The sequence below is a fragment of the Arvicanthis niloticus genome, chromosome 26, assembly GCF_011762505.2.
Source record: "Arvicanthis niloticus isolate mArvNil1 chromosome 26, mArvNil1.pat.X, whole genome shotgun sequence".
NCBI lineage: Eukaryota > Metazoa > Chordata > Mammalia > Rodentia > Muridae > Arvicanthis > Arvicanthis niloticus.
This window is the reverse complement of record NC_133434.1, coordinates 23892186-24013893: the sequence shown is the minus strand read 5'-3', so window position 1 is coordinate 24013893 and position 121708 is coordinate 23892186. Positions and strand designations below refer to the sequence as shown.

Here is a 121708-nt window from a genome sequence, read left to right as displayed (position 1 = left end):
AGATGTGAGGAGACAGACTCGGTACCTGAGCATAGGTAACCAGCTATGTGGCAGAATGTAGGATAAGATAATGGAGTTATGTGGGTTAGGTAAGTTATGATCTAGTCAGAGAAGAGCCTAGCTATATGGCTAAGGTATTTGTAAATATATATTTGAGGCTGAGTCTTATTCCTGGAAGCATGGGGCTGGAAGATAGTACCAGGCCATGTATTAGCACGGAGACACGAGTAAATTTTATTTTATTTTATTTTATTTATTCGTTTATTTAGGTTTTTCGAGACAGGGTTTCTCTGTGTAGTCCTGGCTGTCCTGGAACTCACTCTGTAGACCAGGCTGGCCTCGAACTCAGAAATCCACCTGCCTCTGCCTCCCAAGTGCTGGGATTAAAGGCATGCGCCACCACCGCCCGGCACGAGTAAATTTTAATGCTTTCAATACTTGTGTCTTTTAATCTAGTAAAACAAGGTTCAGAATTTTACATTAAATAAAATTAAGTTAATTTTTTTGTTTAATTTTTTTTTTTCATTTTATTTATTTATTTTTTCTCCCAAGACAGGGTTTCTCCATGTAGCCCTGGCTGGAAGGGGAATGGTATCAGTGGGCCTCACGAGTCCCTCCAACCTTGCAGACTGAGTGTAAAACCAGGGGATTGTGGGCTGTGGTTAGGACTTTCCCTAAGTCAGCCATAGTCGAGATTTTTAAAAAACATATGTTAAAGTCTGAGATTATAATCCCTCAGGTGTAGGACATTTGCTTAGAAGGCATGAGCCGCCATGCTCTTCCACTACAAAAGCAAACAATCGAACTCAGATACTCATAGCACAAATCGAAGAAAGTTGAGAATCCAAACTTTCCCACAATGCCCCTGTGCAGTTAGGAAAGTTGAGCCTGGTGGAGAACTTAGTAATGTTTCTCAGGGCAGCTGTGCCTCCTCTTTCGGGTCCTGATCACTAGGCCAAACTTGCTTAAATTTCCTAGAACAATAAAGTCACTAAGGTTTACTCAAGCCGAGCAGAAAAACCCAACAAATCTATTCAGTAGTCAGAAATTTACCTGGGCGAAAGGTGTTCTGGGAACGTCAACCAGTGCTCTGACCATCAGCGTTTATAAGAGACAGAAATGGGCCTCGAAAATAACTTGATTATCTACAGCTTAGTCAGCTGTTACATCTCATTTGGACTTTTGCAACAAGCCCAGTCAGCTTAACTGCTATCAGTCTCCGCTCATCTGGCTTGCTGGGCCCAGTGCAGGTGTCCAAATCCATGAGCTCCCATTAGTAACACAAATTCATGGTGCCAGTCAAAGCAGAATATTTATTTATGTTACTCCTTTTGTGAGGCACCATGCCACTCCAAACTGGTTCAAACCGTGGACTGCGTGGTGAATTTCCCCCAAATGCTTAAAGTCCTGGCACAGAGGGCAATTAATTGTCCCCTGTCTGCAGGCCGTGATGTACATAGTGGCGGGTTTGGGGTGGGGGTGGTTGGTGGTCTTATTACTCATTGCAAAATGAAACCTGGGCAGATGACCTGATGTGTGGTGGGAAAACAGCTTTCGTGTTTCTCTAGGGATTTCATTTCTTCTGAAGCTTGTTTCTTCTTGCTACCTAGCAGTTTACAATAAAGGCGAATCCTTGGAAAACATGCGTATCCGTTACTTTTCTGTTGCTGCGGCAAGATGCCAGAGCGACAAACAACTTGAGGAAGAAAGTTTAGGTTTGCTTATGGTGCCAGCGGCCATCGCAGAAGGAAAGCGTTGGCATGGCTTCAGGAGCAAAAGGCTGCCTGACCGTGATACGCCACACAGGAAGTGCAGCGAGAGCAGGAAGCAGGGCAGGCTATAAACCTTCAAAGCCCGCCCCCAGTGATGTTCTTCCTCTTTCAAGGCTGCATCTCCTACAGGTTCAGTAACCTCCACAGACAGCACCACCAGCTGGGGACCAAGTGTTCAAACTCATGAGCTATGTATGAAGGGCTATGTATGCTGATCTAAGCTAGAGTCTTCTGGGGAAAGTGAACCTTAATTGGGACAGTGCCTCCATCAGATTAACCTGTAGGCAAGTCTTTGAGGACATTTTCTTGGTTAATGACTGGTGTGGGAGGGGTCAGAAAAGCACAGGGGAAGGCAGGAAGCAGAAAGGGCAGGAGGATTGGAAGAGTATAATGAGATACATTCGGAAGACGCCATGACAAAAACCCATTAGTTTGTATGTTAACTTTAAAAATTAGTTTTTTAAACAAACAAACAACAACAACAAAAAAAAAAAAAGCAGGAGATGTGAAACACTCCCTCCTCCCTACTTCTGCCCAGTAGGAACAGAATGGCCACGACAGCAGTTTTAGTTCAGTTATTCGTGAGGACATAAAGGAGAGAAAGTTAGAGCAGGGGCTAGAGAGCCCTCAGCGGTTCAGAGCACACCGGCTGTTCTTGTGGAGGACCCAGGTTTGGTTCCCAGCACCCACATGGCAGCTCACAGCCATTTGTCACTTCACTTCCAGGGAACCATTTTTTTCTGGCCTCTGTGGGTACCAGGCAAGCATGTGAGATACTAACATTTATGCAGGCAAGCACTCATACACAGAAAATAAATATATATATTTTTTAAGAAATCAGTTAGAGACATACCAGGGTGTGGGTGTTGTCATTCTTTCTTAAAACAAAGAACATGGGGTTGCCATTTTTTATTATAAAACTGTGCTTTATTTTTTTTTTTTTAAAAAGAGTATATAATAAAACCACAGGATAAAATTCTAGACATAGGTTCTTACTTAATATGGCATTGTGGAAAACATAAATACGTTTCTTTTTCCTTCTTATAGTCCCCCTCTGTGCATTTATTCTTTTACCATGTTGACATTTGTATTTTACAACTTGATTTATAGCCATAATTAAAAACCAATTTGGACATTATAAAATGGTATAAAGCAGAAGTAAAAATCCTCTCTCTGTACTCTTCCCACCACTGTCGGGCCATCCTTCCACGCGACCCTTTCTTTTAGGAAATGTCTTCACATTGTCTTGTGCCTTTAGTCATGGAAAGCTTTCATTGCTGTGTAATTAAACTGCGTTCTTCTCATCAATGGTGGTCCTCAGTTCCTCAACTCGTCAGTAGCTATGGAGACAATGCGCTCACAATTGATGGGTGACGGACAGCCACTCAGTGTTTGAAGTCACAACATTGTTGACAGTTTATTCAAATGCACAGACCTCTATCTTTATATCCTTACATCCCTCTTTTCAAAAGTCATATAAAACCTTTTTTTCTGTTGAAATTAAAATATGATTATATCATTGTCCCCCTTTCTCCCTCCAACCTCTTTCTGGTGGCTTCTCTTTACTCCCCTGAAGCCAGATATACTTTAATAAAAATTTCAGTATTAAAAGTGGCTAATCTACTACATGGACAATAGGTAAGTCGGAAAGAAAGGAACCAGCTTAATCCAGCTTGTTTCCCGAAGATATGTTCAAGTTAATGAACCATAAAGCCATATAAAACTCATTTCAAGAAATCTAGACAACTCCACTTGATAAATTTCTTAATAGACTTGTTACAGTTTGGATATAAAATGTCCCCTGCAGGTTCATGTGGAGAATCTGTCTCCAGTGCAGTGCTCCAAGGTAGGACTGTTCAAAGTGAGAATCGTGGGGGATCGGACAAGTCAATAGAAACTGCCCAGTTTGTCTCAACTTGTTTTTAGCTGCTAGGACTATTCAGCCTCAGACGACATCGATTTAAAACTCTAACAAACTACCATTTGCTTTCTGAACCTGTGGTTAAAGAGGTAGAAGCGAGGGAAGCAGCCTTTTTTCTCACGTCCATATGGGATATTTGTCCTGTTGATACATTTCTGTGATCTAGTTAGAGATACAAATTCTTGTGTTCTTATTGGTTTTCAGGAGAACAGATATGAGCAAATGACTATTTCTGTTCAGAGAGTGCCTTTACTCTGGGAGTGTGGGTAGCTCTTGTTTTAGAGAGCATTCTGTCAGGAACTGCATCTTGGATTGATGCTGTTCTGGAGAATCAGAAATGAATTTATGGTATGAGACTTCGATCTTGTCCTAAAAGGTAGAGGCAAGTTTCAAGCCTTTATCTTAAGAGCTTCACTACGCTGCTTATCAACCTGCTGAACCAGGAGGGTCTGAGAACCTGCCTCTGTCATTGGGTTCTTAGTGAACCCCAGGATACGGGGGCTTCCTGAAGCTGGCTGTAACAACTTTCAAGGATTCTCAGAAGGACAAACAAAATGAAAGATCTCACTTGGATAGCTGTTATTTTTATATTCCCAGTACATAAATGGCCACAGGATGCCACCATCTATATCTGTAGCTGTGCTGTCTTTACTAGGGGTACAGGCCAGATTGTGAGTTGCCACACACACTTAATTCTCCTTAATTCTGTCTTAAGTCCTGGCAAAAACTTAGCTGACAAGATGTGGTGTGTTCCTCCACAGCCTCCATGCCACCTTAAATAGCAGTGGCTTGTTCCTTAGTTAACCTCATCAGATCTTCTAAAAGGAGGCCGCCGTCATCAAGCATCAGGGACCAGCTTACACAAGGAGAAGCGACACAACGAGGAGAAATTCAAACCTCCTCAAACACTTTCATAATTGGATGTAAAAGTAATTGAAAGTGACTTTTTATCTTTGATAAAGATAGAAACAAGCCAGTGCATGTGACTGTGCCCTCCACAGACCCCCCAGTGACTTATGACTCTCTTTATCCACTAGGGGGCTCAAGCAAGCAGTTCCAAAGGTATTTGGTAACACTGAATGAAACTCATGATTCTGACTTAGTCTCTTGAGTGTGGGATTAAATACTTAGCATTTCTCTACATTTCTTTTTTTGTTCTGGCTTTTTGATAAGATCCAACTGGGTAGTCTGGGCTGGCCTGGAAGTCACCACAAATCTCAGGTAGGCTTTGCAGTGTTGAAATCCTCTTGCCTCTGCTTCCACTGTGCCAGGATTGCAGTGTAAGCAAAAGTCACCGGCCTGGTTTCCCTGTTTCTTTACAGCCTAGCATCTTTCACAAGTCTTAAAGACGCAGCTGGCATACAAAGAGTGTGAAGCGGGGTCTCCTTAAAGCTCTTCCCTCTCAGGCCTCCTCCTGTGGCACTGGCAAATGGATGTGCCATCATCCGGCTGGGGAACAAGTTCCATCCCGTCACGGATCGTGGGCTTGCTGGCCTGGCGCTCAGCATATTTCTGAAATATGTTTGGAAGGAGCAGAAAATGTAGTTTATGTTTCATTCTAGTCAATCTCCCGCACACCTCCACCTTCAATCATGACGTTTTGAACTCAAACCAAAGATCTGGCTCATTTTAATTCCATACTTATATTTTGACTTTATTTACTATAAACGCTAGTTCAATATCTCAGAGTCTGTCATAGAATCCTAATCTACACTTCTGTGTAAGTGGGACGACTCTAGAAAACATAGATGCCTGCCCCCACTTGAAACAAGCCGAGTCAGTGTGCATCCTCCATTCCACTGAAAAACATTTATAATATAGAATATATAGTTGAATTTTCGTATCAGCAAGCCAAGATGATGAATATCTCCAGATAGAGTGCACAGATAGGCTTTTCCATCTACCCTGTAGGCCTGGAGTCACAGGCATGGCAAGATGCACATGCAATGTTCCTCTACCCTGGCCAGAAATACCCCTGTGTGCCAAGTCTTTCACTCTATTCATTCTGTGTCCGCTTGGTTATATAGTCCTAGTATTGAGCTAATGCCGACAAAACAACACTATAGCCAAGTGAGCCAAGCTAAGATGTTAGCGGTAGAAACTCCTACCATTAAAATTAAAGCTAGGGCTGGTAAGATGGCATAATGGGTAAAGCTGCCTGCCACCCACCCTCAAGACCCTGGTTAAATCCCTGGGACCCACAAGGTGGAAGGAGAGAACCAACTTCTGTAAAGCATCCTCTGACCTCCACAGGCACTATGCTCTCCATTCCCTGCCGAGCTCACACAACAAATAAATACAATGTAATTAAAGTTTTAAAAAAAATTATTAAAACTAGATTAGTAGAGAGGATGGAACCCATCTAAGGATGGCAAGAGGGGCATGTTCGGGGCGGGGGTGAGGCAACTTGCTACAGATAAGGAATTTCTCTATGGATCAACCAGCAGGGGGGAATGCACTCGGACAACCAGCAGGGGGCACACTCAGACAAGATGGGAGGAACCTCATGCCCTCTGAACTTCCTAAATTTTTTCATAATACAGAACAGACATTAACAAGTTCCCAGCATTCAGGAAGCAGAGGCAGGAGGATATTTGTGAATTCGAGGCCAGCCTGGTTTATAGACCGAGTTCGAGGACAGCCAGGGCTACAGAAAAAACTCTGGGGTGGGGGATGAGGAGATACATAGTAGTATGGAGGCGGCTGGAGGCGGTGGTACACTCCCTTAATTCCAGCACTTGGAAAGCAGAGGTAGGTGGATCTCAAGGCTGAGTTTAAGGCTAGCCTGGTCTACAGAGTTAGTTTTAGGACAGCCAAGGCCAGACCTCACCACCACTGGTTCGTTCCCCCCACCCCCACCCCCACCCCCACCCCCACCCCCCGCAAGCTGCCACTGATCCTCCCGTAAGCATAGTACAAAGTGTCCAAGCCACACATGTGGTATACGGACACTGGACCCATCAGGATGGACAGTCTGAACTGACCTGCAGTACTTTGTAATAGTAGCAGTAAAGCCTGGGCGGCTGGAGCAGGTCCCTAGCAGTTAACTGCCCTTCTTTCGCAATCTTCTTTGCTTCTTCATCATTTTCCTAAAAGATTAAAAATGAAAATGACTGCTACAACCCACAAAGAAAGGTAGGTTCAAGTGTGGGAGGTGTGTATGAACAGATGGGCGATGTCCACCTCTATGGGCTATAACTAACACAGGAGGCCATGGGAATACAGTTAGATGTCTGGTAAAGGGAAGGGATGATGGGTGTGTGGACCTGATTCCAAGCCTCACAAGCTCTTCAGTAACTATTTTGATACTTTCTTAGCTATCTATGGAGAAAGCTGGGGGTCTGTCATCTGCCTCCCCAGCATTGCCCTCTCTGCCTAAGAACAGAATGAATCTATTTTCATGTTAAATGTTAAAATGTCTTTTAAAAGTCAGGCTGCAAATCTCTGTGAGTTCAAGGCCAGCCTAGTCTACAGAGCAAATTCTAGAACAACCAGGGCTACACACAGATACTGTCTTGAAAAACCAAGCCACCACCACCACCAGCTAAGATTCTGGGCTGGGGAGAAGGCCTGGCAGTTAAGTGTGAGCACTGCCCTTACAGAGGACCGGCATCCACCTTACTGCTTCTCAGCTCCAGCTCCAGGGGATCTGAGGCTTCTGGTCTTTGAGGGCATCTTTGCTCAAGTGCACAGACACCTACACTGACACAGTGTAAAATTAAAAATAAAAATGTGTTTTTCGTAAAGCTTCTTTTAAATACACAGTCAATGACAGGAAGTTCTGTTAAAGAGCAGTAGCCACAGAGGACTATAACGCTGTAATAAAAAAGTTACTCGCTCCTTCATTCTCACAGGGTATAGAGCCAGGAATAGCTAACACTCCTAATTATACTCAGGGAAAATGCTTATTTTGTGCACACAACTGATAGGAAAAGCCATTTACTAGCAATTGTGGATCTTAGGAAAAGCCAGAACAATGACTCTGAACCATTATGTCCACAAATAGATATTACTTTTCAAAAGTTAAATTGTGGACAAAATATGGAAGGATACATTTTATAGTTTCATAATAAATTCAATAGTTTTTAATATTATTCCTCAAAAAAAAAAAAAAAAAAAAAAAAAAGGAATCTCTGTTTTATAGGGAACTTCTTGGGATGCTCTGGCTTGTGCTGGGGAAGGACCTGAGGGTTGTTTTGTTTTTTTCCTGAATGGAAGAGTATCACAGTTACCTGGAAAGTTCTCTTGATATATAAGGCCTTTCAACTCTGGCCTTTTTGATCTGTAATTTGCATTCTGCGTGTTTTTGTTTTGCATAGATGAGTGCAAATAGGGACTCACTTAGAAAAGCTGTATTACATCCAACACTAAACTTAAAGTCTAACCTTCAACAATGTTGACAGAGGCTATACAAAGTGATTCTGATGTCTTTCTCTTTTATATGTGTACATGTGTGTATGTACATGTGGGTTTGTGTATGAGTACAGAAACAGAAGTCAGAAGAGGCCCTCCAACTCCCTAAAGCTGGAGTTACAGGCCATTGTGAGCTTTCAATGTGAGTGTTGGAAGCCAAACTAAGGTCCTTCAGAAAAGCAGCAAGTGTTCTTAACCACCCAGCCATCTCGACAACCCTGGTGTCTGTTTTTCTGCCGTTTAAAGGGAACACATTCTGTTCAGAAAAATCATAGTTCCTTTGATTTGCTTTGATTATGATGTGCTAGGTCCTGATGGAACAGCTTCCCATATTAATAACTTTGATTGATATTGTCCAAGAAAATAACAATTGCATGGAACATACCTTGGCCCATTTCACTTTCTCTAGTAAATCACTGAGGTTTCTTTGAATGGGAACATAGTGTTTCCACGGCCTTAGTCCCACATAGAAGTGTTCGTAATACGGTGAGTCCTGCTTCAGGACCAGGCTGTCGCCCAGCATAAGGTATGGATACCTGTACGCAGCCACAGTTCCATCCACGTTCACTTGGTACTTGTACTAGAAGATTAAAACCAAAGAACCTCATGAAGCCATTTGTTTTACTTTTGTTTCTCACTAGTATTTTAAAATTAAATACAGGGGGATTCTTTTCCGCTTTCTCACATCTGTGTTTGTATTTCATTTATCTTTTATTTTTTTCTTTGTATAAAAAATGATAGCCAGCCTTTAACAGCTCCCTCATAGGAAATTTTAGGACAGGAGCGTGTGCTGTTTCAATTATATCTGTGAAGCAGACAGTCTAGACTTCTGTAACCAGAAGGTAAAACAGGTGTTAAAACTCTTGTCAAAGTTCTAAATTTAAATATACTGAAGTCAAAGTAATTACCAATTTTCATGTATAAACTATTTTATTTGTTTCATACCATAAATCCACAATATAGAAAGACATTCTCTCTATTTTACAGTTTAAAAAGAGTTTATGTATAATAGAGTTCACATCTTAACCAGCTTGTAAACTGTATGTAAGATGAGGTGAGTGGAGAATAACCCACGTTTAATCCACAGAATACACACACACACACACATACACACACAGAGAGAGAGAGAGAGAGACAGAGAGAGAGACAGAGAGAGAGACAGAGAGACAGAGAGAAATAATTGTACTAAAAATAGTTGACTGAAACCTGGAGACACAGCTACTTTGTTGGCATGTATTGGACTAACATTTCGAAAGCACTTATCAAAGGCTTGAAATCCAATTTAATTATAATATGAAGCTGTAATTTTTTTATAAGTGAGAAAACTGGTATACAGAGAAATTTATAAACCTATATTCTGAATGCAATTCACTGTTCTTTTCACCATAACCCCCCACCCCCAGATGAAGATGGTCTATTTCCAAATATAGTGACCCCCCTCCTCCCTTCCTTCCATTTGCCTTCTCTTTCTTTTTCAATGCTGGAGATCAAAACTATGCTTCATATATGCAGCAGAAGCCCTCTACTGGGCTACCCCCTAACTTCTTATTAATTTATTATTTATTCTTATTAACTTCTTATTTAATTTCTTAAATATTCAATATCATGTGTTTCCCAGCCAGTTAGCTGTGGGGCTCATAATAACACTCTAAAGGAATGAGGATCACATACACATGTGTGTGCATGTGTGCACCATACATACATGCAGACATCACACATATACAAATTCATATACACATACATACAGAAATCAATACCAAAAGAAAGCAAAGGAGTATGGCAGGCCTAACGGAACATGGTATCACAGGACACTGACATGGAAGAAAGACTGTAGGCAGGACCTGAACTCCAGCTCCTCTTATGCACATACAGAAATGAATACTCTTTGTTTACCAAAGATACTTGAAATCATTTCATGTAAAAGACACTTATCTTCCCAGCTTATTAAATCAAAGGAGAAAAGCCACAATAAACACATCCAAACTTCAATGATAACTCTTATATGAAGCATTAAACATAGTTCTTCGTTATTTGGTAAACAAAATTAACAGAGAAAAAACTGTCTGAGTTCTATGATTCTGTCAGTCTGACAGTAAAGTCTTAAAAGTAAAATTAGCTCCCAAATTGAGGCAACCTGCTTGAAGCACCTGTTTGGTAGATTTTGGACACAGTGCATCACTTTATAGCCATAGGACACAGTGTATCACTTCATAGCCATAGGAAGACTCATACCTTAAAGAAATCAAAGAAACCCATCAACTTGGCTTTTCCAAGCTCTTTTTCTTTCTCTTGGAAAAAGAAATATCCTGTAATTCCTGCATCTAGCAGCTGTGGATTTTCTTTGGCCAGAAGTACCAACTGCAGCCTCTCCTCCCGGCTATCTCTACCTCGGAAGAAAGCTTTCTCTGTTTTATTGATCCAGGAAGGCCCTAGAAGTTTGAGGCCATAAAAAATTATGATTAAGAATCTGAAACTGTAAGACAGTATAGTATTGTCATTTAAAATGTCGACGCTCTTCGATAACTCACTTTGTCACATAGATGCTGTTCCCAACATACCTAGGACTGAGTCTCATTTTGCCAGAGGTACTTTCTGAGACCGTCCTTCTGCCTGCTCCAGCCCCTCTCACTTACCAGCAAGGACAGCTCACACAGGCTCTGCTCTTTACTGCTGTACAACACTAGGAAGTAGTCATCACACTATCAGACCAAGCTCCAGGCAAACAGAGGTTCTGTGGTTAGTCCCACTCCCAGGCCATACCTTCTTCCATCTGTTACGTCTCACAAAGCACACATGAGCAAGGCTTTTGTTCTTATGAGCTCACCAGAAAACTGCATAACTCAGTAATCCCAGATTTTTAGTCTGTATTTTCCCCTTATTTTTATTTTATGTGTATCTCATGGACGCCTGTCTGAGCACTGTGCACACAAAGTTCCCATAGAGGCCAGAGGCCAGATCCAGATCCCGTGGGACTGGAGTTAACACACATTTGTGGGTGACCATGTGAGTGCTGGGAATCGAACCTGGGTCCTTGTGAAGAGCAGCCAGTGCTCTTAACCACCTGACCATCTCTTCAGATCAACTACTCATAATTTCAAATACAGGGAAGACATTTTTCTTTGACATTATTAAATGCAATCATATAGCTCACAACGCTCACATAGGCACATGGGGAGTTTGAGCTAGGATCTTCCTGTCTATCCCAGTCTGATCTGCTGCTTGTTATGTAGCCCAGACGGGTCTCAAACTAGTAACAATCCTCCTGCCTCAGGCTTCCAAGTACTAGGATTATAGGCACGAGCAACCATGCCAGTTAGATCTTCTCCTTTATAGAAGGAAAATGTCTTAGAAAAATTAATTCCAATCTCTGACAAAATGTCTTACTACCCTAACGAATGATGTTGTTGGTTAAATACTTGTTAGCGCCTCAGAGATATAAGACAGAAATCAGAGGGATCCAATCTTCTCAGCCTACTTTTCAGAAATTCACTGTCATTAAACTAAAAGTAGGCTGACTTTTATTTCCTATTATCTTCATCTTATTTTTATCATCTTTTTTTACCTTTGGGTACTTTGCCCGAATCTCTGCTCTTGTCCCTCGAATGACATTAAAGAGACAAGGAGGCTAAAAAGGACAAAGCAAAGTGTGGTGCCCCCAGTCCTGAACATTTTCTTTCAGCCCCAGGATGCTTTTCCCTGCTTTGCCTTGCTGGGAATGGACCCTGGGTCCTTACACGTTAGGCAAGCATTTTTCTTGGTTGGAAGTTAGAATGGTTAAGCAAATACATTTATTCTTTCTGAACATTCCCTTCACCTTGTAAGATTTTTCCCTAGAGAATTAACCTCAACTTACCTGTGTTTCCCTGAACAGACAGGAGATCATTTGTGACACCCCTCATTGCTTCGAGTGTAGAGTGGGTGACATCATACGTTGGAAGGATGATGTCTCTTGAGTCTAAGGAACCACACCAGGAAATGATAGGTATAGGGCCGGGGGTGTCATTGACTTTTCGGTGCTCCAAGGGCCAATCTCCAAGGTTAATATAAAATTCTAAATCTGGGAGGTTGACCTACAAAAACAAAATCATAAAGGTTAGTGGCTGGGAGACACCAAATGCCTCAGTCTCTTGACAGAGTGTGTGCGTGTGTGTGCATGTGTGTATATGCATGTGCATGCGTGTGTGTGCATGTACACACACACACACGTATTGTTGAAGGACAGGAGTCAGTCTTCAGTGGTTTTTCTCAAGCACCATCTACCTTGTTTTTTGAGACATGGTCTCTCTCTGGCCTGGACCTTTCTGAGGAGATTCAGCTCTGAGCTTTAGGGGTCCACCTGTCTCTGCTTCCTCAGCACTGGGATTACAAGTACATGCTACCAAGACTGGCCTTTTTCACGTGGGGTCTGAGGGTTGGGCTCAAGTCCTAATGTTTACAGAGCAAGCACTGGGAAGTACTTCTGATCTAGGCGACCCTTGAAAACAGTGGGTAAGAGAGAAGACAGACTCCTGGTCACTGTTAGAAGGTTCTAAGTGAAAGTAGTACATGACAAACTCACTTAACTGGAAGTTGGCTACCTGTCTCCAGAGGTGGCATTTAAAATGTAATGTTACAGAAGTGGGCATCTAGAGAAAAGGGTGAGTGTGTGGGCTTTGGGAGGCCTCACTGGCTACCTATGCAATAGTCTGCAGTCAAACCTAAGCCTTGGCCCTCCTTCCCACACTCTCTTCCAGCTCGGCCTCTAGAGTCCTCTACCTGTGTCCTTAGCCACGGCTGGAACTCACTCAGGTGAGGTCCTTGCCACACCAGTCTCCTTACTAGGCATTCCGACTCCCCCTCCCCCAACACAAGCCGATTTTCTATATAGCTGCCCAAATCTCTACACCCCACATGAAGGTCATGACTGAGCTCTCCAGAACCTTTAGACTCTGCAACAAGACCTGTGCTCTGTCCTGGCCTTCCGCCTCACTCTCATATTCTAGCCTATATTGAAGTCTCATGAACATCAGTGCTGAGATTCCACCCTAACTTAAATCTTACAGCAAACAGCCATCTTCAAAGGTAGGAGACTTATGCATTCTGTGACACATTTCTAAGCCCTGACATCTATTCTCATCAGTCTTTATAGTTCTAAGTACATAACTGTTGCAACAACAAAATGATACTATTTCTGGAAGGAATTCATTTCTTTTTATACCTTTCTTGCAAGTGAAAGCAAAATTTCATCAGAGAACATCTTGAAGTCTGTGTATTTCCCCAGAGATCTCCGGTAGATGTGGTTACTGAGAATTGTGTAATGAACAACAGCACCCCGCTCGTCCCCAAATCTTTTGGGGACCTCCTTCAACATCTGCTGGAGATTAATGCTGGGAAAGGAAATAAAATCCTGCTCGATCTGTGGTTCATTGGCTGGACAAGACAGAGTTTTCTGCCAAACCTGAGGGTCGTCTTCTGGGCAGTCACAGTACTCATGGTACACGGGTCCTGGGGAGGGGACACACACACAACGTCACCCTGAGTTAACAAACGCCATGGCGTAAGAAGAGAGCACTGGATGACAGCTTGGCAGATCTGAAAACTACTGACAGAGACAAATCTATCTTAGACCAATTAGTAGTAGAGTGATTCTGTCAGAGCCCCACCTCTGCTCCTGTCAAGCCACCTTGAACAGACTACAGAGCATATGCTCCCTTCCAAACTAGCATACTTCAGTCACGTGGATGATACCTTCACTTCTATAGTGAGGTATACGTAATAAATATAAAATGACTTCATTTTAGCTCAGAAAGGGAGAGTTTCTGCTAGTTTCTTGATTTTCAGACAGACATACAAATGTAAAAACAGTAAGTTTTTAAGAAAATGGAGGACTTTTCTCTCAAAGTTCCTAAAGCCTCCTCAGTCAACACATCTCAGAGGAAAGAGTAACCCAAAAGGGTCTATCAATGTAACCCTAAGTGGAGAGCTGAACAGAGAGGACTCTTCTGAAGACATATTTAGAAAACAACATGTACAAATCTAACATAATTTCAGGACATATCCATATTTACTTGAATATGTTTTCGTGATGGTTTATTTGTGATCTTTGGAAACAAAGTCTCATATAGCCCAGGCTGGTCTTAAACTACCACAGAGATCCTCCTGTCTCTACCTCCCCAGTGCTGAGATGACTAATATTAGGCCCCATTTTGTTGGAGTTTTCTACTTCAGACCGAGACCATGAAGAGGCACTGACTTATTCTTTCACTTCAAACTGGTGAACAAAACCTGTCATATGGACTCAGTTTCTAGACTATGGACATGAGGCAGGGAAGCACAGTGGATCTTGGAGATGATACTAGCAAGGGAAAGCTCATAGTTCACACAACTTGCTGCTCAATGTAGCTCAGGAAGATAGCGTGTGTGGAGCTGAGCAGTCTTACTGAGTTGAGGAAGAGCTGAGAATGCCGGAGAACCAGGCAGCTGAGCCTGGGAACAGAGTATGTGAAGAGTGAGAATTAAACACAGGAAAGCCTAGAAGGATTCAGGACTCTGGGATTGTGTGTCTAGCCCAGCCTGTAATCGGGTCATCTGTGAGTGGAATCCACCCAGTGCAGGGAAGAACCATCAGAACAACAGTGGATGGCCAGTGCATAGCGCTCTGGCAGGGCTGGGCCAAGTGCCTGTGTCAGCCAGGCTGGAAAGCCTCCTCATTCTTGGGACTTGGGGAGTGTGCACCTCAGTTGTTGAGAGTAATTAGACACAGGTTAAACGTGACTCATTTTCATCTAACAAACTGTAAAAATATAACTGAAAAAGATCAAATTATGTCCAGTTAACTCTGCTACATCCCAGAGATAAAGCTTAGGAAAACTAAAAATGGTACCAAGAGACTCTGGCATTTGCAGGATAAAAGAAGAACAAATTTAAAGATGCAGACAGCAGTGGGAACTACACAAAATGAAACAGAAAAAGATTTTTCAAGAGATTTGTTTGTTTTATGTGTGTTTTGTCTACATATATGTATGTATGCATATATGTGCATGTCACATGTACACATCTGATTAGAAAAGGACATTAGATCCCCTGGAACTGGAGTTACAGAAAATTGTGAGCTACTATGTGGGTGCTGGGAACTGAACCCAGGTCCTCTGCAATAGCAGCAAGTGCTCTCCAAACCCAGAAAATGATAATTTTCTTAAACTGCCAAAAATGAAATAAAATTTGAGCTTCTGGGAGTACATGTACAATGTTCACTCTGTCACATTTGACTGCAGGGTCATTACAGCCCTTCTGAAACACATGCATCTCACACATGTATAGGGTCAGGTGACTGGTAACACGTACCTTTTAAAATATAGGGAGACTGAGCCACATGTTCACCACCATAGAGAATCTCTATCTTGAGTCCCTCATGGACAGTCTCGTGCATCCTGTATCTCACCAAAAATGTTCCATCATTTCTGTCCAAAGGTTTAGGGACATAAATACGGACCAGCTCTTTAGGTGAAAGGGATTTTACCACTACTTTGAACTGTGTTTGACCTGTAAGCAAAGGAAATAGAAATATCGTTACCATTTCCTGATCATTATACCTCAACGATTAGACATTAAATCTTAGTACAGAAATCTTGTGGCCTGCAGTGTTCATGGTCAACCATATTCATTTCAACCTGGAAGATCCTTGCAGACAGCAATTATGTGTGGTCCATCCTCAAGTCAAGGATCTGACTTAACGTGGGACTCATGAGCCATTCAATAACAGTGGATGAAAAAATTAATTCATTGAAGAAAGTAACATTTCTCCTACTTGGTCTTTTCTCCTCTGAATAACATTCAAGCTTAGGCAGTAACAGTCCACACTCTATAAAGATGACGGCCCTGTGGTAATTCAACTTTCTACCTGTAAATACACACACGTTATTTAAGGCCACTGCAGTGTCTAGTAACCCTCATTTCTGAGAAAATCCCCTTTTTCATTAAATTTGTTCTTTGACAATTTCACACTTTACATAAAACATACTGACCAACCTCACCCTCTCCAAACCCCCTCCCACCCTTGCCTGTCCCCTCCCCTTTTGTACAAAACTCTTTTTAACACTCATGTGTATTTATTTTGTTTATGACCCACTTGGTCTAACCAGGGGTCTGTGTGACCCCTGTGTGAATTTGGAACTATCCACAAGTGCCTCAGAGGCTCAGCAGTGGGTACGTAGGAGGCACACAACTGCAGGTGACTCTCCCTCAGCAGTGGGTACGTAGGAGGTACACAACTGCAGGTGACTCGCCCTCAGCAGTGGGTACATAGGAGGCACACAACTGCAGGTGACTCGCCCTCAGCAGTGGGTACATAGGAGGCACACAACTGCAGGTGACTCTCCCTCAGCAGTGGGTACATAGGAGGTACACAACTGCAGGTGACTCTCCCTCTGCCAGAACCTAACAATAATTTGCAAGTGAGGGAGAGGGTCCCACAAGATCCTCCCCATTCTGTGATTGTTGACAGGGTCAGTCTTGTGTGGGTCTAGGTCAGTAACCATGGTTATGAGTTCATGATTACAAAGGCTAAGTCTACAGCAGTGGTTGTCAACCTGTGGGCGGTGTAAAACAACTTTTTCACAGGGGGTCACATATCAGATATCCTGCATTTCAGATCTTTGCATTTTGATTCATAACACTAGCAAAACTACAGTTAAAAAGTAGCAGGGAGCCGGGCGGTGGTGGTGCACCCAAGGTAGTTCTTGGGAGGCAGAGGCAGGTGGATTTCTAAGTTCGAGGTCAGCCTGGTCTACAAAGTGAGTTCCAGAACAGCCAGGGCTACACAGAGAAACCCTGTCCCGGGGGGAAAAAAAAAGAAAGAAAAAGAAAAAAACAAACACCAAAAGTAGCAAGGAATAAAATTTTATGGTTGGGGGTCACCACAACATGAGGAACTGTATTAAAGGGTTGCAGCATTAGGAAGGTTGAGAACCGCTGGTCTAGACATTTTGAAGCCAGTCCCTCTGTCTTCTGGCTCTTAGATACTTCCTACTTCCTCTTCTACAAAGTTCCCTGTGCTTTAGAGAGTGTGAAAATTTTCTTTTTGAACTGAATTTTCAAATGTTTTGTGTTTCTTCTTGCTGCCATCAGAAAGGCAACCAGAGAAGGAGAGATGGCTCAACAGTTAAAAGCACTAGCTACTACTCCTCCAGAGGACCCAGGTTCAAGTCCCAGCACCCACATATTTAAGTGCTTAGTTGCCTGGGCCATTGACAGCATAAAATCAATGTGAGGGTCAGTGGAAGATAACACTGCTCGGGTCTGACAGGGAAATAAGTCAGCGTAAGTCAGCTTTATAAAGGAGAAAAGGAGAAGCATGGGATTCCGAGTTGCTTACAACGGAAGGAATATGAACTCCTATTTGCCCTGATGGCCTTTGCAATGGAACAGGATCAAAGATCAGCTTATGGTTTCTTCTCCATAAATTCAGATTTAAGAAAAGTTGGCTGATGAGAAAGTAGTGACATAAAAGGTGTGTTAGACCTTACTTCAGAGATTCTGAACACTTTATTTTTTTCCATGAGACTCAGTGAGAGAGTCACAGGTGAGATGGAGACATCAGGATTTGAACTAGCAAAGGAGGGCACAAAGGCCCCCTGGCGGGCAGACGCTTAAGGTGTGCACCACCGCTGGCTTGCTAATTCTGAACACTTTCAAAACTACCAAAAGCATAAAAAAATTACTTAATCCCTTCTATTGGTTACATGTCTGTCTGTCTGTCTATCTATCTATCTATCTATCTATCTATCTATCTATCTATCTATCTATCTATCTATCTTTTAGATCATGTTTTTATTACACAGTCAAGGCTAGCCTAGACAATCCTTCTGTTCCTGCCTCCCAGATGCTTGGATTATAGGCCTGCACCATCACACTCAGCTCTCACAAGCATTTTCTACCTGTTTCTTGTAAGACTTATCAGGTAATTATTGATTCCTCCTCCCCGACTGCACAGATAAAGAAACCTACCTCAGAGACGTAACTGAGGGTCACATGTCAATACACACCACAGCCAGTGTGCAACCATAGCTTTGTAGAGTTTTAAATTGAAGAGAATCTCTGGCAATGGGAACTTGCCTGCCATGACTGAAGGGGTTCTGACCAGTGAGCATGGCTCTGGCAGGCCTTGGCTTTCTCTCCCATTGCCTCTGCCTTGTTATAAAAAAAAAAAAAAAAAAAAAAAAAAAAAACCATTGGGTTACATCCCTAAAGCTGGGCACCAAGGTCTATTCCCTTATATGGCCACTTCCTCCTCCTGAAGCTGACTACCAATGTCCAGCTATCAAAGTGTTGAAGTCCAGCAATCAAAAATCCCCTTTGGCTCACCTAGTTAACATACCCAATTAAAATAAAACACTATGGGCCATGTCTGTCTCCTCTCTATCAAGAGGCAGTCCTTTGTTCACTCCTGGAAATACCCCTGATCTTCCCCTTTTTCCTCAACCTCCATCTCCTGTCTGTCTTATTCCCTGCCCTGTGTCCCTATGGGGCAAATCCCCTTTGTGCTGAGAACTTGGTCTTGAGGGTCCTGAGCTGATACTTTTCCTTTCAATGACCACTTAGGAAGTTTATCCAAGCTCCCGGCACCTAGAGGGAAAGCACTGATCCTACATTACCAACTAGGGCATCCCATAAACCCAAAGTGTTACGCCCAAGGACTTCGTAATCATCTGAACATGTCTGACTTCCTGCCATGGATACCCCAGGGTCCACCCATGCACTGCAATTTTTTCTTACTTTTTTTCATTATAAAAACATTATGAAGTTGTGGGGCTAGGGAGATGGCTCAGTGGTTAAGAGTGCTTTCTCCTCTTCCAGAAGACACGTGTACTCAGCAACAAATATTAGGCAGCTCACTCGTGTCTAGAATTCTACAGCAGATCCAGTGCCCTTTTCTGGTCTCTATGGACACCAGCTCACAAGTGTTGTGCGCGCGCGCGCGCGCGCGTGTGTGTGTGTGTGTGTGTGTGTGCACATACACACACACATTCGTACAATCTTTGCAGAAAATTTTATTTGGGGAAAAAGAATTTTAAAATTGGGGGGTGGAGGAACCCTTACTTTCTTGCTGTAACCACAGGAGTGCGTGTCTGGGTTCTTTTCTTTATTACAGGATTGCAGAGATAATATGATACGGTTTGAATCTGAACCATGTTCCACAGGCTCACAGGTTCTTGATCCTCAACGCTCTCTGCTTTTGCACATCTGTAAGCCAGTCTAGAAACTTTCAGCTTCCAAACCCATACTCCTGAAGCTTCCCAGACTTCCCTGGGCCTATTGGCGGTTCTTCAATGTTTACACCAGGCTGCAGAAATCCAATTGTAGCAACTGTGCTCTGCCCTGATAGGCTGGTTGCTTATTATCCATGTTCTCAGTAGAGTCTAAGTTTTCTGATAGGCAGACATTGCCATCCATTTTTTACTACAGGATTACCAAATATACGTAACCTCAAAGTACGTGAAACTCCCACTTGCTCTGCGGAGGACGCTATGGATTTCTCTGCCTCTTTGCAGGCAAAACAGGACGCCAGTTGGGAGCAGCCTTAAATTTAGACACAAATTAGCAAAGCCTGACTGGCAACAACTTGAAACCGGCTGGACAAGTCCAGAGAAGCAGTCAGCTGTAGGAGGACGGCCCTGCTGGGATTCAGGACAAGCTCCTCCCTTCTCCGGTTCTACGAAGTTTCACGGATTCGCGTGGTCTGCACTGAGGGCCTAGAGCGCCAAGGGACGAGTGGGGCTGCTGAGTCAGGGGGAAGGCGCGCCCCGCAGGCCAGGAAGGGCGATCCGTATCACGTGACCGCACCGCCGCGCTCCGCGGGACCCCATAGGCGCCATTTACTCTACAGGTCCTGGGCGGGACCTGTGGCTCGGCCTTTGGAGTTAGTCACCCGGTCCTCGGTGGCATCGCCCGCCCCCGGGGGTGTCAGGGAGGAGGGAAGGGACGCCGGTGGGTGGGAAGTGGGGAGATGGCCACGCGTGGGGACAGGGACGCGCGGGGACGGCGACGGGCGCTGACCTGGCGGCGAGCTAGTGAGGTTCCGGCCGTCCGAGTCCACCGACTGCAGGAAGAAGTAGCGCACGGGCAGGACGGCGGCAGCCTGCAGCCCCGGGCCCCACGCCAGGCTCCGCGGTGCGCTCACGCGCGTCCCGGCCCCCGCCGCCACCAGCAGGGCGAGCTGCAGGGGCAGCAGCAGGGCCCGCCCGACGCGGTGCATGGTCGCCGGCTCTCAGCTCCGCTGGTCAGGGAGGAGCTGGAGCGCCGGGCCGAGGGGACACCCGGGGGCGGGCCTCTGCCTAGAGCCGCCCCGGGCCGGCCGGGCGCGCCCCCGACCCCGACTGGGACGGTGTGCACCGCGCCCAGGCCTCCGGCTCTCCAACCCTCCACTAGTTCTCTGAGTTTACCAGTTTACAGAAAGGCAGGGTTTGCTTGCTTTTAAATTGTTGCCTCTTTGGTTTTTTTTTTTTTTTTTTTTTCAATCTTATTTTATGTGTTATTGTTCCTTTTGAGAAGGAAGTCTCCTGCTGTATCTCAGACTGGGTTTGAACTGATGGCAATCCTTGCACCCTGGCCTCCTTCAGTAAAGGGAAATGAAAGGTGTGTGAGCCAAGCCACCTTGCCCTGTGGAGAAAACTGGTTGAGATGGGTGGGGTTTTCACTATTCCTGCTGCCTATATATATCTATATATATAGATATAGAACTCTATATATCTAGATACACTGGCTGATCTTTAACTCACTGCCATCCACCTGCCTCTGTATCCCAAGTACTGGGATCAAAGATGTGCACTACACCCAGCCAGAAAAAAAGGTTTGAGACGTGGCTTACAATAAGTTCAAACCAGGGTTCAAACCAGTGCCACAGTGGAACGACGAGGAATGGCTTCCCTGTGTGGAATTCCACCCGTCTTGGTTCACACACAGGCCCACCTGTTTCACTTATTTGTGCTTGGCAGCCTCTAACCATAAAGTCGCTGGAGTATGGTTCCCTTTCTGTCCCTCGTCGTTCAGTGCTTTCTGGTGTAGGGCACTTGGGCAGCAGAAGGCAGGGTCTGGGCAAGCTTCTCAGCAGAGTTGGGCATCTTTCCTTCCCTGCCCACTTTGGAAAGGTAGGGTGGATGGCCTGGGCACCCCACTCATGAGCACCAAGAGCCAGGAAGAACAGTCTCCCCACAGTCTCCGTTTGTTCACTCTTGCTAATTATTTTTTCTTATCTGCATAGCATTAAAATATTAGGAACTAACTATTCTTCCCAGGATGAGGAATCTGGAAGAACTTATACTGTAGAATGGACAGAGGGCTTCCATTTCCCCTTCCTGAAAGATCTCGGCCCAGAGCTTATCAGAACCGGGCCCCAGGCTTTAATTGGGCTCCTGAGCATCTTGAGCTTGGGCCCAGGCCACCAACCCAATTACCAATCATAGGTTAGGCTAGAGGCCAGCAGGAAGAAAGCACCGGATGCCCACGTGCACTCCACAGTGCTGGGGTCTTGGGTTAGCCTGGCTTCCACCACTGGAAGTTAGAGACAGCACTCTTCTGAAGCATCATTAGAAACTGGGAATAAGTCACTTGTAAACTACAGGGCAGCAGTGTAGCAGTGGAAATCAATGTGATTTCCACTGATTTGTTTCCTGGAGTCATTTGCATGCTTTGATGGAATGCCTGCTCCGCTCCAGTTAGCATTTATAAATAAATAAATAAATAAATAAATAAATAAATAAATAAATACCACCACTACCCACACACAAAACCTGTGTAGAACACATTTTATTCACACTCTGCCAAAAATCGAACTTAAATTTCTTTTCCCAGAGAAGTGAGCTGGGGGTTATCTGGTTCTAGGTGATAGTGGAAGATGGTCTAAGAAATTATGTAACACTTGAAATAACGCCTCCTTTGCTGGGGTGCGTGGGTGTGTGGGGGGGGGGGGGCAAGTAAAGTAATTGACTCCTAAGACTACAACCAGTCAACCAATGCACAGTAATTAGAAGGGTCATTAAGTGATTGTCCTAAGCTACAAAAAAAAAAAAAAAAAAAAAAAAAAAATCTGTGGTGATATTGGATGAGCTGGCCCCCAATTCAAGCCTGTCACCTCCTCTTTGCTATACCTGAGAACCTCCAGCAACTGATATCAGCCTAGGCACTCTAATGTCTCCAAAATGGTTGGCTACTTTGGTTGTACATGAAAGAGAAGCAAGCCACTCTTTTTGTTTTGAATTATAAGTTATCCATTTGACAACTCTCTCCCAGTAGCTGCCAGAAAGACCAGGCACATTCCCTTCCAGTATCTTCATAATTTTCCTGGAAAACTTCAAACTTAAAAAAAAAAAATCATCTTTTAAGGGTCTGGAGAGATGGCTCAGTAGTTAAGAGCACTGGCTGCTCTTCCAGAGGACCCAGGTTTCATTGCCAGCACCCACATGGCAGTTAACAACTATCTGTACCTCCAGTTCAAGATCTGATGCCCTCCTCTGGCCTCTGTGGACACCAGGTATGCACGTGGTGCACAAACAGGCAAACTCATACACATAAAAAGATTTAAAAACTAATCTAAGGATAGTAAATAAAAGCAACTCTAACAGTATTTTGGAGTTGAGGTTGTGGCTTAGTGGTGGAGCTGCCTAGTGTGTGGGTTCCATCTTCAGAAGCACAAAGCTAGAAACACCAACAAAGGATGCAGTGCATCTGTTTAAGTTCTTTATTTTCACAAAAGTGTTATTTTAAAATTTCATCCTATATTTCATATTCCACACTTTGGGAACAGATCTGAGGAAAAACATAAAAGGGTTATTTGACAGTTTTGACAAAGTGCTTATTATGGCTTATTGTTTCAGAATTATCAGTCACAAAGAGCCTTTAAGTAGTAATACAAACTTGCAAAGTAAAATATTTACATATTTATACTGTACATCTAGATAGATTATTCTACAGCTCTATTATGCAGTAAACTCCAAGCAATGAGGCCCGTGTGAACATGCCAGCATTCAGTATGGGAATCTGTTTTTACAGAGATGTGAGTTTCCATTTGAATCTCATGTTTTCCACAACCTCAGTAGGCTTCTTTTAGCACCCTTGTGACTCATCTTTATTTCCTATACAAAACAGTTTTCTCTTTTGAGCTTATCCTTAACCAAATTCATGGTAATAGCAATTAGAGTTTTGTTAAGATCCATGTATTAATGATATAAGAGTAAACTATTCAGAAGTGTCTACAGAGTAAAATAAACTTCTTAAACTCCATTTTGAACAAAGTTAACACAATTTATATAGTTGTGTTATCCTAATATTTAAGCAAGCTCATAATTTCCTAGGCACTTATTAGTATTGATTAGTGTTTTATTCCATTTACAAGAAAGTTTAATAATGATTATATATTTTAGAAAAAAAAACAATATAAAATGACTGTCATTGAAGTTACCACAGCTATGCCCAAAATGTGCATCAAAAAACCCAGCAGTTTATATATTACATAAAACACAAAGAAATTCTTGAAATTCTCTATACTTCTTCAACGAAGTGCTTCATAAAACTATAAAACTGTAGAGATGCTATTCTATTTTTGTGAAATTACTGTTTTCCCAATCCCTCAGCCTGACAAACAGGTAGTCCTTACACATAGTGCAGACAAGCAATGGCTGAGGGGCAGCCTTCGATATGGATAGAAGGTTCCAGCACAGAGAGCCTGAGCCCCAAAGCATTTGTCCTTTCTTACTCTGACTTCCCTTTCTCAGAGCCTCACCTTGTTGAAAAGCAAGATAACTTCCTGTCACCTTTTCTAGACTCCTATAGACACAAAATATTTATTGAAATAGTATCTCATGGTGATCACATAAAATAACAACAAAGACCTTAATGTTAAAATCTCTGAATATATTAAACTTATACACAAAAGTCATACTATATGAGAGTTTTACTTAAATAATCAAATAGCAAAAGAGGAAAGGCATATGTACAAGCACAGCATTAAACTAGAAATTGATTTTTTCTTGTTTCTATTCAATTTTTGATCCATCCAGAAGAGCTGGTTTAAAATTCTATTAGGCATCTTTTTGAGCTTTAGCCAGAGCTCAAAGTTTGAGTGGACAGGTTTAAGGAAAGGTTTTCCTGTTAGTGACCTTACCTTCACTAAGTTTCAAGTTTTATGGAACCAATGTAAACTAGCCCAGATCAGACAACAATTATGAGGGCAAGAATAATGTATTGATCCTCCTTGTATTTGTGTCCGTGCCAGACATGTATATGCTTTGCCAATACCTGCCCTCGGCTTCAGCTTCTCTGGATGAACAGTGGGAAATAAAAGTATGTCAGAAACACCTATAGAACAAGAAGAAATCCAGTCCTGTATTGAGACCCCGAATTCCATGTTGCCTGCAGGTCTAGACCACCCTCATTCATAGACTTTCGCCTTGAATTACGAGGCAAGAAAGCCCCAGATACTCTATGCAGCAACTAAAGAAGTAGGAAGCCAGATTAGCAATGGGTATCGCAAGTGATTTTACAGTACATTCGGAGCTCAGAGTTAAATGTGCATGAGGGTTTGACAAAAACGGTTCAGCAGAGGAGCCAAGTGGTTCCCAGACATCACATATGACTTCGAATTTTAAGGACTCATCTAAGGTTCCCACTGAATGCCTCACCAAAAGCATCTTAGTCCAAAGAGTCTTAAACTGTGGGTCTTCACAGAATTGAGTGTAGGGTTGAAAAAAAAAAAGCAACAATAAAAGGTCTCTGAATGTGTACCAAACAAAAATTAACCCAAAATTAAACACATAAAGAATTCTGGCAGTGCTTACCCATGGTGCATGGTATGACCTCACTGTAGCCTTGACTCAAACACACAGCAGGCCTCTGGTACTGTGAGGAGGGAGAGGAAGAAAGAACACAGGAAGAGAGGTAGAGGAAGGGAAGGGGCGAGATCTGATATTCTGTTCTGAACTGCACTGTTTTTATTGTACATGCAAAGATTTCTTCTCATATATAAATGCAATTACAGACAACCAAGACTTTAGAAAGCCCACTCTATTCCCCAGCATGTGGATAACATTAGTGTTAGTATGTCCTTAGATGTACTATATAACCATCTCATTGGTGTGTTTGTTTTTACCTTAAACAAATGGTAAATTTGTGTAAGCTAGAAAACTGTTCCAAAATAAAATTGAGTTATCAGTGAATGTTTGATTTGTATATCTATTTTATGTATGTATATACCTGATGTCATGTAAAAATTCCTCAAATTATAGAACCTGGGCTATACATAAAGAAATTATGTGAGAAAAGTTTACAAACGCCAAGATTGGGCTATAAATAAGGAAATGGGCACTGCATAGGTCTGGAGAGATGGGAAAAATAAGTCACAGAAAGAGCAGCAATCATGCTGGCCCAATAAATCTGCTCATCTCCGTCCATAAGCTATGTCTCTGTAGCCAAGCCATGCTGCTCAGTCATTTGGGTTTTACCCAAGCATTAAGCATGAAAATTTAGCCTTCAAAAATTCAGCCAATCAGCACAACTGTCTCAGAGAAAATCCCCAAAGGTACTATGGAACTAACCCTTCATTTATAGCCTAACATGTTCTCTAAATGTGTGTCAAGAATCCACTACTGATGTGAAAGGATGCCCACAGAACAGGGCATAACAAGGATGCTCATTTATTGTGTGGCTGGAGAAGGCTCAGTGGTTAAGAGCACTAGCAGCTCCTGCAGAGGACCCAGGTTTGATTCCCAGAACCCATGTGACCTCTAACAACCATTTGTTCCTCCCATTCCAGGGACTCCAGTGCCCTCTTCTGGCCTCTGTAGACACTGCATAAACATATGCACACACCATGCTGGCATTTTACCCCACTATTGCTTTCCCTACGTTATATTTAGTAGCTGGAATTCAGGCTGTGGACAGAGGCAATTCAGTTTTGCAGCTGTGCTGGGTAATTAATGAGTCACAAGGTCGAACATGTCCCTAAACTATTAGAGGTAAGAGAAATTACGACAGAGAAAATAGTGCTAACATTGGAAAGTGGCTTAGAGACAAGGAGGGCCAAGTTCAAACATACCAAGAAAAACATAGCAGGGAAAACAAACACACAAAACCCTTCAAGAACAGTGGGCATTGCTCTTAGAATTCAGAAGGGAAAAAGAATGGAATAGAAAAGGATTGACCGCTTCCCAAACCAGCTCTCTTTTTTCTGTCTATAATTATTGGAATAATTTCCATGGTAAGCTTTGGGTAAAAAGCAAAACACGACAGTGTTATATTATGCAGTTTCTCACAAAAGTCTCATAGTTCTGACTCTTTATCATTTTCATCCAGGTAGTACTCGTCATCTGTGGTTGTGTCTGTGTCCCAGTCTGAGTCCAGTGGGTCCACTGGGTCGTCCTTGTAGATATTAAGTGGCTCACTTGGAAATAAGCCGTCTTCTGGCGCCTGACCCGCAGGAGACTTTACCAGCTCTGACTGCGGCAGGTTGGAAGCATTAAGTACATCATCCTTGAGGAAGCCAGGGTTCTTCAGGAAACTTGGCTTCCATAATCTTCCCTGTGTGAGTGACCGTTTGACATTCTCCAAGAAAGCCAACTGCTGCTCTTTCCCAAAAATTCCATAGTCAATAGGCCTGGAAATGGATGAGGTGGACTTGGGACCTCGTGTCCCATTGTTATGTGAAGTCCAACTTTCACTTTCGTAAGAGGCAGGAAGCTCAGAAAAAGATTTGAATCTTCGATTGTACCCACTGTTGGGGAAGGAGTCATCTTCAAGGGTCAGTTGACTCAGAGCATTGTCAATGGAAGTGTTTTCGGAGAAGTGGCGCCCCCTGGCTTTGGGAGGGTGGCTTGTACACAACAGGTCGCTGTGCATATTGAAGTTTCTTAAACTCTTTGACCGATAGAGGTGTGGCTCAGGTTCTGACTCTGGAGATGGGACACTCCTGTGCCGCAGCTGACAGTGGGAGTTTATTGTAGATTTCTGTATAGGCTCTACGAGGAAAGAAGGGCTTAACCTCTGCTGATAGCCAGCGCTTTTTTCTAAGGAGCTGGTTGGTGTAAGCTGAGCTGGGGCTCCCAACTCTTCTGAAATCTGAGCTTTAGAACCCTTGCTCTTTGGTGGTGTTTCTAAGATGCTGTGTGACCCATTCAGATGTGCTTGCAAAATGTTAGCAGAATTTTGGTTGCAGGACTGACCAGGAAGCTCAGGGCTAGATACTGTGGTCTCCTGGAGAAGGGTCTCACATTTGTCCATATTCATGGGGCTGCTTTCATCTGAGGACTCTGTGGATTTTACAATAGGTTCAGGGGATGGAGGGTTGTCCTCTGGTCTATAAAGAGAGAGCCTCCTAAAGCCAGATTTGCCTTCACTTTGGGAGAAGATAGTAGCTACATGTTTTCTGGGACTTAAATCCTTAACTGGGATTTTTTTGCTTGCTTTAGATATGGCTGCCAATCTATGTTTACCTGAGTATCTGTCTTTTGTTTCTAGGTCATCCGTGTTGATTTTATTTTTATTATTTCCTCTAGGAAGTAAAGTTTGATCCCATGTCAACATTTGTCCTTCATCTTCAACCTTCCTCATCTCTGTTGTATTTATTTCCTGACTTCCTGCCTGCCTGGGTTCTGACTGCAGACCTGCTCCCCCTGTCTGAGCCTCTTCAGCAAGCTGCAGCTTACGAAATGCAGGCATCAGAGTAAAGGCTTGGCTTTCTGAGTCAGAGAGCATTTTATCAGTCAGATTTTGGCAGTATGACCCAGTTGTCCCACTGGTTTCCCTAGGCTGTGACCTACTAGAATGGTCACCTACAACCGCAGCCATGTGATCTCTCCAAGGATACTGTCCATTTCCTGTAGAGATAGTGGCCATGCCACCTGCACACGGTCCAGAATCTCTTCTGGTTTGGGAATTTTCAACATTATCTTCTGAGTGGGATGGGAGACCAGAGGGACCACTGCTTCCTCCTTTAGAGGGCTGTTGATGGCTCTTAGTGTTTTCTTCCCCAGCACCTTTTTCCTGATGCAGTGATGGGCTCTGTAGGATTTGCCTTAGCAGTTCTTTCTCTCTCTTTTCCTGGCTTAGCGAATCAGCTGTTTTAGATACATTACTTGGGGAAATCTCTTCCATCTTAGGTTCTTCTCTGTGAAGAGAAACATCTGACCCCACAGAAGCCATTTCCTCTGGTGTAGATTTGGAAGTCTCTCTGTCTGGCAACTGGGAGACAGCCTTACTTTCAGGGCTGTGGGAGAGACAGTGTGGAGCAGAGTCAACCTGCATCTTTAGGTCTTGCGGTGAAGGTATTCCTGACTGCATTCGTGCAGCACAACTCAGCTCATCGGCTTCTAAAGCATTAGGAGATGCTTTAGCCTCTCCCTGAAAAGCATCTCTAAGTGAATCGGTACCTTGTGCGTACTGCTGAAGGAGGCTGCAGAATTTTTTGCTGGGTTTCCTTGGTAGAGTATAATATATTGAAACCACCTCAAGACACTTCACATTCTCTTCATCGCCAGAAACAGAAAACATGCTAGTCGTCTTAAACTTATGTAATGCTGTCCCACTTTCTTTTCCTGATCCAGTTGCACACAAAGGTTCGGGGGTTTTGTTTGAAAGGGTAAATGAGTTCATTCTGGGGGCCAGAGGCTCACTACTCTTTCCAGTGTGTTCTTGAGCAAGTTCCTTTTCAGAAAATCTAAATGATGATTCACCTTCCAGAGAGTTAAAGAGTCTCCCCGAAAGCCTGGGTATTACAGGAGAAGCATCCATGTCCAGGACTGGTGACTTTTCTCTTTCACCACTTTCAGCCAAGGTACATGGCTCCCCTGAAGGACAGGATACTGCCCTCTTAATGAGGAAAGGGAGTGGTCCTTTCCTAACTGAGGCTGATCTAATGGCTTTCATATCTGTCATCCTCTTGGTGGCTTTGGGTATCCCCATGATTGAATTTGCAGCATCACCCATTGATTCGGGAGAACTGGGCTTGTCAGATGTGCTCTTTCTAGTGGGAACTTCCACTTTATTTTTTATTTGGAATGGAGGTGGCCCATTCCTAACTGAAGCAGCCATTACCTTACTTTCCTGCTGTCTGCTGTGTATGAGAAAGCTGGCTGGTTTTCTTGGCAAGGTGCAATAGACTGTGCTGAGCTCAGGAGCTTTGATGCTGCTTGGGTCCTCAGCACAGCTACTGCCTTCTCTTGTGGGTGACACTCTACTCTCTGTTTTGGTTAGCTTCTCAATACAGGATACACGGCGCCTTACTCTTCCCTTCCCCCTCCCATTCTTGAAGGGAGAGTATGGGTGGCAGTGAACAGCATCATGCAGAAGTGCAGGACCATCATGACTCTCTTGGTTGTCTGCAGAATTTACAGCCAGCTGATTATTTTGGTTCTTGGTAGCCTTGTCTTTTTCTTCTCGTTGTTCTTGACCTGGCTCTTGGTCTGAAAGGCTCCTGGAGAACACTGTAGTGGAAGGTACCAGAAGAGCACCAAGGAAAGAATCTTGGGGTGCATCTGATGACACACATAAAGGATCTCGTGAGAGATTGTGCCCAGCGACCAGCTTGCTGGCATTGGTAGAATGAGTGGAAGGACTTTGCTGTCGCTCAAGATCTAAAGTAGCAGGCTCCCTGGAAAGCTGTGATTTTTGGTTAGCAGTGGGTTCAAAGCACCAATGGCTATTTTTAATGGTGCTTGAACTGTCTTCATTAGTTCCTGTTTTCTGGTGACAACCTTGATTTGGGCTGGGAAGAGATGTTGATGTTCCACTTTCTTGGATGAAAGGCAGGGAAGCTCCTGAGTCAAGTCTCCTGTCTCCAGAAAGACATTTATTTTTGTTCAGTTCATTGCTTTGATCTCTTTGTGTTGTATGAATTTGGGAAGTACCTTTCCTGGAAAAGACCCTAGATGATCCTTTGGGATGTTCTGTGGCAGATGCATTAAAACCATACCTGCCATTTTGGGTTGAATCCTGGGAGTGGGCATTTTGAAAATCAGGTAAATCATTAGAGACCACTGTCTGTGAAACAGATTGAGGTAACCCAGCTGGCCTGTTTTTCTGGCCCACCTTGTTTAGCTGTTCATCCTCATAAATAGACGCATCCATATCTGTCTCACTGTTCATTTTTGTGACTGGGATGTTGGGCTGGGTTTCAGTAAGAGACAGAGATTCTGTAGAATGGCTACAAGCCACAGGAACTTCTGTACAGTTTCTTATTGGAAGAGAGTCTGGCTTATTAGGGACTATTTTCTGTAAAGAAGCTGTGGAATTCTGGAAGCTGTAACTCTGAGTCTCCCTTCTGTCATCGAGACTCAGTGGGAAGGGAGATCTGAATGAAGAGACTGGAGTCTGAGCCTTGCCGAACAAATAAGGGCCCTCTTCTACAGCTTCTTCTATAGGGAAGTGGCCCTGCTGGGAGTCCAGCCCAGAAGACTGGATGTGACAGCTTGAGTCAGTTATAGAAAACCCATCTGCTGTGACAAAATGGGGTGGAAACTGGTTCTCATTAACATGTGAGGTGTCCATGTTCTCCAGTGGGGATGTTTGAAAATCAGATCGCCAGCAATGTGAATCTTCTTGACCTCTGAAAACGTATGTTCCACAGCCAGGAGAACGTGGCCTCCAGTGCTGAGAAGGGACACCATGGCTGCAAACAGATGCCGCCCTGTTTGCTTCAACAGGAATCATTTCAAAGTCCTTGTCAGAAGGGAATGGCTTCCTGCTCTGGGGAAAGTCAGACCAGGAAGAATGTTCTTCCTGTCGGCTCCAAAAAGAATTCTGTCCAAATCTCTGTTCTCTGCTCTGTCTGAAGGTACTACTAAAGAAAGACCTTGCAAATGGGTTATTCTGACGGTAGAATGGCATATTCTCTGAGTTCTCCAATGTGTCAGGACTTATTGCATTATCCACAGGGATATTTAAAGGGTAGCTTTGGTAAGTGTTCTGTGAATGGCACACCTCATACCTCCTACTTTCCTGAAAACACCTAGAGGGCACACATTGCTCATCAGGGTCAATGTCCATTGGTGCTGGTACCCCCAGTGATTCTTCCCAATTCTGCCTATGTCTAGAAGCATCTGACCTATTCCATATGATGGATGATAAAGGAGTCCTTTTGGGGCTTTGCTGGTGTCTCACTGGTGTAAAACTACTCTTGTTTTGAGCATCGGCTGGAAAGTGTAAACTCCTGGCAGTAAAACGCCCTGCAGCAGGTGAGGCTGATCTTTCCCGGCTGTCGAAGCACAGAGATGCACTACCAAATGCATTCTTTTGCATGAAGTCTTCCTTTAAGATTCTGGGCTCCCTGGTCCTATACATATCATAAATTGTCTTTGTCCTAGGAGAAAAGGTTTTAAAGCCTTCTCTAGGAGTTCCAGGTCTCAAGATGTCATAGATAGACATGTTGGAAGTTTCACGATGGTAGTTTTGATGCCTTCCTATGCTCTGACCATGCCTGTTCCTGTGAGACAGCTTGAACTGTGTTCTCGATCCGTAGTCGAATGGCACTGTGGTATTCATCAAGCCTGCAGATTGTTCCTGAGCCAGCTTATTGTCCAAATCATCTAAAACTAAAGGAGAAGGGGAATTAATTTTTGTATATGATTTTGTAGTTTTATAACAATTAGAGTCATTAAAGTCCCCCTTCTGAGACTCATATTTTGTTATTATAAATATAACATAAATTTTTTCCCCATTTTGTTTTTTTAAGACAGGGTTTCTCTGTGTAGCCCTGGCTGTCCTGAGACTCACTCTATAGACCAGGCTGGCCTCAGATCTGCCTGCCTCTGTCACTCAACTGCTAGGATTAAAGGAGTGTGTCACAACCACCACCTGGCTAATATAACATGAAACTTGATAGTGTTTAAATAATCATATGACTTTTACAAGACTGTAATGCAGTTCTCTGTTTTTTCATCATATCTTTAAGGATATAAAGCTATATTTTTGGGGTGAGGAGATAAGTCAGTCAGTAAAAATGTTTGCTGTACAAGCATGAAGACCTGGATTTAGTCCCCAGAAAGAAGCCAGAATAGTGTCATGAATTTGCAGTCCTGGCAGTGGGGCAGGGAGACCAGAGACAGGTGGGGCCTTGGAGCTTGCTGGCCAGCCACCCTAACCTAAATGGAAACTCCTGATTCCAGGAAGACCTGGTCTCAAACAACAAGATAGGGATCAGAGTGTCAGCTCAGTCATTCAGACTGATCACTACATAAACAGAAACACTTGCATTTAGATCCTGAGTACCCAAGTAAAAAGCCAGGTGTGGTGACCTGGACCTGTAATCCTAATCACTGGGGCGGCAGAGATAAGGGATTCCTGGAACTCAGTAGACAACCTGTCTAGTCAAATTGGTGAGCTCCAGGTTCAGTGAGGTACTTGGTTACAAAAAAATAAGGGGTAAGTTAGGATGATGGCTCAGCAAATCCCTAGAATCCATATAAAAAAGCTGGGTGTGACAGCATTCATCTATAACCCCAGGACTCCTACAGCAAGAAGGGAAGTGGAGAATAGGCAAAAGCTCTTGTGAACCAGCCACCATGGAAGATACTGTACAATGATAGCAACCCTGCTTTTAAAAGGTGGAAGGTAATAAAGGACTCCTGAGAGTTGACCTTTGACCCCTTGAGCACACTCACTTCTATACTCACGCATATACATAGAAATACAGCAAATAATTGTCTGAAAGGTAGAGAGCTCATTGAACCAAGTGCTTACCCAGTGTGGCTGTTTGAATGAAAATGGCCCTCAAAGTCCCCCAGGGAGTGGCACTATTAGGAGGTGTGGCTTTGTTGGAGTAGGTCTGGCCTTGTTGGAGGAAGTGTGTCACTACCTGAGCTTTGAGGTTTCAGATGCTCAAGCCAGACACACTGGCTCACTCTCTCTCCCTGCTGCTGCTGATCTGAATGTAGACCTCTCAGCTACCTCTCTAGCTACCATGCTGCCAGGCTTCCCATAAGCCAGACCCAATGAAATGTTTTCTTATGTACAAACTCTTATGTGCATTTCACAGATGCAAACATGCACACACACCACTCATACATGCATACATACAAACATACATACATACATACATACATACATACAAACATACCTACAAACATACATACATACATACATACATACATGAATAAAAAAGGTAGAAAGCCAGTTAGGAAGACACTCAATATTGATCTCTGGCCACAACACACATAATAACTCACATGCTCACCCGTACATATATGAACACATACACACAAAACAAGGTGGAAGGTGGAAAGTTCCTGAGGAACCACATATAAAGTTGACTTCTGGCCTCCACATGCAAATGAACACACACAAACACGCCTTCACACACACTCCTGTGTGCATACATACACACAAAGTTATATTTTTTCTAATAAATTTTAACCAGGTTCTCTCTGTGTAAGTCTGTTTAATCTTTGTGCTTCATGGGCTAATAACAGAAGAGAATAATGTAGATTGCAATATACGCTTGCCAATGAATTACTAGGCAAGCTGAGGATTATTAGTTCATGTCTCTCTTTCATATAACAAAGTTACTGTAATAGTTCAACCTTTATTCACATCATGAGACTGTAATATAAATAAGCCTGTGCATGGTGTGTGATTTCTTAGCTGTTCTGTTCAGAAAATAGCATTACAGACAAGAGTTCAGTACCATTTAATGTATAAACACTTAGTTGAATAGACTTGGATGATATGTGGAATTTAAAGTTTTATACAATATTATTAGATGATATGTTAACTGTAGATTTATTTTCTAGAAAACTATTGTAATATAGTAATTCCCATATGTCAGGCACAGAACATCAATTAATAAATACTTATATAAACTTTACAGGGATGGCATTTTTACTATTTTTGTTTTATAAGTGAGGACACTGAAGAAATCAAGAGAAGACCCAGGTCACTTAGTGTAGGGATTTGGACCCAGACACTGTCTCCTGAGTCCTACTACACAAAGGCTTGAGCCATGCCAAGGAGATAGAGCTTTATTAGGAGGCAAAGCTGCTGTTGTAAACCAATGTTGACATTTATCTTATGGTCCCAGAGAGGGTGCTATCCAAGCCAGGGCACAGTGATCTCCTTATAATATGAAGGCTGGAGGCCAAGCCCAGACCCAGGGTACCAAAAGTTCCTTAGTCTGCAACTTTAGACAAACCACTGTACATCATCCAAGTTGCTGTGGCTGTGAGAGCAAAACAAGAGCAATACACCTGTCAAGCTGATGGGAGACAGACTAAAATGGGAACAATGTATCTTGCAAGCTGTTGGGAAGACCAAAATGAGAACAATGTACCTTACAGGTTAAGGGTTCTGTTTGTAGTTAAGATAGTTAAGAATAAATCCGCCGCTGTCCTATGTTAAATTCTTTCAAGTTAAGGTATCTATTTGTAACTGAGAAGAAGTTCTTGTCTGTCCTGTGCAGGTTAAGGTTTCTGTTTGTAGTTAAAATATGTTTCTGTTTGTCCTGTGTTAAGTCCATGCAAGTTAAGGTTTCTATTTGTAATTAAGGAGAAGTTCCTGTTTCTTAGATCTGATGTAAACTGCTTCCAACCCCATTCATACAATGTATATGCTTACCCATGATCCTTTTCTTTTATTGTATCTTTCTAACAATGTATAACAGATCTCTCTCACCTCCGATGAGAGGGACTTCAAGAGACCAGCAGAGGCGGCTCTTTCAAATCCCAACTTAAGGTAAAACAGCTGGCTGGCCAGTCCCAAGTATACCTCAAAATACAGCTTGATTTAATTGGACAATCATGGATTTGGTCTTTTTGAAATTTTCAGGCTTAACATTGGCATTATTTCACGTTGTATTTAATAATAGTAAACATTTCCCTCTATTAAGCTATTATAACTGCACTCTCTTTAAGGTGTTTAGATTTTTCTAAGACTTTGCCTTATAACAGACATATTATCGTATATATTTTATGATGAATACAAATCAATTATGCATTTATTGGTGAAATACTCCCTGATAAAAAATCAGATCAGACACAGAAGTATGTATTTTTCAAAGTGCTGCAGGTCAGTGTCTAACAGAAATCTTTCTTCCTGTGCTAAGGACTCACTTTAGTTATATTACTTGCTATTTAGTGTTTTTTTTTTTTAAACTAATAAATCATGGAAAGCAAGGCATGCTAGCATCTGAGTGCATACGGCTGTCATGTATGGATGTACAAGCCATGTGCCCATCACATCTGGGCAGGCACTAGAGGATCTTTTCCCTTCTGTTTGGGACTCCTCTGTAAGTGCTCCTTACAGAGCCGACAGTGCCAGCAGAGCTCATCTTGATCACTAAGACACTAAGATTGTATGAGGAAAGGATCGTCAATGAAAAGCCATTGATTCCTAGTCACTGAAACTATCCACAATAAAATTATCAAACTCTGCCAGCTTATAAGAGAGGAAAAAAGACAAAAAGAAAACTTTACAGAATTAATGAAATCTGCCTTTAAAACAAATGATAAAGAAAAAAAAGAAAAAAAAAAAACCTCTCCTCTTTGAGCTGTTTAGCCCCCTCCAAACATTAAAGCCTATGTCAACTACAAAACAAAATATACTTCGAATAGAAAACACAAAAGAGATCATGGACACATGGACTCCTACCCAGGAAGAGCTGCTACTCTTATCCCATAACAACGTTCACCTACTCAAAGATATTCAGAATGTTACCTTAATGTGGCTGCTTTTCCTACTACTCAAGAGGCCGTAGAGATTAGTGCTCTGTTTCCTACCTTATTTTCAGAGACTGGTGCCAGGATCATTCCTCTTCAAACAAAGCTTCATTTGGATTAGATTTTCCCCTGGTCCCTGCCCATTTTGCCCCAGGGTGTTCCTAGACAGAGCAGAGCCTACAGGCTCTCCTGAATGACTACCACTGGTTCCATTTCACCCAGACCGATTGATTATGTTTCCTCACTGGAAAGCTGCTGAATGACCATGGACTTAACTTTCCTAATGGCCAGGCCGATTGTGATCCAGAGTACCACATGTAAGTTGAACTATGATATTAGTAGTAAGATTTATGTGTATTGTGTACTTCTGGAATCTAAACCAGTTCAGTGACTTGTTTATAATGACTACAGGATTTTATCACAGTGCATTTATGCCCTAATCAGGAACAGACTTTTAAGAGCAAGCTTTATAGATGTGTTTCTTTTTGACCCAAGGTAAAATATTAAACATTATTACCAGCCCATACGTTTGTCATTCTTTGATCTCATATCATTAGCTTAGATTTATATTTAACCATAAGATTCAAGATCTGGGTTCATAACATAGAATAGAATCCTCTTCAGATGAAGGAAGCAAGTCCAGGCCTTGATGTGTTTAGCGCATGTAGTACAAACTACAGTTAGTATTTGCCCCTCTTTAGTTCCCGGGGTTCTCAGCGAGAGCTGGTGCATAAGCTTACCTTGGAAAAGCTCCCTCTCCAGCAGGGAAGCGTCCCAGGGTGGAGGCATACCGCTCTCCTCCCTCATGATGGCTGGCTTAGGAACAAACACACTGGCAACTGGTTGATTCCCAACAGGTGAATTGTATATTTTTGCCTGTCAATTTTAAAATGAAAAAAAAAAAAAAAGATTATTTTACATCTTCTCTAGCTAAAGTACTCACGTGTTCTCCCAAAATGTCAATGGTTCTAGACTAAGAATTACTGATCAATTTTCCTAACATTTGTTTCTCAGTTTAGTGTTTCTTTATTTTTTTCTGTTTACAATAGATCATGAATACCTACACATAGCCTCATATGCATGTTCCCTTATCCATATCCTCACATGCACATTTGCCTAGGCACCCGCCTAGGCATGCTCCCCTAAACATACCCCCACTCATGCATTCCCTATGCACACGCATGCACACTCCCCTATATATACCTTCTCACATACATACACTATCCTACACACGCATTCATATGTGCACTCCCTGAACACACGTTCATATGTACAATCCCTCATACATAATTCGATGTTAATTCTTATAACAACAATGTTCAGGAAGACAACGAGACTCTTTCAGAATTAAACAGAACTTATAGTAGGAGAGCGATTCCTGGCAATCAGATAATTAACCTTTCTCAAGTTGGGAGTATTGTTTTCACGTGATAGTGGCTAGGACTTTGGATTTCCTGACTGACTGTGCATTTTCTATTAAGAGTATCTTAGCAGCCATCCAGGTGGACCTTGAGTTCTGTGAGCTCAGAGGGCTTCAAAAAGGACAGCATTCCTATCTAGAGGCCATTCTGATTGACAGAACAGAGAAGAAACACAAGGAGAGTGGTCAAATACATGTGACATGAAAACAGAAGGGAAGAAAGGACCAGAGGGTAGAGACAAGGAGAGGTCAGGAAAAACAGAGTATGGACATGCCATGCCAGAACTCAGCACACTTATGAGGATTTTGAAAACAAATTATATTTTTAGAGGAAGAAGAGTGGAGAACCCTCTCTCTCTCTCTCTCTCTCTCTCTCTCTCTCTCTCTCTCTCTCTCACGCACACACACACACACACACACACACACACACACACACACACCCATGAGCAGATTTACTAATTCTGAAACAAAGCATTGGCAGGTTAAGATCTTGCATATCTTTTTAAACTACTGCTATTTTTAAAGATTTAGGAGATGGATATAAAGCTAAAGAATACAAATTCTGTTAAAAAAAAACAAAAAACAAAACCTAGCAAGTGTTCCTGTTGATATCAAACTCAATCACTGCCCTACTTTCAAGCTTGAGTAGGCCTATAACCCTGGGGGGGGGGGGGGGACAACCCCGCCCACCTTCACTTTAGGAGCCACACCTCCTCCTGCATTTCCTTTGTCAAACTGGCCCTCAGGCCTCAGCTCATCCTGCCAGGGTTTGAGTCCTGAGCAAGGCTGGCAGCTGTGGTCCTTTTTCCCTTTATTTGCAGGTCACTCTGCTATCCAGTCAGTCCGTGCCTTCTGAGTACCTGGCTCCCCAGTGTCTCCTTTCTACCTCACCTCACATCACATCGCATCTCATCTATGAGGTTGGAGGCCAGAGGTCAAACCTTGCCAAGCTCCTCCCCCCCCCCCCCCATTAAGAGTCCAGGTCCCTGTACACCCCACACCTGCATAAGTAAATAAATACTCACAAAAGGGGCCTATCAATGAAGAAACAACATTTCTATGATAATTTATTCATTATTGAATATAATCTGTCACACAAATATAAAAATCTAAGGTAAACAAATAAAACTTTGATTATAGATACCCATTAGAGACATGAAAACTGAAAGTTAATCACTTGAAAAAAAATGTTTAAAGTTAGTTCTTTTATCCCTAGACTACGAAGAGGCTTTTCTTTCATACACTTCCAGGCCTCTTCTGTTTTTCTAGTTTTGTTTCATTGTTTTGAGACAGGATCTTACTTTGTAGCCCAGGCTGACTTGGAGCTCACTAGGTAGCCCACCAGGCTGGCTTCCACATTACAGCAAATTTTCCTGCCTCAGTCTCTCGAATAATTAGAGGTGTATACTACAACACTGGCTCAATTCTCCATTTTATTAACAACCTGTTATAGATGTTATAAAATCCATCATTCCAAAATCTGTAATTTTGGTAGTTAGTACAGAAAGAACTTAATAGATAAAAGTTACCAAGCATGATTCATTCATTCATTCATTCATTCTGTCTGTCTGTCTCTCTCTCTCTCTCTCTCTCTCTCTCTCTCTTTCTCTCTTTCTCTCTGTTTTTTTGAGATTGGATTTCTCTGTGTAGCCCTGGCTACCCTGGAACTCCCTCTGTAAACCAGGCTGGCCTGAAAATCACAGAGATCTACCTGCCTCTGCCTCCTGAGTGCTGGGATTAAGTTAAAGGCATGTGCCCCCACTGGGCTGCACTTAACACCCAAACAAACTTCAGACTTCCTCCTTGCATACCAGAGTACATGCCCATGGCCTCCTGGATCACAATTTTGCATAGAAAACATTTATAATGAAATGGAAAACTCATGATTGGGGGCTCAAGTGAGAGATGAGTATCTGTATGCTGGAAAGTCCCTCTATCTAGGGACCCAGGCTCTCTTCTTTAAGACCAACCCTATACACCCAACTTATCCAGGATGCTTCTGATATAGTGAGATATGAACTGAATGGCTAACAATAACAAACAAACAAACAAAACCAAACAAACATGAGGTTGGTACCAGGTGTGAAGGAGACCGAGCATCAACGCTGCTCTACAGACCCTTTTGTTTAGGCAGTATGGGAGATGTTATCAGGAGTTGTTTTCTTACCAGAAGCAGGTAAATGCAGATTATTATGTTAAAGACTTTGAGTATTTTATCAATCCCATGAAGTTGGTATTAATATCATCCCCACCTTCAGGAAACTGAAGTTTAAGAGGCCATGTGGAAAAGGATTCATTCCCAGGATGTTGGAACTTAGCACTCGTTTTGAATCTCACTGTTCCTAGCAAATAGTTGTTCTATCAGAATGGCGTTTCCAGGTAATAGGGATTTTTTTTTTCCAGCTAAACACAGGCCTCACAGCACCATGGGGAGAGCCTCAGTACTTAGGGACCCAGATCAGATATTGATCCTCAGTTGAGGCTCACTTTTCCCCTCCATGCTGTAGAGTCACCATAAAATAAAAATAGAAGTCTATTTCCCATTCCTGGCTTGGAAAATGAGGTTCAAACACCTCTTTGCATTAAAATCATATAAAGGCCCTATCCCAACTTTAGTGTAAGCCTTTCCTTCTCTGTACAGATTCCCTGTGCTCTAAGGTCTGACATATACAATGCCTTAAATATCAGGGACTTCTAGACCTTTGTCCCTGTGTTTTTTATTTTTTATTTTTTATTTTTTTTTTGCCCTTTCTCAATGTTTTCTTTCTGAAATGGTTTGCTGTGTCCTGAATGGCCATGGAAGGAATGTTGTGACATAGTTTCCTGCCCCTGGAGCAGAGCCAGCAGGACATGAGTTCTCCATAAGTATTGATAGTTGCTGTAGGCATGGGGCTTGGTTGTATAATAATGTACATGTTTTTTCATATTCCTCCTTCAAGGAATGCTCTCCCTGTTAAGGTTAATGACTCCATAAAAATTAGAAACAGCACAAGTCTGGGAGGTGAGAATGTGTTCTTCAGCAAATGGTTAAGTGCAGTGACCTTCAAGACAGCTCTTAAGGCTATAGGAAAGAACTCTGAAAACATGAATTCAAGAATGTATAATTTCTCAACTATGTAAAATAAAAGAATGCATTGTGAATTGTATGAGGGGCTTCATGGACCTAAAAGGACAGAGATAGCTGCACTAATGAGACAGCTTATAAGAAAGATACAAAGGCAGGTAGATTCCTGAGTTCAAGGTCAGCCTGGGACAGAGCAAGTTTAAGCCCAGGTATATAGAGGTAATTGTAATCTTAGTATGGGAACCCACCCAGCTAAGCTTATTGTTTGTGCTTACAAAGGGAGGCAGATATCTGAGTTCATTTGCCATATTTTAAAAAAAAAATGTACTGGATGTCTCTTTCTAAGAATCAAGAGGCTAAGATCATAAAATGCTGATTCATGAGATAATCAAAAGAGAACCTGGGATGATGATTTGAATTGATATGTAAATAAAAGACTGGGCTACAGCTGTCAGGAGAACCAGCTCAAACAAAACACAGAGCTGTCAGCTTCTACCCACACTTGACTTCAAGTTGTCCTTTTGCCTCTCCCAAACACCCTTTTCTTAGGAGCTCCTCTCCAAGCTGAGGCTGGTCGTTGGCAATGGTCCTACATTACTACTTTCTCCATAGGAACCTATCCTCCGTGTTAGCATTCTGTCTAAACTCCACCTCCACAGTTACCCAGCAACAGCCAGGTATGCTCCTCCCTACAGTTACCTGGCTAGGCCTGGCCCACTATAAAAGGAGCTGCTTGCTCTCTCCTCTCTCTTACTCTCTTGATCTCTTGACTCTAGCTCCTCTCTGTCCCCTCCCCCTCCCTTCCCCCTCTCTCCATGTGGTCATAGCCAGTCTCTACTTCTCCCTCACTTCTTCCTCTCTTCTTTTTCCCCCCACCTTTGCCCTATCTCTTGAGTAAACTCCCCACCCCCTTGGAACTGTTTGATCTGGAGTTGTAAGCTGTGTTCCCAATCAGAAGTCATTCCCACCAGGAATGACTAGGCCACCAATTTGTTCCAAGAATATAAAAAGAAAAGATATAAGAAGTATAGCATTTAAAAAGTAACTGAAGGCTGGCAAGATGGTTCAGAGGGAAAAAAAAAAAAACCCTCAGAAACCTCAGTTTTATCCCTAGAACCCACATGGTAGAGTAAGAGAGACCTAATTCCTGGAACAAATTTGTGGCCTAGTTAAGGATTTATTACCCCAATTTTGGAGATAAAGCAACCGAATTTCAGATAAATGTCATACTGACATCACATGAGTGACATATTTCAAACCCTGATCTTTCCGGTGCTACTTTTGCTAATACTTACATTTACATGACAATCCATCTGGAAGGTGGAGCCTAGCCTTAAACATGCCCCGCCCTTCTGTGAGGAGTGACACTTTGCACACAGTTATGCACTGACTTAGGACACCTCAAGACAGAAAACCACAGAGGAAAGGTTACAAGCAAAAATTATAACTAATTAATAAAAAAGTTTTCCATTTTTAGGAGGCAGAAGCAGGCGGACTGCTGAGTTTGAGGCCAACATTGTTTACAGAATGAGCTCAGGACAGTGGGAATACACAGATAAACCCTGTCTTGAGGGGAGAAAAAAGAAGAAAAGAAAACAAAAGTTCTCTATTAGGACCCTGAAAAGCCTGCTGAAGGGAGGTCAGCATAGTGGTTATTTATAAACACTACATGATGGCAGCCTGGCTCTTCCCAGGACAGTTTCCATCAGAAGTTCTTAACCTGTGGGTCATGATCCCTTGGGAGTGGGGATCAAACATTAATCATATATATATATATATGATTATATATATATAATTATGTTATGAAGCAGCAAGGAAAATAATTTTGGTTTGGGGTCACCACACCATGAGGGGCTGTATTAAAGGGTCGCAGTATTAGGAAAGCTGAGTACCACTGGTCTGCATGTCTCTGGGCGAATCACTTAACCTTTTTGTACCTTAGTGACTTTGTTGGTAAAATAAAACTAAGGACAATAGAAAGCAGTGCTTCCTGTCCGGGCTGCTGAGAAGATTAGCTGACTTAATAGCTGGGAACCACTGAGAACAGGCTGGGCCTTAGCAAATCCTCCCTGCCTACTGTTGCTGTGCTTTGGGGTTATGGAGAATTTTCTGGAGAACACCTGAGACCTCATGAGCTAGGCAGATGTCCAATAGGATACTGTATGAGACCAGTGTCTTTAGATGCTGGCTTTCAGGAAACGGAGAACATAAAAGCCACTGAATAAACAAGGCCCTTTACACAACTTCAGTGCCCTCTCCTGATACTGTCTGCAGTGTTGACATAACTAAACAAACACAGCTCCTGTCAGAGTGTAACCTTCAAACACTTGAGAACTTCCTAGGGTGGCCAAACCTGCAGGGCGGCTGAGGGAGCGGGAACCCAAGCTGCCAGATACCATCAAATGCCTTGGTAAAGTCAACAAATTAAATTATAAGGTGCTCCCAGATTTGTTCTGTGTCTGATCTCTGGCAGAGATCACATTCAGCAATGTGTTCTGAGCCCTGTGGCTTAAAACCATATATTCATTTCTGCTTTCTGGTTCTAGAAGCACAGGCTATACTAGGCAGAGCTAGGCAGAGAGAAATGAGATGCTATTTACTTGGTAAGTCCCACTTTGGAGGTGTGTCCCTCCAGAGACAGTGCTGACTGTAGTAAGCTAAGCTAGACTGTGTTCAGAGAAAGTAAAAGCAACTAGCTCATATTTCCTCTTCTTCTTCTTCTTCTTCTTCTTCTTCTTCTTCTTCTTCTTCTTCTTCTTCTTCTTCTTCTTCTTCTTCTTCTTCTTCTTCTTCTTCTTCTCTGAGATGAGATTTCATGTAGCTTGGGCTAGCCTTGAACTTGCTAAGTAGCAGAGGCTGCTGTGAACTTCTGACCCTCCCGTGTGATGGAATTACAGGCATGTACCGCCACACAGTGGGTTTGTCTGGTGCATGCACATGCAAGTGTGCTTGTGTGTGTGTGTTTTGAGATATGGTCTCATGTAGCTCAGGCTAGCCTTGTTGAACTCAGGCAAGCACTATATCAACTGAATGACATCTCTGTCCCTGAAGGTGGACTTTAACTTTAGATTCTTCTCTTGTCAGAAAATTGTTCTCAAGTGGAGGGAGGCTACAGGTTCCACTGGGAACCTCTGGCAATCTCTATCACAAATGAATGGAGGAGAGATCCTGATATCCTTTAGGCAGAGGCGAGGGACTGTTACAAATCGTGCAGTACACTGGCCAACACCCTCACAGAGCATGGTTCAGCTGATAATATCCATGGTGGAGTCTGAGGAGTCCCATGCTAGGTTATCTCTAAGTGTCCATCTAGTGCCAGAGCATTCGGTGTTTCTGAAGTGATTCGTTTCTTTAATTGTGCAAATGTTTAAGTAGTGACTGCCATCTCTTGTCAGAAGAGGGTCGTTCAGTCATGCTGCAAACCTCACACAAAGTATTAACATCCTCCTGTATCATTCCTGCCCAGCTGCCAACGAAGTGGTGGGAAACTCATCACCTCGGATTTGGCCAAGAATCCCTGTGGCATCAGCATCAACTCCCAGGATGCCACACACAGCTCTGGCTTTAAGGGGTGGGAACTTCCTTTCTTTTCCTTCTGGTCACTGGCAGGAGCAGGAGCAGCTCTCAGGCTCACTGGCAAGTCCCTTACATGATAAGAGCTGTGAAATAATTCATTAAAAATGGTGATTTTTTTTTTCTTTTTCAAGACAGGGTTTCTCTGTGTAATTGGCTGTCCTGAAACTTGCTTTGTGGATTCACACACAGATCTGCCTGCCTTTTCCTCCATTGTATCACCTCCAGGAGTGTAACACCACTGCTGGTAGGCGTTTCAAAGGAAAGCATCTGCTGGTCCTCAGACGGGAGCATCAAACCTAAGAATGCCGTGTTAACTCCATAATACAGGCACCAGCATTGCTTTTTTATGAACTTTGCATCTCTTTCACACCCCTTGACTCATAAACAAGGAAGAACGCTCCAACATTCCTACAGGAAAACCGGGAGCACAGAGGCATCTTGAAGCCTGGCCTTTCTCCTTAGAAGACGGAAGTTGACGAAGAGCATGCACCACCTCCGTCATGGCTGGGGTAGTGTGGAGTCACTGTCCACAGCAGCTCACTGGGATCTCTTTGCAAAGAGCTCACCAGGGTTGGCCAGCTGGAGGCACAACTGACTTCCAGCTGTGAAGTTTCAGACATTTCAAACATGGCCTTTCTACTTTGACTCTGGGATTTACCAGTGTGACTAAGAGCATGCTTTTGAAATTCTCTAAACCTTACTTTTCTCCTCTTTAAAGTGGGGACAATAATGGCATCTAGCTCTCAGATTTTCCTCTGGGTTATGAGATGACATATCAGTGACACGTGTGGTGATTTATTGATGGAGGACAGATGTCATTGGTGCTGGTGTCAAGTTGGGACAGACACATTTTGTGGTGAGAAATAGATTTAGTATCATTATTTGCATGTGTGTATTCAAGTGTGCAAGTGTCTGTGTGTACATGGATGGCTTAGTTGCTGTCCACTTTTTAATTTTTTTAGATAGATGCTCTCCTCCCTTTAAGATTGGTTCTCTTCCTGCTCTGGAACTTGCCAAGTAGACAAGGCTTGCTGGTGGAAATCTACACATCTCCACCTCCACAGCACTGGGATGACCAGTGCACACACCACACCTGGCTTGTGTGATCGTGGGAGCACACATGCCACAGTGCACATGTGGGGTCAGAGCACAACCCTGAGTGTCATCCTTAGCTCCTACTCTGAACAGAGTCTCTCTTGTTCACCGTTGAGCATTTCAGACTATCGGACCGAGGAGCTTCTGAGTGACCGGTTGACAATTGTCTTATCTCTGCCTCCCATCTCCCAGGAAGGGGTGTGCTGGGATCGCAGCCTTTTGTGCTTTTGTGTTACATTGTCTGGTGTTTACCCGGGTTCTGGGGAATCCAAATTTAGGTTATCAGGCTTGAGTGGCAAATGCTTTATGCTTTACCAATTAAGCCAAAGACAACTCCCTGGCACCCAGTTTTTTGGCAGTTTTTGTTTGTTTGTTTTGTTTTTTGGTTTGGGTTTTTTTTTGTTTGTTTGTTTGTTTTTGTTCTGCAGATAACGCTCATGTCCTTAGGCTTGGAAGACAAAGGTTTTTATTGACAGAGCTAACTTCGTAGCCCCAAATGCTCAGTATAATTATCCAGAAAAAAATACCATTACCAGGGAGAAGAGTCCACTTTTTTATGCAGAGAACCTCTGCTGAGGTACGAGCCTCACAATCCCATTCACACTTTAGTAGGGAGTGGGCATACCAGTCCTCAGGCTACAGAAATTCCAAAATTGCTTCTGCCCTCTTCCTACACTCTCAGTGCCCCCTCAAAAGCCTACCTTTTATTTACACATCATAACCTATATAGAAAGTCATAGGCATACACAAAACACAAGTTATGACCTCAAAAGAGCAAAAGTAGAAAACATTTGATTCTCAACCGTGAAGAATATAGGAACATAATAGTGTACAGTGGAAAATTGGAATTTTAACCTTTGGAACTGGAGAGATGGCTCAGGGGTTAAGAGCACCCAGGCTGATCAACAGCACCCCTCCCCCCTCAAAGCCATGGTGGCTCCAGTTCCAGGGATCTGACTCCCTCTTCTGGCTTCTGAGGGCACTGCTTGCAAGTGGTGCACAACCAGCTTGCACAAGCAGCAAAAACACATATATGCATAAAATAAGTTAAATACAAATAATGAAATTTCTGCCTTTGGTGCATGAGGGTTGTGTGTGGTCAAGCGACTTCTCCAGCCACACATACTTCATACTTCAGTGGTTTCCAATTTGAACAAAAAGATATCCATAGTGAGAAAGGAGCCAGTTAACACCCACTTGGTTGTAAACCGTGGCTATGGCTGCCCCTTGCCTCTTCCCACATCCATCTGTTTGGTGCTATAGGACTGACAGTGATGGTGGCTGATGGCAGAGGTGCCAGCTCTAGCGTGGTGGAGACACAATGGCCACTGCTTCCTGCAGAGGCTAGGATATGAGCGTTCTTGTGCCAGAGCCAGCTGGAAATCTTCTAATCAGAAACCTTGGACTCTTTGGGAGAAATATGAACTTCTAATGTAAATCTGAAGAGGAGCCAGGGAGAATCCTGTTCACTAGGTAGCCAGGGCTAGATGATATAGATGCTGAGGTTTTCAGAGTCACCTTTGGCTCCCCAGCTACTTACCGCAGCTGTCCCCCTCACAGATGCTGAAGGTCTTACACGGTCATCCCGCCTGTGGAAAGAAGTTGAAGTCATTTCTTTGAGAGGCTGATAGCACATTAGCACATTTACCGTTACATCACAAAATCAAGAAGAATGAGATGTATTTCTACATCCATAGAAGGACACCTCCTGGTTAGTGCATCACTGAGCAACATTTCAGAAAAATTTTCCTGCAGTTGTTTACAACTGATATTTCTATTTTTGCCACCCAAGTAGATTTGCATTTGAGCACAACATAAAAACACATAACAAACTGTCTACATCAGCTAAATGTTTATTGTGTGGCTGGCACTGGTCTCACTCAGATACCCCACACCTTTGAGGCAGAAATCACAGCTGCTTCCATTTCACAGATGGTAAAATAAAGTATGAGGAAGATGGAAAGCAAGGTTCAAGAAGCAGTGAGCATCCAGAGTAGAAACTGGGTGCCGGCTGTCAAAATGTATACTTATCTTTAACCAGCAGAGTACATTGACTTTCTGTGTAAATAGAAACATTTCTCTGTGTGGGCATTTACATTTTAAAGAAAATTACATCAGAGCCAGAATTAATTTATAAGAACCATTTAAAAAACAAGCCTCACCAAAATTGCTTCTGGGTGCTTTGCTCATAAAGACCCTGATTTGAGGTGACATTATTTTGGAGGTAAGCAAGTATGTTTTCACTGTTTACACTGTTTCTCTCAATTCAACAATAAGGAGAAAATAATTCCTAAGTCCAAAATTGAGATATGGCTGGCAACATGGTTTATCAGGCAAAGGTACCTGTCACCAAGCCTGCTGACCAGAGCTGGATCCCTAGAGCCTACATGGTAGGAAGAGAGAACCAGCTCCACAAATTGTGCTCTGACCTCTGTACATATACTGTGGTATGCATGTGTCCCAACATATACACAAAGAAAATAAATATAAAAATAAAAAGGCATAGGTGTCAGCTTGTCCATCTATAATCTTACGCCCATGTGTGCTCTTCCCGATCCTAATTCAGGGTTTGTAGACTTGTAATGATTGATAGCTCTTTGTGAAGTAGGCCATCTCCTCCATATAGCAGCAGCGTGGGGATCAGGAGTTACACAAGTTGGGATTGTAGATGGGAGCAGTCAAGAGTGGCAACAGCTGTCCTTCATCTACTTCCCTGGTTCATGGCTCATGAAAGTTGACCATGAAAGCTGGGAGACCAAACAGTTTTATATTGTAAAGATATTCATAGCTGTATTATAGTTGATCTCAGATTTTGAACAGAAATTGAATTAAGTCATGGATAGTTTTTCATACTATTCTTAAATTAGTTCTACTAATAATACTCTGCATGTTAAACACAAGTCAGGATTCCTTACTTGTCAAGACTATTTGACACTTGGGGTTCCTGAGAGCAGCAAAACAAACAACTTGAAGTCAAATGATGGGCTCAAGCTGACAGCCTGTGCTCTGCCCAAGATGGCTCCCTAGATAGCTCTCTGTAGATAGCTTTTGGTTCTGTAGTCTGCTCGAGACAGCTTTCTGCTCAAGACAGCTCTCTCTTCTTAAAAAAAAATTCAAAAAGTTCTCTGGATAGCTCATAGATTCTCCAACCAGAAAAGCTCCAAAATTCTTGGATTTTTTGAAAAAGAGATTTTCTAGAAAAAGAAATTTTTCTAGAAAAAATTCTTGGATTTTCTAGGGAAAGAGCTGTGTTCACTCTCCAAACAATCTTCTCTGTGTAGCTGCTAGAAAAAAAATTCTCAAAGAGTTGTGTTAACTCTCTAAGTAAGTTTTAGGATTTCTGACCAAGGACAGAAATCCTGTTAGAAAAAAATTGTAAAAGAGCCATGTTTGCTATCCATGGATTTTCTGACCAAAATCAGAAATCCTGTTAGAAAAAATTCTAGAAGAGCTGTGTTCACTCTCCAGAGATCTTCAGATAGTCCAACTCTCCTAAAAATAGAACTGTTACCACTCTCTGCTAGTTCATCTCACACAGATCAAAAGCCCAGCCTTTTATTCATATATCAATTCAGTCATTTACTCCAGGTTCTCTCTTGACTATCCAACAAATCAGTATTCAATGAATTTAGCCCTTGACTCTTAGGTTTCCTTAGGATAACAAGAACTCTTTTTTTTTTTTTTTACATTGCAATGAATTCATAGATCTGCCTGCTTTTGTAAACTTAGCTGGATGGGGATTCTGTCCTGAGATTACCATTCCAATCAAGCCAGGATCTAAATTTACTCTCTCAGGCTGACCTTGAACTCAGGACTCTATCTCCCTTTGTATCTTTCTGACAAGCTGGTTCACAGTTCAGCTGCCTCTATTCTTTTAAGTCTATGAAGCTCCTTATACAATTCATATTGCATCCTTACATTTTACATAGTTGAGAAATTATATATTTTTGAACTCGTGTTTTCAGAGTTCTTTCCCATAGCCTCGAGGGCCATCCTGAAGGTCTCAGTGCTTACCATTTTGCTGAGACATAAGGCATTCTATCACCTCCCATACTCCAATTATCATAGAGTCATTGACCTTGGCAGAGAGGACACTACCCAATAACCTTGGAAGGGAGAATATTTCCTGAAGGAGGAATATAAAGCAAAAAAAAAAAATGTACTTTTTAAATATAAAGAAGCCTTATGCCCACAGCAACCATGAACACTCGTGGAGCCCCATGCCCTGCTGTCTCTGTGGTGACAGCCATGTCACACTGTCCCTGCCATGGCCAAGCTAGACTGGCAGAATTTGAGGATATTTGGATTAGAGGTGTACACATTGTTTAATTTATTCACTTGGCCTTGTGAACCAATCTTGTTATACAGCTCCGGATAGCCTGAACTGATTGTGTAAATCGGGTAGGCCTTGAACCTGCCACAATCCTTCCTCTCCCCCTAACCCCCCAAAAAAATTACAGGAGTGTGTTATCTCTTCTCACATGTATTCCTCTGTCTACATGTGGGAAGCTGTGTTCTTCCTACAAGCTGTGCACACAAACCAGTATTGTTTTGAAACTTTTGAAGAAAACAAATATGGCTGAGACAGGAACCCTGTTTTCAGAGTGCTTTTAACCAAAGGGAACATGAAGAGCTGTGATACCACATTAGCCTTGAAAAGGAAAATAAGAGTGGCAAGTAAGTGCATGGACAGTGTGGAGTGGAAATGCATGCAGTAGGGAGGAGGTGGCAGAGAACTGTCATGGAGGTGAAAGGGAAGGATGACCCAAAGCTGGGAATCTGGAGCATGCCTGCACTCCTAGCCTTCAGGAGGAAGAGGAGGATCAGCACACTAGAGGTCAGCCTGATATATACAGCAAGGTCCAGGTCAGTCAGGCCTGAGTAATAAAACCTTGTCTCAAAAGCAAGCAAGCAAGCAAGCAAGCAAACAAACAAACAAATAAATAATAAAGGGCCAGAGAGATAATAGGGGCATTGGGGCTCTTCAGAGGACCCAAGTTCAGTTCCTAGCACCCACATGGTGGCTCACAATCATTATCTGGAAGATCTAACATTTTCTTCTGGCCTCCTTAGGCACCAGGCATGCACCTGGTGCACAAATATATATGAAAATAGAATACCCATTAAATACATAAAATAAATAAAAAATTAAAAATAAACAATGAATGAATGAATGAATGAATGAATACCCTATCCTAAAACAAAGGCTTGGAGATAGGAATGTTACCAGGTTGGGTGGGAACTGGCAAGCAGTTCAGTTAGCCTTGAGCTAAGAGTACAAGCCAGGTTGTGTCAGTTCTTTTTATAACTCCATCCGCTGCAGGCCACAGCTAAGGTGTCACTACCTCACTAGGTCTCCTATCTGATATAGAGTCAGAGCAACAAGGGCAGCAGGCTGAGAAGGCTGAATAAGTGGGAGAGAGGGCTTAAGGGACAGAGGGTGTCTGTATCACAGACCCATCAAGTATGGGTATACAGAGTAGAATACCCACTCACCTGGCGTGCCCTGCTGTGCACACTATCATTCACTTTGTAAGAGGGGAACTTCCAGCTGCCTGGAGGCCAATATCCCTGCATTTACTGCAGGCCCCTCAGGCCTTCCATAAGCATCACTGATGTAATTAAGGATATGTTGGAAAAAGCCCTCTGGCCTTGGCAAGAATAGCTTATCTTCTGCATTTATTGCCAAGTCTCTAATGATGTCATAGCTGAGAAATTTCACATACTCCCCTTCCTCCCATTTCAACCGTCCTGCCTGATATTCACCTCTCTTCTGGAATCCCCTCCATCCTTCATGCTAACAACTGAGAGATCCTTTGTAAGATTCAAGCTCCATCATTGTAATCCCTGTCTAAAAATTCCTGAAAGGAATTGTTCAAAATCTTAACATGATACAAAGTTTTTCTTTAAAAAATATTTTTGGCCGGGCAGTGGTGGCGCATGCCTTTGATCCCAGCACTTGGGAGGCAGAGGCAGGTGGATTTCTGAGTTCGAGGCCAGCCTGGTCTACAGAGTGAGCTCCAGGACAGCCAGGGCTACACAGAGAAACCCTGTCTCGAAAAACCAAAAAAAAAAAAATTTTTTTTTGTTATTACATTTATATGTTTAGTTATTTAGTAGTGTATGTTTAAGTGCATCTACACAACTGTGCATGTAGAGGTCAAAGGACAATTTGGGAGTTTGCTCTCTTTCCATCACATAGATCCTGGGGAATCACTTGGGTCATCAGGTTTGGTGGCAAGTGTCCTTACCTGTCCTTACCTAAGCATCTCATTAGCCCAGGGCTTTTTCTTTATCTCGTGAACCTCTTAAGCAAGCCCTCACCCACCCAACCTTATCTTTCAGCTCTCCTCCTAGGCATCTCTGGACCTGTCAACTTAATTCCACCTCAATTAGTTTCTCTTTTCCACACCTTTGCAGATGCCATTCTGAAATCCTCATGCAATAGGAAGGGCAGGGCTCAGGAACACAAGAATATTCTTTTCTAACCCTTTGACCCCCGAGAAGAGCCATTTATAGGGTCACAGGCAGTTCAGAGCCCATAAGTTAACCATGGACCTCTCGTCTTTCTGTCCTCATTCTTTCCTATCTGGTCAACGAACCCCACTGCCACAAGCTCAGGATTCTCTCTGAAATCCATCCTTGTCTCTGCATCTACCTGCACTCATTACACTCTTGCAGTGCAGTAGCCCTTAATTGTTCCGGTTTCTCCAAGCTTGTCCCAAACCATCTTCTGTACATAAGCTAGCGTGGTCAGGACAGATTGAGCTGTGCCTCTTCCCTTCCAAGTGAAAGATGATATTGATTCCTGCATTTATGAAGCCTTATGTGACCTAGTCTCTACATGCTTTCTGGCCTCAAACCCTACTTCCCTTTGTCACTTCAGCTAGAGGGAATCTGACAGACACCTGAGCTTCTGCACATACGGTTCTTTGCCTGAAATATTTTCCTGACATCTCTGGGCCTGGATAATTATCTTATACTCCAAGGATCATGTAGCTGCCACTCACTCCAGAAGACTGAACCAGACTTTGTCTAGAGCTCTGTCCCTCAGATGTGATGCCACACCATATAGGTCTTCTCCACTGTGGCCATTCTTCTTGGCCTCTGATTTTTGTCTTGATCTCACAGAAATGAAGCATGTTAAGGTGAGCACTGTCAGTGTTGGTCTTGAGAAATTCTTGTGTAGTCTGGTTAGGTAAATGAATGAAGGAGGTGATTCTGCTTCCATATTCACTCCTTCTCTGCTGCCCATCACCATCCACCTAGCTCCCCAAGGCAGAACAGAAGAAATGCCACCTCCACTTTCTCACCCACCACATCCGACTGCTACAGTGTCATAATTCCACTCAAAATTGTTCACAGAGCTGTTCATTTTCACATTTGCCATCCCAGTGATGTAGAGATTTCTTTTCTTCTTGTTGTGACTAATACCCAGCAAGAAGCAACTTAAGGGGTAAAGGGGTTTTTTGCCTCATGGTTAAAGATACAACCCCAGTGTTACATAGCTACACAGAGAAACCCTGTCTGAAAAAACAAAATAAACAAACAAGCAGAAACCAAAACAAACAACAACAAAAACGAAGGAACAAAACAAAACTGAAGAGTTCTGAAGTGGATGGGCCACCCTTTGCATGAGCCAATAGATTACAGAGTCCTTCTGGAAGAGACTTGGCTTTATGTCCACACTTTCCCTAAATGCACTGTCTGATCGTGGGTGGGACGTTCATAAAAGCTTGACAGAACACAAAAGTAAGCTATTTATTGCCTTGGCTGTTATCACACAAGTCGGAATCATTACAGTCATTAGCTTTGTCTGAAGAAGCTGAAGGGCTTCCCAATTACCCTGGTAAAAATAAAGCTCCCAGCCTGGTACTGCCTAAATCAGATCCCAAAGCCAGCATCTGATCATTTCTTCATGTAAAACTGCTCATGCGACTCAGACTTCATAAAGATAATCAGATCAACTGGAAGCCACTGGCTACCAAGGATGAAACTCAGACTCTCCCCATGTCTCGCTTCTCCCAGCTGCTCGTTTGTCTGCACCACACCTACCACCACAGAGGGACCCAGCCTAAGAAGGAGTATCTCCTTTACTCTGAATTCTCTAGCTAAGGGTCTTCTATTCCAGCTCCGACCTTTCAACTAGAAAATGGGGAGGGGGAAGAAAGGAAGAGGGAGGGAGAGGCACAGGGAATATAAATTCAGGAAAAATACATGTGCCTTTTAACTTTCCAAAACAGTATTTGACCTTTCTGCTTACGTAAGAGAGTTTGCAGCTGAACGGCCCAAACTGTGTACGCCCTATGGATCAGGCAAATTTGGACATGTCTGAGAAGTGGTTAGGTGGATCCACCAAAGCTCCTCGAATCTGAAGAGAACTAAATCATCCTTAAGAAACAGAAGGGTGGGCTTCAATTCTTATCCCAAAGTCCCAGTTATCAGCCCATGTGTGACCATGCTGGGAATAGTCACCATTACGTCACACACTCTAAGAATTCCCTAAGGAAAGAAGGCTTTAACTGCACATATTATTCACGAGCTTTGCAAGCTTGTTCCCTTGTGTTTTCATTTGGGAATTACCACAGGAAAAGAGCAATGGAAAAAAAAAAAAAAGAACCCAACATTTCTGAAATTGCCAAAACCAGGAGGAGCATATGGCTGTGGCTTTGAGATGGTGGGTGGACAGAGGGTTGGTGGCTCCCTGAGGGCGTGACTTCCTGGTGGAGCATGCTGGAACATATTGCCTCATCATGGTAAGGACAGAGTCATTTCTGTAACTGGAAATCTGGACCAAGGAAGGAACAACTAAGGATGCAATTCCGGAGACACTCCAGAGTGTCTAGGGTGTGTACCACAGACACTTACTGAAAACTCTATGGAGGGAGCCTGTAGGTCAGCAGAGGTACTAAAACACAGGCCATATACACCAGCTACTTTATAACATGACTCGGGAAACCCCAGCTACAGGAACGTGTTGGCAAGAGCTGCATGTATTACATTAGACTATCTTGAGTACATGGGATAGCAATAAATAAAAGGTAAGCACAAATGTGTTTCTTCCTGGAGTTTCCGTCAGTTCAATCCTTTTCAAGTAACATGAAAATCATAAAAGGAGAGCTGGGGCACAGTGAGTTTTGGAGGAAGAGGACATGTCTGAGGCAGAAACAGAAACTGTTTGACTTTTTATAATGTTTGGGATCACTGCGTTCTCATGGATTGTTTGGTTCATTGAAAGTAATAAACCAAAACTTCAAGATTCCACATACTGCCAAGGCCTCACCCACCCAACCTTATCTTTCAGCTCTCCTCCTAGGCTCATGTCTGGAACCTCAACATTCAGGAGGTTCGGGTAGTAAGATTGCACTGAATTCCAGGTCAGACTGGGCTACATAGAGTTCTAGGCCAGCCTGGACTACAGTGTACACTTCTGTCTCAACAAAGCAAAACAAGAAAAGACAATATATAGCACCACCACCACTACTAACACCCCATACACTGAAGTTGTTCTTATCCTTTTGTGTGGGATGCATTCTAAGATCCCTCGTGGCTACTGGAAACCACAGTTGGCACAAAATCCTATACTTACCTTTTTTTTTTTAAATTTTTTATTTTTCGGTTTTTTGAGACAGGGTTTCTCTGTGTATCCCTGGCTGTCCTGGAACTCACTCTGTAGACCAGGCTGGCCTTGAACTCAGAAATCCGCCTGCCTCTGCCTCCCAAGTGCTGGGACTAAAGGCGTGCGCCACCACTGCCCGGCCTTATTTTTCTTATACATAGATACCTATGCTTAATTCATATGCTATGAATAGGAAGAAATAGATATCACTAATGAATAATAACAAGCTTGGACAGCCACGATATACTTTAATAAGAGTTACATGAATCTAGATTTCTCTCTTTCAAGGCTTCTCATCATATCCTACAATAGTTTTGGACCAGGGTTGAAAGTTAACTGAGTAGAGAGGGGAACTGTCCTATTTTTATTGGTTGGATCTTAAACAAGGATATCTTGCCAAATTATGAAGCCCCCTCCCCATTTTATTTTCTGGGAAAAGTTGTCTACTTTCCAGCGTCATTTCTGAGGGAAAGCCAAAGCACAGAGCCGAGCATGGTGGGATACCTTTATAATTGTAGAACCCAGAAGGCTGATGCGGAAGGATTGGGAGGTCAAGGTCAGTTTGGGCTATATAGTGAATTTGAGATGAACCTGGCCTCTCAAAAACAGAACAAAACAAACACCCAAAGCTTAGAAGAAAATAATCCTGCAATGGTGGAATACACATTTAATTTCAGTATTTGAGAGGCAGATGGATCTCTGGGATTTTGAAGCTAGCCTGGTCTACAAAGTAAATTCTAGGACATCCAGGACTATACAGAGAGACCATGTCTCACAACAACAACAATAGCAACAACAACAACAACAACAACAACAACAATCACCAAGAATAGAAAGGAGAAGGAGGAGAAAACAGAGTCGAAAAATTTACTTATCAAGAGTTTCATCTTTTGCATATAAAGTTTGATGTTTTGTTTTTGCCTTTTTCTGACCTGGTTACTTTTCCTCTGAATACTGCTCTGGAAAGCCAGATCAAGATTCTCTATTCTGTACTATCTGCTAGAGGCGTGAATGCTTCCATATCATTTGTGCTTATCTCATGGCTATATTAATAAGTTTGATGTTGGCTTTTGTGCCTGATATTCAAATATCTGTCACATTAACCACAAATAAATTTGATAAAGGGAAAAGATGAAAATAAATAAACTGAAAAGTACATTGATTTAAAAATTAACATTGTAGCATAAATTATACTAGAAGGAATTAAAATGATTCATTAAAGCAGGGGAAAAAATTTTTACTTGCTTTGCTGACTTACTCTGCAGGGCACCAAGCATGACAGTCAAGCCCTTGCAAGCCCTTGGTAGCTTGAGAAAGTAGAAACCTGAAGGTTCTATGCTGATCTTCCCAGATCCTGTCAGACCCTCTCCAGAGCTCAGACAAGGAACAGCTTCTGCGTTAGAAAGAATTTTAAAGGCTGCTTTTGTATTTTAAAGATCAGAACTGTTAATGTTAAAGGCTACATGGGATTAGAAAGGCTATGAATTCATATTAGCTGTCTTGGTTTGACACTTCCCATCCTTAACATAGAAAAATGTTCTCTCAAATTTGATTTCTATCCAAACATTGAGGTTGAGTTCAGATTTAAAAATAAAAAGAGCACACTTTGATTCTGTGAGACCTTGTAGGAATAAACAATAGTGTATATCCTTTGTTATAGTCTGACCTGGTAGAACAAATATTTGTCAAGATAGAGGCAGGAAAATCAGTGTGAGTCTGAAGCTAACCTGGGCTACCTGAGTTTTAGGGCAACCTAAGCTACAGTATATATCCTTGTCACAAAAAAAAAAAAAAAAAAAAAAAAAAAGCAAGTAAATAAATAAAAACACAGTGATCTTGTTAAAATAAATATTAAATATTCACACTTAAAGTTTGAAAGTGAGATGTACTTGGGGTTCTTAAGATGGTTTGTTGGGTAAAAGCGCTTGTCGCCAAGTCTGTTGACAGAGTTTGATCCTTATCCCACACTGGTAGGACAGAACCAGTTGCTGGAAGTTGTCCACTGACCACATGCATGGTGCACACATGCCATCTCTCTGTCTTTGTCTCTGTCTTTCTCTTTTTCTTATACACACAGTGATAATAAAAAAGTAATTTTTTTTTTAAAGAAAGAAAGATGTATTTAAAGCTGGCGATGTCTGGGCAGTACTGGGCAGTACTGGTTGCATATCTCCAGGCTGTATTCTGTCTCTCTGCCAGTCCGGTTAGGAGTCAATTTGCTATCTGAGAAGGACATCTGCTGAATAGAGTTTGCAAGTTTTCTGTTTGCCCTCTGGCCAAAACACATACCAAGAATGAAGATCCTAGATCTTTAGATCTTTTATAGTCGTTGATCAACTCTTGCAGTAATCTGTAACATGAGCTTGGACACCCCCCCCCAAAAAAAAAAAAAAAACTGCCTATGGAGTAAACACCTTTATTCCACTTTTCCGGGTCTCCTTCCATTCTATAAAACTCTCCCTTAAAAAAATTCAGTCCCCTAAGATACAACGCAGTGAAATCCCTGGTCTCTCATATGCTGCCAATCAAGTTCTTTCCTCCTCTGAAAAAAATGCTTCCTAGCAACCACAAAATATTTTTCAGTTTTAAATCTTCCAAACAACAGAATTACTATTGCCTTAAATGTTTTGGTTTGCTTTTTAAAAAGCAACTTACCGATGAAGAGTATTCCTGGCAAGAGGTTCAGGTAGGTTCAGTCCCACAGATCTACATTTTGCTCAGCTCTTTCCAATCAGGTGAAAGCCGAAAGTAAACCGTCCAGGTGCTCCGGTGCTCTGGTGCCCGGTGAGGTCCCAGAGCCTCCTCACACGCCCCAGCAGCTGCTTGCTGCAGCTTGTTTGTCAGGGACAGTGACCTCCAACACCTTTGATTTAGCGCCGCAACTCAATCTTAATGGTTCGCGGACGAGCGAGCGAACACATCACGTGCCAAGCCAACACCTTAAGAGGGTGGGAAGCTTTGCAACCAGAAAGACATGCGGAAAATACTCAGCAGTCAGCTCAGCCCGCTCATTTGTCACAAAACAACACAACGACTCTCCGAGTGGAGGGGGACTGATTTCTGCAGCCTTCAACCAGAAGGTCCACACCGGTGCCTGCGGCCCCTCCCTCTCCTAAGATGTAAATTCTGGGCAACCACTCAAGAATAGTGGCATTAGCATTTCTGAAATTCAAATTCATTTTCCCTTCTGTTTGGGAGTTGATCTTTCTCCCTTTGTTTACTCACCTGACACTTATTTTCTTCCGCTCTTTCTATGTCAGGTCTACTTATGGACAAAACCACATCGTCACTGAAATAGTAGTGTTTTAAATTTATCTTCCTAGTCAAGGGGCAGACTCTGCTCCAGGCTCAGCAGAACAACTGTCAATAACTCTTTCCCAACTTTTAACCCATGGCTCTCCAGGTTCACCACCAGGGGTGTCAGTAGTTGCTTAAAAGTTGGCTTTCAGGTGAGACAAGTTTCAGTTTCTAAGAAATGTCCCGAAGTGAGTGAGATAGCGTTTGCTTCTTCGTGACTACCCAGACTTTGATTCTAAGAACAAACATCGAACATTCTGAACAGCAAACAGGCTATTTGTCTCAGTACTAGATAACCTAGGAAACCGTCACATGGCCTGAGTTAAACTTACCCGTTTGGTCTCTGAGACGGAAGTTTAAGAGTCTCCTTCGCAGATCTTCTGAATGAGAACAGTGAAGCAAAGGATGACCGAAAGCTCATTCGGGGAGAAACAGATGGTTTTTGGTTTATTAGGCTTTTAGATCTTGATGTTTGTAATTCCGTCGGATCTTTAAAAAAAAAAAAAAAAAAAAAAAAAAAGCAAGCATCGTTAAAAGCTTGCAGACAGGGAGACAGGGACTGGTAGGCTGTGGCATGCTTGCCTTACACGCACAGAACTTACTTCTACCTCTGTCCCTAAAGAATGGCACCTGCCTATAATCCTAGCACGTGGGAGGCGGGCAGGCGAAAAGCTCAAGGTACACATTAAATTTTAGTTGGACTGTGCTACGAGACCATTTTTTAAATTCAAATTAATGTACTTTTTGGTCATTTTAAATTTGGGACAATTTATTATTATAAAGGTCAGTCTAGCCGGGCGGGGGAAGCAGGCTGATCTCAAACTTGCAATCCTCCTGTCTCAGAACTGGGGTTATTAGGCATCTGCCGCTATGTCTGGCTTTCTGATAAATCTTCGTGAACGAAGGAAGGAATGGCTTTTGTCTCCTTTTCCTTCTGCACCCCCATATGACATAAAAAATGCAGAGAAGCCAGAGGTGCTTTTCAGGGCCATGTGCTCCAGCGGGGCTGAGAAAAGTTTCAGGCACAATCGGTATCTTTCAGTATGTGTCACAGGCCACAGTCTGTATAGAATTCTTTACATGGTGCCAGCTCTGTGAGTCTTTCTCATGACATCTTCTACATGGATGTCCAACATCCAAGCTAGCAAGTCAGGGACACATTCATTTCATATCTTGCCGATCCAAGTATGTTTTAGAAAATTTTAGTTCTTTGAAACCACGGAGAGTTTTCATGTAACTTTTTTTCCCCCAAAGAAAGTAAATTAAAGGGAAATGAAACCATTTAGAGTGTTTCTATTTTTTTTTCAAAAATCTATTCTGGTGCGGTATGTGTTGTGTATTTAATATATATATATATTTGACTTATATGTGTAGGCATCTAATATATATATATGATATAATATTTATATAACTTTATATAACATACAGCTTATATATGAGCTTGCAATTTTAAATTGAAGGCCCATCAACATATCAAAAGACCATAATACCATAATCCTTTGGTGAATACTGACTTTATAAATGTTGTAGTTCAAGATAAGGCAAAGCCACTATGGCATACACATACTCAATCGAAAACCGTGAATTTTGGGTTGGGGCTGGATTAACGGCAGAACACTACCACACATACACACCCCACACACAACAAAAAATCTGATTTGTCCTTTTAGATTGATTGGTTTGCTATGAAGGTTAGAGATTTTATCATCCATCTATACATTCAGAAATATTGCTGCCGGTTTTAGGATGTTACTAAAGTCAACAAATGCAAAAGTAGTCCACAAGACTAGTTTTGTAACAGGGGTTAGTTTAGAGTTTACTGTTTCTGAATGCTTGCCACACCCACAGTTATCCTGTGGAAACAGGTTTCATGACCCTCATTCAGATTGGGTGAAATGACAGCTGGCAGTCATAGCCAAGTGTGGACTCACTAACTACAGCAGGCTCTCACTAACTAACTACAGCAGGCTCTCACTACAACCCACTCTGAAGACTACTGAGACTCCAGGGCGGTGTCAGCTCCTCCACTAGCTTTCTTATTTCTGCTATGAACCCACAGCCTTCTCTTCTCTCTTCCTCTTCATTATCTTCCCGTTGAGGTAAGTGCATACTACCCTCCTTGTCAATTCTCCACCTGTCTTTCCTTTTTTGGAGGAGTGGGGACAAGGTCTCATTCTGTAGATCTCATTCTGTAGCTCAGACTGGCCTGGAATTTGTGACAATTCTCTTGCCTCAGCTTCTTGAGTGCTGTAATTGAAGGCAGAGGCCATCACAATCATCTTAGGTTCAATCTTTTTATTTGAAGTTTTTCGTGTGGTGATATGCATGGCAGTTGTGGCGGTCAGGGGGAACCTTAATTGATTAGTCTTCACCCTTCTACCTTCTCTTGGTATTTTGCTGCTATGTTGTGTGTCAGGGTAGCCAGTTCAGAGGTCTCTGAGGATTCTCCTGATTCTGTTCCTGTCTTCCACAGGAGAGCTGAGGTTATAGACATGGTTTACCATGCCCAAATGTAGGTTCTGGGGATTTGAATTTAGGTCTTCACACTTGTGCAGTAAATGTTTTACCTGCTGAGCCATCTCCTTGGCCTTTAGGCTAATTCTTAACATACATAATTTTATTGAATCCTCAGAGGTAACCATATTGAAGTTTATCAGTAAATAATTTGACCATAACCACAGAGAGCTGAATCAGGCATCTGTCCAGTATACATTATCATATCAAACTTTAGGTCGTTATAACAGTCCTCAGCCAGAAACTGGTTAAATCGCAGATGCTTGGACTCATCATCTTGATACTATACCACAAGGCAAAGAAAAGATAATTTACAGCAAAATTTATTTTCTTTCTCACCATTTTTTGCCATCCCCTTCTGTAGCCTATATGTAAGTGGAGGTTTTAACATCTGGTTAACATCTGTTTCATTGCAAAATTTCTTTCTTTGAATTTCTTCAAACCATTCACCAGTTGCTCCTTGAAGCCATCTGATATCCCTCTTTGTCTTTTGAAGTTTGCTGAAAACAAACAAACAAACAAACAAACAAACATATCAATGCACTACTCAAATCCATCCTTAATTAGAGAAGACTCATGTAATGAGCTAAACTTTGTGTACTAGAGAGGCAGCCTAAGCTAATAACCTGAGAAGTTGTCATAGTTAGAACCCTTTTTGATCATGGTGTACATATTTACACACATTCTTCTGTATATGGTGTAGTCTTCTGTATATCATGACAACCTAAAAGGTTTCTGCTGGTTGTTAAAATAATCATAGAGTCAATGACAAGAAACCTGGTTGAGCAATATGTTAAGACTTGGTCTAATAAAGCAACTAAATGATAGATGTCCTAATGACATGTAGAAACCGGAATATTCTGGTTCTGATTAGTCATTCACTTATTCATTAATACATTAAATGTTTATTGGGCAACATTAATCAACTTAATGTTTATTGAGGTCCCGTGTAGGCTGTGGGGAACATAACAGATGGGACCCAGACTCATCCGTTTAGTGGTCAGCGAGTAAAGCTAACGTGTGGATTGTTAACGTAATCCATGACTTTAGATGATGAAATTTGTTTAACACAAAGACCATGAGTGAGAACAGTGTTAGCGATCAGGATGTAGAGGACAGTTGACTTGGAGATGGATGAAAGTAGCATCCAGAAAGCAAATGTCTGCACCTGACTGTACTTTTGAAATACCAGACCTGACATCCTAACATGGCTTCTTTTCCCCTGCTTTCCTTACTTAGCTGTCTTTCCAAAGAAAAGGTGTTTTAAGTTGTTATCTTTCTCCAAGGTAAATTGTTTCTCAAGAAGACTCTAGAAGTGTTTGAAAGTAATAGGTGCTTAGTCCAAAGGGAGATGGCCCTGGGTGAAGCACAGCCAACCTTGAAAGCAGATGGTTTAGCACTGATGAAAATGTTGGGCTTGTTGGTTTCCAAATTTGGGGATTTCTAATGTTTGGGGAATTATTTCAAGTTCCAGTAATTGTAACCCTTTGTCCAAAGTCCTCTGGAAAGCACAAGTGTTAGGGCATTTTGTGTGTGTGTGTGTGTGTGTGTGTGTGTGTGTGTGTGTTGGGTTGTGTTTTGTTTTGGGATGAGGTCTTGCTATAGAGCTTTGAACCCGTAGCAACCCTTTTGTTTCCGTTTCTAAGTGTTAGGATCATAGACTTGAGCCACTGTGCCTGGCTTTAGTGTTGAGTTTTTGTATTGCTAAGAAGATGGCAAGCAGGCTGGAGAGATGGCTCAGTGGTTAAGAGCACTGAGTGCTCTTCCAAAGGTCCTGAGTTCAATTCCTAGCAACCACATGGTGGCTTACAACCATCTGTAATGGGATCTGATGCCCTCTTCTGGTGTGTCTGAAGACAGTGACAGTGTGCTCATACATAAAATAAATAAATCTTAAAAAAAAAAAAAAAAAAAAAAGATGGCAAACAAGATGATGGCCAACTGGCCACTTTGGAGTTAAAACCAATGAACCAAGAGGGTTGTAACTCACTCCTGCTTGAGGCTACGATACTGCCGTTTTATAACAAGTATTAGAGAAGCCAGGGGTCAGCCTGCCCAGACTTGCTTTTTGAAAAGCATTAGGCAGCAGCAGCATTGTGTTCAGTCTACAGCCTACAGATTTGCACTGGTGCCTCTCTTTTAGCTATTGTCACTTCCTGTTCCCTGGTCAGCCACTCCTGACTCTATTGCCATCTCCAGAACTAACAGAATAAAGACATCCCCAGGATTTGCTTCTAGTCAATATTGGCATTCCACTTAAAATGTCCCTCATATGTCTATAAATTCCATTTTCTCAGATAAATCTCTAATTGTTGGTTTCCCCAAACCCAGCACCTCCTCCACTCCTAGCATATCCATCTTATTTCAGAAGCTACATGACTTAGGGTGCCCTGTATAAACCTATGTAGAGGGATTTTCCCCCTTACAGGCATGATACAACTTGAATTCTCTAGTAAAAAAAATAATCATAGTCAGTCCCATGTCAAGTATGACATGACCATCACCATATTGTGGCTAGTGAAGTTACTCATCTATATTTCTCTGTGAATACACATACACTCTAAATTCTATTCCAGGAAATACATCTTAAAGTAAGAACCACTCTCAAGTATACTGATGTAAATGAATACCATGTAGTTGCTAACTATAATTACATAGGCAATGTAGAATCTCAGGAAAATAAATACAGCATGAAACAAAACATAGAATTTAATCTATGATTATAGCTATGTTAAAATGACACAGCCATTTGGATATACTAGAGGAAAATTGAAACATCTAATTTTTTACAGTAGAATAATATAACTACTATGTCTACAGTTAGCCTTTTTGTTACATGTAATCTATAATTACAATGTATTAAATGAGATATTCTTTATGTTTAATTGTGAATTTTTATTATACTGTCATTTTGAGAGAAGTTACATTTTTACAATTCTAACAGTTTTTATTCTTGTTGTGGCTTTTCTCTGTGTTTTTACATAGTTATGGTAAATTTATCAGATATGCACCAGGAGATGGCATCCTACTATGTCAATACTGAGGTACCACTGTAGGCAGGGCAGGATGGCCTCTCCTCAGGAAAAAGCCACAGTGACACAGATTAGCTAAGCAACAGTGGTGTGTGTGACTTGGGCATTCAATACACATTTGAACTCTCGGTGACAAACAGTGAACAAATCAAGTCCTCATTCTCATGGAATTTAAATTCTTCTGGTGTGGGAATGTTTATGTATTTGTGAATCATAAATAAAAAAAAGTAAAGAAGTCACAAGTGACAAGGGGACCTGCTCTGGGGAAGCAATGAAGATTCTCTGAGCTGATGGTGTAGAAGGCAAATGAGGTAAGGTTCTTGCAGGGAGGATCCTAGGCAGTAGAATATCAACTGTAGGCAGTGTCCTAGGTAGAAGACAGCATCCTAGCCAGAATATCAACTGTAGGCAGTGTCCTAGGCAGAAGACAGCATCCTAGGCAGAGGAGTGTCAATTGTACTTAACTGCCTAGGTAGAGTGTGACAATGAGAGGAGAGTCTAGAGAGCCAGCCACAGTTTTGTGTAGCATTTGGGGTCAGGTATAGTGGTAGGCATTTGAAGCAATGAGTGTGTGTGTATGTGTGTGTGTATGTGTGTGTGTGTGTGTGTGTGTGTGGTGTGAGTGTATGTGAGTGTGTGTGTGTGTGACATTGGATTTGCATTTAGCTACAGGCAGAGAATAGATTCCAGCATGGGACTAAAGACCAGTCAGGGCACCTATAGAGTCCAATAGAAAAAGCTATTTATTCCAACCAGGTTAATAATGGTGGAGTTGAAGAAAAATAGAATTTTTATAGAGAGGGAATGATTTGGGGGTTTGTAGGAGGAGCTAAGGTGGGAGGAGTAAGGAGAGAAAAAGGAGTAAAGAGAGGAAGAGGAGGAGTAAGGAGAGGAGGAGAAGAAAGAGGAGGAACTAGGAGAGAGAGAGAGAGAGAGAGAGAGAGAGAGAGAGAGAGAGAGAGAGAGAGAGAAACATAGAGGCAGATGTTCATGTGTCTCCCGAAGTCAAAGGTAGTTGGTATATCTAGGTTGGGTATTGGGTTACACCTCTGATTGAGTGGGCATCTTGTTATTGATCATTACCAAATATATAAGCCTTTGGATAATCTAAGCATTAGAGTCTCATTTGTACCGAGCCCGTGTGGATGGCGGGATGGTCTGGGAAATGCCCAGCCTTGCAGAGACAGCGTGGAAGATTAGCAGAGCCATCTCCCACGCTGGTGTCTCATGTGTGGCAGGGCAGGTGTTTCTGCTGGCAGTTTCTAGTTGCAGTGTGCATGTGGCCTCTGGCCACCGAACATGGTGGCTGAGAGAGGCAGAACCGCTGCAGCTTAGATAGTTGGTGTAACCAGCGACTGATTTAAATAATTACAACAACAGGGGTTAAAAGTACATGTCCATGTCCCTAGATTTCTTATTGATATAATGCATAGAAGATGCAATTTATAGAAATCTAGTATATTTAACACTAAAACAACATTTTATCAGAAACTCCTTTAGGGCTAATGAGATTTCTCAGCAGGAAAAAGCACTTGTCACCAAAAGTAATGACTCGAGTTCAGTTCCCATAACCCACATGGTAGAAGGTGAAAACCATTCTCACAAATCGTTCTCTGACTTCCATATGTGTTTTAGTGCTTGAACACACACACACACACACACACACACACACACACACACACACACACACGACACTTATAACATTGCTTATCTTCAGAGAAATCACTAAATATTCAACGTAATATATTTTCCATTCCCTTGAAACAAGCCGTTGAGCCTTCCTCTAGCAAACGCTGATGTAACTAACATACAGTGTCTACCTTCTCAGCGTCTCTGACAGAAACAGAATGATTTGGCTAAAGAGTCAAAACATTTTTGTGATTCTTTATACATAAAACCAAAATGCCTTTCAAAGGCTACAGGTGCAAGACTTCCTTAGAAAACTATGGATAATTATTTCAATTAGTCAATTTTCCTTATGTAATATTTTAAAGATTCCTCATTTATAATTGTCAGTAATTAAATTTTGCTTTGAAAATTGTTGTTTCCTACTCAATAAAATATGCCACATTTCTGAGCAATGAAGTGATTATACTTTGTGTTTTGGCAAATTGCACGCTTTTCTAAGTTTAATTGGACATTTTAAAAAGTCCTGATTTTTCCTTATCTGTTCTAAGGATTTTGACTTTTATTTTGATTAAACTTTGAATGTTGGGTCATAAAAGCCACAATTCTAGCTAGGGCTGAAGTAGGTATAATCTACAATTAAATTTATGATAAAATTATATTTGTTTCCTGAAGGCAATAAGAAATAAAATTCAGGCAGCAGTGATACCTACATTTACAATAATGTCGTGATTCAGAACAATTTTAGAGACATTTAAATAAAGTACAAGTGTGCTAAGCATGATGGGGGCAAACAGGACAGATGGCTGAACAGGCTCGGTCAGGAGCCAGGAAGTTCAAAGTTCAGGTTGTCAAAGATGGCACTGTGTTCACTGTTACAAAAAGGAAATTAGTTCTGGCACTTGGAACAAAGGCAATGGAGGTAAAGAAACTAAGCAAGGCCTGAAAGTCTAAGCTTGCTAAGCACCTGGAGCTAGCCTTCCCAGTCTTGATGAGGGAAGAGTTTGTAGGCAGTTTTGCACACTTATGGCAGCTGACTGAAAAGAACACACCATTCACTCAAGCAACATGGTCTGGAGTTATGCGTTTACCTCAAACATACAATACCAAGTAACTCACCATGAACAGGAAAGATAAAACCCTGAACATAAAAGTGAGGGCACAGGGACACTCTAAACAGGACAGAAATTTCTACCTCAGCAGGCCTTGTTTGTGAATAGAGCTCAGTGGAGTTCCTGAGCAGCACACAGGAGGCTCCTGCTCCTGCTTTGCTTTGCTATATAGCCAGGCAACCAATCAGGGCGTACTGTCCACTTAAGCCAATCAGAAGAACCCCAGGGTTGGGAATGACAGACATCTAGGTAAATTACTAGGACACAGCTTGTCTGCTTAATTAGCCTTGCCTGACTCAATGTATCGCCAGGGACTGCTGTCTGCACTTCTAATTTGCTTTACCCTCAGGGTGATCGACCAGACTACAGTAGATCAGGTCTTTTCTTGCTGGCCCAGCCCTTAGTTCTAAGCCCATGTGCCTTTCCTTCACTCTGCTCTGAGCTGCTTAAGACTTCATGCTGGCACCCCTCATCATGCCACATCTCCTAAGTTTCCTCTTCCTGAGGTAATTTTAGTTTTTTCTGTAGTTTGCATCCTTGAATTGTGACTGTCATCCCCTGTCTTTTCCTTGTCTTCCCTGTTTGGACACTTGTTGACCCTTCCTAGTCACCTTCCTTCCTTGCTTCCTTCCTCCCCTCCTTGCTTCCTTCCTTGCTACTTTCAAGACAGTCTCTCTTAACTTTGGCTGTCCTGGAACTCTACATAGAACAGACTGGCCTTGAACTCACAGAGATCTGGTTTCCTTTGGTTCCCACTACTGATTAAAGGCGTATGCCACCATGTCTGGCTAGGCTCATTTGCTAGTAGAAAGACCACAGGGCCAGGGCCAGGTTGCACATGGATGACCAGGGTCAAATATTTTCTTGACTTTTTTTTTTCATTTGTAGGACTGTTTGCCTCTATTATTCCTCTCTTGCCTGGAAAGTGGAAATATATATGGCAGATGTAAAACTGGAGACTTCTAAGACTAGGTCTTAAAAAAGATCTTGCAAATTCTGCCTTCTCCCTCTCGAAGCACAGGAACCTTAGTGTAAACAAACAAACAAACAAACAAACAAACAAAAAACCTCAGCTGGTGTCTTTTGAGGAGATCACATATGGAGAGAACTAGCTGAGAGCCATCACCAACTTTGAAGAGTAGATTCATACTAATTGGGTTGAACAATGAGCCAACCTTTATCAACTATAATTTTTGTTGAGGCCTGCCCCTCCCCCCATCCCCCATCCCAGCATAGCTGTAACCATTTGGTTCCATGCCTGCCGGTTATCAACACAAAAAAATAGCTTCACCCAGAGCAGGGTCAAGCTGCCCACATACCCTGTTATGTTCTGAGGCTTCTTTTTCTTCTTGGGAAGTCTCCAACCATAGCCTTCAGTCAGAGCCAAGCAGGATAGAGGTCAGCTTGAACTGTTATATCTAAATTACCAAAGAAACTTGGAAAAAGGCTGACCACCCTCAGCAGCACCCTCCGCCCCTGTATCTGCTTATGAGCTCATTATGGTTTTTTCCATATATAAACTGACCTTGGACATCATTTGTGGTCATGGCTTTCAGCTCCCGAGTCTAAGCTACAGCCCTGGTCAAACAGTCTTGGGCATGAGTTCAATACCCATCTCTGTTTAACTGAGACCCAGAGTGGCAACTCCTGGACCCCAACAATTCAATCTCTGTGCTTCAGTTTTTTCATCTATAAAGTGAGGATGAGCTTGATAATATTTCCTGAGGTTTTCTGAGGAGGAAGTAAGTTGTGTCTATAGATAGATCTATGCCTGGCATAGGTGAAGTGCCTACACACAGGAGGTCAATAGCTGGCGTCTTTGCCCTCTAACTTATTTCTTGAGAAAGGGTTTCACTGAATCTTGATCTTACCTAATCAGCTAGTCTGACTGGCCAGTAAACTCCAGGGAGCCTCCTGTCTCCACCTCCTCAGTGCTGTGTTTACAGAGGCAAGTGGCCATCCCTGACCTTTTAGACAGGGACTGGGGATCTGAGCCTACTCTCTGCCTTCGAAGCAAACATTCCATCAACTGAAATGCTTCATCAATCTCATGGGTGGGCTGGGCCATGAATGACAAGGAGAATGGGGTGGGATCAGCAGCATCTCTCTCTGCTTACTGACTATGGACGAAATGGGACCAGCTGCCTCACACTCCTGCTGCCAAGACTCCCTCCTCCTCCCCCTTCAACAGACCGAATCATCCAGCTGTGAGCCAAAATAAACCTGGCCTTCCTTAGGCTGCTTGTGGCAGGGATTTTGTCAGGGTGACAAGGAAGTGTTCCTATGTAATACTCTTGTGGCTAATTCAGACAACTCTGGTCAGATCTTTCCATAGCTTCTTACCCTGCTGACCATATAAACTTGAACCCATAGTCTTTGAAGCTGCATGTTACTGGCCCTCTGCCAGTTTGACAATTCTTAATCATAAAGTCTTCCTTTCTTCTTTGCATTGGGCTTCTTTCCTCTAATGAGTATCATCAGGCGCTACACTAGCTGTCCACGCCCTCTCCCCACCCTGCTTTGTCGCAGGGGCATTCTTTTGTCTCGTTTCTGCCTTAGGTAAAATGTCCTTGCTGAGCCATTCCTTAGCTTTTCAAAACTAACCATTCTGTCTCGTACCTGCAGCCACTGTCTCTCAGATTTCTTGGTGTGTGTGTTTTAACTTCATTAATCTTCTTCATTTATTTGCTTCATTTAATGTCTTCTTCTGCCCTCATGAAATGTAACCCATGAGAGCAAGGTCTTATTTGTCTTGTTTTCTGGGTATACCTGACAGACAGACTCAGGAAGCTCTTGGTAAGTAGGGGACAAAGGAGGGCACATGAATGTGGGAATGGCTCTGTTCTCTGAAGCTGATTCCTCATGCGTGAAATGCTGAACTGGAGACTGCACGGCCAGTTTCCTTGCTGTGACTCTATGCAAACATTTACAAAGGTCTGAGAGGGCAACCTTCATGAAAGAGTGTGCTTAGTTAACACACACTTAGCTCAATCTGAGATCTCAACTCCTTTTCTCCAAGCCTCTGTATTCTGGACAAATCTTTGCACCATTCTCTGGTATCCACTGTCCTTTCATTTTCTTGCCCTTTCTCTTTGGGGTTTCTTTCTGGATTGAACACACAATTAAAATGAAACAACTAAAAACCAGCACTGTTTCCCACAGGCAGGGGCCTGAAGGAAGATGAAGACACTGTTTTGTGTTATGTCTGGTACTTTCATAGAGTAACTGAATACCCTGGGAACTTATACACAGTTACATCACCTTGCTCTCCCAAAAAGGAGCTGGAAATGTTAAGCATTTGCTAGGTGACAACTGCCACATTGGGTCCCATAGACAATCTCATCACCATGGGAATCCAGTCAGGGAGGTGTTATAAACACAGCTAGTCCTTTATAGCTGTGGGTTCCGTTATCCTTGGCTTCAACCAACTGGAGATAAGGATGCAAGAACAATGTTGCTGGGCTTCCCCTGTGCAAGTGTCATTTGGCCATTAGTCCCTAAGAGCAATAGCTATCTACATATCATTTGCAATGGCTATTTACATATCATTTGCATTGCATATTTACATATCACTTGTACAGAATATTTACATATCATTTGCATTGTATCAATTATTCTAAGTAATCAATCAAGTAATCTAAAGATGATTTAAAATATCTGGGAGGGTTTTTGCAGGTTATATACAAATAGCATGGCATTTTATATATGGGACTTTAGTGTCTCTGATTTTGGTATATAAGTGAGGGATGTCCTGAAGCCAACCTCCTCGATACCCACAGACCTCTATACTAAAGAGAAATAAAACTGAAAGATAAGTCACTCACGGTTGTAAAAAGATGAATGAAGTAAGTAACCATTTGACTAACTTCAGACTCCCCACAGACCTCTATACTAAAGAGAAATAAAACTGAAAGATAAGTCACTCACGGTTGTAAAAAGATGAATGAAGTAAGTAACCATTTGACTAACTTCAGACTCCTTTAGTTAAGTGGGTAGATTATGTCCAGCTTGCTATACAAACCCTGGAGCCTGAGCTACTTGCCTAGAATTAAACTGCTCTGCAGAGTCTCTAGATCTTCCTCATGTTGACTGACTCTCCTCATAAATTGTCAATGCCTCAAGCCAGGTCTGCACAGCCTGCAGGCAGGGCATGAGTGTTATTGAATAATCAACAGAGGAATTCAAGGGAACTAAAGCTGTTAGCTGCTGCCCCCTCTTACTTCCCTTTATATAGTTGCTCAGACACCTCCACTAGGACTCACAAGCTGAGCCTTAGGATTCTAGAGGTGCAGAAGTACATATGAAGGACTCTCAGGCAAACTGCATGATCTCAACACCTTGGATTTGTTTATTATGTTATTTGTGGCTGTTCTCCAAAGACAACTGCATCTTAAATTCTGACCACATTCTCTGTACCTCTATGTATGCAGTTAGGTAACACTTGTGTATATCCATAGCATCCCTCCTTCCTATACAGCAGCAGAATTAAAACCATATTCCTTCACTCCCACATTAAATGTAATGCTTATTCTTAGGCACATCCTGACACAAAAAGAAGGCAGAAAGAGGCAACTTCACAAGCTAGCAAAAAGCTGCATTCTCCTAGACTCATTCTGAGTCTAGGCAGAGAGTTCACCTCTCATCCTGTGATCAAAATGCACAGTCATCATATTCAACCCACTTAACGCCCTGTACAATGTCAGTCCTAAAGGTGTTAGGACACTGTCTTTAGTCTGCCCGGCATTAGCTTCATTTTTAACATCTCATTTGAGGTGTGTGATATCTCCTTTTCCCAAGCTGCGCTCATGCACAGATCAAGCATGCAAGCCAGGAGGAAGAAAGTGTCCCCCCAGCAGCTCCTCTAAGACTGTGAAGAAAGCAGCCTGTTTCCCCAAATGTCACTGTCATGAAGAGATGACTCTCTGGGTTCTACCAGGGGCAGTGCAAGTCATGCAGGCACAGTCCATGGCAGGAGTCACTGGCAGAGAGTTTTGTGTAGCTCCTGGGTTGGTAATAGTGTGCAGGGCGGTTTTAGGAAAGCACAGGCCCCTAAGAAAGCTTCACTTAAATGACTGCTGTCCTTTTTCAAGTACTCTCTAGAAGCAGCCTTACAGAGATCAGTGTTGTGGAGACTAAGTTTTTTAATCCACTGCCAAACAAGGTTTGAACCTGGTGTTGAACATCCTCTGAAACTACAGAGTATGACTGGGAATATGTTCCCCACTTTGAGCTTTTTAAAAAATAAAATATGATCATTATAATTATCACTTTGTTGATACTTTATTCCACTTATTATTTCATCCATGAGACTTTAATGTCTCTCTTTAGACATAGTTACAGGGTTTTTGTTTTGTTTTTTCGAGACAGGATTTCTCTGTGTAGCCCTGGCTGTCCTGGAACTCACTCTGTAGACCAGGCTGGCCTCGAACTCAGAAAGCCACCTGCCTCTGCCTCCCAAGGGCTGGGATTAAAGGCATGTTCCACCACTGCCTGGCATAGTTACAGTTTTTAAAAACCAAAACATCTTTCTATGAAACAGTGCTGAAATAAAGTCTTATTTTAGTCTTATAATAAAATCTGTACTTGAAGTAAAATGAAGTAATAGGGCTAGAAATACAAGTGCATGTAAATTATGTAACTCGTTTTTGGGAACTTATAAAAGCCTGAGTGTGTGAGGACGGCATATGTAGCTGCTGGGGTGTGTGCATGTCAGTGTGCGTGTGCGTGTGCAGGGCAGAGGACAGCTTGCTACAGTTGCTTCTCTCCTTCCGTCTCGTGGGCCCCAGGGATTGGACTCAGGCCATCAGGTTCAGCAGCAGGTGCATTTACCCACTGAGCCATCTAGCAGACTCACTGACTGAAGACCCATATATTAATATTTTAAAAGATTTTTTCTACTAATATCACTGTTGTTATTTAATATAATTTTAGCTTTTGGATGCTAATGTCTATTTTTTTGTTTTAGTTTTTACTTATCAAGACAGAATTTCTTTGTGTAACCCTGGCTGTTCTAGAACTGGCTTTATAGATCAGGCTAGCCTCAAACTCAAGAGATCTGCCTGCCTCTGCCCAGTGAGTAGTAGGACTGAAGATATGTAACACAACACCTGGCTAGATGCTAGTATCTAAATTCTTTCAGAATCTCAGAAACAAAAGTTGGGCTCATTCTTCACAGTGTATTAAATACTTATTCATAAAGTCTCAGTGGGTCTTTGGAGAAAGGCTTTGAATGAACATTGTTGAATATTACAAATGACACTGTAACTCTGGTGGCATCACTGTAATCTAATATGTCTTTGATGTGAATAGGTGCAGAATAATTTCTCTTGATGTTTAAACAACCAACCCATTTCTCAAGAATGAAAAGTCAATGCCAAGTGTATTTTAGAAGGAGAAGCTGCAATAAGAACAGCTGTTCACTTGGCATCTGCAAATGGGTGTGGTCGAAGAACAACCTTAAAAGTCAACATCTCTTCAGTTTTGAATTATTTAAGTCTTTCTTTTCTTCTTTCTTTCCTTCTTTTTCTTCTTCCTCTTCCTCCTTTTCTTCTTCCTCTTCTTCCTCCTTTTCCTCTTTTTCCTCACATTCCTCCTCCTTATCCTTTTTCTTTCTCTTCTCCTTCCTCTTCCTCCTCTTCCTCTTTTTCTCCCCCTCCTTCTCTTCTTCCTTATCTTCCTCTTCCTCCTTTTCCTCTTTTTCTCCTCCTCCTCCTTCTCATTTTCATCCTCTTTCTCCTCCTTCTCTTTATTCTTCTAGAATAAAGTAATATCTAGCCTAGAAGAAGAGATCTGAGTAATCTGATTGTCTCTACCTTTTGTTTTGGTTTGTTTCAAATCACTCTGAGGCTGTTGAGATGGTTCAGCAGTTAAAGGCACTTGTCATCAAGACTTAAGACTTGAGTTCCATCCCTGGAACTCACATGGTTAAAGTAGAGAACTGACTTCTGCAAGTTTTCCTCTGATCTTCACACATGTGTCATGGTATATACACAAACATCCAATAATAATAATAATAATAATAATAATAATAATAATAATAAATTTGATAGTAATCTAAAAAGAATCATTGTTCTAGCTATTTTATCTATTCTGTTTATCAGCATCATAAAATATAACCTAGCCACAGAATTAATGTAGTCAGGAGAGAAAAGACTACCACAGGCAGCCCAAGGTGTGTTAGGGAACACTAGTACTGGAGTGGTTGGGAATGACTGCTATGCTGTGGGTTACAGGATCCCAAATTTTTGGCATTCCTGAACTTAATGAACCATACTAGCAAGTTGTGCTTGACTCAAGAGCTAAACTGGAGCAAGAATGCCACATAGCTGATATGCTCCATCCTGGTGAGCAACAACAGTTTAATCATACCATGCCATGTCTTGAAACCATGACAATTAAAACTAACTAAAGTGACAAGAGGCTGAGAGAAACACAGGGAGGATCATTGAGCAGTACCATATAGAGCCCTTAATGCAACTTAAGAGACAGGCAGAAGCCAGGGACAGAGATTGATGATGCGAGAAGGAAGCCAACCATGGAAATGGATGTGAACAATGAGAACCAGAGAAGAGACTCTGAGCCCCAGACCTGGGGACTCTCACCACACTGACTGGTACCAGAGGGCTGCCAACTTTAAGTTCCCAAGGGCTGGCTGTACGACCCAGGCTGTCTCCTCACTTCCCATTGTAATGTAAACTATGTGCCACCTACCACGTATGGGAAACTCCTATACATTCCTTGTCACCTAAAATTGACAAGTAAAATACCCAGCCATAAGCAACACACAGTAGTTTGTTCTCAAGGGAATTCTTAGCATTAGGGCAGGATCCTTCAAACGTGGACAAATTGAACTGCTTTGCCATTATAAAGTTTTTCTAAGTTGACTTTATAAAAACATAATTCAACTCAACACAGAAAACTTGAAAATTACCAAAAAAATCTTGAAGTAAAAAACAAACAAACAAACAACAACAAAAACCCACTCAAAATCCCTAGACCATGTTTGTCTTGGTTTTAGCAGAACAAAGCAGGTGTTGGCTGCTAAGAGGGACTAGCTGTTCCACTGAATGCAGCTGAACTTTGGCTAAACTGGACTTTCTAATTGTCTTATTGAAATGGAACTGTGCTGTGTGTTTTAAAGTGGCCAAAGGACATTTACTATGTAAGAGCAAGGAGAGAGGTCATAGCATCACTGTTGATTTTAATTCAGTAACTTTTAAAAGGATCATAGGAGGTAAAATAAAAGACACTTTCTGATTATATTGTTTTCCGACTTGCTTAATGTGCGAGTTTTGTGTTTAAAACAAGTTCTCACACTGTAAACACTGCAGTATAATCTATGATTCCATTTAGCATTAGAGTTAAGAACATTGTTAAACTGTATCAACATTCTGCCATTATATCTGTTTTATAGTCAGATACATGAGTTATTTTTTTTATTTTTTCACGGTTATGATGTTGACATGAACACAGTTTAAAACTAGTTTTGTACACATTTCTTCAGAATAACTTTCTTTGAAGTAGATTTGGCAAGCCAAAGAAGGGATTTGTTTTAGTTGCTTATGAAACACATCATCAAATTACTGTGGAGAAAGATTCTATCACGTCTGTCTCCATGCAAGGGCCCTTTTCCCATCTTAGTTATTACTGTCCTATTTTAAAAATTAATTTGTGTGGGTGTTTTGCTTGCATGTATATCTGTGCACTTGTGTATTCAGTACCCACATAGACCAGAAGAGGACATTAGGTCCTCTGAACTGGAGCTAAAGATGGTTGTGAGGCCACACGAGTCCTGGGAACCGAAGTCCTCTGCAAGAGCAATGAGTGCTTTTAAACCCCCTCTAGCCCACCAGCTGCTACATTCTTTTTTTCCTTAACAGATGAACTCAAAGACAAAGTTTTTCTGTCCTTTAGTATTGCCTTATTAAAGAGTTGAACATTGCTCTCTCCTCCAGCTAAGCAAGATGCCCAAAGGAAAGAAGGGAAAGGGGAAGAAGGTGGCCCTGGCCCTCGCTGTCATCGCGAAACAGGAGGCCAAAAAAAGTGGTCAATCCTTTGAGAAAAGGCCGAAGAACTTTGATATTGGGCAGGACATCCATCCCAAAAGAGGTCTACCATGCTTTGTTAAATGGCTCTGCTACATCAGCCTGCAGCAGCAAAGAGCCACCCCCTATAAATGTCTCAAAGTACCTCCTGCCATTAGCCAGTTCACACAGGCCCTGGACAGGCAAACAGCTACTCGGCTGCTTAAGCTTGCCCACAAGTACAGGCCAGAGACAAAGCAAGAGAAGAAGCAAAGGCTACTGGCCTGTGCTGAGAAGAAAGCTGCTGGCAAAGGGGACATCCCAACTAAGAGACCACCTGTCCTCCGAGCAGGAGTCAGTACAGTCACCACATTGGTGGAGAACGAGAAGGCTCAGCTGGTGGTGATTGCCCATGATGTAGACCCCACTGAGCTGGTGGTTTTCCTGCCTGCTCTGTGTCAAAAGATAGGGGTGCCCTACTGTGTCATCAAGGGAAAGGCCAGGCTGGGGCGCCTGGTCCACAGGAAGACATGCACCACTGTTGCCTTCACACAGGTTAACTTGGAAGACAAGGGTGCTCTGGCTAAGCTGGTGGAAGCTATTAGGACCAATTATAATGACAAATATATATATATATGACCAAATCCATCGCCACTGGGGAGGCAATGTCCTGGGTCCTAAGTCTGTGGCTCGAATTGACAAGCTGGAAAAGGCAAAGGCTAAAGAACTCGCCACTAAATTGGGTTAAAAAAATGTACACTAAGTTTTCTGTACATAAATATAATTACAAAGTTTTAAAAAATGTTCAACATTATTTTATGAGTTCTTGGATATGAGTCTTTCTTCAGGTGTCTATTCAGGAGTCTCTGTTATGGTGCCTCTGTTCAGGACCTGTGCTTGCTGTTTTAATCCAGGTGACATTGATAATATTGATCCTTTGATGTTTGAGATAAAGCAGCAAGAAAACACACAGCAAGGCTGGTGACACCTGATATTTGCTGAGAGTAGTTCGTGGGTGGGTCTAAGTATCCGTGTCCTGCCACTGGAGCATGCCACAGACCCGTGCTGAATGTCACATTTGGTCCACTTGATTTTTATGCTTCTTTGCCTCTTCCTGTTCAGGCTACCATGGTAAGTACGAAGAAAGGCTTCACGTGGTCTAGCTCTGCAGACGATACTATCAGGACACTCTCACCAATCAAGATTGCCATCTCTTTCCAGTTTGTTGTCCCAGACTAGCGTGGGAGTAGAAAACTGTCTGAGCTGATGGGAGGAGGCTGCATCTGGGTGCTGGGGACATTCATGGGCCTGGCACTACTCCTTTTGTTACTTGGACTGATCAAATAACTTCTGTCTGGTTTTCCTCCTCACCTCTGGGACTCCAGTCTCTGTATCCAGCCCTGCTTACTTATCTGGACTTGTTTGCCCTTACTCTCTCATTTAAACCCTGTTTGCCAACCATTCTAAAGACTTCGTCATGCCCTCTGGGCTACTTTCCAAGTTTCTCTTTTTGCTTGTGATGCCCTTTTCACGAATTCCTTTGTTTCATGACCTGACTCAGTGCTGGCACCTAGCTAAAGTTTTTAAAAATGTCTTATTGACTAGGGAGAATGCCATTTCAACCATAATGAGCTTTAACATTCATAATAATGGTATGAAGACACCGAGAAATTTAGTATCTATTGGTGGATAAAGACAGGTGTAATCTGTTCTGAAGATAGACAGCCAAGACTCTTGATTTAGGGTCACAAAGAGGGTCAGATTCATTCTTGCTAATATGAAGATGGTCATTTCAAGACAGAACCAGTCTTATTGGGGTTTGAACTTGGTTAGAAAAAGTATCTGAAGCTGCCTGTGGTTGCCAGCCACGATGTTCATTCACAGTGACTGGAAAGTATTTTAGTGGTTGTGGGTGAGGGCTACCATCCCCACAGAGAGCAGTCTTACCAGAAGAGAGGACATGGGAGCTTGTTTGGGATTTGTTTTGCTTTGTTTGTGACTGAGTGGTCTATAGTTTTCATTTCCTAGCCTTGCTTCCTAGAGCTGTCCAAGTGTGTTTGCAGAAGTCAAATCATTATCTATTAATTAATATTTTCATGATTGTCTTGAGTTATTAGGCTGTACAGAAGATTTCTCCAAACCCTTAAATTCTCTTGCTACTTAATGATGAACTGGAGAAGATTCAACAGGAGGTCATATAAGCCTTCTGGAGACTTAAGAAGCCTTCTGGAGATGTAAGAAGGTAGCAGGGACAAGTTTTCTTCTTGTGTCCTGTCAACTACTCATTCATAGGAGATCACTAGCATTCTGGGAAATTGCTTTCTGGAGCAACTGATTCAACAGAAAGCCAGAAATCGGAGAAAGATGCTACAAAACCTTTAACATAAGTGGAGTTTGTCAGAGGTTATTGAATTTCTTTTCTATTTAAAATTTACAGTGTTGAAACAAAAAATGAACCAATCCACTCATATCTCATTCTTTATGTGTCAGCTTGTTGAAAATTAATGAACATTTAATAATAATCACTGAAGCTAGGTGGGATGCAGGTAAGCCCAGAGGAGAGAGAGTCAGGCAGGGCAGAGACTTGGGAGAGGAGAAGACAGCAGTTCCCACAGAGCAAGCACTAAGTCTTTCGTTTAGGGTTTCAGTTTCTGATAGGAACATGAATAGTTTTTCTGAAGCGAAGAGTACATATTCCAACTATGAATTAAAATTTGATACGTGTGGTATTCCATTCAGTGGAAGAGTAAGAAACCATAATTAGTAATCATTTTCTCCAGCCATGTTCTACATATCCACACCAGGCTTAGCCCTCACGGCCAGCCTCTTCGCAAAGACTTTTCTTATGAGCTTAGTTCCTACCTGTGTTTCTCAGTGTTCCAGGCCCGACATCATCACAGTCTGTACTACATGCCTATCATAAGCAGTTCAATAGAAATTGTCAAAGGGCAGAGCATCATCAGACTTTTAAAACTAGCCTGGGGTATATAGTGAGTTCTAGGACAGCCTGGGTTACAGAGTGAGACAAAAACAAACAAACAAACAAGAGAGGAAGAGAAATTACCTAAATTTTTATGGTTTGTCTTCCAAATACATTATACAGTTCTTGGATGCTGGATTTTGCATTTACAATAGTAGGCTGCATACCTTACATAAATATAGGTCCTCGAAATATTACCTCATATTTTAATATGAGTAAGAATGCTACTCATCCTGACTCCATAAAACACTGGGGCTTAGTTAAGCAAATGCACATACTAAGAGCTTGAAGCAGGCATCTCTTCAACACCATGTTTGCTGGATCTCACTTTTAGACATGTTGCTTTGACCCCTCGGGTGTGCATTTAATACATTTAAGCTAATGTATTAATTTCTTGAGTCACAAGCCTGAGTGCTCTGGGGCTTTCACACAGATGAATGGTAGTTTACCTGTCTGGTGCTGGTGCCCACACAGACTGACCGATTTGCCTGTCTCTTCAGTGACCCTGTGTGAGCTTCCAAAGCGACATCCATATAGTGCTCTATGCTAGGGAGCAGGGTGTACTGAGGGGAGGGATCTCCCACCCTGAGAATTGAACGGTATTTCTGACCATCCATCTGGAAAGGGACAGAGCTACTCAAAAGGAAGCTTGCTGCTTCTTAGGGAGGACAAAGGGCTGGAATAAAGAGTCCTGGGCTTTTTGTCTTGTTTTATTTGGAGGGAGAGGAGCTGTGTCAATTAGTTGGTCATTTTTGCTTAGAGAAAAAGAAATAAGCTTCTGACTGAAGTCCAAAGCCAAAGAGGAGGAAATGGAAAGACTGTGTATTCTTCTGGCTGGCTGGCCACACACTGTTTGACAGGCTGTTCACCACAGCTGGTACTTGTGACAGCTTCCGTCCCCTCCTCTACTGTTGGATGCCTGCTTTCAGCTTCTTCCCCTGAAGTCCCTCACCAGGCCATCTGGGACTGGGGAACAATTCCAGACTTCCTTGCCAGGACACTGCCTGGAAATGGGTTCACTCTTATCCTCACCCCCAGTCCTGGTCACAGGACTTCTTGCCAAGAAGTGATGTCTAAATATTTCAGAGAGATAACCTTTGGAATGCAGTTCTGTTAGCCATCCTTGGACTCAAGAGTGCAGCTTGTTTGGACTATATATTCATTGTAAAGAGTGAGCTGACACCAAAACTTTGTTAAAGTCTCAAATCTTCATTTATCCATGTGGTGGTTTGAATAGCTTTTCTTGGCCCGCAGGGAATGGCACTACTAGGAGGTGTGGCCTTGTTGGAGTAAGTGTATCATTGTGGAGATGGGTTAGAGGGCTTAGAGGTCCCCTATGCCTAAGCTCTGCCCAATGTAGAACCAGAGCCGCCTCCTGGCTGCCTGCAGGACACAGTCTTCTCCTTGTTGCTTTCAGATCAAGATGTGGAACTCTGGGCTCCTCCAGCACCATGTCTGCCTGTATACTGCCATGCTTCCTTCTATTATGATAATGGACTGAACTTCTAAGACTATAAACCAGCCTCAATTATAATTTTGCCTTTATAAGAGTTGCCTTGGTCATGGTATCTCTTCACAGCAATGGAGACCCTAACTAAGACAATGCATAGTCTTCTTCTGTCCTCAGCCAGTGAACCACCAAGTTCTGTGATTTGAGCTTCCAATATTTCTTGAATCTCTCCCCTTCATTTAATTCCTAATCAAGACTTCTGTCTTGGTCCATTCTATGTTGCTATAACAGAGTGCTACAGATGGGTACTTTATTTCTTATAGTTTTTGTGGCTAGCAAGTTCAAGTGCAGGGCATCAGCATCTAGCAGGAACCCTTGTGCTATGTCATCCCATGGTAGAAGGAAAAAGAGCATGAGAGAGCATGCACACCAGAAAAGTCCAATTTATCTTTTGGGCTTATTTTGGTGTGTGACAGATAGGGTCTATGTATCCCAGGCTGATATCTATGTAGTAAGGACAACCTTGAACTACTGGTCTTCCCATATCTATCTTCTGAGTATTGGCACTATGTGCGCCGTGTGTGTGTGTGTGTGTGTGTGTGTGTGTGTGTGTGTGTGTGCGCGCGCGCGCAATATGCCTGGTTGTGCTAGGATGGAACCCAGGGCTTCATGTATGCCAGGCAAGCACTCTCCCAACTGAGCCCCATCTCCATGCCCCAAACTTGCTTTTATACCCAGTTTCTCTCACTCCCGCAATAACAGTCTATTTGGATGAATGTAAGCCTATGACCCAGTCACCTCTATAGGGCTCCTCCTTCCAGCATTACAGTGTTGGCATATAAATTTCTGACACATGAACTTTAGAAGGCATTAAACTTTCATATAGAAAACTTCTTAATCCAGACTTGACCCAGCACTATTTACCCACAAAGAAAATTTGGCTTCATTACTCTGCTGCTCTAACTATGTCCACGCTTCCTCCTCACCTTTACTTCATCAAGCCTAGGGGTTTGGCATGGCACAGTGGCCTTCCACTACCCACCTCTGCCTCCTAACTCACATGCTTGCCTCTTACTTTGTACCCTGGTGGTCTGACCTAGGAATTCTGGCTGCATCTCACTGTGCCTAGTCTCGCCAACATTACTCATTGTATGTCCAGGACCCTGTTCTCTACCCATCCCTCAGCTCTCTCCAGACTCAGTTCAGGCATCATCTCCTCCAGCACGGTACTCAGTGACCTCTGGGCTCCTATACATAACTGCCTGATCATTTATTGCATAGCAGTGAATATATAGTTGACCCTTGCTATTCCTGGGTTCTACACCCATGGATTAAAAAAACATGAATTAACAATATTTGAAAAATACATTAAATATGTAGGAAACTCATACACTTTTTAGTCATTATTCTCTAGAAAGTATAGTATAACAATTTTCATAGCATTTAAATTGGGTTAAGTATTATAAATAATCAAGAAAGGACTTACAGTAGAGTGGCCACAGGTTGTAGGTAAATGTATGTATACATCATTTTAAATATGGGACTTCAGCATCTGTGGATTTTGACATCTGATGGTAGGGCTGGCACCAATCCCCCATGGATATTGAATGGTGACTCTATGGTACTTAAATCCTCACTGGGTCGAAAGATTTTAAAGGGGCACTTTGTATCTCTGCAACTAGGAACATAGCAAGGCTCAGAAATACCTGCCAACAGAATGAGTGCTTGCTGCTGCAGTGTTGCTGAATTCTAATGCAAACAAATCTATCCCATGATGCTGTCATTAAGGAGAGGAACCTCTGTCATTGGTGCACTGAAGGACTAAGAGGAGGAACCTGAACTCCGAATCTGTGACAGGTTCCAAAGATAATTGCTGTAACAACCAAATAGAGGTGCTAGTCAAATTTGTCAGCTCTGAAAGGAAGTGAAGTTGTAATGCTGATGGGTGTGTGGGTTACACTCCCCAACTCCTGCTTCCAAGGAAGAAAACATCCAAGTTAAGAAGTAGCCAGGCTCTGGGTCACCTCCTGACTGGACCTACTTATGGAGGTACAGTGCTCATCTGAGGAGGCTGTGACCAATGGGTGCCCGCAGTGTGAAATGGTACCTCCAAAGAGGTGGAGCTGAAGTGAGCTGGAGACAAAAGGCATTGGTACCACTTGTATCACAAAACCATCCCTGGGATTCAGAAGGTAGCTCTGTCAGTAGAATGCTTGCCTTACACCCATGAGGAACCAAATTTGATTTCCCAAAACCCATCTTTAAAAAGCCAGGCACAGTGGCACACACTTGTCTTGGTCCTGGGAGGCAGAGACAGACACAGTCTACTCAGATTCTAGCCAGCAAGAGACTGTCTCATAAACAAGCAAATGGCTCCTGAGAAACAATTCCTGATGTTAATCTCTGGCCTTCAGTGTTTTCAATGCATTACACATTGAGAGAGAGAGAGAGAGAGAGAGAGAGAGAGAGAGAGAGAGAGAGAGAGAAGAGAGAGAGAAACAAATTAAAATCATCTCTATTTTGAGGGGTTATTGTTTGAAAATTGTAGTATTTATAATATTTGCAAATTATTTTTTAGATATATGGATATTGTTTTAATAAAAACTTACATGGGCTAGGGAAATAGCTCAGGTAGGAAAACATTTGCCATGCAGGCAACAAGGCCAGAGTTTCAATCCCCAGAACTCAGGCAGGTGCTGGGCAGGCATAGCAGTTACCAGTGATCCCAGTGCTCAGAGGATGGAGGCAGGAACCCGCAAAGCAGGCTGGCTTTATGTACAAGCTAAATGGACAAGCTCCAGGCTCACGGCCAAGACTAAGGTGGAAAGCGACTGAGAAAAGTTTCCGATGTCCACTTCTGACCTCCACACACATGCACACACATGCGCACAGTACATTCATGTAGTGGGTTATCCCAGTAGACTCCCCTCAAAAACCTCAGCAGCACAGAAAAGTGTCAAATGTCAACATATGAAGAAGCAAGAAGAAAACTGGGGTGGTGATGGGCAGGGAGCTAGAACCAGACTTCAGCAGAACCTGGAGGAGGTGGCTTCAAAGATAGAGACAGCTAACTTGGAGAGGATATGTTACTCATAAATGTTTAAAGATGTCTGCTTGGATGGCAGAGGCTAGGTAATTAAACAGCTGTGGATAGACATAACCTAATTTATTGGCCTTTCCAGTTGCTTTCTCTGGAGCTAGTGCTACGTCTGCAGTTCACAACAGTGGTGAGTGGGTAGGGAGGCTGCCTGATGACATTAAAGGGGTGGTCATACTCCGGCCCACACACTCCCCAGTGGAGCATAGGGCCATTTCCAATTACTTCCCCCACACATACTTCCACTTAATAGGAGTTTTTCTTTTTATACAGCAAGGACTAAAGAACCCACAGCTACTCAGGGACAACTTTCAGCAAACAGAGATCTTGCTTGCCTCTGGTCCTGCAGAAGAACTTCTAAATTGTGTAGCCATGTCTTCCAAATAGAAACATTTCTTCACAGAGGGATGTCCTGGAACACTCTAGAAGTAAATGAACTTCATAAGCCCAGGAAGCTCCTAAAATTTATAAGACCACAAGATGCCTCCCTAAGGTTATACAAATAGTAACAACTGTCTGAGAGAGGAGACTGACCCCACCTTACCAAGCAAGCCATTCAGGGGGTTCTGGGGATCACCTATCCTGGTGTGAGCTTTTCAGTGATGCAGTTGCCTTCAGTAACCTACACTCTGTAGCTAACCCCTCATCCCTAGTCTTGCTAACTCACCAGTTAAGCTCGACCCTGCTGGAATCATTTATTTGATCTGGCATTGGTGCTTTAATTAGGATGAACAGATTTCATCCACATCAGCCCAGGAAAAGGCACAACATAAGTGCAAGCTCAAGTACAACATTACAACCCAGCTAACAAGTTAAATTTACCCCCAAATATATACAATCCCTAGTCAGTTTTTATATCTTCATGGCAGTTGGGAGAAGACAGAATACATGGCAGCCACTTAATAGGCTCTGAGCTCAGACTTTCAACAGCCAAGGTGAAGAATGGGTACACCCTGTAGTACGGCTTAAGGAAGTCAGTTCTTAAGGCCAGAGCCCAAGCAGCTTGTGGCCATTACAGCCTCTGTGTGTGCAGCAGTCTGTACTGGGGGCGGGGGGTTGTGAGATAAAAGACGGGGAAAGGAAAAAGTGATTCTTTCAGTTGCCTGGCTAAACAGCTCTGGGAACAGAAGGTAACTTTGATCCAGTCAAACTTTAAAAGCAAAAAATACTAGACTCCAAGTTCACTATGTTTGCAGCAGACAGCCCTCTCAACAGTTCCATGGCAGGACCCCAGGCTTTTTCTTCCCTGGGAGAAATCCCATAGGATTTCCTGAAATATTAGCAGCCTCTCCAAACTCATGCAAGGGAGTGGAGTGTAGGAAAGAGGGGACAGCTGAAGTACATGACCCAAGTGCCCAGGGACTTGTCAGGTCCCTTAGTGTACATCAGTCTCACCCGAGGAGCTTAAGAAGGCTACTCCACATGCCTGGCACTGTAAATCTGATCAATACTCCATGGGAGATAGGTCAGAGGCCCAGGGGGTTAGCTATTGCTGCTGTTTTGCTAAATGAACATGTTCAAAACTGCCTTCTAAATATTTATGGTTATAATCATAGATTAGTGCTGCCCACAACCTTGGCCAGAGAAGCCTCTACTGCAGTTTACTGCAACACAGATTAACAAAGAGCTGAGAATAAGCAAGTGCACAGCCACAAACAGGACATGTGTATCACCTTCTCAAAGGCTAACGGAACACTGCCAAAAGGGAGGAGGAAGAGTAAACGTATGGGAAATGTGCTGTGCTCACTGCCTTATAGACACAACCAGTCTACTGCACCAATAGGCACATTACAGCTATGGTTATATGCATAAGACTTGCACCAGGCTCAGCAGTGCTGGCGCACGCCTTTAATCCCAGCACTTGGGAGTCAGAGGCAGGTGGATTTCTGAGTTCGAGGCCAGCCTGGTCTACAGAGTGAGTTCCAGGACACAAAGAAACCCTGTCTTGAACCCCCCCTGCCCCGCCCCGCCCCAAAGACTTGCATCAGATTAAACCAACAAGATCCATCAACATTCCGGCAGTGCCAATTAAGACTCAGTGGGTGCTGGGAGTGGGTGGGGGGTATGCATGTGGGAGGGGGCTGTGTTGGCAGTTCTGGGAGTGGGTGGGGGGTATGCATGTGGGAGGGGGCTGTGTTGGCAGTTCTGGGAGTGGTTGGGGGCATGCATGTGAGAGGGGGCTGTGTTGGCATGGGTTCAGGAGGAGGTGGGTTAGGGGTAGTTAGGATATCTTGTATATGGGAATAAAATTGTCAGCAAAGGATGCTGCAAACAGCAGTGTCTGAGTGCCTAGTGAGCCTCACCATGGTAAGGCAGAAGGAATGGTCTGTGAAATAGGCTTTCCAGCTCAGGAGCTGGAATGTACTTTTCAAGAGACATATGGGCTTCTTATATTTCTATCTATTTCTATTCATATTCCTTTGTCTTTGTGGCCCTGGTGATCTATTAAGCAAACCCTTCTATTTCTTGTAAATGTGTTTTGATGTTTGTGTGGAGTTGTTTCTAATAAATGCCTTCATGAGGCATACTGTGTCCTTGAAGCTTCCAATAGGTTTCTTGGAGCTCTAGCCTCCCTGATAAAAATTTATATTCCAGACTCCGAGGTTTCTTCATGAACTGAGATTCACATCCACGGCAAGTGGAGCCCAAAAAGGAACCTGAATTCTAGAACCTCAGATATTAAATAAGGAAGGAAGGAAGGAAGGGAGGGAGGGATGAAGGGAGGGAAGAAGGGAATGAGAGAAAGAGAGAGAGAGAGCGAGAGAGAGAGAGAGAGAGAGAGAGAGAGAGAGAGAGAGAGAGAGTATCAATCCTGAGATGGGCCTGGCATTGGTAGTTCTAAGAATTTCTTAAATCATTTTCATTTCAGCCACAGCTAAGAATCACCACAGCTGAAAACATGTCATCACAGATGTGAAACTCAGCAGATATGTCGATGGCCTTGGCGTGCAGGCAGACACAGAGGAGGAGCTGCATGAGAGTGGAGAAGGTAGGTACACAGCTACTCCTCTTAGATAGGTGAGTCTTGTGCCCGCCACAGCAGCATCACATCACTTCAGCGGAAACCAGCACTTTGCAGCCTCTGCTTAGCCCAACCCTAAGCCTCACACAGGGCTACCTCAGAGTGGGTGCTTGGCCTCACACGGGGCTACCTCAGAGTGGGTGCTTGGCCTCACACAGGGCTACTTCAGAGTGGGTGCTTGGCCTCACACAGGGGGGTCATACTACTAGGAGGGGACACCTGCAGGTACATATCCCAGACTCTTATAACCTGCCCCTTTGCTTCCAACAGGAGCTGATAATCCTGAAGGAACTAGTAGGTTAGGAGGGAAGAGGGAAGTCAAGGGTTTGCTCCCTTCTCTCAACTGACTTACTATAGAGAAGTTCTGCAAAAGACCTACTCTGCCATCTCCAATGCCCTGGTCACACCTGCCATGGTTCCTGTTTCTCTTGCAGGAGCTAGAGGCTTGGAGAATGCCACCAAGTCCCTTTTTGTCTCTAAACAGTGAGTTTACAGCTGGCTCTTATTACTAAATATTTGGGAATTTTGAAAACTGGTTGTTTAACTATTGCTAGCTTGAACTTGGCCAACACAACAAAGCAGACGTTTGTCTTTTCTTCCCCATTACCTGAGAACCACTTTCCAGTATGCTATGGCTTCTGTAGCTTCTGTGGTACAGGCTCCATGCACTGCCCTTACTGTTTTGCTGGTTCTCTCTGTGGCCACATGGCCAGTTCACTGTGTTCAATTCTACATGACACATGGAGTAGCTTCTGGGTTTTGTTGTTGTTGTTTTCTAGGTTGGATTCCAATTGACTCTCAGGGTAGGGACTGGAATGAGTCAGAGACATCCAGAAGGTGCCTCTAATTTGGATACAAGGTGTAGGACAGGGAAAGGTACAGGAAAGGGGTCTCCTGAGAGCAAAAGCAGGGACAGCAAACATGCACACCGCTAAAACACTAAGGGAGGGAGCCTGTTCTGATTAGAGGGCCTACAGTTCTAAGACAACTCCTCTACCCAGCTCTGATTTTTCTCCCTCTGCATCTTATGAGAAGACAGGAGGACTGAGAAAGAGCTCCAGGGAACTAAAAAGTATGGAGAGAACCCATGCATGGTGGCACATGCTTGTAACCCCAGTCTTGGGAGGCAAGGTCAGGGGGATCAAACAGGCCTTTGAGGCCAGATTTAGCTACATAATCAATTCAAGGCTAGCCTAGAGTAAATGAGACCTTGTTTCAACAAAATAACATGATGTATAAGGAAGACAGCAGAGAGAGAAATGTCACAGGGGTGACTCAGTAAAGTGTCAAGGGAAAAGAATAGCCCACTTCAATGCCCTGCCCAATAAATATCCTCCAGGAATCAGGGTGAAAGACACTGGCAGAAGAATAAAGCAGCATTTGTTAGCAGCAGGCTGTCTGCATAGATGCCAGGACTCCCATGAATAAAGAACAACAAACAAACAAAAACATGAACACTCACATCTGTATAAAGTACTATGAAAATCATGAAAGAATTAAAAAAAAAAACCTAATACCAAATTATATGCAATACTATAAAATATAATGGTTTTAATGTATTATTCAGAGAATAATGACAAGAGAATATGCATGCACATACTGAGTACAGATGCAGTTCCCTTTTAAATAGTTTTGACCCACGGCCTGGGAGTGAATCAACACTTAGCAGTGTAGGCAAAGCCATCTGGTTGACCTTCAATCTGGGTGGGTGGGTGGGAGGATGGGTGGGTGGGTGGGAGGATGGGTGGGTGGGTGGGAGAGAGGGTAGATAGATGCAGTTAGATGCTGGGTTGTTAAATTGATGGGTGCAAACTCATAGATACAAAGAACTATAAAATAAATTATTATTTTATTGAGTTCCATAAAGTATATTTGAAGGTCAAAAGTAAAAATTATAACATCACTTGATAGGATTTCTATTATATATAGTTCTAATATACCAAGCAAACACCATATAAAGGAGATACATGGCCTCTGTAATAGTGATTTCCTACATTTCATGTTAAATAGTGATTTATAAGTTACCTGTGAAAAGATGTGTGTGGCTGTGTGTGTTTGTGTGTGTGATTGCCAGAGCAACCACCAAAACATATAAACAGCAAAAAATTTTGAAAAACAAAACAAAACAAAAACGGTTAAAGCTGTTGCAAGGGGGCCAGTGAGAAGGCTCAGCCATCAGAGACACTGGACACATGAGTTTGATTCTTAGGACCCACGTGGTGGAGGGAGAGAACCAGCTCAGTCAAGCTGTCCTCTGACCTCCACATTGTGTGTATGGCACATGTGCATTCCCTACCCTACATAGTAATAAATAAATATTTCAAAGAATTAATATTTTTTAAAATATTAAAACAATAGCTAAATATTTAAAATATTTTAATGTTGTAGGCAGGAGAGGAGAAAATGAGGAACACATTAAACAACAAACAGGAAACAACATGGGAGACCTAAATAAGTGTACTCATATCATGATGGAAATTGCATGTCAAAAAGTTGACGCTATTAATGAGCCTGCCAGAAACACACTCCAACAACCTCATACACATCAATATGACAATGTAAGCAGAATGGATTCATTCCTCTGAAACCATCAACTACACAACTTATGCAGGGTAACCTATCTGGGAAAGCCCTGTATCATTAAAGAAACTGAATTTATAATTTAAAACATACAGAAAACAAAACTCCAGTACCAGGGCCTTTTACCAAATGCTTTTAGAAGAAGCTATGCCACCTCTCACAGGAATAGAAGAGAATCTGTAATAAAGATTTACTCTGTATTTAAACAGACAAAAGCCATAAGCATGGCATAGTGGTTCATGTTTGGAAACCCGATGCTTAGAAGACAACTCAAAAGGACCAGGAGTTTGAGGCCAGCCTGGGCTACAACATATGAGGATAAACTGGGCTATACATAAGACTATCTCAAAAACAAAGCAAAGCAGCAGGACACACACACACACACACACACACACACACACACATACACACACACACAGACACTCACACACTCTAGTACATCGATCACCAATCCAGGTGCCAAAACCCCTAAAGAAACATTAGCAAACCAAATTTTAACTATGATAGCAATACACCCTGGCCAATGGAGCTTGCCTTGAGAGTGTACATGTGTGCTGGCCTGGTGGACAGAAAGTACTGTAACAAAATATCATAATCAACTATGGGGCTGCAGATGGGTTATGACCCTACAGTTCTGGAGGTCAAGATCAAGGTTATGGTCCTGCTTCCTCCAAAGGACCATCTCTGTTCCTGACCATTCATCTCTCATATAACTATAATAGTGTCTGCACATGACTTTCTCCTATGCCTGCCCCTTGTGTCCAGACTTTTTTTTTTTTAAAGATTTATTTATTATATATGGGTACATTGTCTTCAGACACACCAGAAGAGAGCATCAGATCTCATTACAGATGGTTGTGAGCCACCATGTGGTTGCTGGGATTTGAACTCAGGACCTCTGGAAGTGCAGTCAGTGCTCCTAACCTCTGAGCCATCTCTCCAGCCCCGTGTCCAGACTTTTTAAAATGAGGATATCAGCCTCACAGTGGGATGCACCTCAACAATCCCATTTTCACTCAAATATCTATGTGATAGTCTTCTCTCCAAGGGCATACTGAAGAACCCAGGCTAGACCAGCCTGCATTTTAAAAAACAGTTCATTCTGAAACAGCAATGTTGATTTGGTATTTTAAAAGTGGTTACTGTAAACACTACATCAATGTCTAAAGATGTAAAACCACATGAGCACTTTAATGGTGTCTTTAAAGCATTTGATCGAAATTCTTAGCAGCAAGAAATAAAATCTGATGCAAAGCATCAATCAGAAAATCATAAGCTCTGGGCAGTGGTGGTGCATGCCTTTAGTCCCAGCCCTTGGGAGGCAGAGGCAGGTGGATTTCTGTGTTCAAGGGCAGTCTGGTCTCTAGAGTGAGTTCCAGGACAGCCAGGGCTACACAGAGAAACCCTGTCCCAAAAAACCAAACCAAACCAAACCAAACCAAACCAAACCAAACCAAACCAAACCAAACCAAACCAAATCATAAGCAACACCAAGAGACTGACGGTTCTGAGTCAAGGCAAGGATGTAAACCTTTTCATCCCCATTCAATGCCACTCTGGAAGTGTGTGTGTGTGTGTGTGTGTGTGTGTGTGTGTGTGTGTGTGTGTGTGTGTGTAATTCCCTAGATCAGGCATTACAGACATTACATTGTGAGCTGCAATGCTGGGAATTGAACTGAGGTCCTCTGGAAGGACAGCCAGTGAACGCTCTTAACGGATGAGCCATCTCTCCAGGCCCATGTTGGAAGTTTTAACTAATAATAGGCAAGAAGAATACAAGTCATACCTGCCAGACAAGAGGAAATAAAACCACATGTACATGAGTTTAGCCGAGTGTTGAAACATAAGATCCTCAGTGTGGATTTGTACTAATAACATGAGGTCAATCTAAAACTCTGACCAGAAAAGTAAAGGAACTAAATAGGCAAAATCGTTATTTTTATAATTTTTCAAAAAAGATTTTATGTATACTCTTTTCAGACACACCAGAAGAGAGCATTAGATCTTATTACAAATGATTGTGAGCCACCATGTGGTTGCTGGAAATTAAACTCAGGAAGAGCAGTCAGTGCTCTTAACCACTGAGCCATCTCTCCAGTTCCTATTTTTATAACTTTGATGTTAAGATTTACTATAAACTCATGAGAATAAAACACATGTAGTATTTATTGGGTAAATACCATATAGACAATAAAGTAGGGCAGAGTCAAGAGACACACCCCAAAATATACTTTTACAGAGGCATAGAAGCAAGTCAGTGAAGGAAGAATTTCTTTCTAAGAAGTATACTGGGATAATTGGGTATCCATAGCTAGGAAATAAGATAAAGTCCAAACTAAACTGTATACTATGCATGAAAATATTTCAAAATGAAATTATGTAAGACATAAAACTCAAAAGAAAAATGCTTTAAGCCATAAGAAAAAAATTCTTATGCTCTTGTGTTTGGCAGAGTGGCCCCAGAGTGCCCCCCAAAGCATAATTTGCGAGAGAAACTTTTGTATATTGGATGTCATAAAAATGAATTTCTTTGTTGTTATTCTACAAAGATACTGAGACAAGCTACACCTGGGAGAAAAAGCTTGTAAAACTCTGTATTACACAATGATAGTATCCAGAATACATTAAAAAAAAAAAACCAACAGTAAGAAAACAAACAATTCAATTAAAAATATGCAAAGATTTGAACAGACATCAAAGAGAATACATGAAAGGCAAATAACCACCTGAACATGTTTATTCTTAGTCATTAGGAAATGCAAAATAAAATATGGTAATACCACACGCTTATAAAACAGGGTAAAATAAAAATATTGAAAACATTTAATATTCAATATTAGACTTCCCAGTCTCAGAACTGTGAACATAAACTTCTTGTGCTTATAGATTATGCAACCTAAGGTATTTATTTTATTATACTTCCCTGAGTAATTAAGATAAAACCCGGAACTCCCATATTCAACTAATAGGAATACAATCTATTACAGCTATTAGGGAAAATAACTTAGCAAATACTATATGAATTCAAAAACAGGCTCTGGCAAGTGCATTTCTTATAAACAGTCATGTTTATACAACAGTGTGTATAAATGTTTATAGAACTTTTATTCAAGGTCACCCAAAGCTGGAAATAATCTAAAATGTTCCTCAGTGGGTGAAGTACATGCATATAATGGAGTAGCACTCAGCCCTGCAAAGGAATGGATTCTTGGTATATACAACAACTAATGACATCTGTACGGCACCTTTCTGAGTTGAGGAAGACACTCTTAAGGGTGATAGACTCTGTTTCCATGTAAACAATAAACATAGATTTACAAATAAACCCACAGTGACGAGGGACAGGAAAGTAGTGTCCAGAGTAAGTTACATGCTCCCATTAGTCTCTTCCCATCCCCTCGTTCCCTTAACTACTATTAAATGTGCTTTCTAAAAGCTAAACTAAGGCAAACTCCATGTTAATACTAAAACATCACAATCCTCTTTGGGAGACGGGGTCTTTGGTCATGACAGCTCTCCATTTCTTCTTTCACCATTAGGAGGCTAACACAGGGCTTGGAGAAGCTGGCGACTGTGGTGTGCTAATTGACTAAAGTACAGTCTTTAAAGCAGGGCCACTGGCAATGTCAATAAGGAAACATTCTGGAAGATAGGAGTGGGAGGAGGTGAGCCTGTGGTTCTCAAATACACAGCCTGGACAGCAACTGCCGTGCACAAGCACTCCGCTGTATGACAGCGTTAGAATTCTCCTCCGTGTGGAAGGCAGAGTCTCACTACCACCTCTGCACAGCTATAAGAAGGCAAACATCTCCTACTGACCCAGCCTGACTGTCCTCCATGCCTTGACATTCATTTCTTGGTTTTAAGATCATCTCTGTGGATGAGAAAGTATTTTTAGACTATTCTCGATCTGATTTTCTATTTCCATGTGGTTGCCCACATCTTTCTCTCCCTCACTTTGTATGCTTTACACAGTGATTACATTCCTGTAACTAGCCATGGAATGACTGCCAAGTGTCTAACACTACCAAAACAATCCTTGACACACACACACACACACACACACACACACACACACACACACACACACACTCACACACGGTCAGCAAGATGGCTCAGATAGAAAATAAAGGCTCCTAAGCCCCCTAGAGAGAACCAATTCCTTCAAGTTGTTGCCTGACTTTCACACAAGTACACACACACACACACACACACACACACACACTCATACACATGCATACACACACATACACAACACATATGCAGATAAACAATTACAAAAAAATTAAATGCATATAGGGCAGAGATAGCTCATGGAATAAAGGTGTCTGTCTGCAAGTCTGATCACCCAAGTTTGATCTCCAAGACCAACATGGTGGACTGAGAGAACCAACTTCTGTGCATTGTCTTCTGACTTCCACACAGGTACTGTGGCATGCACATGCTACCACCGTCACCACCACTGTCACCGCCACCACCACTACTACAAATAAATAAATAAAATGCAAGATTCTAATTTTAAATGCACAATATGCATTTTTAGTGTGTATCTGTGTTTGTATATATAATGTGTGGCTGGACAGACAGGCTGAAGTTGATTGTTTTCCTTAATCCTTCCTCTGCCTACTTCTTTCTTTCTTTCTTTCTTTCTTTCTTTCTTTCTTTCTTTCTTTCTTTCTTTCTTTCTTTATTTATTGGCAAGGTCCCTCACTGAACCTGGATCCCAGGGGGTTTTACTGAGGCATGTCTTGCCTGTGGAAATCAGAAGGAGGCATCAAATACCCTGAAACTGGAGTAACAGATGTTGGTGAGCCACCATGTAGATGCAGGGAATTGAACCCAGATCTTCCACAGGAAAAGCCAGTGCTTGTTACTGAGCCAACTCTCCAGCCCCTATTGTTAGTTTTTAAGAAGAAAAACAAAAATTTATGTTGGTCAGATTTAGGATGAAAATAAAAGCAAATACATAAAAGTCCATGCAGATGTAAATATATAGAGATAAATATGTATACATTCAATATGGGAAAGATAAAAGTTATTTGGAGCCAGATTGATCTTGGCTCACATTTTAGATTTGTATTTTGTAAACTATAATACCCTGGGCAAGTTCCTTGACCATGTTAAATGTCATAATGCTAGACCCAAGGAATGGCTGTGACTATTACTCAATGTTGATAGGCAAAATAATTTTAAGATAGACTTAGATTTGAATTCTGATTCTACTACTTACCAAGATCCTCAACTTTTATAAGTAGTTTCCTTCTCTGTGAAATGAAAGCTAAAAGGGTGCCTAGCACACTCATTGGAAAGATTCATGAGCTCTGCACAGCATGTTGAGTGCAATGATCAGATACAGTATGTGCCTAACAAATGTTAGCTGTTATTATTAGGACAATAATTACTATTGTCATAGAAAAGGTAGTACTTAATAAAGGCTGCTCTAACTATCTCCTCTTACTCAAGCCTCCTAATAAATATCTAAGAAACGGAGAACTGGGTCAAAGGCCAGGTTTATCCAAATTGTGTTCTTGATCACTGTAAGGTTTAGAGGTGCTGGAGAGATGGCTCAGCAGTCAAGAATGCATACTGCTTTTGCAGAGAACCCAACTGTGGTTCCCAGAACCCACATCAGGCAACTTACAACCACCCAAAACTCCACCTCTGGAGGATTCCACACCCTCTTTTGGTTCCTATGGTCACATGCAAATGCCCACACAAAGATATGCATATACATACAATTCAAAATAATAAAAACACATCTTTTAGGAAAAGTTTGAAATCTACTTAAGTCAGTAACAACATGCATGCCGTAGGCATTTCAAAATTAATTTTCCATTATTATTGTGACTCAACATTGCCCCATTTGTTTTGTCTATTGCTTACCTATGTTCAAGTGTGATCGATTTTTGCCTATTTACCAACTTGAATCCGGTGATTAAAATTTGAGTGAACTTCTTATATGTTAGAAATGTTGTTATATTAAGTGTAAATTCTCCCCTAAAAATCGAAGTCAAAGTGGTTGAGTACTGATGAAGATCAGAAGACATCCCTGCATGATTAAGAACTCTTAGGGAGGGCTGGAGAGATGACTCAGCGATTAGGAGCACTGACTGCTCTTCCGGAGGTCCTGAGTTCAATTCCTAGCAACCACATGGTGGCTCACAACCATCCGTAGTAGGATCCGATGCCCTCCTCTGGCCTTTGGTGTGTCCAAGGAGAACCACAACGTATTCACATCCGTAAAATAAATAAATCTAAGAGAAAAAAACCAACTCCTGGGAGTTCTGTCTCCTACACTGGAACCTCAGCTATTCCCATAGCACTGACATCATATCTGACCATCCCTGGCCGTGCAACAGTCACCTTTTATTTCTAACAGAAATTCTTTTTAGTTGTCTTGTTGGCATTTCAAATCTATCATAAATACAGGTGAATCATCCTATCTCTCTATCAGCTACCTTGCCAAACACCTCTATCTAGTGCCTTACTGTCTTAGCCAAGGGAACCCTACTTTAAGAAGCTGGTTCTGAGGAAGCATATAGGCCCTAGTGTCTCCCAGAAAGGCCCTTTGAACTGTTTCTGAAGTTACATTCTGGGATTGCATAAGTCACACACCCTGAACTTTAATTTAGAAAGTATAATAATCACACTTTACAAGGTAATGAGTGGGAGAGACAGCTGGCTTACGTGCTATCCTGGACCATGTCTGCAGGCCAGTATCAGCCACAGAGATGAATGAACATGGTCCTGAAGCAGGGTGGATGATCCCATAGAGATATGGATATTCAACAGTGGGAGCCAGGAAGTAACCAGGAGAAAAGAAGATGCCAGGGTAGGGGGAATGGGGTAAGGGGATAAAATCTGAAATGTAAATATAATATCCAACAAAGAAAAAAGAAAAGAAAAAGAAGATGCCAGGGTCATCTTTGAGCGTTTGTTCTAATCATCCACTTTCCCTAAAGTGATTTTACATGTCAGTGGTGGTGATGTTTTACACTGGATGGTTATTTTGGCAGTTTATCACTTATCATTTTTATCTTTGCGCTAGCAATGTAGCTCTTCTGCGAGTGCTTCACTTCGGACATGAGCATCATGAAATCACGAGATGTGCTGCAGTCTTCCTAACACCTAAACTTTCACTGGTTGCCATCTATGCATAGACCCATTTTCCCTAGAGTCAACCATGTGAATGACATGGATGGCAGTAGAGAAAGCACAAGGCAAAGGAGCAGAAGGGACAGCCAGGGGATAAGAGGAGCACTGTTATGCAAGCACGGAAGTGTCTTGACATCGGTGGAACCCCAGAGCTGTGAGGGATGGGGCAGGGGAATTGCTGGGGACTGTTGGTCACCAGCCTGCCTAGCTCGAGGTTCAGTGAGAGACCCTGTTTTAAAGAATAAAACACAGAAGGATAGAGCAAGACACTAGCTGTCTTCTCTGGCTTCCATGGCTGTCTACATGTATACACATGAGCATATACTTCACACACGTACCACACACATACAATATATGCACAAATAATAAAGTATAAAGAGGCCCTCTATACCCTTTATCTATTTTCCTTTAGTTGTCATATTTTACGTAAGTCTAATACAGTACAAAAGAAATTCCCTTGAAGGAATTTAAAATAAATCATCACTATTTCTAAGACTACATCTTGTATAAATACACTATGTGCTAACAGATTGTGCCACTGGAAGGTCCTAAGACTATAATTGGTTTTTTTTTTGTTTTTTTTTTTTGTTTTTTTTTGTTTGTTTGTTTTTTCAAGACAGGGTTTCTCTGTATAGTCTTGGCCATCCTGGAACTCACTCTGTAGACCAGGCTGGCCTCGAACTCAGAAATCCGCCTGCCTCTGCCTCCCAAGTGCTGGGACTAAAGGCGTGCGCCACCACTGCCCGGCTATAATTTATTTTTTAATTAATTAATTAATTTATTAACTTTACATCCCAATATCAGCCCTCCTCTCCAAGCTCATTCCCCCACTCTCCTCTTCTTCTCCGAGAAGGGGACCCCTCCCCAAGCATATCAGTTACTTCAGGACTAAGCACATTCTTTCTCATTGAGGACAGTCAAGGCCAGGATCCACAGGGAGGCAACAAACTCTGGGACAGCCTGACTGTAATTTAAAAAGAGCCAAGTTGACCCCCAAGTGTGAGCCCTCCTCCTTCTCTCTCTCTAATTCTGCCATGCTGTTCCCTCATACAAGATGGTCACCTTCTCTTTACAGACAAGGGGCATCCGACTCTGAGCACCACAGTTTGGGAGCTTCGGGATTGCATATGCTTTGAAGCTAGCCCTATGTAGATCTCTGTCCATCTCTCAGTGGGGTGGCACCCTGAGTGGCCAATATGCACAGGTATGGGCACTCACGGGTAAGTGTGAACACACTGCTTTTAGAGTGAGCAACTTTTTATGTGAATGCAGGGAACTGAGCCTGACTTTCAAAAGCAGAGTGTGATGAGCTCTCCATTCTCAGACTTTAAATGCCATTGCCTTCCATAGAGAGTATAGGAGAAAGAGTGAAGAGGGAGCTTTGTGCCCAGTGTCTTCTATCTCTGCAAAGACTAAGAGGGTTCAATAATTGGAAGTTTGTCCTTGGAGGTGTTTCTTTTGGGGTGAGGGAGAGAAGGGTGGAGGTGGGAGGGATTGATTGGAATTGGGAACCTGATGACTTCACCAAGCCAGCTCTCTAAACTTCAGCTTATGCATGCATTGTAGCCAGCATGATATCTTGGATTTTGTCCCACACTTCACTGTAGAAAACTTGAATAGGACTGTGGGTTCGTACTCCAGCAGGGGGGAAAAAGTTAATTTATGCTCCCAAGAATCACTTCTGGACTTAATTTGCTAGTTTCTTATTCTCCCCACCCCCACCTACAACATTGTATTTATTAATAAGGCCATTGGTTGGATCCCGTAGAAACTCCTCCTTACAGCACCACACCACAGCCAACCCCACGAATCTAAGTCCCATTCACCCACACAGGACCCTCTGGCAAGTTCCTGGATCTCCCTCGGGTTCTGGGCCTCTAGCTTGGAGGGAACAGCTGCCAGGATCCAGTTCTAGGGACTGCCATACAATAACTCACGTGCCCCAAACGGTCCGACCTTATCCCTAGTAGCCTATGACGCACCTGAGCCTCTACTATGCCTGAACCCCTCCCAGCTGAGGTTAGCCCAGGTGTCCTGAACAGGCGGGGACCCACGCACACAGAAATGAAAAGAAGGAGCTACTTTCTCCCTTCTCCCTGCGGAGTCGCTGGGGGATGGAGAGCCCGGAGAGAGCGCCAGGGAGGCATCTTGGAGACCCACAGAAACTGTGTCGGTTCCCTTTTCCCACTCCAACCAGCACCTGCACAGGGTCCCAGCAGGTGTCCCTGAGTTCCCTCGGAAGCCAGCAGGATGCAGGCCCAGCCCAAGAGGAGGAGTTCGCTTCGTACCTGATCCTGTCCTTCTCTGCCCTCCGGAGTTCCTCATTTCTTTCCAGTACCTGGAGGATCTTCCTGGCTTCTTCCTCGTTTAGGAAACTGAAATCAAACCCCTGAGGAACTTTCGTCATTTTCTCTCCTGTGTGCGAGTTATGTGTACTTAAACTCCTTGGCGCCTCCTGTTACAAAGCCATTTTTCAAGATAATGAAGACTAGTTTTCCCGAACTTGATCCCATAGTCCATAATAGCTCCGCGCCTTTGAAAAGCTAAAACCACAAACCTCGGGACCAGCCCACACATACAGGGCTCCTTTTGACAACACCTTAATGACATGTTTCTCTCAACCTGTCCAACCGAGATGCAAAGTGAGTGACTAAATGGAGAAAAGGAGCCAATCGCATTTGGGGGGCGGGGCAGGCTTTGCAGCGTCTCTTCCCCCCTCCCTTCCCACCCTCTGTATGACTTGTTAAGCAAACAAGCCTACATAATTCTGTCTCTAAGGGAGGCTTACCCTTAAGTGTTAGCTACTAAGTATTTGCTTGGCTATTGCTGGGAGAATTTGAGCTTGGCAAGAAGAAAGACTGAGAAGGAAAAAGATTCACGACTAATCCCGTCTTTCAATGATTGAGGACAGGAAAACTGGTAGGAGATTGAGAGTTAGAAGTGTTACCCTATTAAGACCAGGGAAGCCTAAACTCATTTTGTCGCAGGCTTTGTCTCAGAGGGACTCACAGAAGGACTGGCTACCCTTCGAAATCAATTATTTGCCAAACTTGCCATCTCTGTCTTACACACAGTCCCATTGTCTTATAGAAAGTCATTCTCAGACTTTGAAAAGCCAACAAACAAAAAGACCCACTTACAGTATTTTAGAAGGCAAATCACAGTCCTGCACAACCACAGAAAGTGCTTTCCCTAGAAAGCCAATTATTCCACAACATAGTAAAGTCACGTATTTCCAAAAGATGTGCATACATGTGTGTTTTTCTTTTAAATGATGAATGTCTTTCCAGAAAACTTGTTTTTTTACATAAAAACAATTTGGTAGACACACATGCCTTCAACACCCTCAGTCTAGTCCTTTCTGATGTGATGCGATGGTCACTAGTATCTACAAGGTATATTCACAAATACCATCTTTTCATGGTAAATAAGGTCTCACTTCTCTAAAGGAAAACCAATCAAAACTATAAAGTAAAGAATGGCTGCTTTTGCCGCTGGTCCCTGGTCTTATCTTGATTATCTGAAGAGACAACCTTTGAAACAACTTTTTGTGGGTGTCTATTATCTGCAAGAAGTGGGGATACACTCTACTCGTCTCTATCATACAACACAGCTCCCTTATAAATTGTCTCTATGTTAATAATGGCAGTTTGGAAGGCTGTCATACACACACTGTTCAGTTATTCTTGCTGTTCCTTTACTAGGTATATGGACTGACTTTCTAATGCGGGTAGTGGTGGAGTTTTGTCCTATTTTTATCAGTGAGCTGACTGCAGCTAAACTATTCTGGAAACTGTTCCATGAAGCCACTGTATACACACTAAACAACATAGTCCTTTTCTCATAATTCAGTGAGGGATTTAGCATGGATAGAGATATAATTACTTAATAAAACAAATTCCTTGGACTTGAAAGCTGCTTTGAAAGTTAAAAGTACTTGCTATCCCTTGCAGAACACCTGGATCCAGTTCCTAGTACCCAGTACTAGTACCCTAGTACCTAGTATGAGCTGTTGGGCAGCTCACAACCAACTGTAATTCCTGCTCCAGGGGGATCTGATGCCTCTGGTTTCCTTGGGCACCTGTATTCGTGTACACATACCCATACATTTATTAAAAATGATGAGCATAAAAATGCTATGGAGTATACGAAAGAAATTAATTCTAGCTAAGTGGGTCAGTGAAGTTTGGGCTGAAGCATCAAGAGTAAGATTTGAGCAAGAAGAAAACAGACGGATGTGGGAGAAGACACATGAGTCTATTCTGGGCAAGAACAGCAGCAGGCTAGATCACAGAAGTGCACCAGTGGGATCTCCCCATATCCTTTGGTTCCTTTGATCAGTGGCCATGATGAGCACAAATTTGGCTAAAACATATTTTCCTTCTCTCATTTTATCTATTTATCTATCTACCTACTTATTTTTGAGACAGGGTTTTATGTAGCCCAAGGCGGTCTCAAAATCCTTGTATCTGAGGTTTGCAGCCAAGCATGTCCCTAAATGTCTGATGCTCTCCTCCCTGCTTCATGAGTACTGGGATTGTAGGCATGCACCACCACACTGAGCCTAGAGCATACATTTTCAGTATGTGTGTGTGTGTGTGTGTGTGTGTGTGTGGTGTGTTACTCTTTTTATATAAAAAACAAAGATATGCATGTAGTACATAGGTAGATAAATATGCAGTATATCTAAATATTAACATTTCAGGAAGGGTAATTAGTTTTAAAAAACTTCCTGTAGGAACAGTAAGGAAAGGTTTAGGAGCACTGGATTACCATATAGAGCACAAGAAGAATAAAAAAGGCTGAGATTTGTTGTGAATGTTGTCCCAATGAATCTACTTTTTACCAGTGAAGAGTCAGCTCAGATTTTGAGGGAGACGATGACATAGTTGGAACTGAACTCTTGGAAGATGACTTGGCTGGCCAGAGACAAGGAAGAATGGAGAGAGGATGAAAGGCATATAGTTTGAAGTACCTGCTACTCATCCACAGGGTAATATCCAGCAAGGACTGGATACCTTCAAGAAAAGATAGAGAAGTCATGTACTTAAACCTGGTTGCAGAACCCTTGAGACTAAATAGTAGGGACACAGCAAAGGGTGCACAGTGAATAAGACATAGGCTTCAATGACCAACCCCGTCATTAGCATGATGAGTCATGCTTCATCCTTCATATGGCACTGTAGAGAATACTATTGGGAAACTTTTATCCTGATATTTTACATTAAGAACCTTTGGGGGGCGGCCCTGCAAACCACACAGGTTGTTTAGAATGCTTTCACTGGGATTAGGACCACAGCACTGCAAAGTAAAACTATTTCTTATTCAGCCAGCTGTATGCAATCTTAGCATCTGGTAACCCTTAGCAATCTCCTGCCTAGCCTTTCAGCTAAACAGATACTCATCAGTATGATTTTAATACTAACAATTGTAAAGAAAAAAAAAACAAACTTCAGGAACCTCCCATGGTCTACCTTCTCCAGGTTGTTGGCCAAATTCCAGCAGAAGGATTCTTGATAATCACTTCGCCAAGAGAAAGGCAGATCATATCACTTAATTGAATGTCTCAACTTTTGCCATGAAAGCCACTTAGGACCCTGGTGGGCCATTGAGAAGCAACCCTTGGGATCAGGGATAGCCTTCTCAGTTATATCTTTCTTACCTACGTTGGCTCTTCTCCCTGGACAATCTCTTCCAACGGCAGATTATGGGGTGTGCTTGGTGGCAGCTCTCAGTTTAACAAGCAAATACATGTCAGCTTGAAAATAAGATGTTGGGGACAGGCCTTTATTAGTAACGAAGAGGTGTAAGGCTCAGAGAAGACAGTTTGTACAGTCGTTCACTCCAGATTTTGCTGTTCTGTTTGGTAATTGGTTTTACAATCTTAAAAAGTTCCATTTTAGTCCCACCTGAGGCTCAGTCCTACAGCCGGAAGTATGGAGTAAGAGTCCATGAAAAATATTCAAAGCCATCTAAACCTTTGCTCCATTTCTGACTTATAAAATGAAGATCATAGCAGAACCAGTCATACAGGATTTCTGTAAAAAGTCAGTGGCAACACAAATAAAGCTACAAGCAGAGATACCACACAGCTTATATTTAAGAAATGGCCTCGCCGGGCGGTGGTGGCTCACGCCTTTAATCCCAGTACTTGGGAGGCAGAGGCAGGCGGATTTCTGAGTTCGAGGCCAGCCTGGTCTACTGAGTGAGTTCCAGGACAGCCAAGGCTATACAGAGAAACCCTGTCTCGGAAAAAAAAAAAAAGAAATGGCCTCTATGAATAATGTTCTTTGGACACAGAGATGAGTGCGATGTAAAGGGCATGAGTTTCTTGACTGAAGGCAACACTTATTTGTTGAGCTGAGAAGAATTTGAAATCATAACACAGGAACCATATAGATGTGTTAGTTTTCTTACAGCTGTAACAAAATGCCGGAGAAAAGCAACTTAGAAAGGAAGGGTTCCCTTTGGCTCAGTGAGGCCTGCGAAAACAGGAAGATGTGCTGCTCAGAGCGTCCCTAGCTGCCGACTCTCAGAGCCTGGTCAAACTGCATCCACCATCAGAAAGCTCAGAAATGCATGCTGGTACTGTGCTTGCTTTCTCTGTGTTCTTTCTTCAGCCTAGGACTTTGTGCCACAGGATGGTGTTGCCTACATGCAGAGTGGATCTTCTCTCAGTTAGACCCTCCGGAAATGCCCTCACAGACTCACCCAGGTATTTGTTTCTGCTGTGGTGCTAAACCCATACAAGATGATAAACAAGATTAACTGTCACTGATGGAGATGAAACTCTTGGGTTTACTATTACTGGTGAAGTTTACTGTTAAGAATGTAGCTTAGTTCTGCAGGTTGATGGGCTTTTTACTGCCAATGCTTCCAAATCTGCCTTGAGGAGGAACACCAAAGCAAGGCTTGCATTGGGAACAGACATCTTTGATGATGTTGTGTGACAGAGATAGTGACTACTAAGTGCTCCCAGCTTTCTAATGGAGGAGCATCACCCCATAAAAAGCACGAATAAAAGAAGTCATATTCTGACTGTTCCAATCAGATAGCTTATTCCTCTACTTACCCTGGGAAAGACTAAGTACTGCTTAGGCACAGAGGCTCAATGAAACTATAGTCCTAGCAATCCCTTCAGAAAAATGATGGGGTGTTTGTTCCTCATGATAATGTTTATCATGTATAAGTGTAAGAATGCATAAAAGATTGAAACTTTATTAGTTATTTAGTATATATTAACTATCCATATAATTATTTTATGCTTAGATTTTTAGAAATGACATTATGTGAAAGTGTCCTACAATATATAATATACCTTGCATGGCTGAATAGTCTTCTCTAGGACAATGCAATATCTTGGATCCTTGAGTAATATGAATTTTATAAGGAATTCATAAGGACTTTGGGGCCTTTAAAGAAGTACTGAGATGACAAATGGCATAAGTATATGATTTGGGAACCCAAAGCACCAGATGAAGAAAAGATACAAGAGACTCTGGCTCACTCATGTCAGAGTTTAATAAATCTGGTCTTTACATTTATGGTGGTTTGAATATGCTTGGCCCAGGGAATGGCACTGTTAGGAGTGCCCACCCCCCATAGTGACACACTTCTTCCAACAAGGCCACACCCACTCCAACAAGGCCACACCTCCCAATAGTGTTACTCCCTGGAGCAGGCATATTTAAATCACAACATTTATAACAAATCCTACTTGTCATCATTCCCCAAAACAAAACACTAGAAATCTGACAAAACCCAAGATTGAGTAGCACATGCTTTTCCCTGTGGTTCAATGCTCAGCCCTTATCTTCATATTCAAAGGATGGAGGAGAAAGGCAACAGATTTTTTAGATTTGTACAAACACCCAGAATATAAGGAATAACTCCATATATTCCATGAATTCATTGTTACCATGATAGCAGAATGTGAAAAAAATCAGCTCAATAAACAGACAGAAATCCAACAAACATGTCACCATGTCACCTAGTGACCAAGATGTTCAAAAAAATCCCAAAGTGCCAAAAACCAAAAGAAGGCAGAAATGCTTAAATAAGTAACTAATGGAGTTCATTCCAGAAATACAAGACTACTTCAGCCAGCTGTGGGGCCCATGCCTATAACCCTAGCACTTGGAAGGTACTGGAAGAGCTGGAGTTCAAAGACTGCCTGGGCCATATGAGACCTTGTCTTCTCCCCTTTCTCCACAGTCATATTTCAATATTAACAAAATCCCAGAATTTACCCCATCAGGAAATCAGAAGAAAACTCTATGATCAAAAGCTCTTTCTAAAATTCAAGATGGCTCTTTGGCTAAAACTAACCTATCTTACAGTATATTTATCATCCTTACTACTAAGTGTGGTGGAACACGCCTGTAGCCTCAGAACTTAGGAGACTGAGGCAGAAGGATCATGAACTTTATGTTAGCTTAGCAAGATTTTGTCCAAAAACAGCACAAAGCAAAACAAAACAAACTGCAACCAACTGTCCAGCCAAAGAGAAACCCCAGTAAGTAGTTCAGTAAGTAGTTTAGTAAGTAGTTCAGTAACTAGCTCAGTAAGTAGCTCTGTAAGCAGTACTCGAAGGTGTTGACTTTGTGTGATGAAGATGGTTTGTTTCATCTGTTAGCAATGTCGTGGTAATGACTAATTAAGGATAAAGCAAATAGATACACTATTACCTGTATACTCTCATACTGTCATGGTTCTGTTCTATTAGTTAATATAGTAAAAGGAAAATCAGTAAATTATAACTCTCAGAAAAAAATTGATTAGACATGAATTTTATGAACTTAGAAAAAAATTCATTCTGAAACTATTAGAACTGCTAGGTGTGATAACACATGCTTGCAATCCCAGCAATAGGGAAGTTGAGGCAGAAGGATCAGGAATTCAAAGCTAGGCTCAGCTACATAGCAATTCTGAATCTAGACCCTGTCTCAAACATATAAACAATAGCAAACTTTGTTCTAAATGATTAGAACAAAGAAGAAACATAGGTGGCCAGAGTTGGATCAGTAGGCAAATACTTATAAGTGTCTATGTGTTTGGAAACATTTTGGAAATTCTGCATCAAAGATCTTCCTCCTCCTCTTCCTCCTCCTCCTCTTCCTCCTCCTCCTCTCACATCTTCCTTTTTGTTTTTTTGAGGCAGAGTTTCACTGTGTAGCACTGGCTGTCCTACAACTCACTCTGTAGACTAGGTTAGCCTTAAACTCAGAGATCCACCTGCCCTTTTTCTCCCAAGTGCTGGAACTAAAGGTGTGGGCCACCACCACCCAGCCAGTAGAGATATTCTTGTCCTCAAGAACATTATTTACTTTTTAATGGAGAGAGGTGAAAAGAAAACAGAAGAAAGAAGGAGGAGGAGAAGGAGAAGGAGGAGGAGGAGGAGGAGGAGGAGGAGGAAGAGGAGGAGGAGGAGGAGGAGAAGGAGAAAGAAGAAGAAGAAGAAGAAGAAGAAGAAGAAGAAGAAGAAGAAGAAGAAGAAGAAGAAGAAGAAGAAGAAGACACCAATATAAGTTTAGAGTGTGAAAAATACTATGATCCAAATAAACAGGGCATGGGAAGGTAGAAGACAGAGGCAGCGTGATAATGACAAGGTGCCATTTGAGTGAAAACTAAAGAGTAAGAAGCCAGACTTGCACAGAAGCAATAAGCACATATCCTCAAAGGGACATAGATTTGAAGAAAATGTTCATAAAGAGTAGACAGGTACTGTCTCTGGAATCTTTGAAACTTTCATGTAAGAAATAACCTACTGTCCCAGATATTGTGGTTTAGGGACTAAAGGTCTCAATTGCCATGTGTCAGGTTCTATGCCAGGATCCCCAAACACAGAATTGCAAAACCAAACTGTACTCGTGGAGTCTGAATTTCTGAAGGAAAAGACAGACAATATATTTTCTAAGTGTGATTAGAAAACTAACAATGCAAAATGACAGGAGGTCCTGTGCGGAGGTGAGGACACACCTTATGTGGAGTGATGAGAAAGCCTAGTCTGAACTGACAAGAAAGCAGCCACATGAAGGGTGTCTGGATACAGCCTCGAGACAGCCAGTAGAAGGGTTTTTTAAGAAGAGGAAAGCATCTAGACACCTAGGCATAAGAGAGACATACTATGGGCTATGTTTATAGATCTTGGTAAACAGACATTAAAGAAGACTGGAGACATACCTGTGGGTCTGATAAGGCAAGAAGCCAAGGCTAGAGAGATTAGATCGTGTCTTAAGGGCATGGGCTTGGAGTTGGGAGTCCTGTGTTCTAACTCTAGATGTGTGACTGGGCTGCCTCTTTTCCTTTTCATCTGGTAAGGGTAATGATGGAGCCCACGTCAGGTTGTAGAATGAATCTGATGATGTATGTGTAAGGAAAGAGGAGGAGAGAAAGAATAGGAAAAAGAAACAGGGAGGGAAGGAAGGGGAGGGAAAGAACAATTCTCCCCAGTCAGGTGGCCAATTGGATTCTGTTCTACTGTCCCTCAACCTGTTCCCACAGTTTGTCAATACTGGGATAAGAAAGAATACCTAGATGACATGTCTACTCTGCTTCCAAGCAGGAGGAGCTTCCACTTCTGAGAAGAGTTCACCCTAAACCATTTGTGACACTTGGGTTAAGACTATTTTAAATAGAAATTACAGTATGCCACAAACACTGTAATAGAAAAATGTGGTATAATCTTGCCTAACTAAGGGCTGTTCTCATGTTTGAAAATCACCCAAAAGTTCTTTGTGGTGCTCTATGTGGGTGTGTGTGTAAAGACTGTTTCCATATTTGACTATCACCCTGACATTCTTTACAGTGCTGTATGTGGGTGTGTGTCTGTGTTATCTATGTGTGTGCAGTGTGGGAGATGGAATGTTCCATTTTCCTTGCCCCATACACAGTACAGATGCCTCTTTGCAGACTCTAATTAACTGGATCATTGCAATTAAGATGCCACTTACCTCTAATGTAGTGGTGGCTCAAACTAAATTGGAAGTTTTGTTTTTCTCATTGTGCAGTTTAAAGAGTTTGCTAGAATAATTGGGTATTTTCTAATTTTGATGGGAAAAAAACCTCATGCTCTAAACCTAGATAAAAAAAAATATGTTTGATGTGTTTAACGCAGTACCAAAACTATACATAGCTATAAATATAATCACATCTGAACACATACGTAGAGCAGTCAGGGTAAGCATGATAAAGCCTTTTTATATTTATTTATTATTGTTTTTGAGCAGGGTGGAATTTTCTTTGAATCTGTGAATGTCACTGAACTCGCTCTGTAGACCAGGCTGACCTTGAACTCAGAGATCTGCCTGCCTCTGCCTCCCGAGTATTAAAGGCGTGAGCCACCACCACTTGGCTTTTTTATATCACAACTGAAAAATCTCTGTGCAGTTTCCAGGTTAGCTGGATTAAAACGTTTTTAAACTCTATTATAATTTTTTAATGTGTGCATGTGCATGCATGTGCACACGTGTGCATGCACGAACATGCCGTGGCATACAGGTGGCAAGTACCTTTACAGGCTGAGCCATCTCAATTGCCCCTTTCAGAGAGCTTTAAAGTGTTTTACAGAAACAGATTTTTAAAGCAATGTTTTGCTCTGCATCCCAAACCAACCTTGAACTTATTATAGCAAACTTCCTGTCCCAATCTGAGATTACAGGCATGTATCATCATTTCCAGTCATCCATCATTAAAATTATTGAGACTTTTCATAGTGCCTAGTACCTAGCTATCATTCTGTGGTATCTATTATTTGAGCGCTCTTCCTTCTAGAGACTGTGTCTGCATCTATGTGTTATTAGAAGACTGTCAGAAGCTGCCTTGTGTGCACACAGGTTACACCTTGCAAATAAATCTTTCGTTAGATGTTGGAGCATCTACTCACCATTTAAAGAGAGCAGGGCAAGCTAGAGGCTCTCTCCCCTACCATGATGGGGTGGAGGGAAAAATGCCAAGCTTACTCTCAGCAGGACTTTAGAGGTTGAGGTAGCCAACATGTTAAGCTTGCTTTTGCCCTCTGAGTACATGAGGCTGCCACTTAGAATGTATATAGTGGGAAGAAAGGAGGCGCCCCATGCTGCATCCATACTGCATATAGAGAAGAGAGGTGGAGCAGAATAGAACTCAGGTCCTTTTATTCATCAAAGACATGTCCACCCAGGAAGAGAGAAGTGAAATTGGATGATGTTTTCCTTTCCACATCTGTAGCCTTTTCACTGGTCTGAACAGTTTATTTTCAACCTCCAATTATCTGGATCATTGCAATTAATTAATACGCCACACACATCAGATGTTGACTAGCACTAACCTTGAAGGCTTTTTCCTCCCTGTGACGTTTTCTTATCTTTAACAGTGTCTTATGTAGATTGGCCCCGAATTCTTTGTGGCTGAAGAAAATTTTGCATTTCCTGAACTTTGTGCCTCTACTTCCCAAATACTAGAACTGCAGGTGTGTGTTTTCATGCCACATTTGTGTGGTGCTGAGAATCAAACCCAGGGCTCCTGGCATGCTACCAACTGAGCACACCCCAACCTTATCTGTGATTTCTAAATTAATATACATGAACATTCTGTTTTTGTTTAAGAGCCTAGGTCTTAAACTATATAGACTTATTGTTCATTCAAAGAGACCAGTACAGAACCATGGTTGGAAGTCTTCAGTACTGTGGGATTTGTGTAGACAAATCCCTATTTCCATGAAATAGGATTGGACAATTGGGTTTCTTGATTTTAAGTTCATCCTTAGGACTGAGCCTGGATCTGCCTTTACTGATCATAGCCTCTAGAATGTAACCTGGAAGAATTCTAAGAACTGTGTTTTTGGTCCCTTGCTTCATTTATTTCCCATTTATTCTGATCCATGAGGCAAGCTTTAAATAATACCTAAAGTGTACGAATGCCTTGATCTTCAAATCACCTGTTCCTTCTTTTGTTAAATAGGTTGTCTCACATTGTCGGTAGTTCACTGAGAAGTGACAATTTGGATGACACAAACAGTGTGGGGTGTGGGGGCTTCCTTAAGGAACAGGATATTTCTGATGCACAAACACCACATCATATGCACTTGCTGTCCTCTGACTTAGAATACCTCATATAAGTGTTAATTTTAAAAGCACTTATTTATGTTTTGATGTAAGTATGTATGTAAGTATTTATGTATGCGTGTATGTATGTATGTATGTATGTATGTATGCCTGTATGAGTTCATGTACATCATCTGCATGCACAGATAGTGGACGCCAGAGAAGGCATCAGATCCCTTGGAGCTGGAAGACACTTAAGGGGATTTATTCTTTTCTTCCACTGTGAGATCTGGGAACTGAATTCTGGTTATCAGGCTTGCATGACAAACACTTTTACAGATGGAGCCATTTCACTTTAAAAACATGTATATGTATGTATGTGTGTATGTGTGTACGTATGTGTGTATGTGTGTATGTATGATGTGCATGGTTACATATCTGTATGCTTGGGCATGCTACTTCCATAGCACTCATATGGATGTCATAGGACAACCTGTGTGTGTTGGTTCTTTCTTATGACGTATGCCGGGAGATTGAACTCAGGTCATTGGGCTTGGCAGCAAGCGCCTTTATCTATTGAGTAATCCTGCAAGCCTCTGAATGTGCATTTTAAGCACAAATAAACTGGAATAAATGGATTTCTAGATTTTGCTAAACTCTATTAGGCTAATTATTATGTTGATGAGAATATGCCAGTGCTTTAATTAATGTTGTTACACCTCTAATATTTACATGGTGATATGTGACATTCCAGACATTCTTCTGGTCCAGGAGTTGACCAAACTTGAAAATTAATAACATATCTCCACTAATAGTCATGGGGAAGAAAAATGCACCTAACACATTGAGATACAAACTAGGAATGATTGCCCCAAGATTGACTCAGAAACAGTCACGTAAATTTACAGCCTCATGGGGCACAGTCCAAACTTATTAACAGTGACTTATACAGTAAAACAGGCCCTTCTGCTTCTGGCCTTCAGTACTGGAATCCACTCAGTCCTTTTCCCTTCAATGCCGTGTTATACATGTTACATGAAATCAGGAGGTAAACTATTGAGGAGGAAGTGGGCGGGAAGGAGGTGGCTGGTGGGGTGGAGCTGCAGAAAGAAGCCCAACAATAGCAGCAGCAGAAACAACAACAACAACAACAACAGTTAGTATAAAAAGGCCTATTACTTACTATGCTAATTTTAAAAAGCCAATTTAAAAATATATTCTTCTATCTCTAAATTTTAGATATGAAAATGACAAAAGTTACAAATCATTTTCCCATTTGAGCACAAAATCATAGATCTCTCTGTTTCTTGCTTGTTTGTTTTTAAGGGGTAGTTAACTGTAAGGACCCAGTGAACCATTTAAAATCTTTTCCCTCATGGGGAAATTTATCACCATCCATCCCCTCCGCCATTCCCCAGGCAGCCATTTATCCTCGGTTTCTCCTGCCTACTAGTTACATTTTGCTCAGCCCTTCAGTCCACAGACACTCACTTGGCCCCGATGGGCACTGCTTTCTAGCTGTTCTTGGTTTCTTTTGTCTAATTCTGTTTTTACTTTAATTTCCCCCAAATTCCTGCATTAGTCATTTACAGCATTTTTTCCCCTTTATTGGCTACAGATCTTTTTTCGAAGAGCATCTTCTATATAAATTTAGATTATCTGGTAGTTTTCTAGACATACACTGGCTTTCTCCTATGAAGTTCATGGTATTCTCACTTCAGTGAAAATATCTTTATTATAAAATGAATTATATTGAATTTGTAGGATAAGAAAAATAGAAATCTAATAGATATTAGAAGTATGTAAATCATAATAAACCGCAAAGTTTAAAATCAATTTCCATGTGTACATGGTTTTCATTTGGGGGTACTTAATTTACTTGGAAGTAGGCAGAAGTGGTAATACAATACTGTGATTGTACTAAATGTTACTGAATATTTTACTTAAAGGTGAATAATTACATGGAAACGTAAATTATACTCTAATAAAAGTTGTTTTGATTGCATTTCACCTTTTTTGTCCCTGTTCACCAGGCAGTGTAGAGAATAGTCCAATATAACTTTAGTACATCAAACACTACATTTATTTACTCTCAGTCTTCCCAAAATATGAAACACAGGCTCAGTTCATCAGGTCAGTATTAAGGTAAAGCACTGTAAACACTTGCAAGACACAGCCATTCCACTCTCAATTACAGCCTGCTTGCTCCACGTGAGTCTGAGTGCTGCCACAGGTAGGATTTCCACAGGTGGGTGGAGAGCTGCTCCTCAGAAGCCCTGATAGCCTAAGGAGCAGGACATCCTCCTGGGTTAACCTAGAGGAAACAAAGGCTGGTTCTAGGAGGCACAGATAGAGATTTCAGAGAAAGGAGAGAATGGCTGGGCTCCCAGAAGGATGCTGGGAAGGCTATCGGGCCTTATTTATGAGAGAATATACATTCCAGGTGTACCTGGTGGTCAGAGCAGAGGGACATGCTGGTAGCAGTCAATCTGTATTAGATTTTTTTTTTAATTTTTAGTTTTTTTTTAGAAAGAGACAATTATATTTGATCAATAAAGGTGGAGCTAAACCTTTTTGCTAATTAAAGAAATCTTGGTTTTTTTTTTCAATTCATCCTGCATCATTCCTAATTTTCTTGTATTTTCTATATTGATCTTGAAAATCAAAACTCAGATTTCCCTAATGAGACCTGGACTCACCTCTGTTCTGTGAGTGAGTCCTGCTTTACTGATGATAGGACAGGGCTATTGAAAAGAGGACTTCAGGATTAAGGAAAAAAAAATACTGAAACCAGATGGCTAGGAAAGTGGTGTATGTGGTGTGTGCGTGTGTGCGTGTGTGCGTGTGTGCGTGTGTGCGTGTACATGGAGGACATGGAGACTGCCAATCCCCCTAAGGGTCTTGAGACCCTCCACTCTCTGTGGTAAAAGAGGAAACTTACAAAATCAGGGCAAACTCAGTTTGAGACTAAATGAGGCTGGGCACAATGGTGGCACACACCTTTAATCCCAGCACTTGGCAGGCATAGGCAGGCAGATTTCTGAGTTTGAGGCTAGCCTGGTCTACAGAGTGAGTTCCAGGACAGCCAGGGCTATACAGAGAAACCCTGTCTCAAAAAAAAAAAAAAAAAAAAAAAAAAAAAAAAAAAAAAAAAACAAAACAAACCGCAAGAGAGAGAAAGAGAGAGAGAGAGAGAGAGAGAGAGAGAGAGAGAGAGAGAGAGAGAGAGACTAAATGAGGAAGAAAAATCTCAAACAAAGGTCTTTAACTGTATGGGACATTTGTATATAATGAATTTTGGGGATCATAAAAGAAACAAGTTAGAGAAATAGGGTGAGCTTAATAGTTTTGTCATTGGGACAGACAACAAGGGGGCATTCCCGAGAGTGAGATAACGTGGGATGATGGGGGTCTCAGAAGACAATAAATGATTTCTGAGAGGAGGATACTATGTCCATCACCCCCCAATTTCCAGGTGGAAAGCGGTGTGATGGTGACACATGCTCCCAAGAACTTCGGGGTTAAGATACTTTCGCTGTCAATGGTTTCAGGTATGGTTTCCAGGGTGAATTGGTCACCCTGCCTTGAGGTCCTCCAGGTAGCCTCAGTAGACAGGATCCTGCGACTGGGAGACAGCAGAGTACACGAGGGGGCTGGAGGCTGTTTTACCAAAACTCAGACTGCAGGATACATCAGAAGGGCTCTCTCTGCTTGTACACTTGCGGTTTTGTGCTTTCCAGTCTTCCCCTCTCTCTTTCTATCTCCCCCTCTGAAGCTTGGTTCATCATCGGAACATCTTTCCTGGATCCCCTTGTATCTGCTCTAACTGATCTACCCCACTTTTCTGACAGTGTATTGTGTCTTTAATTTGTGTCACTTACTGTCGTTACTCACTGATTTTTTTTTTTTTTTCAGATTTTAAATTCAGGCTTTATCTAGAGATTTTTAAAAAAGTTCTTAATGTTAATCCTGTGGTGGTAGTTTTCATACTACACACTCAGCTGAGACTCATTTATGTCCGAAGCCTTTCCCCGCCCTTCTTCCTATGACTCACCTCTGCCTGGCAACAGCCTTCTGAAAAACTCAACCATACAGGTCTTCACTGTTGAACCTAGAACTCGTCTTGGCACTGGGAGTTCGTTCTCAACTTTGTGATGCAGAGATCCTAGTGTAATCATTTCTTATTAAATTCATATACTCTGACCCACATCCTGTGCTTTCATACAACTCAGAGTTTTGTTTTGTTATTTAAGTTTAGAAACCTTGGAGAATATCCTTACAGACCACAGTGATCTTAAGCTTTGCCCACCTGGGAGTCTGAGCCACTAAGGCTCAAGTAGACGAGAACTAAAAATTAAAAACAGAAATCCCTTGAAATTTAAATCTGCTAGTGTCTAGAAGTACACCAGCTGTGTCAGACAACAGACACAACACAAACATAAAAAACTATGTAAAACCGAAAATTCCAGAAATCCCTCCTTCTTTGTGTCTCCATCCACACGTCATGCATATTCTCTGAAGCACTAAAAGAAGTTAAAGAAGAAACAACCTCACAGCCCCATGCTGGAAACAATTGATAGTAACACTGGGTATTAAATTTTCAATAATAATATTTTAAAGGAAAAATTAAATCATAACCCAAAAAACTAAGAATTTAAAAATAAGGATTATTGGTGGCACAGCGGCTTAGGCACCGGCCTGCTCTCTCTCTCCCCAGTTCAAATCCCGCTTTCCCCGTGTGACTCTGCCCGAGTCTCATAGGGGGAAAAAATAAGGATTATTTCTTTAACTTATTTGGCTCTACAATAAATATTGTCTGGTTTCCTGTGGTGTGTGTGGGGGTGGGGGGAGAAATATGGAATCAACCAGGAAAAAAATCACTTCCCTTCATTTAGTGTTCAAAGCACTCTCCAAAGAAAACACTGTTGCTTCAGTAGATGACTATAAGAACATCCAACAATCGAAACCCATGGCATTGCTGGTACTTACATCCTGGCAACTGGCAACGATGGTGTGACCGGCATGGTGGCTCAGTATGCTAACAATTGTTTTGCTTCGTTTGGCTCAGATATATACTCTCCTCTAATTTGCATAATGACCTAAACGCCAAGCAATTACCCACTTTCCTCACAGGATGATTTATCCATGTGGTGTGAGGAATCCCTCCCCTTCACTAATCTTTCATACCTCCACCCAGAGTTGCATCAAACACGAACGGAGACACCTGCCAGCTACCTCCTTTAAATCAAATCTAGAGACATATCTATAGCCCTAGGATTCTGCCCTATTATTTTTTGAGTTCTTCATTGGGGACCAATTTTTAAAAGCCTTATCTTCATTGAAAGAAAGTTGTAATCTGTCATTGCTGGCAAACCATGCACTTTTCACTAGTTTCATACTAAGAATTTAATCTCTGTTCTGTAGCGGAGTTATCTGAAGACCAGAATCAACTGAGTTACTTGCTAAGAGTACAAACCACTGGGTTCACTCAGGCTTCCTGAGCTAGAGTCAGGGCAGTAGCAGCACCTGCAGTTTACAGGGAGACAAGTCTTATGAATACAGAGGATTGTAACCACTGCCAAGGTTTTCATGTTCCAATTTTCTTCCTAAAACAGTAGTGCATCTCATCACAATGCTATGTCACAAAATGAAAAATATGCTTGTGCTCACTAGATTCTCAAAATGGAAATTCAGTTCAAGCTAATTCCTACAAACAGGATGTTCAATACCCTAGTGAAACTTAGCTGTTCTAGAGTCCTCCATTTGTGGTTGAATACACATGTAGCGAGTGGACGAGGGAGAGGTCCTCCATTCTTCTTGCACCTTTTCTCCAGAAACTCAGAGGATTGGAAGGACAGAGGAGATAGCTCAGCCCGTTAAGGGCTTGCCAGGCAAGCACTTAGGTGAAAAAGCCAGGAGTGGCCGTGCACACGTGGCAGTGGTGCATACTTATACGGGACTCACTGATCTAATGAGAATCCTGTCTCAAGGAACAAGGTGGCTGGCACCAAGGAGCAACATCCCGAGGATGCAAACATATACACACAAAAGTATAAAAATAATTGCTCGAACATAGACTGCAAAAATTCTGTTTCAAAGGATTACTCATTGTGTGACAGAGTCACATCTTCAATAAGAGAAAAAGGGAGATGGGAGAGGGGAGGGGAAGGAGGAACAAATGGGAGGATAAATGCAAGAGAGGAGAGTGAGCGAGTCCAGAGTTACTTCCTGCCTTAAGTAATCCTCTTCATCCAGACTCCCTTTGAGGCTGTTTGTGTCTCACAATAAACTCCGAACTTTGCTTATGTTGTCTTATGTTACCAGTGGGACTTACTAGGGATAGTTTGTGCCCCTTCCTTGTGGGACCTTTTGGTAATGTCCAGAAACATTTTTGATAGTCATTAACTACAGGATGGTGGTGCAGGGGTAAGGCCCATGGGTCATTGCTAGCATCTAGTTTCACAGATGCCAGTGATGATGATAAATTTCCTTTAATGTTCAGGGAGCTCTTCCTTCAAAAAGGAATTATTTCATCCAAAATAACAGTAATGCAAGATTGAGAAACCTTGACCTATTTGACCTTGTCTTGCCTGACCTACCTAGTGTGCGACCCTTGTCTATCCCCACCTCCCACCCTGCTCCCATTAGCAGGAATTTTCAGTATAGTTCCACTCCAAGTCCCGATCCAAGTTGCTACAAGGCCTCTCTGAAAAGTTAGAGCCTGCTAGGGGATTTATAGAGAAGACATGGCCTCCTAAATGGAGGATACAAAGCAGGTGCAGGCTGCAACCATTGATTGCCTTGCTCTCTATAGAGAAACTCAGAGGGGCATCTCTTCCTATCCCTTTCTGTAGCTGATGAATCTTCAGACTCCTCACTGAAGACCTAAGTCAGCTAATAAAATCCCAAAGGTTTCTTACTTATGACTATTATACATTCACTTTCAAAAGAAATGTTAATATATCAATTGATAACAGCTCTCTGCAGTGCATGAGTAGGGAACATATCCATAATGGCAGAGAAGGGGAGCTGGGAAGCAGGAAAGGAAGAGAGGGTCACGTTGCAATGGCGTTGGTGAGCTTTTACATGACAGAGAGAACCATAAGATTTTTGTGGTATGTTATTTTGGAGGGAGGGGCTGAAAGAATGGAATGGATATTTTATTTGGCAATAGTTACTTTACATTTTCAAAGTTCATCATATGCAAAAATACTAACCTTGAGGGCAGTAAAAGACTTCAGAGTTTGTAATAGCTTAGTTCAGAATGTTCTGGTAGCACAGGGAGCAGTCAGACCAGCATGCGGCATTCCTCATTTTCCTGTAATATAATGGCTCTTTGCTTGTGTATATGCTAGCACATTAGTAAACCCTCTAATATATTTTATTAATCCTCATAGTAGGCTTTTGACAGTTCAAGTGTTGCTCAAACTTCATGGTGCTAAAAATGCACTTTTGCCATACCCAACATCTCTGAATTCAAAATACATCATATAGTGGATGATACAGCATAGTTACTGTCCACAAGGCAGCTCATATGCAAATTGTCATTACTTGGTTGTTGCTTCTGGTAGCACATCATCAAAACAGAACTTGTAAGAAAGTCTTGAAGGCAATTGCACTCGTGTCTTTTAAGAAATGGGCATCACCAGGGTTGTGTTGATCTCTCAGTGAGCACCTAAGTCCAATCCCTAGCACCCATGTAGACACACACTGTGGTTTATAATCTCAGTGCTGGAGTGGTAAGGACAAACAGATCACTGAGACTCTCTGGCCAGTGAGCCTAGCCTATTGGTGAGCCCCAGGTCCCAGTGAGAGACTCTGTCTCAAAAAAGAAAGTTGAGAGTGCTTTTAGAGAATGACATCTGAGACTGACCTCTGGTCTATATGTGTACACATGCACACACGTACATGCGTTCTCATGCACCTGTAAGGTATATTTACAGATGTGGATACACACAAAAGAAATGAATATCATCAATGCTTTTTTTTTTTTTTTTTTTTTTTTTTTGGTTTTTCGAGACAGGGTTTCTCTGCATAGCCTTGGCTGTCCTGGAACTCACTCGGTAGACCAGGCTGGCCTCGAACTCAGAAATCCGCCTGCCTCTGCCTCCCAAGTGCTGGGATTAAAGGCGTGCGCCACCACTGCCCGGCTCATCAATGCCCTTGATGACACAGAAGCTGATCAAGGTGAGGATACTGTGACAGAATCAAGAGTCACTATACCATATTTGAGGAATATCAATATTGTATTTTTCTAAGATTTTTTCTTTTACCTTTGTAAATATATTTAAATAGCTTTTTCAATAAGTATGAGATTAGAGGGGGACAAGGAGACACAACCCTATAATCTTGTCTATCTTAAACCCCATCTTAAAGAAGAAGAAATATGAAATACAAATTCTATATTACAGGAAAACATTGTGTGCAATTAGCAATCCTTTCATTTCTTTCTTAAAAGAGGGTCTCATGTAAACCCAGCGGTCTTGAAGTCACTATGTAGCCAAAGATGATCTTGAACTTACCCTCGGCTTCCTGGGATGCTGGAATTACAGTGTGAGTCACTCTGCCTTGTGTGCATGTGAATCCTGGTGTTTATATGGTTGTGGGGACCAGTCCCAGCGATTCCTGCATTCTAGGCAAGCACTCTACCAGTGGTGCTGGCAATATTTCTTGTTCTTACTTATATATGAGAGGGCAATTAACCTTACATAAAATGGAAATACAGAGTGAATGATACTATATTTCATTGCTTTCCTCTCTATGAAGAAACAATTTTTAGAAGCATCCAGCTTCTTGCTTAAAGTGACAAAGGCAGTTTGTGGGTGAATTTGATATGACCCTAATTTTATTTCTTTTTCAAAACCATACTCACTTTCCATGGCATCCATCCAACTGCTCTCACACAATTGTTTCTAAAATCATAGGTTTGTGAGCTCATTCCATTAGCATTTTGTGAGTTTAGATTTAGAACATTATTTTTATCTTCTTTAGTTCTTTTACAATGTGATTTCTGAACTGAATGCATTTACTGAGACTCTTGAGTCAAAATCTGATTCTTAATTTCTATTTTTCTAGGGCTCATAAAAATGTAGCTAATGCCGGGCAGTGGTGGCACATGCCTTTAATCCCAGCACTTGGCGCTTAGACAATGATACATCTAGTCTGGCTAAGTGAGCTTGTCCTCAACATTAGCCTTCTTTCCTGGAGCTGAAATTGTAGGCCGCTGTATTTATCTTTCTTGGTTACCTTGCTTTATAGTATACTTATATTTTCCAGTTGCATCAATTTTCCTACAAATATCCTGATTTCCTTGTTATTTACAGCTGAGTAAAATTTTATTGAGTATATGTACCCTGTTTTTGTTACCCATTCTTCAGTTGATAGACATGTAGACTGACTTCATTCTTGCTGTGTAAATACAGCAGTAATGCACATGGATGGGCAACTATCTATGGGAAAGACAGTATTCTTTGGACAGATGCCAGGAGTTCCCATGACTGTGAATTCCTCATCCCAATATACAAAAACAATGAAATATATTTATTCACCATTATTGGATACTGTTGAGCCAGAGTTTTATTTATTTTTATTATATTTATTAACAAGAATTCAATAATGAAAATCTCTTCCTTTCATATATTGCTTTTATGTTATAGTGTTTTGTGTTAAATAGTACGTGGTTTTTCTCAGGCCACCTCAACCAGACATAAAACTGTTGTAGTTGCTAGCTCTAGTTACTTAGGCCATATTGATGCTGTATTAGTTTTCTGAATATCCCATGTTTCCACTGGACTGGTTTTTGCCCTGTCTCCTAACAGGTGCGTTAAAGATGCCTAAGGAGCCTAGGAGGGACAAGATTAACGTTCCTTAAAGAAACGTTCTGAGATTCTGAGTCAATGATGGTCCTTCAAGAATATTATTTCCTGACATCGTTGGAAAAACACAGGCCAGTCAACTCTACTTGTCATTTTCCACAAGTGTTCCAGCAATACAGTGAAGAGCTACTCAAACATCGGTTCAAGAAGTGTCTAGACTAAGAAAATTCCTAAGTTGTAGAAACCTTTGAGTTCATAGTCCTGAGAGGCCAAGCTATTCCTTCTTGGATAAGTTATCAGGGTAAACCAAAAGTCTTTCCACTTCTGGATTTAAAAATACTTACATTTACATAAATAAGATTAAGATGTGCACTCAGGGTTTAGCTGAGTAAAGAGTACAATTTAAGATGTTGCTATGTTGACGCCATTACTGTGGGTGTCAGACACACACAGTCAGACATACCAAAAGTGAATTACTATTGCACTGGAAAAGTTAACTTACAACAGAGTATGTATAGTCTAATTTTTTTGCCTCATAATTTTTAGAAGTTACTCTTTATATAGCAAATCTATCAGGCATTGTGGTGGCTGGAGTAATAATGGTAAAAGACATTATAGTCATCAATGACGAGGGAAGGAATTTGCTTTAAGTTTCATTCTTACTCCACACAGAGTATTACAGAGTGTCAGCGCTACATAAAATAACCAGAATGCAATGCAACAGTCTAGTCTAGGTTATGCCTGTGGGGATGTGTCTATGAGTACTGTTTACTTGACAACCTTCAAGATCAACAGTGAGCCTGAGGAACAGCTGCTTCTAACAGGAGTGTTAAAGAAGAGTGTCAACGCAGTTTAAGAACTCTGTTCAGAAGACCTCTAAAAAGTCTAGCATATATATATATATATATGTATATATAATTTCTTTAAAATACATTTCAGATTTTATCCCCTCACCCCATTCCCCCCACCACCTAGGAACCCCCTATCCCATCCCCCCTCCTGCCTCCACAAGAGTGTGCCCCCACCTACCCCCTCCCCACCCTCGAATTCCTCCCCGATCAATCGGTGTTCAGCCTTCATGGGACCAGGGATCTCCTCTCCCACCCATGACTGACAAGGCCATCCTCCCCTAAGTATACAGCTGAAGTCATGGGTGCCTCCGTTTGTGCTCCCAGGCTGGTGGTTTAGACCCTGGGGAGCTCTGGTTGGCTGGCACTGTTGCTCTCCTCTTGGGGCCACCAACCCTTTCAGCTCCTTCAGTCCTCTAACTTCTTCATTGGGAACCCTTGATCAGATCAATGGGAAGCTGCAAGCATCCGCCTCTGGATATGTCAGACTCTGGCAGTCCTTCAAGGAGACAGCTGCATCAGGCTCCTGTCAGCATGCACTTCCTGACATCCATATTGGCGCCTATCTTTGGTGACTGCATATGGGACGGATATCAAGGTAGAGTGGTCTCCCGATGGCCCCTCCTTGACTTTCTGTCCCACACTTTGTCACCTTATTTGCTCTCTTGAGCATTCTGTCACTCCTTCTAAGAAGGACCAAGGCATCCACACTTGATCTTCCTTCTTCATGAGCTTCATGTGGTCAGCTAGTTGAATGTTGGCTATTTCAAGCTTTTGGGCTAACATCCACTTATCAGTGAGTAAATACCATGTGTGTTCTTTTGTGATTGGGTTACCTCACTCAGGATGATATTTTCTAGTTCCATCCATTTACCTAAGAATTTCTTGAATTCATTATTTTTAATCGCTGAGTAATACTCCATTGTGTAAATGTACAACATTTTTTGTATCCATTCCTCTGTTAAAGGACATCTGGGTTCTTTCCAGCTTCTGGCTATTATAAATAAGGCTGCTATGAACATAGTGGAGCATATGTCCTTGTTATATGTTGGAGCATCTTCTGGGTATATGCCCAGGAGTGGAATAGCTGGGTCCTCAGGTAGTGCTATGTCTAATTTTCTGAGGAACCACCAGACTGATTTCCAGAGTGGTTGTAGCAGCTTGCATCCCCACCAACAATGGAGGAGTGTTCCTCTTTCTCCACACCCTCGCCAGCATCTACCATCACTTGAATTTTTTATCTTAGAAAGTCTAGCTTTTCAAAGTTGAGAAACTCATTAATGCTTTCAGCTATTCATGTATCAAATACATGCTGGACACTCATTGTGTAGAAAATATTATGGAAAACCAACACGACTAAGGCCTTGGTAAAGACAGCTTTCACTATGTAAACGTAAACACAGAGGGTGAAAGGCTTAACTGCTGAAAAGAGCAGCCTGTTTCTTACTAAAAGTGATAGGGGAAAGTATGGCTTATCAATTATGGTTGTGTTGTTGCTGCTGCTGTTGCTGTTGTGACTTTGCAGTTCTTTTACTATTGTGACCATGCTTTCACAACTGTATTTCTTAAGAGAGAATAATTCATGCTATCTCAAGAGCAGTTGCTCTGCTGTTCATAAGAGATGTTTTCCTATGGTAAAAATCCAACTCTCTTCCCTTCGTGTAGCTATTCACAGTAATGTGGGGCATATTACTTGAGGAATGTGCAATTGATTGATTACATAACTTTTGCCAGATTCTTTCCCTGGCAGAAAATGAAAAACTGTCTACCCGTCCTCCTAAGGTTCCAACTGCAAAGTGAGATACGATTACATCACAGATCACCCTGAGGAACCAATGTTAAACTCACCAGACAGTGGGTGAGGGGTATGAGCAGGAGCATGAGTGACCTTTACCCTCACTGGAAGGTCAGCACTCAGCATGGATGATGAATACTGCCCCATGGCTATGTATAAGGAGCCCTGTCTCCTAGCCTTTTCCCTCCTGTATACTCTACCCCTCAAAGAGGCCATGTGTGATCACAGCACAACTGCATACAACTTGTTGGGAAGAGTTGCTGGATATCCCTGGCCTTTCCCATTCTTCCTTCTTCAGCCCTCCATACCTTCTAAGAGTCAATCAGCCAGCCCAACTGTGATGACCTTTTGCAAGCTGGCACAGCTGGCTAGTGAAAATGGTGGCAGTTTAGCTCAGAGGCTAGTCCTGTATAGGAATAATTCCTAGGAATTTGTAAAAAAAAAAAAAAAAAAAAGAAAAAAATGGAGAAAAAAGAAAACGTAAAACAAGTCACTTCATTTCCTCCATAGGCCTGAAACTACAGGTCTGTGTGTGTGTGTGTGTGTGTGTGTGTGTGTGTGTGTGTGTGTGTGTGTGTGAATAAAGAGCATCTAAGTTTTGAAAACAAATAATGTGTGCCTTCTGTTTTCTGCTGTACGCAAGTATGCTACCTACTACTTAACTGAGAAGCAAAACAACCTGGATATTCAAACTTAAGCATGACCAAGGTGACTCACAATTTCTGTTTAACTTTAAATCCTGCTGTCATTGGTATTGCGTGAGTCATCACCTAGCTCTGTGTGTTTGTTGAC

At 42.1% G+C, this 121708-nt stretch overlaps 2 protein-coding genes and 1 non-coding gene across 6 annotated transcripts; all 3 read right to left on the bottom strand.

The window, feature by feature from the left end:
• Positions 1 to 2686: 2686 nt before the first annotated feature.
• Positions 2687 to 20477, bottom strand: Poglut3 (protein O-glucosyltransferase 3). The gene is made up of 8 exons (XM_076925208.1): positions 20140 to 20477; positions 15430 to 15627; positions 13304 to 13590; positions 11960 to 12176; positions 10339 to 10535; positions 8492 to 8686; positions 6678 to 6782; positions 2687 to 5205 (listed from the first exon to the last, which is right to left on the bottom strand). The coding sequence occupies exons 1-8, from the start codon at positions 20336 to 20338 to the stop codon at positions 5080 to 5082; spliced, it is 1524 nt and encodes a 507-aa protein (XP_076781323.1). The 5' UTR covers positions 20339 to 20477; the 3' UTR covers positions 2687 to 5079.
• Positions 20478 to 22805: 2328 nt separating this feature from the next.
• On the bottom strand, positions 22806 to 98090 carry Exph5 (exophilin 5). 4 transcript variants are annotated; one of them, XM_076925204.1, is made up of 6 exons: positions 97725 to 98090; positions 60699 to 60859; positions 58178 to 58334; positions 46470 to 46518; positions 36515 to 36650; positions 22806 to 31658 (listed from the first exon to the last, which is right to left on the bottom strand). In XM_076925204.1, exons 1-6 carry the CDS (start codon positions 97841 to 97843, stop codon positions 26395 to 26397), a joined length of 5886 nt encoding a protein of 1961 aa, XP_076781319.1. In that variant the 5' UTR covers positions 97844 to 98090; the 3' UTR covers positions 22806 to 26394. The 4 variants fall into 4 exon arrangements, with proteins under 4 accessions (XP_076781319.1, XP_076781321.1, XP_076781320.1 ...); XM_076925206.1 differs by lacking the exons at positions 58178 to 58334; positions 60699 to 60859; positions 97725 to 98090 and adding an exon at positions 57774 to 57881; XM_076925205.1 differs by lacking the exons at positions 58178 to 58334; positions 60699 to 60859; positions 97725 to 98090 and adding an exon at positions 57204 to 57744.
• On the bottom strand, positions 48328 to 48392 carry LOC143439482 (U7 small nuclear RNA). Its single transcript, XR_013107704.1, has one exon. It is a non-coding gene; the product is annotated as a U7 small nuclear RNA (small nuclear RNA).
• Positions 98091 to 121708: the final 23618 nt, after the last annotated feature.

Excerpts from the sequence above, each read along its gene's own strand:
- Poglut3 (XM_076925208.1), bottom strand. The coding sequence starts at position 20,338 with ATGCACCGCGTCGGGCGGGCCCTGCTGCTGCCCCTGCAGCTCGCCCTG. Across the intron at positions 10,536-11,959 it reads GTCTGTTCAGGGAAACACAG|GGCCTTCCTGGATCAATAAA; the intron begins GTAAGTTGAGGT and ends TCAAACTTCTAG. Across the intron at positions 8,687-10,338 it reads GTTTCTTTGATTTCTTTAAG|TACAAGTACCAAGTGAACGT; the intron begins GTATGAGTCTTC and ends TTAATCTTCTAG.
- Exph5 (XM_076925204.1), bottom strand. The coding sequence starts at position 97,843 with ATGACGAAAGTTCCTCAGGGGTTTGATTTCAGTTTCCTAAACGAGGAA. Across the intron at positions 58,335-60,698 it reads GAAGGGGATGGCAAAAAATG|ATCCGACGGAATTACAAACA; the intron begins GTGAGAAAGAAA and ends TTTTTTTTAAAG. Across the intron at positions 36,651-46,469 it reads CTGTGAGGGGGACAGCTGCG|GCAAAAATATACAATTCACC; the intron begins GTAAGTAGCTGG and ends TAAAATTGACAG.